At 41.4% G+C, this 110,667-nt stretch overlaps 15 protein-coding genes, 1 long non-coding RNA gene and 1 other non-coding gene across 40 annotated transcripts; 7 read left to right on the top strand and 10 right to left on the bottom strand.

Annotated features, from left to right (window-relative positions):
• Nucleotides 1-6,188: 6,188 nt before the first annotated feature.
• LOC120290790 (uncharacterized mitochondrial protein AtMg00810-like) lies at nt 6,189-6,824 on the bottom strand. The gene has a single exon (XM_039307210.1). The coding sequence runs from the start codon at nt 6,822-6,824 to the stop codon at nt 6,189-6,191; it is 636 nt and encodes a 211-aa protein (XP_039163144.1).
• Nucleotides 6,825-11,848: 5,024 nt separating this feature from the next.
• Nucleotides 11,849-16,259, top strand: LOC104433649. 3 transcript variants are annotated; one of them, XM_039307705.1, is made up of 5 exons: nt 11,850-12,182; nt 12,270-12,844; nt 13,653-14,084; nt 14,272-14,578; nt 15,570-16,259. In XM_039307705.1, exons 2-5 carry the CDS (start codon nt 12,347-12,349, stop codon nt 15,710-15,712), a joined length of 1,380 nt encoding a protein of 459 aa, XP_039163639.1. In that variant the 5' UTR covers nt 11,850-12,182; nt 12,270-12,346; the 3' UTR covers nt 15,713-16,259. The 3 variants fall into 3 exon arrangements, with proteins under 3 accessions (XP_010044772.2, XP_039163639.1, XP_039163638.1); XM_039307704.1 differs by having other exon boundaries at nt 12,267-12,844; XM_010046470.3 differs by lacking the exon at nt 13,653-14,084 and having other exon boundaries at nt 11,849-12,844.
• A 2,512-nt stretch (nt 16,260-18,771) lies between these two features.
• LOC104433648 (cyclin-dependent kinase G-2) lies at nt 18,772-25,845 on the bottom strand. Of its 18 annotated transcripts, none has more exons than XM_039307594.1 (10): nt 23,594-25,844; nt 23,261-23,396; nt 23,073-23,161; nt 22,769-22,880; nt 22,580-22,686; nt 22,063-22,421; nt 21,792-21,876; nt 20,713-20,797; nt 19,122-20,169; nt 18,772-19,031 (listed from the first exon to the last, which is right to left on the bottom strand). In XM_039307594.1, exons 1-6 carry the CDS (start codon nt 25,318-25,320, stop codon nt 22,322-22,324), a joined length of 2,271 nt encoding a protein of 756 aa, XP_039163528.1. In that variant the 5' UTR covers nt 25,321-25,844; the 3' UTR covers nt 18,772-19,031; nt 19,122-20,169; nt 20,713-20,797; nt 21,792-21,876; nt 22,063-22,321. The 18 variants fall into 18 exon arrangements, with proteins under 18 accessions (XP_039163528.1, XP_039163531.1, XP_039163533.1 ...); XM_039307597.1 differs by having other exon boundaries at nt 21,792-21,860; XM_039307599.1 differs by having other exon boundaries at nt 21,792-21,831.
• Nucleotides 25,846-29,302: 3,457 nt separating this feature from the next.
• Nucleotides 29,303-32,145, bottom strand: LOC104433647 (remorin 4.1). Its single transcript, XM_039305946.1, has 4 exons — nt 31,265-32,145; nt 30,774-31,230; nt 30,519-30,600; nt 29,303-29,680 (listed from the first exon to the last, which is right to left on the bottom strand). The coding sequence occupies exons 1-4, from the start codon at nt 31,560-31,562 to the stop codon at nt 29,471-29,473; spliced, it is 1,047 nt and encodes a 348-aa protein (XP_039161880.1). The 5' UTR covers nt 31,563-32,145; the 3' UTR covers nt 29,303-29,470.
• A 2,826-nt stretch (nt 32,146-34,971) lies between these two features.
• LOC120289444 lies at nt 34,972-36,982 on the bottom strand. Its single transcript, XR_005547446.1, has 2 exons — nt 36,574-36,982; nt 34,972-35,570 (listed from the first exon to the last, which is right to left on the bottom strand). It is a non-coding gene; the product is annotated as an uncharacterized LOC120289444 (long non-coding RNA).
• A 2,182-nt stretch (nt 36,983-39,164) lies between these two features.
• Nucleotides 39,165-47,217, bottom strand: LOC104433646 (ATP-dependent DNA helicase Q-like 5). The gene is given in 19 exon segments (XM_039305915.1): nt 39,165-39,920; nt 40,526-40,641; nt 40,722-40,746; nt 40,917-41,086; nt 41,169-41,297; nt 42,091-42,193; nt 42,317-42,372; nt 42,786-42,884; nt 43,383-43,512; nt 43,608-43,702; nt 43,783-43,827; nt 44,344-44,397; nt 44,532-44,606; nt 44,718-44,771; nt 45,041-45,428; nt 45,566-45,678; nt 45,959-46,012; nt 46,092-46,907; nt 46,910-47,217. Coding segments are annotated over 19 exon segments (2,877 nt in total). The 5' UTR covers nt 47,177-47,217; the 3' UTR covers nt 39,165-39,832.
• A 3,411-nt stretch (nt 47,218-50,628) lies between these two features.
• Nucleotides 50,629-53,225, top strand: LOC104433645 (protein Iojap-related, mitochondrial). The gene is made up of 4 exons (XM_010046461.3): nt 50,629-51,084; nt 51,439-51,565; nt 51,811-51,908; nt 52,690-53,225. Exons 1-4 carry the CDS (start codon nt 50,770-50,772, stop codon nt 52,759-52,761), a joined length of 612 nt encoding a protein of 203 aa, XP_010044763.1. The 5' UTR covers nt 50,629-50,769; the 3' UTR covers nt 52,762-53,225.
• Nucleotides 53,226-53,559: 334 nt separating this feature from the next.
• On the top strand, nt 53,560-58,203 carry LOC104433644 (3-oxoacyl-[acyl-carrier-protein] reductase 4). 2 transcript variants are annotated; one of them, XM_010046459.3, is made up of 11 exons: nt 53,560-54,192; nt 55,505-55,659; nt 55,782-55,835; nt 56,102-56,182; nt 56,317-56,362; nt 56,448-56,542; nt 56,632-56,664; nt 56,807-56,941; nt 57,021-57,114; nt 57,479-57,561; nt 57,806-58,203. In XM_010046459.3, the coding sequence occupies exons 1-11, from the start codon at nt 53,997-53,999 to the stop codon at nt 57,836-57,838; spliced, it is 1,005 nt and encodes a 334-aa protein (XP_010044761.1). In that variant the 5' UTR covers nt 53,560-53,996; the 3' UTR covers nt 57,839-58,203. The 2 variants fall into 2 exon arrangements, with proteins under 2 accessions (XP_010044761.1, XP_010044762.1); XM_010046460.3 differs by having other exon boundaries at nt 53,617-54,192; nt 55,517-55,659; nt 57,806-58,175.
• Nucleotides 58,204-59,909: 1,706 nt separating this feature from the next.
• On the top strand, nt 59,910-60,743 carry LOC104433643 (TLC domain-containing protein At5g14285). Its single transcript, XM_010046458.3, has one exon. It carries the CDS (start codon nt 59,910-59,912, stop codon nt 60,741-60,743), a length of 834 nt encoding a protein of 277 aa, XP_010044760.2.
• A 377-nt stretch (nt 60,744-61,120) lies between these two features.
• On the bottom strand, nt 61,121-66,825 carry LOC104433642 (DNA polymerase alpha subunit B). Of its 2 annotated transcripts, XR_723537.3 has the most exons (17): nt 66,636-66,825; nt 66,470-66,545; nt 65,970-66,101; nt 65,246-65,606; nt 65,065-65,160; nt 64,804-64,883; nt 64,460-64,535; nt 64,192-64,368; nt 62,873-62,977; nt 62,678-62,773; nt 62,505-62,597; nt 62,378-62,416; nt 62,241-62,282; nt 61,988-62,118; nt 61,763-61,889; nt 61,382-61,601; nt 61,121-61,294 (listed from the first exon to the last, which is right to left on the bottom strand). XR_723537.3 is itself a non-coding variant. In XM_010046457.3 (16 exons), the coding sequence occupies exons 1-16, from the start codon at nt 66,715-66,717 to the stop codon at nt 61,446-61,448; spliced, it is 1,869 nt and encodes a 622-aa protein (XP_010044759.1). In that variant the 5' UTR covers nt 66,718-66,825; the 3' UTR covers nt 61,121-61,445. The 2 variants fall into 2 exon arrangements, 1 of the variants encoding a protein (XP_010044759.1); XM_010046457.3 differs by having other exon boundaries at nt 61,121-61,601.
• Nucleotides 66,826-66,989: 164 nt separating this feature from the next.
• TRNAV-AAC lies at nt 66,990-67,063 on the bottom strand. The gene has a single exon. It is a non-coding gene; the product is annotated as a tRNA-Val (tRNA).
• A 1,166-nt stretch (nt 67,064-68,229) lies between these two features.
• Nucleotides 68,230-70,173, top strand: LOC104433641 (mitotic spindle checkpoint protein MAD2). Its single transcript, XM_010046456.3, has 7 exons — nt 68,230-68,613; nt 68,714-68,729; nt 68,853-68,983; nt 69,294-69,414; nt 69,506-69,609; nt 69,703-69,824; nt 69,952-70,173. The coding sequence occupies exons 1-7, from the start codon at nt 68,541-68,543 to the stop codon at nt 70,006-70,008; spliced, it is 624 nt and encodes a 207-aa protein (XP_010044758.1). The 5' UTR covers nt 68,230-68,540; the 3' UTR covers nt 70,009-70,173.
• Nucleotides 70,174-70,271: 98 nt separating this feature from the next.
• LOC104433640 (trihelix transcription factor GT-1) lies at nt 70,272-76,151 on the bottom strand. The gene is made up of 5 exons (XM_010046453.3): nt 75,162-76,151; nt 72,795-72,833; nt 71,317-71,448; nt 70,855-71,076; nt 70,272-70,704 (listed from the first exon to the last, which is right to left on the bottom strand). Exons 1-5 carry the CDS (start codon nt 75,793-75,795, stop codon nt 70,502-70,504), a joined length of 1,230 nt encoding a protein of 409 aa, XP_010044755.1. The 5' UTR covers nt 75,796-76,151; the 3' UTR covers nt 70,272-70,501.
• Nucleotides 76,152-79,042: 2,891 nt separating this feature from the next.
• LOC104433639 (signal recognition particle subunit SRP72) lies at nt 79,043-83,345 on the bottom strand. Its single transcript, XM_010046452.3, has 6 exons — nt 83,045-83,345; nt 82,788-82,924; nt 81,705-82,057; nt 80,767-80,863; nt 80,371-80,652; nt 79,043-80,237 (listed from the first exon to the last, which is right to left on the bottom strand). The coding sequence occupies exons 1-6, from the start codon at nt 83,184-83,186 to the stop codon at nt 79,233-79,235; spliced, it is 2,016 nt and encodes a 671-aa protein (XP_010044754.2). The 5' UTR covers nt 83,187-83,345; the 3' UTR covers nt 79,043-79,232.
• Nucleotides 83,346-86,250: 2,905 nt separating this feature from the next.
• LOC104433638 (probable thimet oligopeptidase) lies at nt 86,251-97,133 on the top strand. 2 transcript variants are annotated; one of them, XM_010046451.3, is made up of 21 exons: nt 86,251-86,565; nt 86,751-86,872; nt 86,960-87,123; nt 87,621-87,711; nt 87,856-88,035; nt 88,563-88,643; nt 89,762-89,842; nt 90,735-90,827; nt 91,521-91,601; nt 91,683-91,845; nt 91,924-92,044; nt 92,117-92,189; nt 93,268-93,375; nt 93,847-93,944; nt 94,013-94,058; nt 94,151-94,247; nt 94,860-94,933; nt 95,013-95,117; nt 95,346-95,426; nt 95,718-95,820; nt 96,757-97,133. In XM_010046451.3, the coding sequence occupies exons 1-21, from the start codon at nt 86,301-86,303 to the stop codon at nt 96,783-96,785; spliced, it is 2,256 nt and encodes a 751-aa protein (XP_010044753.3). In that variant the 5' UTR covers nt 86,251-86,300; the 3' UTR covers nt 96,786-97,133. The 2 variants fall into 2 exon arrangements, with proteins under 2 accessions (XP_010044753.3, XP_039163778.1); XM_039307844.1 differs by lacking the exon at nt 96,757-97,133 and having other exon boundaries at nt 86,252-86,565; nt 95,718-96,383.
• Nucleotides 97,134-97,536: 403 nt separating this feature from the next.
• Nucleotides 97,537-102,806, top strand: LOC104433636 (serine/threonine protein phosphatase 2A 57 kDa regulatory subunit B' theta isoform). Of its 2 annotated transcripts, XM_010046450.3 has the most exons (4): nt 97,537-97,955; nt 98,129-98,425; nt 98,567-99,893; nt 101,985-102,806. In XM_010046450.3, the coding sequence occupies exons 3-4, from the start codon at nt 98,682-98,684 to the stop codon at nt 102,345-102,347; spliced, it is 1,575 nt and encodes a 524-aa protein (XP_010044752.1). In that variant the 5' UTR covers nt 97,537-97,955; nt 98,129-98,425; nt 98,567-98,681; the 3' UTR covers nt 102,348-102,806. The 2 variants fall into 2 exon arrangements, with proteins under 2 accessions (XP_010044752.1, XP_039163779.1); XM_039307845.1 differs by having other exon boundaries at nt 98,129-99,893.
• Nucleotides 102,807-105,302: 2,496 nt separating this feature from the next.
• Nucleotides 105,303-106,613, bottom strand: LOC104435652 (stemmadenine O-acetyltransferase). Its single transcript, XM_010048360.2, has one exon. It carries the CDS (start codon nt 106,611-106,613, stop codon nt 105,303-105,305), a length of 1,311 nt encoding a protein of 436 aa, XP_010046662.2.
• Between the last annotated feature and the right edge of the window lie 4,054 nt (nt 106,614-110,667).

The raw sequence follows: 110,667 nt of genomic DNA, 5'->3' as shown, positions 1-110,667 counted from the left end.
ACAAGCTGAAGCTTCCAACAACAAAACATCCTCAACCATACAAGCTCCAATGGCTCAATCAAGGGAATGAACTCAAGGTAACCAAACGTGTTCTTATATCATTTTCGATTGGAAAGAACTATCGAGATCAGGTTGTATGTGATGTGATTCCTATGGAGGCATGCCACTTGTTATTGGGTAGACCATGGCAATTTGATATAAAGGCTATGCATGATGGTCGGAAAAACACATACTCTTTTCATAAGGAACAAAAATACATTACTCTTTTACCCTTGTATCATTCTTCGATACATAATAATCAACCTGGGGAGGGAAACACTTGTAAGGAAAATATGTTCTTGAGTGAGACACAGGTTGAGAGAGCCATTAGCAAAACAACAAAAGAATATATTTGTTTTGCTTGTGGTCGAGAAAAAGAGTGAGATAGAGTGACCCATACATCCAAAAATGCATTGCTTGTTGAAAGAATTTGCATATGTGTTCCCGGAGGATTTGCCACCTGGATTACCTCCCATAAGAGGTATTGAGCATCAAATTGATTTGATCCCTGGTGCTCCACTACCAAACAAGCCAGCTTATCAATGCAATCCAAAGGAAACAAATGAGTTGCAAAGACAAGTTGATGAACTTATCATCGAAAGATACGTTCGAGAAAGCATGAGTCCCTATTCTGTTCGGCTCTACTTGTACCTAAGAAGGATGGTACATACCAAATGTGTGTTGATAGCCGGGCCATCAACAACATCACCATTAAGTATAGGTACCCTATACCTAGACTTGATGATATGCTTGATGAATTATATGGTTCTTCTGTGTTTTCAAAGATAGATTTGCGGAGTGGTTATCATCAAATCAGAATGCGAGAAGGTGATGAATGGAAGATGGCTTTCAAGACCAAGGGAGGCATTTATGAGTGGTTGGTTATGCCATTTGAATTATCTAATGCTCCGAGTACCTTCATGAGACTTATGAATGAGGTTCTTTGTTCCTTTATTGGTCGATTTGTCATTATTTATTTCGACGATATTCTTGTTTATAGCAGGAACGAGGAGGAGCATATAGCTCATTTGAAATAGGTCTTCAATGTCTTGAGAGATCAAAAACTATATGCTAAAATGGAGAAATGTGAGTTCTTCTCTCCAAGCATTGTGTTTCTTGGTTATGTGGTTTCAAAAGATGGAATCTCTGTTGATCAAGCCAAGGTGAAAGCTATGAAGACTTGGTCGGTTCCGAAGTCCATTTCTGATGTAAGAAGTTTTCATGGACTTGTTTCTTTCTATCGACGTTTTGTCAAAAACTTTAGTACCGTCATGGCTCCTATAACTAAATACATGAAGAATGGTTCTTTTGAATGGACAAAAGCTACTCAAAACGCCTTTGAGGTAATCAAACAGAAATTTTGTGAGTCCCCTATTCTTGCACTTCCTAATTTTGATAAAGTATTTGAAGTTGAGTGTGATGCAAGCGGAGTTGGTATTGGTGTTGTTCTGATGCAAGCACAAAAACATTAGCATGTTTCAGAGAGAAGTTATCCAATTCCAAGAGGAATTATTCAACTTATGACAAAGAGTTCTATGCCATTGTCCGAGCTCTTGATCATTGGAGTCATTATTTGAGGCCAAAGCAATTTATCCTTCATTTTGATCATGAGGCGCTTAAGTTTATTAGCAACCAACTCAAAACCATCGATGCTTATCTAAGCCAACATAGAAATTTGGCATTATGTGCTTTAATGGATCATTTTGAATTAATAATGTTAATTACTTATCGGTACTTTGTGATATATCGATAACTATCAATGGGAGGCCATTTTAGATGTCTTGTATGACCAATTTATGAAATTTCAGGAGGATTATTTTCTGGACAAGGGAGGAGCACGAATTTTAGGAAGGCTAAAGATTCACGAATGCGTTTCAAGAATATGGAAAGCCGAAGGTTCAAGAATACGGTTCAAGAATACGGAAAGCTAAAAGTTCAAGAACGCAGAAGGCCGAAGATTAAAGGCATTTAGTTCTCGTGTTAATAAAGGTTTTTCTTAAGTTCTTAGGTGTTTTTATTTTTATGTAGCTCAAGAGTCGAAAGTTTAAGTTCATAGGTCATTAAAGTCTGTTTTTAATATTTCCGAAGGCTAAAATCCTCCTATAAATAGGGGAAAACTATTCAATGTATAGGGCATACGAATTTGATCAATGAAAATGGTGAGATTTCCTTTGCTTGAGTGAACTTCTTTGGAGAGGTGGATAACTTTTTTCGATCTCTTTATCCTTGGAGCATAGATGACTCCTTTGTGGTGAGTCAAGAAACCCTTTATCCTTGGCTGGTGGAATCTTTAGGCCTTGGTGGTGAGCTTCTCTTATCCTGAAGTCCTTTATCCTTGGCTGGTAGAAGCTTTAGGCCTTGGTGGTGAACTTCATAGATCTCGATCCTCATCCTCGGTTGGTAGCGTGGCCTTTATACCTTGGAAGAGATCATTCTATGTTTTCTTATTCCCCTTTGTTTCTTCACCGTATACACTACTCCATACACTTAACCACAAAATTTCCCATTGAAAATTTTTCCGTTCTGGAATCACTCACCCCATCACGCATCAAAAGATTGGCGACGAAAGAACAAGCTTATGCCTAGAGCTTATGGTCCATTTAAAGTTATTGAGTGAATTAGTGACAATGATTACAAGATTGACCTTCCTGGAGAGTTTGGAGTTTCGGCAAACATTCAACATTGGAGATCTTTCTCCTTACTTGGAGGATGAAAACCTTCTAGATTTGAGGACAAATCTCAAACAACCCAAGGGATCGTTCTATATTTTCTTATTCCCCTTTGTTTCTTCACCGTATACACTACTCCACACACTTAACAACAAAATTCCCCACTGAAAATTTTTTATTCTGGAATCACTCACCCCATCACGTATCACCTCTCAAGTCTCAACTAATCTTAACATTAGCCCTATCGCTATCACGAGGTGAAGTGATATCTTTAGGTATAAATCGGTGCTGACTTGTTTTGGAGTATTGGAGGTCCATGTTGTCAAGAAGGGGACCACCATTTGCATGCATTCTTCAAAAGTTTGGTTGGGATCATATGAAAAGGGGACTTTGATATGTTATGAAATATTTTATTATTCTAAATGTGATCCCAATTTTGTATTTCCCAATTAATTCCAATTTATTACCTGTGTTTATTACGTGATATTTATCCGTTAATATGTTATCATAATAGTCTTCATAGAAGATGTTAGTAACGTAAAAAACAGTTCAAGTGGTCTAGTTCAAACTCTATCGCTACAAAAAAATACACAATCACATTTTAGGAGTATTGGCTAGTGGAACATGACGTATATGTCTGGTGATTCCATATCCACAAATCGATAGCGTTTCGTGGATCTATCCAGGTTTTAGGATTTTCTGCATTTGCAAATTTTTATCAATGACTGGAGGTATGTCAATTTTTACATTTCCACAAATCGATCCCGAATTATGCATGTATTTGTTTGAGAATGATAGATTGGGATCATCAAGTTTTATTTAAAATTAGTCTCACATAATAACCTAATCATCTATATGCGAACCGAATGTGAGGCTCTATCTGAAGGAATTGATGGATGTTTTCGTTGATGCCATTCAGTCCGATGTTGACTTGCTATTGCCATTGGAATCTAGAGGCCCCTGAGAGCAATATGGTTCAACTCTCTGGTTTTATGCTGGCATTGGTAGAATAAAGAGTAAAAAGGTGAAGTCTCGCACAATGGAACAATGTATGTTGAGATATAACATAGTATGTCCCAATTCCTGTAGCCCCTTGTGGCCACATTCACTCCATTAAACCATCCCGACTTCGACAATGACATTGTTCTCTCTCTGAAGCATCTTTGACGTACTGAAAAGACCATGGCGAATCAGGGGAGTTTGGATACCAGAAGCTTCGCGGTGTCTTCCCTGGGAACCCCCACCTCATTGTTCCCTTGTGTACATTTGTTCGCTCATCCTATACTTTCTCTTCCTGTGTACTCGTTTCTATCATCATCTATGCCCAAAACACGACGCACTCACAGATCCGAAATCCCAATGCCTCGTGCTCTCGGCCTTCATCACCAAGGAAACATCCCGGTTGTCCCTGCCTTCACTCCTCACGAGGCCATGGATCTTACGTTCATTGTCCCCATCCTGGTCAATTTCACTGAAGCGAAATACCAGGGGAAGTTGATTCCACCATTTGAGACTCGCCCATGACCATTGCCGTCACCTTCTACTGTCTGCTCCTGCATTATTGCTCGTTGATGCATTTTGCTAATCGGGTACTCCCGTCTCACAGTCGTGCTCCTTTCTGTGCCGTGGCATTGCACCTCCCCATCGACTTTACCAGTTTGACACCAGGAGCTTTGCTCGTGTGGTCGTCGTTCCGTGACTCTTTCCAGTCCATCCACCGTTTCATGCTGCTCCTGTTGCTTTCCCCTAAATCAGTTGCACGGCCTCTTTCAAAACCTCTGTCTATGCTTTTACCGCAGACGAGGAAATAGTCTCATGTTTATCTGGGCAACACGCTCAAGTCTATTGCATGGTGGAAGGTCATGGATTTTCATTTTACGCTGGAAGTCCGAATGCCATACATGTTCAGCTGTTCCCTGCTTAGTAAAAGTAATCTTAATTGTAGGACCACCTTAAAACAAACTGATTAGTACTTAATACGCTAGCTAATTTAGGAAATGGGCTGTCTCGTTCATAAATCTTGCATTAAGAAATAAGAAAAAGATCGGTAGTGGCTAGAAGCCCGGAAGCGACGAATGCTTCACAGGTCAAATGAAACATCCGACTCTTGCCCTCCTTCTTCCCTGGTTGGAAACTGGAAGCGCTGTCCTTTTCGGCCATTTTCCGGGTCATTGTCGATAACTCGCTACACAAAGAAATTAGCGGTCTAACTAAAACCACGCGTCTTGTTTATAGTGGAATAGCGTTTCGCGTCTGCAAGAACGGAAGACCAGCAGCAAACCAAGCTTTGCAAGCGAGGTTGACCTGCGTGTTTCAGGGCATTCGTTTCTCTCTCTTGAAAAGTGTAAGAACAAAGTTTGTTGTAGCTTGTCTCATGAGCGATCTGCCGATTGACGTTAGATTTCATTTTAGCTAGTGAGATTGATAGGCAATCTGCTGAAAAATTTGTTGTGAGAATAGTTATCAAATCGAGCATTACATGTTAAACCAATTTCGAATTCATGAATTGTCAATCTCAAAGAAATATCGATTTGATCTGCTGACTTTGATGGTGGTAACTGGCAAGTGGAGTCTTATGTACACGCGTGTAGATCACATGGAAACCAAATTTAGAGTCTTTGACTTGAATTGTAGTTGGCTGTTCTTTTCTTGTTTCGTCCTTTGGTTTCCCACAGGAGGAGCTGAAGTTGATAATCAACTAAAATATTAATTATTTAATTAATCTAAGAAAAGTACATCCTCAGCATCTATCACGGAGGAAAGCATCCGGGGCTGGTTGCTCCCGTATCTTTGTACTGCCAAGTTCTTCCCTTGTTAACCACGACAATCGAATTCTATTAACCAAAAGATTATATAAATTAAGCTTATTTTCTGTAAGAAGTTCAAGAAGAAGTAAAGAGAAAACGATCGAAGACGTAGAGAGAGATTTTTGTATATTGTATCGTTTTCAATAATGAATCTGATGTACATCCTTAGTAGATATAATACAAAGTGTAAGGAAGAAAGGAAATTAATGATCCTGTGTATCAATCTAAATCAATCAATCTAATCTAGATCTAATCCTAAATTGATTTGTACAAATCATAATCAGATCGTAATCGGATCTCAATCCATCCTCTGTCAAGGCCGCATATCTTTCAACACTCCCCCTCAAGCTGGTGGCTTATATATGTCTAAGACACCTAGCTTGCTCAAAAGATATGTGTGTTGTCTTTGACACAGAGGTTTGGTGAAGATGTCTGCAGGTTGTTCTGTCGTCCCAATCCCTCTTGTTTCGATGACTCCATCTAAGATTTTGTCTCGTGTAAAGTGACAATCCACCTCTATATGCTTGGTTCTCTCGTGCACTATAGGATTTGCTGCAAGTTTTAGAGCTACATCATTATCACAGAATAGCTTCGTTGCTCCTTGTACCTGTATTCCAAGATCCTTAAGAAGACCTCGTAACCACACTATCTGACAGGTAGTTTTAGCCATAGCTCAATATTCTGCTTCAGCTGAAGATAGAGATACAGTGGGTTGCTTCTTAGTCTTCCACGAGAGTAAGGAATCACCCAATTTAATGCAATATCCACTGATAGATCTTCGACTCATGGGACAAGTTGCATAATCTGCATCACAATATGCTGTCATTTCCATGTTGCATCTTCTGGATAAGAGAATTCCAAGTCCTGGACACTTCTTTAGGTACTTGACTACTTTAAGGGCGGCATTCATATGTGACTGCTTCGGACTGTGCATGAACTGGCTAAGTGTCTGCACTGCATAAGAGATGTCAGGCCTAGTCATTGTCAGATATATGAGTTTTCCGACAAGCCTTTGATAGATTGAAGGATCTTCCAATGTGAGATCATCATCCTGAGACATTCCTTTGTCATAGTCTGCAGTAGTCAACTTAGTATTCTGTTCAATGGGAATAACAGCTGGCTTGCACCCTGAAAGACCTGCTTCTGAAATAATCTCCAATATGAATTTCCGCTGACTGAGAGAAATGCCTTGTTCAGATCGGGCAATTTCAATGCCAAGGAAATATTTAGGTGCTCCTAAGTCTTTTATGTGAAAAGTTGCATGCAGAAACTTCTTAAAACCTTCTATGGCAACCTTATCATTTCCCATAATGAGAATATCATCAACATATATCATCAAATAAATAGATGACATACCTTTAGTCCGTGTGAATAAGGCATAATCATGTCTGGACTGTTTAAAACCAGCTGTTGTAAGAGCGCTTGCAAATTTAGCATACCACTGCCTGGAAGCTTGCTTTAATCCATAAAGGGATTTACAGAGGCGACACACTTTATTCTCCCCTTGTCTCCGTAAGCCCTGAGGAACATCCATATATATCTCCTCATCTAAATCACCGTGAAGGAAGGCGTTATGAACGTCCATTTGGTGTAGAGACTAGTCATGAATAATAGCAACTGACAAGAATGAACGCACTGTAACATCTTTAGCTACAGGTGAGAATGTCTCATGATAGTCGAATCCTTCTCGCTAAGTGAATCCTTTGGCAACCAAACGTGCTTTGAATCTTTCAATGGAGCCATCAGCTCGATGTTTAATCTTGTACACCCATTTGCAGCCAATGGGTTTAAGATTTTGTGGTAATGAGACGAGATCTCAGGTCTTGTTATCAATTAAAGCATGTAATTCTGCTTCCATGGCTTTCTGCCATCGTGGATCAGCAGATGCCTCACTATAACTAGTAGGCTCCCTATCCTCCGATAATTGACTAACACAACACCTATGTTCCGGTGATAAATTATGAAAGGAAACATAGGATGAGATGGGATATTTGATACATGGTGAATTGAGAGAGGCGCATACATAATCCTTTGTCCAGGTAGGAGGTCGTGTAGCTCGACCAAAACGTCTTGGGGGATCAACCCTTGTGGGTGAAGAAGGTATTTCTCTGGAGGAGGCATGCATAGTATCTCGAAGTTCTTCATCAGGAGAAAGATCTTCCATTGAAGTCCCCGAAACATTCTCTGGAACCTGATTTTCATCAGAAGCAGGTGTTGCTACCAGATTACTTATTGTCACGGACGGATTATTAGCTGATATTGCTAATGGTATGTTATTAGGATCAGGATATGTTGTCTCATCAAGTAAAGGAGGACGGCAAGTATGGACTGTATCTGATTCTCCATGTGAGGATATCTCGTCATTAAATGGAAAAACATTTTCATGAAAGATAAGATCTCTACTTACAAAGAATTCCTTTGTAGACAGGTCAAGAACCCGATATCCCTTCTACAGATTAGGGTATCCCATGAATACGCAACGTCGAGCACGAGGATCCATTTTATCTCGAGGGCCCATTATTGCTGCATAACATAAGCATCCAAAGACTTTGAGATGCGACCGCTCCGATATTTTCCCAAATAGCAGCTCAAAAGGCGTTTGTCCATTGAGGATCGAGTAGGCATTCGGTTGATAAGATATGCAGCTATAGTAACGCACTCTCCCCAATATTCATTTGGAATTGCTGCTTGAAATTTCAAGGCTTGAGCAACTTCCAGAAGATGTCGATGTTTGCGCTCAACCACCCCATTTTGTTGTGGTGTGTATACACATGAGCTTTCATGTTGAATTCCATGAGATGAGAACAATGAAGTGCAATCATGGTTGAAAAATTCCCTTCCGTTATCAGTACAGATCTTCTTAATTGACTTTCCGAATTGATTTTTCAAAAGAGCAATAAATGTCCTTAAATGAGAATAAGCTTGGCTTTTAGACTGCATTAAAAAAAATCCATGTTGCACGAGAATAATCATCTACTATGGTGAGAAAATAACTAGACCCATCATGATTTGCTGTATGATAAGGCCCCCAAATATCCACATGAATCAATGAGAAAGTTTCACTAGCACGAGTACTTCCAGATGGAAATGGCGTACTTGACTGTTTTGCGAGAGGGCATATGGAGCATTGAGAATAAGGAAAGGAAGCATTGTGACCCATTCTTAAGTGCATAATGAAATTCTTTTCATTGGTAGTCAAATTACACAATGAAGACTTATTGAAAGGAGTGCTAGAAAAATTGAAATTACTTGGAAAGCTTGTCTAGAAAAAAAGGCCTTCAGAAAGGCTACCCAAGCCCATCAATCTGCCAATCGAAAGGGCCTGAAAGAAGCATGTGTCAGCATCGAAGAATACCCTGCATGAGTTTTCCTTGCATACTCTCGATACAGAAATGAGATTAAACTGGAATTCTAGGACATAAAGGACATTTTCAAGGATAATGTGAGGACTAAGGTTCACAGTTCCTGTCACATTCACATGTGTGGTATTCCCGTTGGGTAATTGAACTGAAACAGGAAAATTTGATCCTTCATTTATACTTGTAAAAAATCCTTTATCACAAACAATGTGATCGCTTGCCCCTGAATCAATAATCCATGCCTTCCTTGAAATAGAATTAATTAGGCAATGTAAAATACCTGAGAAACTGCCCCCTTTATTGGAGGTATCCAATTTTTGCAGAGCCTGTAACAGCTGTTGATACTGGCCATAAGAAATAGGGTGATCAGCATTTTGGCCTGTAGATCCAATCATTTGATAGGCAGCTGCTATTTTTTTCTCCTTTTCCCCAAGCTTTCCATGTAACTTCCAATAGCTGTCAATCATGTGGTTAGAACACTTGCAATAATCGCAAAACATTTTACCCTTTCCTTTAAAAATAGGCCTGAAATTTTTTGCTGACGTGGCATAAATCTGGCCATCCATTCCTTTACTCGCGGAATCATATCCGCCGTCCGATCCATCCGCGCTTTCGGATCCATGAAGACCGTCCGATCCACGCCACGATCCGATCCGTCCGATGCACGCCCATGATCTGGACCGTCAGATCCTTGCATTAGATCTCGGCCATTGATTCCATCCCTTTTAAAGGACCGAGCATCTCCCCCAAACCCTACGGCGCCTCTTTTCTCCTTTTCTCCATTTAAGGTTTTCATAGAACCGTCTCACCGTTCGCCGCGAGCCGCGAGTGCGATGCTGTCACTGTTTCTCGCGTGTTCTCGCGACGCGAGTCATTGGCTCTCCTCCTGCACAGCCAGCTGGTAAATTCGTCTGATCGGGGGGATCCATGGCCAGAATCTGTGAACGAAAGGTAATGTAAGTTTCGTTCAAAATCAGCAAAAAACGTGTAGCCTTCTCCCTTTCTTTGATAGATCGATACTGTTGGAGTGTTGATTCTGGTCCCTCGAGTTTTTCTTCGACCGCTTCAAGTTCGTTCCATAAAGACAATAGCTTGTTGAAGCAAGCCGTGACCGTCATATTCCCCTGTTTGAGATTGCTCAGTTCCTGCATGATTGAAAAAATTCTTGCACGGTCGAGCTTGCCGTACATTTCTTGGATATTTTCCCACATCTTGTGAGCGTCTTCTGTGGGTGGAAGTCCAGCCGCGACTTCTGGAGAAATGCAATTCCCGATCCAAGTTCGGACTAGCTGGTTGCATTTCCTCCAGTGTCGGGCTAGATGCTCATCCGAGGGAACGGCGATGGTTCCATCTAGGAACCCGTCTTTGTCCTTCGTTACCAGCGCGCGCCGGAATTCCCGCGACCACCTAGAATAATTTTCGTGCCCGGTAAGCTATTGGCTGATTAGCTTCAGTTCCGATCCGTCGACGGTGGAAACAAACAGGGGGTCGCCGGATTCTAGCCATCCGATAAAAATCGATCCTGGATACGGCAAAAATCCGGGCGCGAAACCCGGGTAGGGATTTGTTCCCGTACCCGGATTAGTCGACCTGGTTCCATAACCCGCATTGAAATCGATCGGGTATGGATTTGTTCTATTACCCGAACCATTGGATTCATCCGCTTGCCCCGTATTCGCTCCAACCGTCCCGTAGGATATGCTTGCCCCGCTTATGGCTGGTGGGTTGCCGCCGGGTTGAGTAGAGGCCCATGTCCCTTGAATTCCTGGCGATGATGCATTCGGTCTAGGCCCAAACAGCCACGGATTGGGCTGAATCTGAAAAAATGGCCACCGGTAAGGATGGCCCATCATTGGTTGGCCCAGAATGGGCTGTACCATGAAGGGTTGCCCCAGATTTGTCTGAGCCAGAGAAATCCCACCATCTTGGGCCTGAATAGGTTGTTCTTGAGATCTAATGACATCAATGGTGTCCCGATTTTCTGCAGGTTGCATGGGACTTTCATCTTGCGGATGCGGATCAGAGGCTGAAGGTAAGTGGTTTGTCATGGTAAAAGTATACTAAAATGTTGAATTTGTGCAGGATTGGAGGTCTCAATAGAAACAAGGTGAAGAAAGGGTTTGAAGATCTCGACGGGAAGAAAATAGCGGAAGCAAATCAGAGAACTTTTACTGCTCTGATACCATGTAAGAAGTTCAAGAAGAAGTAAAGAGAAAACGATCGAAGACGTAGAGAGAGATTTTTGTATATCGTATCGTCTTCAATAATGAATCCGATGTACATCCTTAGTAGATATAATACAAAGTGTAAGGAAGAAAGGAAATTAATGATCCTATGTATCAATTTAAATCAATCAATTTAATCTAGATCTAATCCTAAATTGATTTGTACAAATCATAATCAGATCGTAATCGGATCTCAATCCATCCTCTGTCAAGGCCGCATATCTTTCAACATTTTCATCGTTGATTTATTTGGGCCTCACAACAAGATCCACATGATTGATGGTTGAGATCACACTAACTTCTCTGATCTAGCATCGCAAAAAAAAGGGCATTTAAACGATAACATGTCGTTATTTCTACTTTGATTAAGATTTCACTATCTTTTTTTCGCAACATTCATGTTTTCTTTTAACTCAAATAACAAACTTTTTCATGAACTAAACGCCCGTGTTATCTTTTGACTCGTGACTTCTCCGCCGGACCAAAATAAAACCATTGATATCCCTCGAATTTTTTCTTCTTCCCCAGAAGCATTCATTTTCTACCGCGGTTGTTTTTATGACGCACGAAACCATTGCGACACGGTCATTCGGATTCAAACGGAAAAAAGCAGAGGAGTATATGCTCGCCACGTGTCCAGACAAAGCTACATAGATTTCGCTGCAAGCCGGTGGTGGGAGGCCCCGCCTGTTTAAGTACGTTTTTTTCTTTTTTGGAAAGATTTTTATTACAATTTAACCAGTCGATTCACGAGAGCACGAGCCGAATTTTTGTCTCTTTCTTCAATCGTTTGCAGCTCCGATTTCGGCATAAAAGCTGGGGGTACGGCAGGGATCCCGTTCCCTGTGATTAAATAAAGCAACCGAAGATCCTCAGCATCTCGGCGCACCGAGGAAGCCGGCCTCTTTCGAGCGATCGTACAGTCGACGTATCGTCACCTCCTCACCCGCCGTCAGGAACGGCCGTTGGCGCCCGGAGACGGCACGGCGGTCGATCGGCGAGCGAGAACCGGGCGAGAACGGGTCGAGACCCGCACCCGACGCGCCCCGACGATAATTTTCTTTATTGTTTCCCTCTTTTCTGGTGATCCCGTCGATTGCTTTGCTTGAACTTGAACTTGAACTTGAACTTGAACTTGATGTCTCCGCGTTGAATGCTTTGCGGAAGAAGGGAGGAGTAGAGTGGAGCCCACGGCATTCGCCGGCGCGAGTTGGAGGAGGAAATCGCCGTCTCCGAGCTCGGCTTTCATGGCGGATCCTCATGCGGCGGCGGAAGAGCCGCCAGTGCTGGCGCCTCTCCTGGTTCAGGACCAGAGCCGCGGCAATCACCGGCCGCCACCGCCGCCGCCGCCGCCGCCGCCGCATCATCATCGTCGTCGTCGCGAGGAGGAGGACGTGGACCCGCACCTCGACCAGGCGCTGCACAAGCTGGAAATGTTCCTCTCCTTCCTAGGCTTCAACCAGTCGACGGTGCTCAGCACCGTGCTGTCGTGGACTGCGTTCGTGGTGATCGGCGTGGTGCTGCCAGTGATCGTGCTCGAGCTCTCCGATTGCTCGGACTGCGATAAGTACCAGATCAAGAACTTCGAGCTAGATATAGTCGCGTCGCAGGCGTGCCTCGCGGCGGTCTCGCTGCTTTGCCTTTCGCACAACCTTCGCAAGTATGGGATGAGGAAGTTCCTGTTCGTGGATCGCTATAGTGGCCAGATGTCCAGGTTCCGAGACGAGTACATCAAGCAGATTAAGGTCGGTGGATTCTGGTCTTTTGCGATTGGTGTACTTAGGGAAATCCCTACACTGATAAATATCAATCGAATGAACTTTCTTTTATTAAAGGATTGACCTGCGTGGTTGTTCCCTTGAATCTTTGCTATCTTGTGCGGATGAAGTAATTTTGTAAGAGCGCGTCGACTCTTTAAATGTGCTTCAACTTTCCATGTTTGGGTCTCAACGTAGTCAATGTAGGGGAAAATAGCTGTGTTATATAGTCTTTCACTTTGAATTCTCTGGCAGCGGAGGACAATGAGTAAATGACATGTCTCCTTGGAAAAGTATGCCTGTAGTTCTAGAAATTTGATGGCTGCACGAAGACTGCTGGACTGATTGCTGGTAGGATTTTAATGTCTCTGCCTTTGAACAACTCACAGTCACATAGGAAAAGGTACTCTTGGCCAGCCAGCCAGCCAGCAACGAACAAATTATTTTCCTTTTCATTATATGTTGCTGTATTTTAGTTTCTGAAATGCCCTCTCAGAAGCCTCCAAACTAACCACTAATGTCATATCCACTCCTTAGTCAGTCCTTCATTACTAATGAGGCCCTGCAACAATCTCTTTTTTTTCTTAATAGCGATGATGGGCAATCCAAAAACATGTAGTCTTAGAGACAATGGCATGATGGTAATTACCGCTAGGGCGAGGGCAAAATGTTATCATGTCACATTGCGGAACACATTCGACATGCCACTTTCAGGAATACGATGAGTTTCTTATTTAAAAGTACCTAGGACATCTTTACGATCACTTAAGAATTTGTTTACTCCAAATTTGCGCAGGATTCTGTACGGTTGCTCGTATTATGGTCACTTCCTTGTTTCGTTTTGAAGACTGTGCGTGAAGTGGTCCGCCTGGTATATATACATCATGAATCATGGTGGCTGTCAGTTTATATTTTGTTCTCGTTGGTTATATCCTGGACTTATGTCAGTACAATCTCTCTATCAGCCAGCACTTTGTTTCATTTGGTCTGCAATCTGCAAGTTATTCACTTTGATGATTACGGGAAGATCTTGCAAAGTGACGATGATGTTTTGGTTATCATTGAAGAGCACATTCGTCTACGGTACTACCTCTCCAAGATAAGCCATAGGTTCAGAATTTTCCTCCTCCTAGAATTCCTGGTGGTCACAGCAAGCCAGTTTATAACTCTGTTCCAAATAACAGGATACAGCGGACTCGTTACTGTCATTAATGGTGGTGATTTTGCTGTACGTCATATGCTACTTCATTTTCCTTAGTTTTAACTTATTTTATTATTATTTCCTTTCAAATTAAGAGTTTCCTATTGGGCTTTGCAGAAATGTGTCTTTGCCAATACATTCCTCCTTACTGTATCTCTTGAGAGCTCAATTCTATTGTTTAATCTCTTTGCACGACTTGTCCTCAACTTTGCAGGTCTCCACCATTGTCCAAGTTGTTGGCATTAGTCTTTGCTTGCATGCTGCTACAAGGATCTCACATAGGGCCCAAGGTGTTGCCTCAATTGCAAGCAAATGGCATGCATTGATGACATGTAGCTCTACAGGCACAGCATCTTTAAGAGGTTCAGATAATGTAGGAAGCATGGAGCCCATGAATGCATTTGGTTCAATACATACAGATTTCTCTGAAAGTGACCTGGAATCTTTGGAATATATCGGAATGCCTACCAGCACACAACTTGCTACTTATATGTCAACTTATCACAAGAGACAGGCTTTGGGTATGGAGCTAATATTTTGAACATTAATTTGGCTCACTGGTCTGCTCTCAGCTTTTTGCACGTTCAATGAGTCCTGTATTGAAAAGAATCTTTTCATGAAAGAGATGCATCAAGATAATTTCCCTTAGACCCAGAGATTTGATCTACACTTGCCACGTGAACTATGCCTACTGCATAGTCCAGATATAGTCTGCAGTAAACACTGATGAGCTAGTGATGCACTTGTATGCCATTTTGTTTTGAATTTAGGAACAGCATCCTGTTTTGTGCAACAATCATTTAATGGTTCTAAGCATGGAAATATTGTTTATTATTTTTGCATGACATGATTTACCATTAGAGGGAGCTTATTATAATGAGCAAATTCGGACAGGTAACATGGAAAGTATGTCTTGGATAAGGTACTTCTTGAGGTTGCTTTGTGTGTTCTTCCTGCATCTTAAGTTCTACATCGTAGATCCCATGTAAGGTTGTCTTTTCTTTTTTAATGTGCAGTCTTGGTCACTTTGATTGCCATTTTTTAGTAAATGTTTGGTTCTTTCATTTCCTATGACTGAATAATGTGTTCATTTGCCCCGCCTGAAGAGTTTACCAGTTGCCATTGTGTTTCTGAAATCTTCAAAGTCTGTTGTTCAATTGTATTCTAGAGGGATCTCGGACTCTCATCCTTCTTTTCACTGTGGTGTTTGATTTTACAGATTTCCAAATGTTGTTTTATTCACCTTAATTACACAGTCTAAGCATTACTTCTTCTCTCTGCACAGATAAACCAATGCGCTGGCACAATTTCTCTTTTCTTGTCTGTTCTCTATCCAGCAGCACTTCGTCAATCTCAGTTGTGTGCATGTTCATCTCTCTATGTATCCCCACGTCCTCATACATTCGTGTTCCAGGAGCATCTTAAACAACATATCTGAATGTAATTTAAAATTATTTGACTATTAAAATTGTAGCCTGGTTACTCATACAAATGATCCATCTTATTCTACAGTAATGTACCTGCAGACCAACCCCGGGGGAATCACACTCTATGGATGGACAGTTGATAGGGCTCTCATCAATACCATCTTCTTTATTGAGCTCTCGTTGGTAACTTTTGTGCTGGGGAAAACTATAGTTTTCTCTTCCAGTTAGCTCTGGATTCTTAACTTGGATTCCTTTGACCGAAACGAGTTTAAAGCACTGGTCAAGCCATTGAGAGAGGCTGAATTTCAGTGATTCGGTGAAGCATCCTTATCCAGATCAGAAAAGTATTTCAGTGCCCAGTGCCATCACTTTTACTGCAGTGGAAACTGCTCTCATTCAGACCTAAGAATTCTCTGGCAACTTTTGTGATGAGCATGGCTTTGTTCAAACAAGCTTGTCAAACCTGGCAAACTGCTTGAGTTACTCAGAGGACCTATCCGTCTATCTTTCGACATCCACGATCCTGAAGTCTCCAAGCCAAGTTTTGACCACTGCCTCTCTATCTTCTTTCGCAAAACTGCATTTTTCCACTGTGTATCATCCTCTGCTAGACTAAAAACATTATTAAATCTTTGCGAACTGCCCCTTAACTGTGAGGCAAATTTTGTTGTAGTCTTCACTAAAAGCCAACAGATTTTGATTTTGAACATATCTAATTCAGCTGCTCAACCTTGTTCACATTAAGAGTTAGTTTCTGTAAAATGTCGTTTGAATTAAGTGGATGGCCATCACACGCATAGGCTACTTCCCCATCCAAAAGAGCTCCTGCTATATCTTATTTTCAGGCTTTTCTTGTGCCGTACTAGTTTGGACTTTTTACTTTTTGGGTCAAAATACTAGTTTTTGACTTGAAAGCTAGGGCGCGTTTGGTTGTGTTTCTGTTTAAAAATTGTTCCAGGGATATTTCTGTTCCGGAACAATTTTTGAACAAAATACGCGTTTGGTAAACTTGTTCCGGAAATAAAAATAAACAAACATGTTTGGTAAATTTGGATAATTTTTTTATTTCTTTTATTTTTTCTATTTTTCTTATTTTTCCTTTTTTTTTTTTTCTTTTCATTTTTTTTTCTTTTTGCTCGGTCAGCGCCAAGGCCTTGGTCGCGGCCGGGCGAGGGCCGAGCCGCCCCGGGCGGCGAGGCGCGGCGCGGCGCCGAGCCACCGCCAGCGAGGCCGAGGCTCGCCGCCGGGCGAGCTCGGCCTCGCCGGCCCGGGCGAGCTCGAGGCGGATCCGGGCGAGATCGAGCTCGCCAGGCGGCGCGAGGTCGGCCTCGCCGACTGGCGAGATCCGGCGAGGCCGAGCTCGCCTGCCGGCGCGAGGTCGGCCTCGCCATGGCCGGGCGAGCTCGAGCTCCCCCTGATCCGGCGAGGCCGACCTCGCCTGGGCCGGCGAGGCCGACCCTCGCCAGCCACGGCGAGCGCCGGCCGCCGGGGGCCTGCGAGCCTCGCCGTGGCCGGGCGAGGCCGCGCCCTCGTCGGCCGGGCCGCGCTGCCGTGGCCGAGGCAGCGACCGGCCTCGGCCATGAAAGAAGAACAAGAAAATAAAAAGAAAAAAGAAAAAAAAGTGTTTCGATTTGTGTTCCGTAAACAAGAAACACAAATTAACAAGAAACACAAAATTTGTGTTTCTTGTTTCTTTTTGTTCCTCTCGTGAACAAAAGAACAAAAAAGGAACAGAAACGCGTTCATGTTTATTCCTTTTTGTTCCTGAACAAAAACAAAAACTGTTTAAAAACAAAAAAAAAAAACGCAAACAAACGGGCCTAAATATCGAGGCTTCCTTTTCTTTTCTTTCGAAAGCCTAGGGGCTGCCTGGTGAATGACTTTTATATCGATCGGCGAGTGAATCTCTCACGATCTCTAAACGGAGGACACGAAGTAAAACACGGAATCCTGGTCTTTAGAAGTTGCTCCTCGTTGTGTGTAGACAAGTCTGTGAGAATAAATGGAGTACAATTCGTCTATCGTTGGTGATTAATCTACACAGAAATCTCCATTTAGCTATGTCGCCGTTATCGCACCTGCTTTGTTACCCTTTTTTGGGCCGGGAATGTAGCTTGTTATATGCAACCCGGTCGTCATCAATTGGGAGAAAGTGTCAAAAAGTTCACATTGTTACCGGGTCATAATTCTTTCAACTAGGCCAATTTAGTACTAAACATTTCATATTTTATTAATTAAGTTCATCCGACTAATTTTAATCGAAAATCACTAACGGATGATGCTAAAGTTACTTTTTTTAATATTCCTCATTACTTTTTTTTGCTCTTTTCCCCTGGACAAGGGTTAGCCAGCTCTCACTAGCCACTGGCAAGGGTTGCAACCCCTGCCTAGCCCTCACCAGCCAAAATGAAAGGACAAAAAGAAATGAATGTCAATATTAATTGTGTCATGTAGGACAACTAACGGTCACATCAGCAATTTTCTTTTAGAATTGATGGAATGAACAAAATTGGTAATATATAAAAAGATTCAAAACTAAATCAAATCAAATGAAAAGTTTAGAATTGAATATGCATCTATGCAATAGGTGTAAAAAAAAATTTAATTTTTTTCCACATCATGGTTTTAGGCTCCACAGGGAGAGAATAAGAGAATCCGTTGCTGTGGTCGTCGGAGAATCCATTTCTTTTTCGTTTATTAAGACATAAACGCTTAAGGGGTCTTGTCTGAAAAAGAATTTGTTTTATACAGAACTACTTAGTCATCAATACTGGAGAGTGCTAGATGTATGACAGAACAGACCTTACGGACATTTTAATCATATGATCTTCGTGCGAATCTAATGAACCTCATTTTACGGAAAGACGATCTCATTATACATGAATCTTACAAGACTCGGTGCTGAATCGAACAGAGTGACATTCAAATGACCATATTATTAACTCCCGTATAGTTTTATCCAACTTACTTGGTGGTGTAATCGTTCTAAAGAGTTTTAACACAACCAATCTTCTAGATTAAAATTGCCGCTGCTTATGACACTAACGCTACCACGGAGGGTTAGAGAAGTGGGTATTTGGATCATCGATTGATTAAATTGTGAAAGACCGTAACAAATTAGGCATGCTTCCCAGACTCGAACCTATTCGAGTAGATGGCGTTTTTCGATGGTGAAAGTATGAGAAACAAGAAGATTTTGAAGGGTGACTCCGGTACTGAATTTTTTTTCGATTTTATATCACCGGGCGTGCCCAATGGCAATTCCCGATTGATCATAATCTACACCGTGCGTGACAATTCCCGGTTACTTAAATGCCCATTCATTATACAATGATATGTGCAAGCACTAACGTTGGTATCGGGTGACATTCGAAAAATAATCCTCTCAAAAAACGCTCCAAGGCCCTCGCCCGTGACCAGAGCGAATGAAATCTAAGATATCAACTGATGGACTCTTCGGTCGCTTCCTTCCTATATCGCATCATCTTTTTCTCCGGCTATTGCATTGCCATCTTATTGTAACACTAGCTTCCCGTGCAATATTTTTCTGATGAATAAACACGGTCAGGCATAACTCTTGAGCCGGAGCACATCGTAGATGAACATTAACAGAAAATTGAAAAAACTAGCCATAAACCTGCTTGAAGAAGCCTCCATCATCTAAGTTTCTCTTCCGCAACCGTTGCCGTTAGATTACAACTCAATCCAGGCTTCAAGACGCCAATTTCTTGCTTCTGTATTACCCACAATGGATAGCTCCCTAGAGACACCATAGAAAAGAGAACAGGCGTGCAAAAGAAAACCGAAAAAACATCTATGGCAGCGATAAAATTTCTTGTTTGGCCCAAGGCAAGACAGCTAAACGTAAAAACTTGTCCTTTGCATCAACCACTCCTCATAGTGGCACACAATTCTCGACTCACAACAGATTCAACCATGACTCAAAAGAAACAAGAGACAATCACATCCTACTTAAAACTCAACGATGGAATGCAGTTAATAGCATCACTATTTTTGTCAATTTGCACTCAATGCAATTCAATAGATTGAAAAAGTTGCATCATTTTCATCACTTCAAGCGAAACTCCTATCTAGAAGTTGGTAAAGCAAATAACTTCATAGCAAGTCTCGCAAAAAAAAAGAAACTTAAATACCATTTTTCATAAACTTGTCCAATACTATAAAATGCCCCCGAGAGATTGAACCTTGTCTGGCAACGAATGCCAAGATGAATGCATCATATTTTCTGAAGGCCTCCAATTCTCTATTTTCACTTAAAGGTGGAAGAGCTTCAAATTAACAAAGTCAAATAAAAAGTAATAAGTCCCATGACAGTGGGAATTTCTCACCTGGACCCAAGCCAATATGGACGGGATCAATCACGACCATATAGATGGTGTGGGTTCAACATGGGCTCCACATATACGTCCCACATGAAAAACCACAAAGCACCCTGTCCATGGACTTGAGTCTAAGCAAGAAAATTTCCCCATCATAATAGCACTGCCAAGTTTCTCCCGACCAAAGTTCTTTCCACAGGAAATGTTGTGAAAAATCAGGCAAGCAGAAAGAATTTTGACCATGAAATGCTCCATCTACAGTAGAGCCAGGGTTAAAACAAAAGCAGAGTAAGGTCTAACCAGCGTTGGAATAGAGCCTGATCCTTAACTCCACCATTATTGAACCTGAAAAAAAAATCAGTTTTGTCCAAATTCCACATGGCAAGACATATAAAGAGGGTTACCGACATGAACCCAAAAACACTCGAGGCATCATGACTGTTTACAGGTTAGCATTAAGGCACTTGCCACAACGTTGCAAGTGATAGCTTGCAAATAACTACGTATGTCTCAAAAAGGCATTTGTCGTCAATAATTCACTCCACTAGACAATCAAAAAAGGAAGCTGCAATTAGTGAAAGACAAATTTCAAGACTTTATTCCTGTCCGATAAACTGATTAGTCTTCAAGAAGCATGCAGCATCTTTCAACTTCTGACACACAATTAGCCAAGAAAATTTCGTCCACCAAAATAATGATGCAGATGGATCCCGTTAGTGATGGCACATATTCCTGACAGAAACTAAAATGAACTCTCATACCCAGAAAGTTCTGACTATATTATGATGAAGTATAATATATTCACAAAATATAACCAAGATCTAGTTTAACCAAACTCGACAAGATACTGTCAATATGGCGAAGCGAAAACTAAGAGTTATATGGTACCTCTGATGAGCATGAACGAACAACTAATGGAAGTTCTATAATCCAATTTGAAGGTAAACTCCTCAACCTGCTTGCAACTTGGATACTGCAGGTGACAGCCGCAGACAAACGTCAAAAAAAATTCCGAAAAATTACAGAAATCTTGACACCATCACATGCCATCAGCACAATAAGGACATTTCCAGGGCTTCCAGTTCACAAAATAAGTCATGTAGTTACAATATTTGGGACCTAAGTTAATGGGGCAAAAGATACATGTCCTTCTCAAAAAGCCGCAAACGCAAGAAGCATTGACAAACAGGAGATATCTCGATAGTCAAGCTATTAATAACCTGCCAGCGGCCAGCTTTATAGAGATGATCAATGAACTCCTTATATCCGCATGTCTCAAGAGGCAATCGAGTAAATATCAATCGTTCCCGCTAACAAGAGTTAGAAGTCAAAAGGCCATCTTAAAAAAGCAGAAAAGCTTTTTGGACAATATTTCCCTAAGGTATCAAAATATTATATAGCTCTTGCTGACTCCATGTTCTCTACTTACCTCAGGTCCTCAACGAGATTGTGATAATACTAGAGAAAACAGTAGCGAATGGGCAAATTCGTTTCCTTTTAATTTGGTCTTCGTTTTCCAGCTTAAAGGGCCAAAATAGCTAGTTGCTTCAAAAGGCTTAAATCTTCAGTGTCTATTGCGCTGAACATGATGGAACATGAATGATTGCGAATTTGCCAGATTATGAGTGATTTTTTGGTTCAAGCTGCCAGCAGAAAGTTCTTATAAAATGTATAAGCAACTTCTCAACCAGCTACACAATAGAACATCTTCATCAAAAACGGCTTTCCCAAGTTTTAATCTCTTTTATCTCAGACTCACTTCCACGTACACAATGCTGAAGGCAGACATGTTTTCAAATGCCATGGCAGAAAAAATTGGACGACAACAAAGGTCTTGAACATTATTAAACAGAACATGATATCTCTCACGTCGATCCATTATCCACCATATCAAACAAGGAGATATTGTCCCAAAAGAGATGAAACTATTGAGACATGGACCCTCAAATCTAGAATTGGCAGTTTACCTTCCAAACATAAAGGTTACTCGTTACTGTGATATTCTTCCTGTATGTAAAGAAAAGAACGTCCTTCAACTTCAGACCACCATCTCTTGCAAACACAGCGTCAATATCAAAAAGATAGAAAAGATGAATAGTAATTTAGTTCTTGTAATAGCCAAAAAAATCCAAACCGAAAGAAAATTGTTACAGCGTACAGTCAATGCTATTTTACATACAAAAGTTCACGCTGAAATTTTTCCTTGAAAAGTAAAATAAAAAGGCCATCATGCCACACCTTGCGATGCAAGCAGGGTCGCAGATGCATATCTATTGGTGATCAAAGCCGGTGAACAAAGTAAACCTGCGAGAAATCTGGCTTACTAATGGAGAGCAAGAACAAACTTCTCCACCCAAGCATGGTGCCTGCTAAAAAATAAGATGAATGATCTCCAGATAAATATGTTCCCAACTCCCGTCAATGCAACTCTCACCTCGACCATGTCCATTTTGTGTATACAGACTGCAGCATGAGGATCACAGGCTATCCTATTCATTTAGCCAAACAAACCTCCGCCCCCAAGCTCGCCTTGCATTAATTCCTTCCTGCGCTGCTCTTCTAAAGGATCTGGACTCTTCAAAACTCTTCGCAGGCGCCTAATCACAAATGCAAAACGCAACAAAAAGTACATAAGTAGGACAACAGACTAGGACTGTTAAAAGTTACCAAAAAGACAACAGTAATAGGTACAAAAGTTCAGAAACGGCCCAAACGCTTCCCCCAAGTAACAAAGTATCAAGCTAGGACAAGTTACCTGTCTTGAGCATGTTGAGCAGGAAAAGTAGGCATAAAATCTTTGGACTTCGGAAGAGGGACTTCACGGAACCACTCATGATTAAGGGCGGCCTCTGCAGTTATACGCTGCTTAAAGATAAAAGAACAAGTAAGTCATCCTACAAATACAGCACATGGAGCACGACACTACATGTAGATCTAAAATTACCTTTTCGGGGTCATAAGTAAGAAGCTTATTCAACAAGTCAAAACCAGAGTCTGAAAGTACTGGAAGTCCTGTGAAAGATGTTGGTGGGAATTTCTTCCGCAACAAGTTGTACCTGAAAGTAACACAACACTTGTCAATCAATAAATGAGAAATGTACTCTGGAACTGAAGTTGTCACCATGAAGGCCAGAAACCCAGACCAGAATCACCCAAAGCTGGAAGCCTGGGACAAATGGTATCAAGGATGTGAACATCTGGATGCCACATAAACTCAAACAACTTATACATGGAAAAAGTATACTTACTGGTGCTTAACAAAGTTGACCTTGACACCAGGGAGCTTGGAGAAACCCGGCCAGATAGTCTCATTTGGGGTTCCAAGAGTTCTAAATATCTGCAGATAGGATTGCCAGTGACCCAATCAAAATCCATTGAAGCACCCGAGCAGCGGCAACAGTATGAAAGCAAATATAAGTAGAGTGAGGCATTTTACCTTGTCAAGTTGATCAAATTCAGTTTTCCCATTAAAAAGTGGCTCCTTGGACAACATTTCAGCCATGATACAGCCCAGAGACCACATGTCAATGGCAGTTGAGTACTGTTTTGCCCCCAAGAGGAGTTCAGGTGCCCTGCAGAACCAGTACTAATGCGTAACAAACAATCCATAGCCCAGATTACTGAAAAAGGAGGACTCGCACAAAGCGATATTTCATCACAACTATGGAAATGCACACAAAACAAGTAACAATAAAAAAGAACATGCAATAAGATGTCAGATGCCAGTATCATGAATTAAACAAAGAGTGACAAATACTGTTCAGCTTACCTGTACCAAAGAGTAACCACCAAGTGAGTGTAAGGCTTTAATGGGCTCCCGTACTGCCGAGCCAATCCAAAATCGCAAATTTTCAACTCACCGCGATTATTAAGAAGCAAATTTGATGTTTTAAGGTCCCGATGAAGCACCCAGTTGTCATGAAGATACTTCACACCTTCTAATAGCTGCAACATTAGACATTTCACTTCACTCTGACTAAAAGGCTGTTTCATTGTTTCCATCAGCCCTTTAAGATCGTGCTCCATGTATTCCATCACCATAAAAATGCTGTCAAGATTGCTCCCCACCACAACTTCTTTCACATCCACAATTGACGGATGATGAAAAGATAGCAGAATATTTATTTCCCTCAGAGAAGTCAAAGGAAAACCTTCCCTTTCCTTTTCCATCTTTACCTTCTTCAGTGCTACAATTTCTCCAGTTTTCTTATCCCTAGCTCTGTAGACTACACCATAAGTCCCTTCATCTATCTTGTTAAGCCTCTCAAACTCATCAACACTTCTACAACCCTGCAGCATATTTACACTTCTTTGAGGCGGACCAACAGGTTCTGGTGTTCCTCGAGAATCATCGTCGCTTTCTGAATTAGTGTCGGACGTATCGTTGATCACATCCTCGTTACGGTTCTTTTCATCAACATCCATGTAATCATGGTCAGAATAGCGGTTATCACTGGATGACCCAGCAGCACCACCTCGCCCATCAGGTTCAGAAGACCTGCGTCTAAGTCTGTCTGAACTATCTTTCTTAAGTTTCCCCAGCTCAGGACTGACCGATTTGCCACGTCCTCTGATTCCTGATGATTCCAACAAAGGTGTCTTCTTTCTTCTCGTAGGAAAATCTTCATCCTCTACTATCTCACCCTCATCAACTGGAGAATTATCTCCGGCTGCCCATCTGGAAGATGATATGTTATGCATTGGCACATAATCTTCATCTTCTAGCTGTGTTGCCTCATGATCTTTAGCCCATGGATCATCATTTGAAGGTAAAGCAAATGCCGAAGATTCTGCTATTGGAGACTCAGCCCCAGAATCACCACTTAAATCAACATTTTCAGTTATGGGTGAGGAAGACTGTGGTTCTTGACCTAAATCATTTTTAACTGAAGATATCTGCACAACCCCATTGTAAGTATTAGGGATCTCACGGTATGATTTAGGAAGTGGAGGTGGAGGAGGAAGGGCAGTAACTGCGGCGGAAGCCCTTCTTTTCGATGCCTTACTTGATTCATCATCGTCTCTATCCCAAATTATAGGTGAGAATTTCCTCTTCCTCTCCACTACTGGGGAGTGGGCCCCATTCTCTGCCGTCTTAGAAACCTCTATGCCCTTAACCCCTGTGTCAGACTCTATGGCGTCCTCGGACCCACTTTCACTGGACAATTCACCTGGCTCTCTATCCATGGTCCTAACCGAAATACCGGGATGCCTAGACCCACCAGCACCTGTGCCTCCACTACTCCCAGAGTCACTTTTACTCGAAGAGGAGTGGTGCGCGCCATTCGCCACTTCCCTCTCTTTAACATCCTTCTGCCTAACCCTAGCCCTATCCCTAGCATTACGGCTTCGGTCTCGCTCATCATCCTGATTACTGCTCCCACTCCGGTCATATTCCTCCTTAGAATAACCCAAATCCCGCTTCGACACATACAAGTTAGACTCACGGTCCCTCAGCTCATTGTCCCGATAACCCCCATGCCTCCCAGCCGCCATATATAAATTCACGAACACAAACTCAACAAATAAAAAAAAAAAAAACCCTAACAGAACTGCACCTCTACTCAAAGAAACAGAAAACTACACCACTCTTTTTCAATTTTTTTACTGGAAAACAACAAAAGATGAAAAAAAAAAAAAATCCCAATCCTAATCGCGAGCACCCCCAATCGAAATCACCAGAATTCCGATCCCAATTCAACAGTTGAATAACAAACGGACCGACAACGAACCGTGAATTTATGCACCCTCGCTAGGAAGCGCGAAATTCAGCTACCGAATCGATAACCGAGGTGCCGAGATTCGAGGCCGAACCCTAAGGGGGGAGATATCTCGAGGCGCCGCAAAACGCCAATCAGGATTCCTCGATCGCCGGAGCGGAGGAGGAGGGCGGGGGAGAACGGCGGACGGAGAGACGCCGTCGGAGGCTCGCCGGCGGCGAAGGGGAGGGAGAGAGAGAATCGCGAGGAGGAGAGGGGAGAGGAGATTGGGGGTGGGGGCGAGCCGCTGCTCCGCGAGAGCGAGAGGGGATGCCTCGAACAGAGTAGGGAGTAAAAGAAAGCGAGGATGATTGGCCGCGGCGCTTTTTATAGGGGGCCGGTGAATGGGGCCTCCCTTTGGGTGCGGTTTTGATGTCGAAACTCGAAAGAAGATTCCCAAGGCATATATCGCCGTTGACCGCGTTGACTCGAGATCAAGCATGTCGAAATTGGAGGAGAAAAGGGTGGATGCATGGTGGAGATGTTACCTCAAGAGTGCACTCATGGAGATTTATTTTTGTGTTTGCACCTAAAGTTGGAAACTGCTAAGACGACGACGTCCTGAAATAACGCTCGACATGTCCTTTCCCACTCGAGGTAAGACCTTGAATTAGAAAGACCGTAGCTAAAATTGAAGATATCGAATTCTGAGATCGATGAAATTTTTCGCGCCACATTAAGAAAAGCAATTGGAAGTATCGGAAAATAATTGATGACGGGTAAGGTAGGCAATAATGTACGATCGAAAAAAAAAAAAAAAAAGTAGCAAGTAATGTTTCATTTATGGGCTCGCAAATAAGGAGAGAAAACAAAAAGTCCAATAAACCAAGATTTTTTTTTTGTTAGAAATTGGTAGGGAGCTTGGAAGTAATTATCAAGGGAACCAATGTGGTTGACAACGATTTTTTGGCTTTAATTCTATTATTTAGAGAATTCGCAAATTTAAAATAAAATGAAATAATCGAACCAAAACTATTGTTCTCAAGGCTAAATGCATTATCTAGATTAAACCGTGACTTGGGACATTAATTCTAATGATAAAATAATTAGAAGCTCCTGCCAGTGGACATTGGGTGCGTTTAGAAGTGGTTTGAGAAGCCACTTTGGATGCGTTTAGGAAATTTTGGGGAAAGTCCTTAAAAAAATTGTAAAGGCACTTAAGTTAAAGGAGTTTTTGAAAATACAAATTATGTTTGGTAAATCGTACTTATAAAGTCCATTATAAAGTATCTTTGAGCAAATTAGTGTTTGGATAAATTAATTTTGCAAAGGGCTTTTGTTATTAAAAAAAGGAAAAAAAAGAGAGTTGGCCGACCAAGGGCTTCGCCGGTTCTCGCCAACGAAGAGCTAACAATTGCTAGCGAAGGGTGGGCGGTCCGGCAAGGGGGAGGCAGCATGGCAAGGGTCGTGGCAACCCAAACCACGAGATCCCGATTGCCGTGACCTCGCTAAGCCGTCACACAACCCACCGCGCCGCGAAGGTCACCGACGCCCGCGATCTAGTTGTTGCAACCTAGATTTGCACGACCAAATCTGCGCACAATTTGGGTTGCCGGCGTCCTCCGCGCAGCAACCTTCACCAAGCCATCGCAGGACCCACCACGCTCGGAGGTCGCCAATGCCCACGATCTAGTCGCCACAACCCAGATCTACGCGCGATCTAGGTTGCCGGCATCCTTCACACGACGACCCTCATCGAAGGGTCGTGGGACCCTTGTTGACCACCTGTCCTTCGCCACACCACCTACCTTTTGCCAGACCACCTACACTTCGCCAGCAACCCCACGTAGATTCTAATCATTCAAATTTGCAGAGAAGGGAAGATGAAGATGATGAACAGTTGTCGGGGTAAAGTTGAAAAAACGAAAAAATTAACAAGGACAATTTCAAAAGAAAAATTTCATTAGCCCTCCAAGTCAACATGCCGAAAAAGCTCAAGATAGCTTGGGCCCAATCAACCTCGGCCTTGGGTAGGTTGGGAGCTGCCTTGGGCTTTCAGCCTACTTGACATGCTGAGCTAAGGGGGTTAAATAAAAAAAATTTCTTCCCAAATCATACTCGTTGATTTTTGATTTTTTCGATTTTGCCCTCACTATTCATCTTCTTCTTCTTCTCCGTGAGCTACTGCCGACGAAGGGTAGGCATGGTCGTAGTGACCCAAACGACTATTGCCGAGGGTGGCTCAACCGCCATGCCATCTGGATCGCTAACCTCGCCACGACCCAAATCTGGGGCGACGGGGTCGCGGGAGGACCGCACCACCCCCATCTAGGTCACACGAGTCGCACGACCCCGCTACCCCTAGATTTGGGGCGGCGAGGTCGCGCCGACGACCCAGATCAAGGGTGACGCAACCCCGCCACCCCCGGATCTGGGTCACGTGAGTCGCACGACCTCACTGCCCTTGATCTTGCGCGACCCCGCTGCCCCTGGATCTAGGGCGGCGAGGTCGCAAGAGGTCTTGCGGCGGGGTGGCAAGAGATCGCCTGACCCCGAGCAACCCTTGCCGGTGGTCTTTGTGGGTCACTCAACCCCGAGCAGCCCTCCCCAATTGTCTCCGAGGTTGCTTGAGTTAGATGTCGGCCGCCAACAATAGATTTCGATCGTCGGTAGCTGCTGCCCTTGCTAGCTAATTTTTTTTATTTTTCTTTTGAGAATTTTTTTTATCACAAGGTCCTTTGTAAATATCATTTGTCTAAACACTATTTTGCTCAAAGATACTTCATAATGGACTTTCAAATTACAATTTAACAAACACAATTTACATTCTGAAAAGCCTTTTCAACCTAAAGTCATTTATATTTGCCCAATGAATTTCCTCAAAAGTCCAACCAAACGCATCCATCATCCCGACCGCTTGAAAACCATCCAACATCCAAAATGTTTTTTTTTTTTTTTTACGGCAAGGTGATATAAAATTATATACACCTCAGTCGGGACAATTTTACCTTCAATAACTCTGTGGGCACGGAGATTTATGTAAAAAAAAAAATATATATATATTTTATTGACTTTTGATTTACTCTAGTAAATATTCAATTACTAGTTAATGAAATTCATTTTGGGGAAAAGATGAAAGAGTGCAAAGAATACGTGCAAGCATGCTAATGACTCAATAAGGGTATGTGTTTATATGTCGATTAAAAATTTATTATCAATGCAGTAGCACCATATACGGACGGAGAAATTATTACCCAATCATGTCGATATAGTTGGTAATTTGCTTTATATATTCTCTACAGCTAAAGAGAATACTGCAATGCACTGTGACATTCAAGAAAGTACAAGAGGATGATGGTATCATTGTAATGTTCCCTACGAATCTAAGCCAGAAAAGAATGGCCTTGATGAAATGTTCTCTTACTCAAAAGTGTAATTTTCATTTAAAGATTACTCTTTCCTCTCAATTTCTTCCTCTTCCCAAACAAATCAATTAATTCTTCACCTTTGCAGAAATCATTCTCTTCATCAATTCTTTCCCCACCCCACCTCTCTTCACCTGAGTTTTCTCCAGCTCCCACCTTTTTATCATTCGAATATGCCGTAAATATCCTCTTAACGAGTGACTGGAGACACTATTATCGCATATCAATCAATCCCATGATCAAACCATTTATGAAGAGGAAAAGGAATGGTTATGAAGCATATGTCCAGAGAGAACTATGCCAAACCGTCCACATGAAACTTCTATCTTCTTCATTTGCTACCAACTCTACCTACACTGACGAAATTCAAGATATGCATACTTCTTCCACAAGACGGATGACATGAACAATCACCATAACTATAATCTTGAATCCATGAAAGTTTTGCATCAACGAATTAGACGTGCAAACAACGATTTCTCTTTTGGAAAAATTTTAGGATATAGTTACATTGCTAGAGCTCTACCAGCAGAGGGAAGGAAGCTTGAGCGAGAACGAAGAGGGCAAGTGACCAGTCCTCCTTATATAGTCTGCCCTCTCCGATGTCCTCACCGCTTTCTCATTCAGCTTAGCCTCTGCATTCGCACGCTTCTCTTCCGCTATTCTCCGCGTGGAAGCGAGTTTGTTTGCTAATTTCTCCTGTGCGCGAGCTTTCAATCTCTCAGCCTTGACCTGGAGATGGAGCCAAACGAATTAGGAATGCTGTTGCACAGACGCATGTCGTGTTTCGTGGGGTATCTGCAAAATGTATGATGTTTCGGAGAGAGACATCGACTGCCCAGTATGTACATCTTCAAACCATGAATAAAGGATCTAAGATTCAAAACAAGCCATCTAACCATGGTATACCAAGTCATGGATTCTCAAAGATACACATAGAGACTGATGTATGAAACCTATTTACTACTATTCCCTTTTCGATGGGCTTCCTTTTGATTTGTTCCTAAAATCATGGAAGAAAAGTCTACTGTTTGATCGCAAAATGATATTCGAGCAAGTTCCATGATTTCTCAAGCTACTCAAAGCCCACGCAGAATCACTATTTGTTGAAATAGGACAGAGTTCTACCATCAATGGTGACTCGAGTAACCAAGGGTGGGACCAGAAGTATGGTGAAGTTCGAAGGCTGTTATTGAGCACTTCCGATGTGCAGGGCAGAGGAGACAAGCCCTTTCTATGCATCAGAAGCTGCGAAAGAAACCATGGCAAAGGAGGCGCAGGCAAGTGCCATGTTTTCTCCAGCACTTTCCTCAGACTACAGCTAAGCGAAGTATTCCTTCAATTCTCCCATGGTTTGGAACTGACAACAGGAAAAAACGCTCGACATAGCAGTGTTCCCACTGTACTTGCAGAAAGAATTCAGGAGTCCAGCCAGAACAAGGCAACATTATTAGATTCATCAAGTGTACAAACCCAGGGAATCAGCATATTTCTAGCATACAGCTATTCAGTATCGTTGCCAAAGAACAATCTGTCAATTTAGATAACTATAACAGCGAAAGAACAGTACCTCCATCTTTTTCATTTGCATTTCAGCTTTCCTTTTCTCGTGATTTTCCCAGGCTTGAATCTTTACCTCCTCGCGCTTATACCTGAAACAATAGGAATAATACGAAAAATTAATCATCTTTTGGTTTCCGAGTCCAGCAATGCCTGAGACAATAGTGAGACACTGCTCAATCCTCAACTAAAAAGCATTAGGACATTTTCATGTCTAAACTGCAGTTAGCTAGTGCCAAACCAGGGTCTCTCTGACTAGAATCACCTGGCCATGTACTTGGCGCGCTCCGCCTCATCCCACGCCACTGCTCGCGATTCCAGAGGACTCAACTTCTTTGCGTGATCCAAACTCATGTTCCCACTATGCTCACAAGCATGCGCACCTTCCATACAGGCACCGATCACTCGTGGACCATTGGTAGAAGGAGCAACCCCACCTCTGCCTTCTATTGACACAACCCCATGTTGACACCTGACAGGAGTAGAAGATCCCGAATTGATGGGGCTTCGAGCAGCAGGAGTTGTGGCTCTGATTGGGGTTCCAGTCCTGGATGGCTCCTGGCTCGCAATGGGAGTCATATCAGTCCCCATGTCCCTCACGCACACTGATCGTACAGCGGGCATGCAATTCTGCGCTGGCTTATTGATCCGCCAGACGGACTCATCGCACTCCACCTTCTTCGTCTCCACTTCATACTGACCTGCCATTTCATGGTCCATGCCTCCATTTTTCTAACTCGCACCCATCCTCATCGCTGGAATATTCCTGCTCTGGCGGGGCTGGGGCAATCAATCTCCGGTCGTCGGCATTGGAGTTTCTCGGTTTGGTTTTCGACTGGCTCTTGTCTCCTCCCACTCGTGAAATCCCGACCAGCCATTTCTGTGCGTCATCCCATTTGGAAGGGGTCGGTTTGCCTAGAGCAGTCCGATGATGATGGGAAGCTCGATTGGTTCCATTCGCCCGGTGAAACTCGAAGCCGATGGAACTACCACTTGAGATCTCCTGCGTTGGTCCCTGACTGTAGCAGCTCTTATCTTCTACAGGAGATTTCATTGTCCCCGAATCTCTCTCTCTCTCTCTCTCTCTCTCTCTCTCTCTCTCACTAGATCAGATATCTACTATCTACTTATAGCTATGAGATGTATCCACCATGGATCCTTCAATTTGTAGTGCTGGTCAAGATCAGATCTGCATTGAAGGAGCTTGTCCAAGATTCATCAATTCTTCTGCACCCTGAAAGCCAGAAAAATTCACGTTTCTTGGTAACCGCAATAGCTGGGCCTCACTTTTGAACATGGCATGACCAACTCAATGGATCATAAGACTGAAAGGCAAAGAAAGGACTTGAAAGAAAAGCCAGAATCTGAAGCATCTTGTCAAAGAGGATAAATTGAGAAAGCAGGCGATTTGCCTCTTGCAAGCTGCTCAAGAACAAACCGCTAGAAACTGAATAATCAGATAAGTATCAATGATGATAGTATGCAGCAGCGAGAAAACCCCCCAACCCACACAACTAGATATGAAGTTTCCATTGCTTTTGAAGGGACCCACTTCAGATTTATCCTCCAGAAAAAGATAAAGCAAATATCTTCAAGCTTCGAAATCCCCCACCCCCCACCAATCATTCAATTTCGAGAGAGAGAGAGAGAGGGAGAGAGGGAGGTGTAGTACCTGCTTAAACCACAATGAGAATACGGATCTTCAAACAAAGAGCAAAACGTAGTCTCAGAGAAGCAGAAACGGCAAGTGGGTTTTTTTCCCTTTTGGCAGAGAACAAGAAATGCCTAGAAAAGCATGGATTTTTGGGGACTCGCCGAGCTACGAGGGACGGTGCAAGTTGAGATCCAGTGCACATTATTAAAGTAATTGCACCACACATGCTCGCACTTGCATGGTTCTTGACGCGTGACAGAACCGAACAGACAAGCACTTGGCAGTAGCGGAGTAAAATTAGCAAGAGAGAGAGGTGAGAATCCCATTAAAATAAGTATTTTACCTGGGAAGTAGCGAAATTTAATACTGGGATTTATGCCGTGTACAGGTAACATGCAACTCACTGCCGAGTTCTGCAACTTTTTCTCTCGCTCGTTTGGCGGAATCTGAGGTTAGCGCATCGATGCTCTTTCCCTCTCCTCTGCTCTGCTCCCCAGAGACCGGAGAGCGTGTTTCATCTCCCACTGAAAACGGTTCGGCTGTCCCTTTTAACGGTAACTGGTTAAAGGGTATCTTATCCGATGATTAATTCTATCAATCATACCTTGCGTCTATCATAACCCGTCTATCGTCGGATCAGTCACTTTGCCTCGCGTCATCGGTAGGGAGCAAGTAGTTCTCTTAGACGAGCACTCGGTTCCTAATTATATGAGTAATGTGATGATCGCATGAAGATCGTACGTACCTGGTCCGCCCAATAATGGCTGGCGGGGGCGGGACGGACAAGTGGACGGTGGGAGATCAGGGGAGGGCGGGTGCAGGGCCCGGACCGATGTCTGGATAGACGGCCGAGGAAGGTCGATGAGGGGACTCTGAGACGATCACGTGGACGAGAGGCGAGGGTCCCGTCCTAGTCGGGGTACAAAATGGGGGTTGAATTGACGACCGAGTTTTGACGCTCTCACTTCACTGCTTGGAACTGCATGACGTGGAGGAAGGTGGTCCAAATGGACAGCGACGTGATCGCGCTGGATCGAATGGAAATGAAGGAGGAAACCTGTTGCGGCAATAAAAACCACATGCAGCCGTGTTGGCTTTTTCCGGAGCATCTTGGACCCACGCGCGTACGAACCTTGTCTCGGAAATAAATTTGTTCTTGGTCTCGTCCCGTCATTGTCAACAGGGTGCTTAAACCGGGTGCTTAAACCGAAAAAAGGGGTGCCGGCACGCCTCTATCACTGAATAATGATTGAACCAACCAGAAAGATCCCAATAAATTCTGGGCCAGATGATCGATTGAAAGTTATATTCACGCGCATCGAATCATTAAAAGTTTCATTTTCGAGGTCCCATTTATTAGATATACGGGTTCCCTTTCTATAATTCTCCCAATGTTATCTGTGAAGCATGAAGTTCTTATAGACATTTTGTCACTCCCAGTAATGCTCCTGGATGAACTGAACTACACAAGAAAGGTAAGCCCAGTTTAGATAGCATCTTTAAGTGCAAATTGTAAATTTCATGGCCTACCTATTCCGGTGGTTTAGAGAATTTTTTGAGCTACAGATACATTTTAAGCATTTTTTACTCAGCCTAAAGGAGGCCGCTGTAACGAAAACAAAAATAAAGAAGAAGGGTAAATTTCACATGGTTCAACTGTTAGCGAGTTAAAAAAGAGGCGGTGCATCAAAGTCAAGATTCGAAAGTGACGACACCGGTTAGCAGGAAAGAAAAATATTCACTCTTCCCCATCTGCAAGTCTTCATCGCTGAGTTTGAACCGATCGACGGGCTTTTACGGGATAACCACATACAGATTGAACTCCCGCACGATTCTACTTCTGTATTGATTCCAGTTACAAATTACAGTGATCAAATGACCAACAGCTGCTGTGACAATCCCAAGCAATCCGCCAGCAATAACCTATACGGTTCGCATCACAGTGGTAAATCAATTTTCCTCAGAGGATAACTGATAAGATGTAATCTGGCAAAGATTATAATTCTTCATAATGTATATATAGATCTGAAGCAAATTACCCCCAAAATCAAAGGGAAAAAGACGGTCATTGGATACTTAAGTAAAATGAAATGTATGTAAGTGTAAGTACATGTAAACGTGCACATATATTAGACACGCATTGATATGGCTGTAAGTGAATGAATGAGTATTGTCTATGTAAGCGGAGTGGTAATTAATAAGGTTGTTTAGTTGTGACCTAAAGCTCAGATCACAGGCACAAGATAGCCAGGCTGCATGCAAGGGACTCGCACTCTCAAATGCAATTTTTCTGTTCCCATAAAAAATGAATGTCCCAAGTTCTGCAGAACTCGTGCCTAAAAGAGCCAAGACCAATCATCCTATGTGAATGAGTTCCGCTTAGACCATTCAAATATAGGCACTATGTCTCATATTGATTTTCACAAGCCTTGTTGGTAACTTACCAGGACTTTCAAATACGTTCGCCATCACCTGGACATTCAAAATATCCGACTACCTTTACATCTAGTAGAACTTCCTGCATGGTATGGTCTAAAATCTCACCAACTTCTTAGCATAATATAAGCGGCCTCTACAACCTCATAAGTGCTTACAAGCAGGAGCCATATGAGGAGACAGCCTCATTTATGGTTCTCAACTACATGCATTTAATTAATTATAGAAGTTTGTCAACTGAATCATGAAGACAAAGGTACTTGCTTTTACTGTGATTTACCAATCTAGGATGCAAATCTATCAGAATGGCAATCAAGTGGTATATTACTCAGCTAGATTTGAATTGAAAAACAACCAGATCAAACGATTCATGTCTCACAAAGAAAGAACGCTATAATTTAGATAATAAGATGCCATACAGAAGATTAACAAAAGGCTGTAAATGGAACCTGAGGAGTAGTATAGCCTAAGAGTTCGTGTAATGGCCTGCTCTTGCCCAGAGGATGTTCAGCAGGAAGTCCGTACATGATTTGATTTAAAACCTACGCCAAGCCACTAATGGTTGAAAACAGAAGATTCTACAGAAATTACAAGCCCAAAGCAACAGACAGAACTCAAAGGGAGCGGCTGGCCAGTTTGCAAAAGAGAACCAAGAAGTAGCAGTGCACCTCTGCTTGACGACGAGCATGCAATCTGACGCCAGTTGCATCATACATCACCCACAACCAGATTTCCACATCAGAGAGAGAAGCATGGTGCAACATGCTCAATCACACTTCATGCATAACATGCAAAGTATCCTCATTTTCCAATTATTGCGTGATATAGAAATTCTGAGATGCATGATAAGATTAGCACAATTGCGAACTGTGATCCTCCCAGGCCATTTAGAAATTCAGTGGCCACAGCCAGGAAAGTGACAGTCACTACTAGTTGCTTGAGATCCAGTCATCTTTCTTTATAACTGTGCATCTGCGAAAGCTTGAGTCTCAGAAATCAGGTTATGCTACTCATCCACACAAGTTAATAGCATGTTTTATAATTACCGGACTAATCCAAAACTTCATATTTCAAACTAGAAATTTTCAAGGACTCAGGTAAACCACAATAAACCAAAGGTCAAAAGTCAAAAGTCACACTTCAGGAAATGTTCTGCATGCTACCCTGAAGCATATAGCTACATTCCCAAAGGCAAGTCGTCTGCATGGCTTAATCCGATGTCGTTCTCATCCGATCATTTAAAATAGATATTCGCCCTTTGTTTCACAGGGTAATGGTCCAACTCTCTGCCGAGAGGAAAGAAACATCCAAACAATAACCTAACCGATCTATAAGTAGACATGACTCACCAACATCAAATCAATTTTTCAGACTCGAAAACCATTTCATCCAAACAGCAAATGACATCTCTACAAGTCCGGTAGGCCTCAACCGTTGAACAAGCCAGTGCACAGTTTCGGGGAAAAAACAGAGAAAGCAACTTAAAGGGTCCAAATGAATGAGAAACCTCGTAAAGTAAGTGCTTCTAAGGCAACGCGGCTGCACACGTCGTGAGAAAATTCCTACAGCAAAACTACTCTGTGCTGCTAAGATTGTCCTCCTCTCTTTCTCGAGCTCGCAGGTGATGCAAAAGCGTGATAACAAATGAAAACCTGAGGTAATAACAGAAGGAAAGCGTGCCGGGGAGAGCAATCAGTGGAGAGAGCGGGATTATTATCCAGCAAATCAGACACTGAAGACAGTCATTTCAAAGAGGATCAACATCTAGACACTAATCCCTGACGCAACCTCAGGCCTTGGCATTCAAAGCTGTACGTCACTGTTAGCCTTGCGGCAGCCGTTCATGCAGTTAAATTAAAAAGTTCTCTCCACGTTGCTCGGATGAAAAAGAAAGTAGCGGCACCCAATCCAAATAAAAAAAAAAAAAAAAAAAAAACGCAATGACTAGAGATGAAGAGAAAGCGAGCGAAGATACCAGGAGAAGAAGAGCTTAGTGAACTGAGAGATCGTGGACGCGACAGGGCGGAAGGCAGGGGATAATTCATGAGGATTGATGATGAAAAACACATCGGCGAGGTGGTGGAGGAGGCGGCGGCGACGGAGGAGGACAATGAGGCAGCGGCTTGGACCAACGACCTCGTCCACATCGCAGCTAAGGTTTCCGTATGGAAGAAGAAAAATGGATCTTGGCGCCCGAGCGGAGGGCGGCGAGGCGGTAGATAGGTACGTTGCGGTTCTGTGGCGGTTGCGTTCTTCTCTGGTCTTATGAAGTGTAGAGAATAATTCCTTCTCGTGTGAATATTTCCAACGAACGATTTATCGCGGGTTCCCCTCTTACTCCTCGGCGTGAATGAGTGCGGGAAAATTCTTGCACGCACGGTCCACTTGCCGCTGCACTAGAGGTGTTGAACCCATTTACAGATGGAAAATCAAATCAGATTTTCTATATCAAGTTAAAAATATTTTTTAATTCATTTTCAAATTTCAACCAAATAACTAAAAATATTATAATTTTCAGAAATACTACATTTTTCCTGAAATAAATGAAGCCTCATCTTTTAAAAATAATAATAAAACGTATCCATTAAATTTGTAATTGTCTGAAAGTGTTTTAACAATATACTTTTTTTTTAAATATCATAAGAAACAATTTTTCTAGATTTAATTGGGCATGGAAGTATTTATAATAAAAGTCAGATCGAGTGTAGATCCTTAAATTTATATTGTTAGTAAATTGTTCATGAATAAGTTAATGAGTTAATTTAGGTTGTGGACCATTCTGACTCATTTGTTGGATAGGTCTACGCAACACGTGAGCCACATCTACCTAATCATGAACTCACATGCATCAAACTATAAGACAATAAATTAAACATATTTGTACGGACAAGAAATCAAGTTCTCAACTTTTTTCTATGTTACCAAAAATTTTCTAACATGTTTCAGCTCAAAAAGTCAAATTTTGAGAGAGATCAGAAGGGTGAGGGCATGGCTACCCCCTCTCGCCAACAACCAACGAGTTGCCCCCTTGAATAACTAGCATGTTAATCGGTAGTTTCTGTACTTTCTGTAATCTTTCTTCCCAGTTCTCATTCTGGGGGCACTGAACTGGCAACGAGATGAGACTACGGGGTCCATGGCATCATCGATTTTAAAAATGGAAAAGATCCCCATGGTACTAATTGAGAATTCATCTCCATCACATCATTTCGGAAATTCAATTACCAGAGCAAAATGAGATCTCAGTGATTGGGAGGTCTATCCTTGTCGCAGTCTTAGCAGTTAAAAATTATGAAGTTCACCCATCAAGAAGAAGAGAAATAACAAACTGTGCCTTTTCTTCTCTTTTAACTTTTCAGTTTCCAAGTCTAAATTGTTAACTAATGGCGGTCGGTACCGCTTCCCACATGTACCACCCTTTTTATTTTTCTTTTGGAATAGAAATTCTCGAGTTTCCACCGTGGGTGACTATCTAGAGCCTTAAAATCGCACGCAGCCACGTTCTCTATTAATGAACAAAGAAATTACCGCACAATCTTTACCCCAAAAAGATAACTTCATTCCATAGATCTCGCGAGGTCCACATCAGAGCGATTGGACCATCCTCCAGTAGGACAGGCATAAGGCGCTAACGATAACCAGGATGAGGACCAGGAGTGCGTCCTCGTGGAAACTGGGATTAAATGACCATTCATCGATCACGGCATAGGTAACCGATTAGGTACAGGCCCTTTAGTGTGCTAAACATTTCCATGGAGACCATAGTTACGGATGTTGCACAATTTCTGACTCTTAAAGCCGAGGATGAGGATCGGTTGAGATTCATCCCCAGTGCAATCAGAAGAGTACTAAGCCATTACAGTAGAAATTTAACTCTTAAACATATCAAATGACTCCCCAGAATCATCCATTCTATCAGCAGATCATACCTCTAGCATCTTGTTGGCTCCTCCCGGAAGGCAGATGGAGGCAAGTTTGTATGTATGATCCTTCAGTGCTGCCAACCAGAAGAAACCACAAAGGAGTGTATTTCCTCGTCTTACCAAACGCTGAGCCGAAGTGTCATCGAAATATGGAATGTGACGAAAAGGCAAATTCAAAAGGCTCATTTGGCAAACTTCCTTTCCTCCTTTTCTCCTCACCTTCCTTGACGAGTTCACATCACTTTGCCTGCAAGACGCAAGCCGACAAAATTCATGATGCCCAGTGATTGGTGACTTTTTTAAGCACTCCAAAAACCCTAATTTTGTGTTATTCTAAGCGATATTATGCATTTGCAACACCAAACTAAGCCTTCTCCCACTAGAGAAGGCGACTGCCACTAAGTGGGGTCGGCTAAATTGATCACACCATCAAGAGGTTAAGTGACCCCTACATCTGTTCCACTTTCTTGGTCCTTGGAATAGTTAAAAAAATGTTACTTAAACCAGAAGCATTATTCTCCTTAAGTGTGAAATTCTACTTTTCCATCAGAAAGAATCACATAGCAACCTTGTCATGATGGAGGCACAGATTCTCATAGCTTGACTTCGAAAGAGCAGTGAATGAATTAATATGCACTTGCCTGAAATGATCACTTGCTAGCCAACCCGTTGATTGTAACATGGAACACAAATCAACAGGTTTTGGAACATATCCGCCACCATGTCAAAGACCACAAAGCTTAGAAGCAATTTGCTCCACCTCCCTCTCTTGGAAGACAAAGTTTCACCAACTTTCTTCCAAGTCAGGCACAGTGATTGCTGGGTGATCTGTTCAAATCAGATAAACAGAGCACAACATCCATTATCCATTCAAGGCCTTCTTCTTGGCATCTTAACTCCCACAAGCTTTTACCAAGCATGTTTCCTCACACAAATCTCCAGAACAAAGCTCGCTAATGCCAGAAGCGAAGGTCAGTAATAGGAGGAGATAATCAACACACCATGAGTGCACTTAAATGGCTGCAACTTTATAACCAGAAGTATTGTTCATTTTAGTCTATACAAATCCAAGAGTGCTATTGTCAAGTTTCAGATTGTCAAACACCAAAGCCTGCAAAGAAGAGCATTAGTCTGGGACTCAGCCATTTTTTCCAAATGAGAATTAACTGAACAGCATACTTCTCTCATTTTTTTCCTTTTCTCTTTTGCCTGGACAGGGGTACTCAATCTGATACCACTTGGGAAGTTTACTTACTTGAAAAACACTCTCCGGTACGATTGTCGCAGACAAGATATACTCTCCATAAATGACTAGGCAGTGTCTTTTCCAACAAAGTTCATAAGTTCTGCCTTCGCTGCTTCCATCACCACTTGGAAATCCATCTTCATATATCTTCCCCTGATTTTAAGAATTAAAACTTCGGCCCATCAGCATGTTCCTTTAAGAAGCATGTGACATCAATAGGAGTTGTGAATAAACAGGATAATGATGTAACTTTATCAAAATGGGTAAAAACCAAAAGCAATTAATGATTACCTACATGGATGGGCATATTAATTTGAAAACTGCAAACTAACAAACAAAGAGTAAAGACTTCGTCAGACACTAAGTAGTGTCATCACTCGATTCATTTTATGATATAAAAAATCACCCAGTTAAGCTAATTGAAAATTATAAACAAGTTAGCAAAGTGAACAAGATTTTGTCAGACACTAGGTTCTGTTACGTCACTTGATTCATTCTTCCTGACAAACACATCACCCAGTTAAGTCTATAAACCTTCACAGGGAAATCATCTTTGAAGTTATCAAACAAGGAGATCAAGAATGAAAATTGCTCCCAAATAATTCTGATTATTTGAAAGACATTTCCACAGGAAACTGACATCAAGGGGGGTATCAAATTGGATTTCCTTATCCAAATTATTATCCAAACAGTATATTAAGATTGTCTTAATCAGATGATCCAGTGAAAACAATCAACAAAGAAAGTGGACTAAATACCAGAAATGAGTTCTGCCCCAACTCATAGCCGGGTAGGCTGGGCTTGAAATGCCATGCAATATCCTTGCAACCGCTCTTGGTGTGAACTTTGCCTGTGAATTACTTTGTAGAAATACCTAGAACCAATAATAAATGCCTAAGCACTTGGAAAGCACAAAAATCCTCTAACCTAATCAAAATCCAAAGTTCCGCATACCTTAATATCTGCTCTCAAAAAAGTGCTGCCAAGATCAATGATAGTTATATCAGTGGAAGGAGATATCTTGATTTTATTTCTCAAGCTCGTGATGGAATCAAATATTTCAAAAGTCTCAATATAAATGTTTTTTTCCTTAATTTGAGTACTTAGGTCATTATGTATGTCGGATTTAGACAGTGAACGTTGCATTACCTGCTTTGAGTCATCTTAGTAGGGATATCACAATGGTTATCTCTGTCAAAGTAATCCATAATCTTCCTCTGCAAGCACCACGTGTGTTGGGTACTGGAACAACCATTGGTCCTCTCGCATGTATTCAAAGCAAAGACGGCAGCATCATTCATGGCATCCAGTTTATGAACCTAATTAGGTCCAACATCAAAGGACGTTCATCATTCAGTGGCTCTGGTGCATTTGATTTAGCTAAGAACCTAGCAACAATACCTTACAACTTTCAACGTCGGATAACCATTTTGTCACATTTGCTGAGAGGGAGCAAATATCTTCAGGAACATTCGCTACCATGTAAGAATAAGCTGAATCCTTCGTTTCATATGTAATTTCACCTTTTAGCTGACAAACATTCCAAAGAGTATTAGATGAACTGAGAGGGAAAGAGTCAAGAATTCCCATTAACTTTAAAGATAAAACCAACAGCTAGACATCTGGCAAATAATGTGCCGGTTACAGTCTCTACTAGGATACAACCAACACCGAGGTATAATGCTGTAGGAAGATAAACAAATACATGCTCCAAATTCCAAACCGCTGATCAATTTGATTTGTCAAAAAATATACAAAGTAACCATCGGACGGCACACACTTGTAGTTAGCTGGAACAATTTCTTTTCAAACTACTGAATGCAAAGACAAAAAAGATCACAATCTAACATACATCTCTAAGTAGATAGATTGAGCAGTAGAAGCTAACTGGGTCATCCAAGGGAAGACCACACTCACTCCTCTATCAGTGGAATGTAATATTAGCATTTTACCAACAAATGTTCAGTCAGTTTCGAGTCAGGCAAACTGCACTTATATCCCATCCATGCATATCTTAAAGGGTATAAATAACGAGGTGAGAATTCCCAGTGTTTACCAGCAAAAGAAATTATTTCAGGACAAGTATAAGCAGAATCATGAACAATATTTACCAAGGATTAACAGACAATTACTATTGATGGATCTAATGTTGATCCAACGAATCAATTTAGCAGCATAGCATATTTCAAGATGGTCATATACCAAAAATAACGATTCTACTCAATTCGCAAGGAAAAAGGCCCCTGTGGTAAAAGGCTGCCAAATGATATTAGTGTGAAATCAGGTATGTAACCATTATGTCTTGTAATTTTTGGCAACAAACCTTTAAATTCTGTAGCCAACTAGTTAACTCTGCTGCTGTGGCACCAACACTATTTGCCACAGTAGGTATGTCAAACACATATTGCCCTTGTCTTAATTCCGACCTGCAATGCCAAAAAGAAGCTGATCGTAGACAGTTGGGCTTAAAGCATTTCAACTGTACTGTGAATCTAGTAGGAAAAATACATGAATAAGGACCACCCTGTGCATCAGATTTAGAATCTTACTTTTTCAAAATTGCAGCAATTACAATATCCTTGTCAGCTAGCAACACAGGTTGAGTCTGCACGAGGACAAATTATAACTATCTCAACAGCCAGTACAATAAGGTTAGTTTCATATCAAGACAAATGCAAAATCTCAATTGTTAAACAAAGCCTTAATGGCTTATGTTATTAACTACATTTGCATATCAGTAATTAAATGGGCCATGAAACAAACACACTCGTTCAGTTGATTTATGCCATTAGATTATCTTATCTTCACGTACTTCTATACAGTCATATGAGGTAGCCAGGATTGGACAATCAGATGAACAGACAACCTATTATTTCTTCTTATATACGTTGACTAACTTCAACAAAAAGCCAATACAATTTAACCAGTAAGAGAAGTAGTAGGATATGTCCTCAAGCTCATAAGAGGAATACCTGCTTCTAAAGTCATGAACAATTCCAAAGACATATCTATATGTACCTGATGGAAGTTCAGAGTGCAAGATACATTTAATTGCAGAAGCAACTGCAAGTATTGGACTTCGCCCAATTCCAAATGCGTTAAAATTGTGAGCATTACCTGCCAACATTGTAAATTTAGAATAAACACCGCAGATCTCCAAATATAGAGAGCAAGGCTGGACAATCTCAGAGGCACTTGAATTTTCAGAGATCACTAGACTCGAACAACATTTCTACATAGGGTCTACTACATAAACGATAAATAACCAGGTCTGCATAGTGAAGTTAGTTGCCACTATTTGTTTCTCTTTTGCTTCTTGAGCATGTGAATTGCTTACAAATGAAAACAAGAATAAATTCAACTGATCCCCCATCCAACTGCATGTAACAATCAGTTGCTGATACAGAAACAAATTTAAGCTATGGCAACACTACCAACAGCATTAGCGACACAAAACAACATCAAACTAGCATAGTAATCTGCCCCAAAGTTACAATATAACATTTAGTATGGAAAATATGAGAATTGTTCTTCAGTACATCCTGGCTTCTGCTATTCTTAGAGAGTTCTCTAGCAATAATATCATCTGTAGCACTGAAATTGCAAGGCAGGTACCTCTTCTTTCATATCAAACCGTCGAGATGCCGATTCTTTCATGATTGAAAAAATTCGGCCATGCAAAGTTGTCCCATTGTTGAAAACTTGGCAAAGGAACTTATTCACTGCATACTCATCCACTCCATCACTGAGATAGCACAAATTCAATATGCAACTCAGCCCTATACGTTTGATGTCCCTCTATAAAAGTGAAGCAAACGATAGGATTGTAAATTTGTTAACCTGTGAGCAAGACTACGGAGCTTGAAGTATGTCGTATCATCATAGAAGAGATGGCAATATGACACCCTCCCATCTCGTCCAGCACGGCCAATCTCCTACAACACTCTAAGCTCGTCATTTATAGGAACCTATTGTAATGAAAATCTTGAAAAAAAGAATAAAGGGAGAGGTTAACCTGTACATATTCTTCCAAGCTGTTGGGAAGGCTGTAATGGATGATCTGAAGGAGATGCATATGAGTGACATCAGGAACAAAGAAATCTTGATGAGGCATGAAGAAAGAGAGTTGATGGATATCAAAGGTGAATATGATTTTAATAGCTCGCCTATAGAATACGGTTAAGTTAAACTGTGGGAGCTCTTGAAGATATTGCACCATGTCATCTTGGCTCGGTGGTGCAATCGATGCACTCGTTAATGTATAACAAAATAAGTCTAAGCATGGATCAAGGTTTATTGATATTCATTCCAGTTCCTTAAGAATTTCTCCGATGAAGTTCAAACAAGTGTTAAGTACAAAAGTCCCAAAACTCCGTGTCAGTCGATGTTGGCTACAAGCATACAGCAGCTGCTTGGGCTCACTATGTTCAATGAATCACTTATGTGCCACAGGTTGGACTATCCCATCCATGCATCAATAGTCTACCGTGTCACTAAAAATATCTAGAACTATTCATGTAATGACACGGACCACTTCGTGTTGCAGATCAAAGTGAGCAATAGTTTTTCTTCTTACCGCTCCAATGTCCCTTTTATCGAGTCCCATGCCAAATGCCACTGTTGCAACAATCTTCATACAAGAAACCAAATTATTACTTAAACTTCCACAGCCCATAACAATTATATAACTAGTATACGTAGTAACGAAAAACAATGAAAGGCCAGATGGTATTCGATGCATTGAGGACTGTGTTATAAAAGTACCACTCTAATCTTGTTGGAACAGAACAACTCCTGGATACGGGTTCGATCCTTTGCCGGGATCCCACTGTGATAACTCTATTTAGCAATTCCAGGAACTATGTTAGATTAGAACTTGAATTCAGCAATTGAAAGTGAAATCAGGAGATGTGAAAAGAAACTTTAAGTATGAAAATAAAGAACACCAACCTTTGCAGAGATATTGTTGTCACGTAAATATCTGCTAATTTGATCCGTCTCAGACTGCAATGTCAATTAAGTATAGCTCACTGTTCTATTGAAGATCTTAATAGTATATGAGTCCAATCATAGGTAACATATATTCCAATGTACAAAATCATGGAAACAAGATGTCCAAACTACTTGGACTCAGAGGACAGTTTGTGCTCTACTAAAAATCCGGAACCAGGGGCTAAAATAGAGGAGTGCACAATTGTGTAACTGAATAAGTATGGGATTTTTCACCCTCTTATGAAAAGTTTAGTAGATAATCATAAGACTTGAGAATGAACCTGAAATTTGCAGTACACAATGATGCTCTGAACTTCTGAATAGGGAGACGACCTTAATAGCATCAGCAGGTCTTTCATCCTGTCATATACAAATTTCGACCATCAGGTTCAATAGATTAAGCAATCGAGAGTGACAAAGCCGGTCAAAAAAACACATATGGATGAGGAAACTCACCTGTTATGACTCAAGGAGATGAATAACTGTAGGTTATCCCTTAATGGGACCTTCCGGATGAGATTGGAAGAGGGAATTTCTAATGCACCCATTACTGCATCCAAAGTTGTTGAAGTGGCTGTTGCTGTCATTGCAAGAATACAATTAACATGGAGCCTAATGCGAAACAGAGAAGCCCTAAGTCTGGTATATGAAGGCCGAAAATTGTGTGACCTGTGTGAAAAATTAACAGCAGATTAGTAGTTTTTCAGTTTCACTTGTATGCAAGAGAGAGAGCCATTAGAGACTAAAGAAAGGTAACAACTAGCTTCATAGTCTCAGAATGAGAAACTAGTTTCTCTAGGACTTACCATTCAGATAGGCAGTGAGCTTCATCAATTACCACAAGCGACACAAGTTGAACAGTAGAGAATATTGCCATGAAGTCCTCATTCAGGAACCTTTCTGGAGATACATAAAGCACCTGAAGAGCATCTTTTTCAGTTTCACCTCATAAAAATAGGGAAAATCAAGAATCTTAATATCACTAAAAGGGAGTATGGACAAAGTTCAGAGCATATACGTGATATGAACAATATAAAGATAAAAATCTCTAACGATACAGTGGCAGATGCAGGTAAATGACCTGCATAATGATGTGATGGCACTATTGAGAGAAAATAGATTGACAAGACTTTGTCCAGAATACCAAATATTGATAACTATTTGACGAGCAACTTGAATAAGATTCTTGACGTGTTCACCTTAATGCTGCCTTCTTGGAGCAGCCTCAGTGTCTCTGATGTCTCTTGCAACGTCTGAGACAAAGAAAAACAATCACTCAATTCCAAGAAGCATAGGATGGAACACTGAGACAAATCACAACCCACTACTTGCCTGACTGCTACACAAAAGACCACCGTTAATCATTGGAGGCAACTGTTTTAGCTGATCAATCATCAAAGCCACTAAAGGGCTCACTACCAGGGTCATCCCGGGTAAGATCATGGAAGGTATCTGATAACACAAGGATTTGCCAGCACCAGTTGGCAAAACCAGCATAGTCGATTTCCCTGCAAGAACCAATCTGAGGGCCTCCAATTGTCCATCACGGAACGAATCATAACCATACACCAATTTCAACAGATTCACCAAATTCACATCTGAAGCGTCATTTCTAACAGCTGAAAGAGCCGCCTCGATGGATTCACTATCGAACTTCCTTCTCTCGCTCTCTTGCCTATTCTTTTGTTTCGTGGAATCTGTGACCAGCCCTTCTTCCTCAAAAACGCCTTCCGTTTGAGCCTCAGTTTCAGCCCTAGATTTTCCCTTTCTTCTTTTTGGGAATCGTTTAAAACCTGAGGAGCGGCCATTCTTCCTTGCACTTTTGCTAAGGAACTTGCGCCGGTAGTTGTTGTGGTTCATATTAAGCCTAACAAAATTACCTTCTCCGCCACTCTTTCGCACCTTCGCCGGGGGAAGAGGCACATTAGCTCTAATCAAATTCAGGTTCTTCCGCACAGCTTTCACTGAACTCGAGGAGTTGACAGCTGATCCGTCTCTCTCCACGGTTTCACTCTTGAGCTCCGGTTTCGATCCGGATAAATCAGATTCCTGAGTCTCGAAGTTGAGAGAAGGTCTTTGAAGTTTGGAAAACGAAGCGGATTTGGAGAAGTGGCCAGCTCGGAGAATCTGGAAGGAATCGACGGCGGCGACGGTTTCGGTTGATCCGACGGACGTCGGACGTGGAAAGGCGCGGTGGAGAGAGGAGATGGTGTCGAAATCGGAGCCGGATCTTGCGAGGGAAGGTCTGAGGGTTTCGGCAGACGGTTGTTCTGGGGCTTTGGGGCGGCGGTTCTGGCGGAGGAGCGTGAAGAGGAGGTTGGTCTAGCCCTCGGTTTCGGCGGCGGCGGCGGCGGAGTGCGGTCTCGTGGAGGAGTGGCGGAGACGTGAGAGCCGCCGGAATCGGAATCGGAGTCCATGGGAGGTTGGAAGAGGGAGGAGGGAAGGGAAAAAGAGAACGAGGGAGGTGAGCGGAGAGGGAGAAAATGGAGCCTGCAACAAATTGGTGCATCCGTGTGTTCTTCGATTTCCCGCCAAAGTCTCGCACGTGTGAAAATCATAAACTCTACTTTTAAATTTTGATTTGTGTTGTAACTTTTGTTTCGAAATTTATTAAACCTGAAACGCTTGAAAATTTTAAATTATAATCCAAATATTGGCATATAAACTATATAGTCTTTTTAATCATTTTTTTATTTCAAATTGTGAAGGAAAAATCGCAAATGAAAAATTCCAACGCTCAAAACAATTTTTTCAAAATAAATAATTCATTTATCTCATTTAAGATAGAACCTTAATTATGATGTTTGCATGTCTTTTTAAGCTACCTTCGTCTCCATAAATTAGGAGGATAATCAAGAGGAGTCGAGCTCATATAATACCAAACCCAACTCAACTCACTTTGCGAATTTGGCTCTTGGAATCTAACTTCGCTTTAGTTCAATCGAGTATTAATCTCGCTATCCGAGCTTGACTTGACTTGGTAATATGCAAATACTGGACATATAATCAAATTATGCAAAGAGGGGATCAAGGTACCAATCTTTGTGATTGTTAGGTAATTCGATTGATCAATTTGGGAATGGGGTGTCTTGACTAAATATGGTACTTTCATCCCTTCAATCAACATTGGGGGGCGAAAATTAAGGTACAAAGCATATCTTATATGATTAACATCAATGATCACTAATTTAACTGATTTTATCAAATTTTAAAACTATAATCACTCATATGATATGATACTCAACTAGGCATGCTAAACTTTACTTCCAATCTCAAATTTACTCTAATTTTTTTCTATCTTGCAAAAACCCCTAAGTTTAGGTCAAGTCCAAATTCTACCATAATTTTGCTGTCATATAAAGAAATTACAAACTTTTACTTAAGTACCATATTTGTCCTATTAATTATCTATCCAAAATAGCCCTTAGCAACCCTAAGTGGCATTTTCGCATTATCACTCTAGTTTTTCCCCAAATTTTAGACTCAACAAAACGCCTAGGCAAATGATGTGTTCTTGGATCTGAAATTTGGATAAAAATTGGAGCGATTAAGGTAACATTTATTCAATTGCTTTTACTCTCGAGAGAATTTGCTTTCAATCTTGTTTTGGGATCTTCAATTATGTGATTAGCTTTCAATTTCTCATGTTCAAGAGTCTTCCATATCATGCAATCAGAGAGCTCACGTTTGGGATGCTCGGCTCAGACGCTCAAATAGCTTGCACTCAGGAGTTTTTCATACATCGGTCATCAACGATAAATTTTGGACAAGGGGTTAAAATAGGCAAATATTGGATTTGAGTAAAAGTTAGGGTGCGTTTGGTTGCACCACTGTTTCTATTCCCAGAACAAATTTCTGTTTTTTTTCTGGGAACAAAAAAGGAACAAACGCGTTTGTGTGCGTTTGTGTTCCTTTTTTTTGTTCTTTGTTCCTGTGAACAAAAAAGAAAAAAACAAAGAAACACAAAAAGTTGTTTCTTGTTTAAGAACAAAATCTAGAAATACTTCTCTTTTTTTTTTTTTCTTTTCTTCTTCTTTTTCTTTATTTTTCTTTGGCCAGGTCACCGGCCTTGGCCATGGCCGGCGGCCTCGCCCGGCCACGACGAGGCTCGCCGGCCCCGGCGAGGCCGAGCTCGGCCGTGGGCCGGGCGAGGCCGAGCTCGCCCGGCCCGGCGAGGCTCGGCCTTGCCCGCCACCGCCATGTCGGCGTCGCGGCGGTGGCCGGCGAGGCCGAGCCTCGCCGCCGGGCAAGCTCGGCCTTGCCGGATCTGGGCGAGCTCGAGCTCGCCCGGGCGAGGCCGAGCCTCGCCCGGCCAGGCGGCGAGCCGAGCCCGCCACGGCCAAGCTCGACCTCGACCTCACCGGCGGCGAGGCCGAGCTCGCCCGGCGGCGGCGAGGCTCGGCCTTGGGATCCGGGCGAGCTTGAGCTCGCCCGGCCAAGGCGAGGCCGCCCTCGCCCTCGCCGACGCCGGCCATGGCCGAGGCCGGCGACCGGCCAAAGAAGAAAAAAAAAAAAAAAAGGAAAAATAAATAAGAAAAATAAGAAAGAAAATAGAAAAATAAAATAAAAATATTAAAAAAATTATATAAATTTACCAAACGTGTTTTTATTTATTTTTTGTTCCCTAACAAATTTACCAAACGCGTTTTTTTTTGTTCGAAATTGTTCCTGGAATAGAAACACTTTTTTTTTATTTCGTTTCCTGGAACAATTTTTAAACAAAACACAACCAAACGCACCCTTAGTAACTTTTTACAAGACAACAAATAAAAAATAAAAGGACAGAATTTGGACTAGACTTGAAGTTGAGGTTTTTTTTTAAGGATATTAGGCCTACACAACTATAATTACTATATTCTTTTTTTTCCATCGAACCAAGTCCCTTCGTGAGAAAGGCTTCAAAGGATTGCCATTTAAAACAAAGAAATAAATATTTTCTCCTTTCGCTCTCTTTTTTGATTTTGAGCTATACACGTTAAAGGACATTCTGAACACCAAAAATATTAGCATTAGTCTCAATTTTATCATTCAATAGTATCCAAATAACATTGTAATTTAAAAGCCTCTTCTCTTCATTTTTATCATGGTTATTTCTACTCACACTTTACATTTTAATCACCTCTATCCAACACAATATCGTAAAATTTGGAAATATGCCCCCCAAGTGCGACTTCTTTTGCACATTGCTCCTCATGCACATGTGGAAGCAAGTTTGGTAACGAAAATGCAAGAAAAAACACCCAAAATGCTAAATTTTCTCCACCGCTTTATCTCACAAAAATTATAATCTTTCAATTTCCCTTATTTTCCAAACAAAGCCTTAAAGTGAATTTTATCTCAATTAACCCTTACATTAGACACACATGTCACATATAACCCTAACTCACGTGGATCCAAAATATTAGGCAAATACCCGACACACAACTTTGACTTGTACATGACCATTCATGTCGGGGACAATGGTATTTTCTTTTTAATTTGCATAATCTAATCTAGATTCATCCGAATCGCATGCATTTGGGTCAAAAGCCTTTGATTTAAATACTCAAAAGTCCTAATCCAATACTTACAACGGGCAAAACTTTAAGAAAGTGCTGAATGAATATTGAGTTCAATTAGAGATTTCAACACAAATTTCGACCAAAAGACCCCTTCCTCTCGCGCGAAATGGTCACGTGAAAGTCAAGCGCTCATCGCCCGGCCAATGTCTTGACTACCAATGGGCGAAGGATTGTTTGAGATAGATGTGCCCTATGCAGGGGCAAATTGAGATAAAAGTCCGCTTTGGGAGGCCAATTTGCTAAGTTGGTCTCACCTGGGGGCTTTTTCCGAAATTTTCCCTAAATTAATCGCGATAGCATCCGCGGCTTCGCTGATCGTCTTTCCGTCCCTGGTCTGCACGGTGAATACCGGCTTCGCTCGACAGTAAAAGGCGAGAGGCAAAGCAGAGTCCGCCATTTCCGGCTGAATCGGCGAAGGCTCGCAGTCTCGAAGCGGCGCAGCGAACTTCATGTGGTCGGCTCTCCTGCGCTCGCGGCTGGCGCCGTCGTCCTCTGCCGCGCTCCATCAGCAGTGGAGGCTAGGGTTTCCGTGCGCGAGCCGCGCTTCCTCCACCTCCTCCGCCGCCGCCGCGGCGCCGCAAGGCGTCGATCAGTGGTCTATACTCGAACTTCCGGAGGTGGAGAAGGTGCTCAGCGACGTGAGGGCGGACGACGTGAAGGTGATCCAGGGTCGCAAGGATCGTGACTGGGCCGATTACATCGTGCTGGCCACCGGCAGGTCCTCCTGGCACGTGAAGAACATCGCTCAAGCCCTTCTTTACAAGGCATGTTCATCGCTCTTAATCGACTTTTGCGTTCGCAGTTTTGATTTGCCTTTCGACCTCCAAGAGGAGTCTCCTATAGGATTTGTCGGCTGTTTGGCAGGAGTCCGTTTATTGTTCCATTAAGCGATCTTCGCGCTTAGCTAATTTTGAGAAAATATATCGAGCGTAAGAGTTCTATACACGATATGTCCGATTATCAAGGAAGAGGAACATTTCCGTGGTGTGAAATTGAGTCGGAAATATCTGCAATTCTGCTTGTAAATAATTATTGACGAGAAGTAATTGTCCATTGCTAACCATTTGGAAGTCTATGCAAAGAAGCATTATGCGCTGAGATGCTTTTGGCCAATGCAGGCTAAACAAAAGCAAAAAGGAGCTCAAAGACTGATGCTGCCGACCGTATCATGGTCAACGTCAAGTGGGGGAAAATCTTCGGCCAAAAAAGATGAGAAGGAAGGAAAGTGGGTTGTCATCGACTCTGGTGTGTACTCTAATTGATGGCAATTTGTGCTGTGACTCTGATCGGTGGACATTTCCTTTTGTTGTTTCTCTCGTTGCAACAGACTCCTCTTGGATACCTTTATTAATCCGCTCGATTTCTATCTGTCAAAGTGGAAATCTCATTGTGTGTTTTGCATTAAGGCTGAGAGGTTATCGTGAATGGAGTTTGTTGTATTGGTCGTATTCATGAGTGCTTACATTTATAACTATCTTGTTTTCCTATAGGCAAAGTAGTAGTTCATGCTCTTGATGAAGAAGCCAGAGCTTATTATGACTTGGATGGTCTCTTGACAACTGATACGCGCCAAGAGGATTCGATTCAGGTATGTTTTGATGTCTGAGATCAAGTCTTACTATTCAAATCTCGTGTTCTGTTATTGATGCAGACAGATCATTCATTAAGTAGAAACAATGTTTGCCAAGATAGGTCCCTTGTGTTTGCATACTGCTTGTACTTCTTTATTCTTTCTACTCCCCCGATGTGTGCAAATCTTCAAACATGCACAATCGGTTATGTCTTTAGAGTATCTCAGCTGAAACAGTAGAATGGCGAATGAGTGAGATACTAAGCATACTCTGTAATCTCGTCTACATGGTCATGGGGTTGATAAATGAGGTACCTATCTCCTTAGATTACCTTAGGACGTGTGGGTGTCTCCTTATATGACTTCAGGATGTCTAGATTTCTCCTTCTCAGTTGCTTTGGCTCTTTTCTCTTTAGAAGTTCTGTCAATCAAAAAACACGTGGACCTAAGGCGACTCATTGACTTTAACCTCTTGACTGGTTGGATCGGAAGATGATATTATCTCTCTTCAACGTGTTAGAGGATATTCATAGCATCACTTGACAATGGGAAGTGGGTATGATAATACGATATGATGATAATGCTGCAGTTGTGATTGATCTCCAAATCCATGTCTATGCTGTTCGAAGTGAGTGTACATTAAATATTAAATGGCACTTTGCTAGATTAAACAGCTCGTACTCAGAACTTGAGTATGATTGTAAACTCGTCATCTGTAGATGATATGGTCGATGTCAACATTTATCTGTTAGACACGTCTAACTTTATTCATTAATTCATCTCGTTCGTATTAATTCAGGATTTGGGAAAAGCCATGGTGAAAATCCGTCGCAAGAATAACTCCAAACGGCGAACTCAAGATGGTGCATGAGAAAATGCCTCGTCTGCCCTGTTAGTTCCCTGGTTTGGTTTGCCTCTGTACAGTCGAATGTCATGTTCTCGCTGTTTATCAAGCTAGAACCTTGTCGAAGACGCAGAGAACTCGACTTCTCGAGGTCTTCTTATTCGAGAATATCAAGGAGCAGAGTGCTGGTGAGTGATGAGTACGTCATCTCTCTTCTCTCGTGATCGTCGTGAGGTGGGGAGCAAAGGAGTCCGAACTGTTCAATTACGCTTTCTCCGAGAGAGTAGTTTAGACGTCGTTAAACAAACCTACCTACCTTTCTTAGGCGGATGGATGGTCTCTTTTTTGTTGAATTTGATCAACAACCTGTCTAAGCGGCAGTCCTGATTCTCCAAATTTTTTTAACTGTAACCCTTGAAATTCTGAGCTCAATATTCTTGACATTCGGGTCTCTTTTATTTCACGAAAATTCAAGACTCCAAATCCTCGAAGATTCCAGCTCCAGGTTTTGTCTGAGTGTGTTGGGCGGATGGTATAACGGCGGTGGTTAAAATTAATTTAAATCTCGAAAATAGCTAATTTAGAGTCTTAAGGAGTATAAATGAAAATTATAATATCATTTGTTGTCTATGATGAAAATATTATCACTTTTTTCGCCCCTTTTTTTGATGTCAAATCAGGTAGAACGCTAGTTGACCCCATTGTTCTTTATGCAAGTGTGATCATTTTAATAATTTACTTCATTTTGATAATTGTAATCGCAGTGTATGCTGTAAATTCAGCTCACGTAGAGAACAGCATCGAAGAAGGAAATAGTGAAAATTACGAAAATTCCTTTGAAACGAGACCCGTTTCTCAAACTTCGGACTTAATTTCGTTCCTAGATATTTCTTAAAATCGATCCCTCAAAAGAACCTCCGGGAAAGTGCCGCGTCTTCAGATTTGATTTTGTTTCGAAACATCCCCCGAGTCCAGTCACATTACACAATAGCCCTCTGAGCTCTACAACGGGCGGTGACCTTGGCGATCGCGTGCGGGGGGGTACTCTAAAATGAAGATAAAAAATTCGGGAGTGGGGGTTGGACTCGCTACAGGCCGTGCTCTTTGTTTCCTTCGCCCTCACTATTAACGAACGCTACCCGGAGCTCCCAACGCCACCGCCATTTCTCTCCCTCTCTCTCTCTCTCTCTCTCTCTACCTCTTCTAAGCTTTTCGCATTTCTGGCTTCCCTCCTCCCCCTCCGGAGACTCGCCGGATCCCTCATGGCCGCCGCTCCCGCCGCCGCCGCCTCCGCCTCCGCGTCGAACGTCGTCGCCTTCGGATCATCCCGAGTTCCCGCCGAGCCGAGGCTCTCCTTTCCGCGGCGGCTGTCCCCGCTCGTCGGCGGAGCCGGATCTCGTCAGCTCCGGACCTTCCCGGGCCTTCAGTGCGAGGCGCGGAGCTCGTCCGCTGCTCCTGGTAATGATCGATCGTGTCTCTCTTTCTTTCGCTGCGGCGACGTTCGTGCTTATTCTGTTTTTATGCGGTTTCTTTTTATGGCGTTGCTTAAGCCTGAGTTTTCGTTATCCGCTCTGATTTATTGCTTTACACCGGTACCTAAAGGAAATAGCTGAAGTAAGATAGGCTGTCGCAGGTCAGGTGATTAGCTTCGTGCTTATGTAAAGGCAATTTCAGGGGGTGATTAGAAGTTTGGATCGATGTTATCTGATTTTTATGCTAATGCATTTCCAAAAGAATATGCTGCTGCTGCTGCTGCTGCTGCTAGTAAAAGATATTTCAAGAAGTCAAGGTTCATATGACGGTTGTTGTTGTGGTTTAGCTGGAAATTTGGCTATACTGCCCTCCGGCGACGTCTTTCGGTTTTGGGATTATCGCATTGAAGCAAAGGATCAGAATATTCTTGCAACTCACAAGTGGATTGAGATATATTGAGGGAAAATCGTGTCACTTGTTGTGTAAATAAGTGAGCTGATGACTTGTTTTCATAGTTTAGACTAGGAGAACTTCAGTAAGGGATATCTGTGGAACTAGAGGAGTTTGCTGGATGCAAATAAGATCCAGAGCATTGAGAAGATGTTACAGGAAGGCTGCTTGATCTAAGTAAATTAACTTAAATCATTGGCACTCTCTATTTGGTGATTCTCTGAAAAAACTGAAGATACGTGTTTTTTCCTAACTGTTAGGTTCTTTGCTTAGGTCTCTCTTTTAGTCTGGGGTTAAGTCCACTTTTGATGGTGTTACTAATGGCCGATGATGAAAGGAGTCGACTGCACCAAGTAAGCATGCTGAGGACTTGATTGCACAAATCAAGTAAATCTGAGAACTTGCTAACAACAACTAAACAAATTAGGACACCAAAAGTGAACTTAAGCTTTGAGTTTTCAATATTTGGTTTTGACTTTTTGCTTATTTGCTTAGTATCTGGTAGGGAGTGTCTACCCCACTTCATAATTTCCAACAGAACTAATCCACTGTGGATGCAAAAACAGTCGTTTTGAGATACTTTTTGAAATTTATTAGAGTAGCATGTTTGCTTGGCCTTGATAGATTGGTATAAGATAATTAGGATGGAAGATTATAGTGTCTTGAGAAAAGACAAAGAAACATGCAGTACATCCTAAGGTCCCCATCTAACATTTGTTTGGAAGAAGACAAGAAAATTTACACTCTTTCTGCATCAGGTAAATGGTGTTGGCATGTACCCCTACCGTTGCATAGAATAGGAGAAATGGCTGGTTATTGATGGAGAGAAGATTTGATGCTTGTAAAGGTTTTTATGCAGTTGTCAGAGCTCAAGTTGCCGCTGTTGAAAAACCAAGCACTGAAGTAGCACATAATGTAGAATCCCCTGTAGTTATTGTCACAGGAGCATCTCGAGGTATTGGCAGAGCAATTGCTCTGTCATTGGGAAAAGCAGGCTGCAAGGTTGGGAAATACTTTCACTTCTTATTGTCTTTATCTAAAATTTCTGTGAGAATTTCTTTTGCCTACCATTGCCATTGCCTAGTGTCATTCTGAATGGTCTTCTTGTTCTTGACCTATTGCAGGTACTGGTCAATTATGCTAGGTCATCACAGGAGGCTGAGGAAGTTTCAAAGGAGGTATATCATGCATACTGTAATAACTTTGTCCTGCATTGTGATATATATTTATACATACATATATATATAATTCCTACTGATTCTTGTACTGGTGGTTTTGATTTTGTGGACTGTTCTTGGTAGTTCATGGAATATCAAAAGGGAAACTTGACAATCTGCTCATGCGATATTGCAACTGATTAGTGATTCGATTGAGTAGACTATTATAATCTTTTTGGTTCTGAACACAATATTAGTCTGCCTCTAACTTGCATTTGCATTTGTAGATAGAGGCATGTGGTGGTCAAGCTCTTACATTTGGAGGAGATGTTTCAAAAGAATCTGATGTGGAAGCTATGATCAAAACTGTAAGCCAAGTTTCTCATTTTGTTTTTTATCTTTAATTTTATTTTATTATTATTAATTTTCTTTTATTTTTTGTTGGGGAGGGGGGTGCCATTTTGATGCTATGACTTATACTGCATGGTTGTTTCATGTGCAGGCTGTTGATGCATGGGGAACAATTGATATTTTGATAAACAATGCAGGTGACTGGTAGCTGTCAATATGGAATTATTGATCTTTGTGTTACTTGCTATATGTGGTCTCATTATGCATGCATCATGCTTTCAGGAATTACTCGGGATGGCTTGTTAATGAGAATGAAGAAATCTCAGTGGCAAGATGTCATTGATCTGAATCTTACCGGTGTATTCCTGTGTACTCAGGTGTGTGTTCCGATATTTTCCTTTTAAATCGTAGAAAAAAAGGTTGACGGTTTCTCTAATACAGAACTGAGAACCTGTATTGTATGCAGGCGGCATCTAAAATCATGATGAAGAAGAAAAAGGTGACATGGCATCCCCATCATGCTGAGATTTAGCCTATTAATTATGCTTAATTTCTATGACCCAGTGTTTAAATTACGGTAAAGTTGACATGCTTCAATGTGGTTATATTTTTACAATCCCATTTAAAAATCTGCTTTGCAGGGAAGGATAGTCAATATAGCATCAGTTGTCGGTCTGGTTGGTAATGCTGGGCAGGCCAACTATAGTGCCGCCAAAGCAGGGGTTATTGGTCTAACAAAAACCGTTGCTAAAGAATATGCTAGCAGAAACATAACTGTCAGTTTTCCATCTTGTTTACCATGTTAAACTACTTCCATTGGGCAGTTCTGTTTGCCTCTAACATGAAATGTTTTAGGTTAATGCTGTTGCTCCAGGATTCATTGCATCTGATATGACTGCCAAACTTGGGGAAGATACGGAGAAGAAAATCTTGGGGGCAATTCCTTTGGGTAAGATATGCAAGGAGACCATCTGTTGCGTAAGGTTAACATGTGTTATTTGTTTAGGCATTTCCTTTAGGTGAGACAATTAGATAGGCTTCACATATAAGTGGCTCTGATTTGTTTTTGAGTCAATCCAGTTGCCTACTGGTTAGTGTTGTTAAAAGGACCTGCTTACTTTCTTCAGTTTGATATAGCAGCTCATTGTACTGTTTAAGTACTTCAGGAGTTCAACACTGATGACGAACTCTTTATTCATTGTCTTCTGATCATTAATAAAAACAACATGCTAATGAATACCAGGATCTGAGGGATCGAGATAATGTGTCAAGATATTTCAGGCAGATAGTGATCATGTCTATTGCATGTGCAGGGAGGTACGGTCAGCCAGAAGAAGTAGCTGGACTTGTGGAATTTCTGGCCATCAATCCTGCAGCCAGTTACATCACTGGACAGGTAAAGCCTAATATTTGCATGTTTTTCTTTGGTGCATGTTTTAAGCATAGTTATGGCTTGTAGTTAGCTAAATCCGTGTATAATCTGTGTTGGCTCTTCCTTTTTAGGTTTGGTATGATAGTGTTTGATATTTAATGTCTCTTATGAGTGCCGGATCTACTGCTATATTGTTGTGGTCATCTCTCCTTTTCTTTTATGCACGCAAGCTCTTAGCTAGACATTTACTCCCCCCCCCCATTTGCAGGTGTTCACAATCGATGGGGGAATGGTAATGTAGACCCGTGATTGGCATTGCCTTTCGACGTATTCCAAGCAAAGCTTTGAGTTCAAGAATTCCTCAAGGATGCAATCAGAATTTGCCATGCTACATCGTAACAGCAGCCTCCAGTAGTTTTGGGGATTAAAGATGGAGGCAATGAAAGGATTAAGACAGTGCCCTTTTATAATAGCGGAGAAGAGTGTTACCGAGACGAGAGTTGTCTAGACAGCAATACATTTCTGGGAGGAATCAGTCGGAACGAGTGGCTAAGCTGGAGTTTTGCTAATTGCTATGCCTTTCCCGTTGTTCTCAGTTTTTTTTTAATATTTAAATGCCATCTGTTTTCACGTCCAAATATAATATCATTTCACACGGATCTGGAACATCGTTTTGCTAGATTCCAATTTCGACATCCGTTGAATCCGTTGCCTCTTCGGCTGCTTCATGATGAGGCCCAGTTCATCACGGGCTTGCAAAGTAGCCTAATCCATTGATGAAAATGCGACCACTCCCGTTTAACCTTTTTGCACTGTAGTCTGGTGGAATGATTGTTCCATGAGGAGCGTCTCAAACAAGACTGATGGAGAAAGCTTTACCGAAGACCAACCATACTGGCTAGTGAAGCGTTCGTTTCAAGACGGTTCGGTTACTCGTATGCAACGATGCGAGATACCTTTGATCATCTGGACTGACGAATCTTATCGTTCTATGGGTACCCAAATAAGAAAAAGGGCTTGCCTGGGAAAGCAGATCCTCTGTGCCCTTGTCTTCCGTGGAGGTTCTTTTTCCAAAATATCAGTAACACGCGTCATCGTTTGAAAGAACGCAGATTAAGACATGAGGGGACGGGATCTTTTTCATCTTTCTGTATTGATCGCTCGCTTGTCAGGCCAACTGAATCCCATCTCTTAGTCCGATCGACATTCACCATCAGATATCACGGGGAATAACTTCCTCCCCTGGATCACAGTGGTCTGCGTGCCGCTCGGGCTTCCGGATGCGTAAAGACTGATAAAGTCCCATCTCACAGAACGAACTAAGCCAAACATTTGGGTTGGCTGCCTAGGAAACAAGGTCGCCGTCTCTCCGGCTTTAGAAATCGAAATTGTTTATTCGCATGCGGACAGGCGAACGTGGTTCACTTTGTATAAAAGTCGGAGGGTCGTGCTCCTCTTAAAGTCCTCATTCCAGTCGTCGATCACTACTGGCCAAGAAAATAAAATAAATAAAATAAGGAGGTAGCACGGATCATTTAAACTTGCGTGGGGAAAATATTGGGTGTTAAAAATGATGTTTTGGGTGGACCAAGCAAGATTATTGGAGGTTGATGTGACCGTGGCTTAGGATGCGTGCAACCATCGGAATATCCAATGGAGGCCTAAGGAATATCGTATTAGAGAGTCTAGCCAAGTGACGTGCGTCGTCGTTACTCTGTGGCCAATACGCCAAGGGGGGGCGCTCCCATATCCTCTCCATCCCTCCCTCCCTCCCTCTCTCGAAACCCTCTCAATTTTTCATCCCACATCGACTGGGGAATAAAAAATTCGCGACCTCCCAATTCGAAAAGCCGCACGAGATTTATAATCCTTCAAAATATTTTTCATTCGTGCCCGCAAAATGATCACTGGCTGTAACACCTCTCTCTCTCTCTCTTTTCTTTTTCAGACGTGTAACCTTCTCTCTTTTCTTCTATTGGCTATAAATTTTCATAGACTCGGTTTTATATTAATGACGCGGGCTGACCTCATCGGAGTCAGTGTAATTCTGCGAGTTTCTCCAGTTAGGGCCCCCAAGATGGACCAAAGAGCGAAAGCGAACAAGACCGAAAGTATCACGCCGTCCAAATATCCGATTCCCAACCTGGTCCTTCGGCAACGACGAACGAACCTGCTCTCCTCCGACCTTTCCTTCATTCAGACAAGAGCGGAAACTTCCACGCCAGAACCAAAATCACAACATCTTCTGCAAGAAAACGCTCCCATTCCAATTTCTCTTCTTCTTCTTCCTCCCGCTCATCCTCCTCCAACTTCGTATCTCAGGTCAACCCCTGCAAAGCACGCGCTACAACTCCTCTCTCTCTCTCTCAGCAATGGAATTATTAGCAACAATCTCTCCCTGGGCGACGCTCCAGACCTTCTTCCTCGCATTCCTCCTAGTCTACCTCTTCAGCTACTTCCTCCTCTTCGGCCGCTGGGGCCCGCGGAGCCGCCCCTTTGCCTCCAGCTGCTTCACCTCCCTCGCCCACGGCACTCCGGCAGCTGTTACCGCCGCGATCGCCACCCGTGGCTCCCCCCCGCCGTGGCACCGCGCCGCCTACGCCTCCCCTAACACGGCCCTCCACGACACGGTCCTCGAGTTCAGCATCGCCTACTTCCTCATCGACCTCATCCACTACCTCGTCTTCTTCCCCAGCGATGTCCTCTTCATCATCCACCACCTCGTGACCCTCTTCGTCCTCCTCACCTGCCGCTACGTGGTTGCCCACGGCGCCCACGCGATCCTCCTCCTCCTCATCCTCGCCGAGGTCACCAGCCCCTGCCAGAACACCTGGAGCCTCGCCAAGGCCCGGAAAGCCGAGGCACCCTTCGCCGCCCGGTTCTTCCGCGTCATGTCCCCGATCTTCTTCACCTTCTACACGGTGGTGCGGGGGGTGGTCGCGCCGGCTTACGTCTGCGACCTGGTGATGTACTATTCAATGGAGGATGTGGAGGATTCGATACCCAAGTGGGCTTGGGTGTCTTGGGCGGTGATCATGGGGAGTGGGATTTTGGTGAGCTTGCTCTGGGTCTTGAATAACTGGAAAGTCTGGTACCGGGATCAGCGGAGCTTCGATGTGCAAAAAAAGATGGGTAAGAGGGTGGGAGTCCCTAATGTTCTTCTCAGCACATATAGGATTGAATGGGTTTCGGATGGGATTAATTAGGAATCAAGAAGTGTACATGTACACAGGGTTGTCGGGATTGTCTTAATGCTGTAATTACTTAGTTTCTCCCATTGAATTTTATAAGAATTAGACACATGGGTTAGTCATAAGTCAGTCTGTGAATTGCCAATTTCTTTCAAGGCTGCTCTTTGGTGTTCGTGGAAGTAGTGGTCACGGTGCTGAAGGGCGGCTGTACATGTTTAAACAGCATTGATTGTAATCAATTAATTTGATGATTTCTAAGTTTTCCGCACTAGGGGTGAATTGTGACATCTGCTATGATCCAGTTACTGATATTTATATCTAGATGGCTTGAAATATATACCCAAGTAAGAATGACAAGCACAGGCAGTGGCATGGAAGAGGAGAAAACGAACTGGCTGTAATCATCATGATTTAGAAGACGCTGATTGTTACAAGCTACATAAGATTAGCATCATCTCTGACGAGTGAACCAACCTGGTACGTCTCTATGCCCACGTCCATCCAATTGCTCTGTCCCTCTTCTCGTGCTCTAGCGCTGGGTTCCGTCCAAATTTCCTGATACAGCTCTACCGTGCAAGTTCAAGGAGTTCAGAAAAAGCCCATGCTCTGAGCAACGGCGTACTTCAAGCCGTAAATTTACCACGCTTATATACCTGCAGCTTCCTCTTATACGATATTTGAGTTGTGTTAAAAGCAACAGTTCTTCTGATCAGAAGATTAAATCCCGATGATAGAAGCACTTGCTCTGTCGGGAGTTCCTTCGTAATTGAGCTCCACAAATGTCCCTCCACCTTCACCCTTTGCTAATCTTCCTGGATTTATGCAAATGCACTTCGCCTGTGGTTCTCCAATTTTTCCACCCAGAGGCACCACCTAAGCGCACGAACCTTATCATTTCTACTTCTAAACAACACATGCATGTAAACTAGTATTCATCTCTTATAGAATATCAACAGTGAAATTTGAAAGAAACAGCTTGTCGAGATCTTCCGGTGAGAAATGGAATGTGCAAGGCAAATGCGAGCATAGATCACCTTTATAAAGTACTTCATGTCCGAAGGAAGGATGAGGACATCTGGAACCAAAGAGAAATGAAGAGCTTCCGGAGCAAGTGAAAGATCCAGAGGAATGCCTTCTGCTGGTGGATATAGAGGATAGAAGCTGCCCAGAAGATATCACAAGTTATTGATTTCCGCAGACTACCTAAGATGACATTTTTGCCTAGAAAATGTTTTGAGAAAATATTTCTCATTTGGTACCTGCGCTGACTAAGAATATGGTATGCTAGTCTACTCATTCGATCACTCGGTATGCCATCTTTTGGATTTCGTGACATCTCCTCTCCACTAAGCTGTTTCAGTATGTCCACAGTGCAACACCCTACCTTGACCTAAAATTTCAAATTGTTGAGATACAGCCTATGGTACATATCTTATAATGTCTAAAACTCACACATACGGGCATCAGCCACGACTGTGTACAATCTAGCATCATTAATGGTTCGGTATTTACCTCATTTGCTTCGAAAATCCCTGGATTTGTAAGACTGGTGATCTGGGATGAAGAACCAATTTGAATGAGAGAATGAACAGAAATTTTCAAGAATCGCTCTTCATATGGTCATACCATAAATGAACTTCTGAATGTACCTGATGCTTGAGACCCAAAGGCGAAATATCAAAGCCAGGCTGCACAAATGGAGACAGGCAAATTAAAAGAAACAAATGAATAGAAAAGCTTTAGCCAATCAAACACTTCCAGTATACAGATAATCACCTGAGGGAAAACAAAGTCATGGTTAGCATCCCGTATGGATGGCACGAGAACTACACGAGCAGAATCACCCAGATACTCCACGTAATCCTGCAACTGAAAGATGAAATGCCAAGGTGAGATTTAAAGAAACAATTAATATTCAAGTTCCATTGTTCCTCTTGCTGAGTAAGTACCTTTCCTAGGATTTCCTGGTGAAATATATCATCATAGGTCATGTTGATACTTCCTCTACTAACTTCAGGGTGTTCTGAATCAACAAATGGCCCGAGCTGAAACAAATCTAGTTCAATCAAAACATAATTTTTCCTATCCTTTTCCCTAGTGAAGTGGAATATTCTACACAATTACAGATTTAACAGCTAACTCACCAGTACAAGCAACTGAGGCATCTTTCTTCTTGCATACGCAAGCAACTCAGTCAGAGGCTCAAAGAACAAATTGTCTGTTGTAGTAAAAGGACCTGCTGCAATAATCTGTTCAAGTAACACGAGCACGATTGCTTAGCCACAAAATTAAACAGCACTTTTAGCCTGTCAAGCATAAATCCATTGTCAAGCAGTTTATGTGACTCTAATAACTCGAAAGTTCAACTTCTGTGAGTGATCTGTCAGCTTGTCCATGTGGGATGGAGGAAGCTGCAAGCTAATAGCAGAAACAAGTGCACTTCCTTTGATGAACAAAAAGGAATGGCTTGAAGGGCAAGGAATGTGGTAACCCCTGCAACTCAAATGATTGCTCATTCCAGTTGGAACACTCTGTCCTCTAGCAATTTATTGGAATTGCCTAAAACAGTGCGTTCTTACTTTGCTTTGCACAGTGGAGAACTTTGACCATGATTGTATCATGCACTGATAGCCCAGAAATTCCACGACATCATTATGGATGGCAATACCAAAAGGTATCATCGCCATTTGGAATGTAAAAGGAGATGGTGTGGTGTTTCTGCCTCCGTTCTACAGGGAGCCCTTTCACTATCAATCTTATCCCTCTTTGAAGGAGTTTATAAGAGTACTACCCAAACACTACCCATGACAAGGAAACTAAACACGGAAGAAGTTCCTCCTAAAATGAAAATAACTTTCCAAGGTAAGATTTTAAGCACCTAAGCTAGCAAAATGAGCCAATTCCCTTGTTCTTTTAGTGACAATTTGAGAAACGTAGTGAGTTCGACACTGCTTTAAAAGAAGATGGCATGTACATGAATTAAAAAGCAGAATCACTTGTTTTTTCTTCCCAATGTGATCTTGAGGACATAATGCTATCTTCAGTACACCAAAACCATATCCTCCTTAAGATTCATATACTAAAGTTCTGCTTTTCTACTTTCTAGCTCATATCTAATTTGGTCTCCAGTCCCCATCTTATTATAACCTTACTTCTACCAGAAAACCCGTATCTTCTTGCTAGAGAAGATTGCATGACATGTGCTATTAAATCCAATCTACGCAACTTTTATCTTTCCAATTTAATATTTAAGCTGAAGATTTCCGAATCTCTAGTTCCATAATTACAAGTCATGTTCAAGTAATTATTTTCTTTGTTTCACCATGTAGTTCAAAGCGCTAGGACTGTGGACATGGTAGTGCTTCAGGCGGAGAAATAAAATGCACAAAATGTAGAAGAAAAAATGTCAAATGACACCAGATGATCTAGATATTGAAGTATATGAAAGACACAATTTACGCACCACAGAGAGTTCTTGGGTTGACGAAGCTGGATCAGTGGAAATGGTTTCCTGTTCCAGAGCTTGCTTCTTTGCCGGAGGAGAAACCACATCAGCCAAAGCATTCAGAGGGACAGATTCTATAATTTTGGATGCAATTAGACAGTGTCCGCTAGGATTGTTGCCTTCAACTCCTACTATCTGTTAAAATTAAGGAGGTCCTTGAGCTATTGAATGCACATAGACTGAAATAGCATTGTTTACATCTATACACTGTTTCTTTCCTTCCTACCTGGCCTGGGAAAATGGAAAACTGGCTCAATTTCTGTAGGTCCAGGCGAACACATTGCCCGCTGGAGTGCTCAACGCTGTCACGGATATTCAGTGAGAAACAACAATTCATTGTGATAACAAAGAGATCACTCAAAGCAGACTAAACCAATGGCAGAGCATCATAACTGGAATAGTAAGGCCCTACGTCTTACAGCCCCTTGTGACCATGAGCTCAACATACTTGAGCTGGACTACTTAATCTAATGATTTTTTTTATAGTAGAAAGGCAACATATATGAACTTCCTGTGACATTACTGATAAGATACTGCTTCAGACAAGTAGGATAAATCAAACTGCAATACCTGCTTTGCAACAGGACAGACTTATCATTCAAGTGGCCTTCTCCATCACAACAGATCATGCCAACAGAAAATATGCTTTTCTGAGACCAGAGAAAAACATCAATGCATTGTGAAAAGGTGAGAAAAGAAATCGAGAGAGGGACAGGACAGTTTTATCAACATTTATAACCAATAAGAAAAAGAGGAGAAAGCGTTTATGGACCAATTTCGTCCTATGAATATAAATGGAATGAGGGGCAGTATTCTGGGGAGCTAAATCACCTGTGAAGCAAGAGTAGGGTCTACCGGTTCCTCATAGAGGCCAGAAGCAACAAGAGCACTTTCATGTCTTTTAATACGGTTTTCAAGTGCATTAAACTGCATCACAAGAATGAGTAGGGTCAGTTGTGTAGATATGAAGGAGACTCGGGAGTGGTTTCATGTCATGAAAAATAGTACTAACTCTGTCTTCGGTTCTGTCATACATAAATCTGCAACCAGGTTCTGGCTTTGTTCCATTAATTGCTAAGGAACATCTCTTATGAGGTTGTACTTTCTTGATAAAATCATCCTCCGAACTCTCAATATCATGCTCCATTTTCCCATTCTCTCCGCCCAACTGCTGATTAATGCTGAATCTCACAACAAACTTTTCTGTCCGTTGCCCAAAAGGTGTGATAAGTGTTGATGCTTTCCCAGACGAATAATAAGCCTTCCCACTTGTTTGATGCATTGGATCAGACTGCTCTGGAGAGAGATTGGATCTTTGCGTCGGAGTGCCGATGTCATCTTCTTTTGAATATTCATCTTCATTATTCAAAATCCTGCACAAAAGGAATGTCACAATTAAGTTCGAAAAACAGAGGAAAAGCATTCTGACAACAAGAGTACTAGATAAGAGTGCAGGGAGCACCATCCAACCAAACCATATAATCAACTGAAATTTGCTAAGTACAATTTCTCTGATCTCTCCTCTGACAAGAAATTGAGATGCTGACCTTATATCACCAAAGCCCTTTTGCGACAGAACCCAAAATGAAATCAGTATAAAGATTCCCCAGGAACTCACAATCTCAAAGATTTCCCGTATGCCATTACTTCAATGTAAGACATCGATATTGCTCGCAAAAGGTCGTCATTGACAAGCCATCTAAAAAAAGATAACAAAAAGACTAAGCAAAGCTCACATTTCCACGTCTTTACTTGAGTAAACATGCAAATTCGGCTCCTCCTTGATGACCGCTTCTTTGACCTCATTTTGCAGGTGAAGCAAAAACCCGTCCATTTCAGCATTTTGCACCGTGGACTCGTTCAGTTGCCTGCCATGCGATTCAAAGAGCCACACACCGCTTAAAAAACAGAATTCAGAATTCACAAACTTCAACAAAAATCCGTATTCGGTCAGATACAGCATGCTCCCCAGGATATCGAAACAAGTCGAGCTGATAGCTGTCGCTAAGATGACAGTTCGATTAAGGTGACGAAGAAGACGGATTCCTCTACTCAACCAAAACGAGCGCGCTTACGAGGAAAACAACGGACGACGACAATTAGCTTTCGTGCAACCGATATTCGCCCTTTGCTAGCTTCCTAGAAAAAGGAAAAGCCTCGAGCTAAACCACTCCAGCCGCGAGATCCGTTTCAATTTCAGTTGGTGAGGAAGGCGATGGAATCTGATGAGCGTTACCTGTTGAGGTAGTAGACCTCCCAGCTCGAGACGAGATCCGACGGACCGAGCTTGTAATTGATGCAGAACGTGAGGCCTGATCGAGCGAAAACCGCAGCATCCGTCAGCGCCAGATTTCGAAACGCGCGTCGAAAAATGGACAGCAGCAGAGTCGAGAGAGGCTTACATTTGTGGAGTATCTCCTCTTCTCCGGCTTCGTCGATCGTGAAGCCGCTCTCGTTGAACTTCGCTTTGATTTCCTCCTCCATCGCGCGGTCGCTCTCCCTCTCTCTCTCTCTCTCTCTGGCTCGCAGTTTCTCTCTCTAGGGTTTACGCTGAGATTTGGCGGGAAAGGTATGGGTGCGAGTTCGGATGTAGCGGGAGAAGGGGGCGAGATGGAGGGAGAGCGTCTGGTTACGTAATCCCCATTATGTCCTTGGGAGAGATTGCAATTCCCATTATGTCCTTGAATGGAGAAGAGAGAGAGAGAGAGACGATGTCGTTTTGGCATGGCTGAAAAAGGAAAATGAAGGGAGGAAAATGGCGTCGCCCGGGTTCGAACCGGAGACCTTCAGTGTGTTAGACTGACGTGATAACCAACTACACCACGACACCTTTATGTGCAAGGCATCGTCTCATTATAAATTAGTACTCGAATCTGATTTCGCGGCTCCATCAGTTTTCTTCTTGCTTGTCCCCCAAAAATACGTCTTTAAGCCTGGAAAAAGAAGATCCGTCTCAACTGTGAGGATGTCCAGGACGTTTTTGGTCGTGATCTAGGACAAGCTTCTTGATTCTAATCATGCTCTAGTCCCCGCCTATCCCCTACTATAGGTTTGTGTACGTGTGAATTTACAAGACGAACAATTTCTCCCTTATTGTCTACTCCGAATACATTTATGGGTCTGATAGTTTTTTAGCTTTTTATTTTTTGATCGAAGAGTTAGACAATTTGGAAAAGTAAGTTGTCTAATTTAATTGGTCAGAGCATTGCCCTATCAAGGTAGTCTCCTAAGAAAATGCAATTAGTTTAGGAAGTTTGATTTTGTAAGGCAAGCTTTGAATATCATAGAGTATTCAAAGTAGTAAACAACACGATAAGAATTGTGTATTCCCATGATTTGAGGCAAGTCACAACAACTCTTCAAATCAAACTCCATACGGCACACAACCAAATCATATTCATTTACTAAAGTCTCAATTGAATCTCTTCAACACCAAGTCTAACAAGACCTAGGCAGCATTGCCTTTGGCTTGTGGTTGGCGTCCATATTGAATAAATACATCACTTTTAATAGTTCCACAAATAAATAATATAAAATGGAAGTTCTTAGAAGCACTCGGAGCACTCGATTCTGCAAAGGCATCCAAAAAGATGCTTTAGCAATTTTTGTCATATTCCGACGCTATTGGCATTGGCTAAATGTTCTCATATTGGCATTTAAATAGGCTCCACATTGCCTGAAATTTCATCCATGTCATAATCTCATGTCATTCTCGACGGCTGTAGTTGGATTTGGGAGGATTGGAGTCGATTAGGAAATTTACAGAAAGATAATGACTTGAATTAGAAAAATCGGAAGTGGAGAGATTTGATTAAATAAAAAATAACTTTTATTAAAGAATACTTTTCGCTGCACCCTGATTCGATGAACCAAGCGCATCACGACCGTCCATTTCGCAAGCGTCGCAGGCAGTGATTTTTCTCGAATTGAGGGGGGGGAATAAAAAGAAAACGAACCGTTGAAGGAGCACTTTGAAAAGAGGGGAGTCGCCGCCGAAGGACCAGACAAACAGAGAAGTAGCCGTTACACTCTCTCCCACTCGCGACATATCCTCCTTTCCCTTTGATTTATTACGCTGAAACCCCAACGATAAAAGAAGAAAAAAACACCAAATCTTCCCAAACGTCTCCGCGCAGATCAGCCATTTCGCACTCCGTTCTACTCGCTCTCCGTCCGCCCTTCGCTCCGCGCTTCTCCGCTCGCGCTCTTTCCACGGTCGGTTCGCCGATTTCTCCCTTCGGAATCTCGCTCTCGCGCTGCCCGGTTCCGCGTTCGTTCGATTCCGTCCAGGGGCGAACTCGTTTAGCATGGCCTCGAAGACCGTCGCCAAGGACATCATCACCCTGCGCGGCTCCGCGGCGATCGTCAGCGAGTTCTTCGGTTCGTCGTCGGTTTCGATTTTCGAGATTTCATTCGTTTGTTTTTTGCTGAAACCCTTTTATTGATCTCGTGGGTTCGCATCTGGTTCTTCGTTTTTCAGGTTATGCTGCAAACAGGTAAGAAAATGGACTCTGGCGGTGTACTGTATATGAGATATGTAGAGTGTACATGACCTAATTCGGTTTATCGACTGAGAATTGAGTGAGAAAAAAAACATTTTGGGGTTTTGATTTTGTCAGTATTCTGTACAATCGCGGGGTGTATCCGGAGGAGAGTTTCGCGAAGGTGAAGAAATATGGGCTTCCGATGCTGCTTACTCAGGATGAAGGTGTCAAATCCTTCATTGCCAACTTAAATGCTCAGCTTTCGGGTGAGAAAAGATCTTAACTTTTGCAACTTGAATAGTTCCCCATTGCTGTTCTGCGTGCATTCTGTAGACAATGCAGAGTTAGGGAATGTGTAAAGATTGATTTGCACTCCTGGGGCGGCGAAAAGGAGTGTTGGACTGTGAGTTGAATGGTTTGACCTCGGGGCTTGATTTGTTTATGTGAATAAGGTGTATTCTATGTGTCAAACTCACCAGCCAAACACAACAAAAGAAGAACTTTTGTTTATTTTCCTTGTAACGATGTCTGCTACAATTATCTGATGAGTCTGAATGTTGAATTTTTGCTCGAAAGAATGGTTGGAGGCTGGCAAACTGCAGAGGGTTGTTCTTGTTATAATGAGCAAGGCCACTGGTGAGGTGTTGGAGAGGTGGAACTTCAGCATCGAGACCGATGGCGAGGTCGTCGAGAAGGGGTAATTTAAAAACCAAGTTAGCTTTTGTTTTTCTATTATGTTGACCTTTTGGGTTGTTGTCCCTGAACACTCGGCATGGTTCTGCTTACAGAGTCTCGAGAGAAAAGAGTGACAAAGAGATCATGAGAGAGATTCAAGCAATTATGCGACAGATTGCTTCGAGCATCACTTACTTGCCATGCCTTGATGAACCCTGTAAGAAGGATAACTCTGGCGACCATTTCGGTGACACAGTTCACATGCTCATGGGCTTGTTTGATTTTGAAATTCTCTTGCTCGTCTTTGTAGGTGTATTTGATGTGTTAGCATACACTGATAAGGACGTGGCGGTTCCATTCACGTGGATTGAGAGCGACCCTAAGTTGATTGCCAATCCACAGATGGTTAAGTTGCATTCTTTTGACACAAAGGTTAGTTGGAGATGAAGACTACACTTTTCGTTCTTCTCTTTTCAAGCTGGTGTCGACCCTTCGGCAGCTAGCTATCGTTGGTTCTTCAGCCCTCCTGATGCATTTACGTCTTTCTGATGTCTTGCAGATACACAAGGTGGACACACTTGTATCGTACAAGAACGATGAATGGGATGAGCAGTAATTTCCCTAGTGTCTTAAACTGGATATTGTGAATCTTTTATTCACATTTTGTACGACTTGAATGGACTGACCCCGAGAAACAATGTCCTCAAGTTCCTGTTATGAATCGGCTAATTCTGTAATTTTTGTTAAATGCATCCCGAGAAATATGGCAATTGTGAACTCCCTTGTCTCTGTCCCCTTTCGTCCAAATCACGGCATTCGTGCTCATTGTCAAAATGACCTGAGGTGGCCTCCGGTAAAATGGAAGAATTCTCAAAGAGATTTTCAGAGGAAAGCCAAATGTAATTACAACATTGTTACAGGCCAAAAAGGCAGTTATGTCAACAGCATTTCGGTAATCCAGGGAGTGATATATACATTTTTGAAATGCCTCAGCACACTGCTAATCGAATAACATCTCGTGCCAAGATGCTATACACAATTTAACGTCACGGTTCAGCTCCATCATGGTCATAATTACAAAGTTCCCCTCACATTAGAGCCCGCAGGCCTCATGTCACACCGCGGTAGATTCCACCAGGCCGTAGGTCATCCATATTATCAATGTTTCTGTACCCATCAAGTTCCCTCAAACACGTCCACCCTCTTCGGGCAAGAAAATCACGATAATCATCTTCCGTGTAGAAAATCTTATCTTCTGGATGAACTGAAATATGCCCTGACTCATCATATAGGCAAACTTTTATGGCCAGTCCTGAAATATATAGATCTATGCATAAGCAGTCCATATAGTCAGTATAGTGTAATTTAGTGACTAAAACAAATGGCGGTGCGCCTCGTGCCAAAACAATTTCATGATTTGTACGGCTATGCCCATTCCAAAACCAGCATGCGCTGCTATTACCTTCATCAAGCTGGAGATTGTAATTTCCCAAAGGCATATCTCTGTCAAGACTTCGTATTACCTGGTCTTCATCCTCCAACCAAAATGCTCGTTTGGTTCTCAATCTAAAAGCAGATTTGATCGCCTCTTTAATGGAATCGGCAGTGCCATCAATACCAACCCTTCTGGTATAGTCACCCCACTTCACTGAGATGACCCTCCCACCATATGACTGACTCTCACCTGTTGAACCACAGAGAAAGGGAAAGAAGCACAGTATCATCAATAAAATGTTGCTAACTCTGAAACATTATCAACTCAAGAGTGTTGGGGGTGGCTTTTGGGTGTTAGGCACAGATGTGATGTGCAAAGCAAAGATCTTCAGCAGGTAGCATTTGAAATTGGCGAGTCATTCATATGCTTGGGCAGAAGTCCTCAAAGTAGATAACAAACATTTTATCACATTACAGTAGATAAACAAACCATTTCCAGGGGTTTCCCTCCAATTCCAAGGTGGAACTCCATTAGCTGCGACTGCTTCAGCTGTAGTTATGGCCAAAGGATGCCCATCATGATCCAAACGTCTTTCAAGGTTGAGAGTCGGCCTACCACTTGCTGCACAGTGCATACCAACAAACTTAAATGACATAGGACACATCTGTCTAAATTAATATGAGTATTCATAATTCGAACTGGAAGGTCGAACAGTAAAAAGTAGAGTGGTAAATCCACACAAGCAGAAGTTCTAGCTAACTTTGGGTAAAATGCTTTACAAAAAATTGATTGAAAAGCCAAAGAAAGCGGACATGATGAGGTCACCTAGAGAAGGGGGCATGCATTTGGGCTTTATTAGGGATAACTGAAGATGCACAAGGTCCATTTTGTAATTTGTGCATTGTACACCTAATAATAGTCGAGACTAGTTGATAGATAGAAGTGTTCTAGATATTGAAAATTCTATGTATTCCTGTGCTCACATGAGGCTATTGTTTCCATCCCTTTAGCATGGAAAGACATGACATTTTCTAAGGTCAGATGGGTGTCTCATCAACTCATGGTCTATGAATAGAATCCAAGCCTCATGTCAAAAATTCATAAAGTGAAGCCTATTCAGATAAAATTTAGAAGCACGATTTTTTATCAGTAGATGTTCCAATACATTTTCGATCATATCCTATGGTTTCCCATTAATGGGTTCAGACACTTGGCACTACACAGCATTGATCTAAGAAAATCTTCCCTGCGCTACAGGTCCTAATTTTTGCAGGAGAGGACATAATAACATTAGGACATCACTCTACTCTAGAAATTACCAATGTCTTGTCTGAGATACCCAGAGCAAAGTTTTCTTCTTCAGTTTTCTGCTAGCATTTTGATAAATAGGAATGCACTATTTTGCTCTTTGATTTGATATATCAGGTTTAATGGTGATAAATCTCATTCTTTTTTTAAGGTATCATCACTCTGCTCTAGAAATCACAAATGTATTGTCTGAGATACCCAGAGCAAAGTTTTCTTCTTCAGTTTTCTGCTAGCATTTTGATAAATAGGAATGCACTATTATGCTCTTTGATTTGATATATCAGGTTTAACGGTGATAAATCTCATTCTTTTTTTAAGGTACCATCTGCCTACACAAATTTGAACAAAACAGTGACAACACTTTATATTGTCTGCCATCACCAGTTGAAAGAGTTGCCTGATTCTTCAGTTCATCTTGTAATCAGAATTGGCCAATTTCACATTATATTAAAATGAAGGGAACTCCTTGTGACAGGACATGAGAATGACTAATGAAGAGTGCATGCTCAGCTGCACAATCAGAGAATCTACAAATCAAGAGCCCTCTTGGCCACGAAGCAAAAAATAATTTTGCACTGGATGATGCAGAATAGGAAAGCAGATAAACCAGAAGCATAAGTGTTTATCTGTGTACTAAGTTGAAAACCAAGTTTTCTTACCTTCTACAGGTCCGAAAGTCATCCCAGCATCCTCAATGCCTGCATACATAAGTATAATTCAAATTAAATGCACAGAAAGTACAAATGAAGTCCCTCTGTACTCTGTAATCCCAAGGCAATAGAACAAATGAATGGTAAAGTCCGTAGCAGCATGTCCAATTAAATGTGAAAAAGATAGCAAGGTTAAGAAAGGTGCCTCAAATGGAGTTGAGTTCCAGTTCTAAGGGCAATAGTGAAATTCATTTCTTTAAAAAAAATTGTAATCATTAAGATACGGGCAGGGTAAACAAGAGACTGAACCATGAGTCCACAAATCCCACAAGAATCATAGAAATTGAAATGCAGCCTATCTTCTATATGAAAGCTCCAAAAGGTTGTACACTGAACTGAGATTCTACTGGTTTTCTAAAGCAAGGGAACATTAATCACGAACAGAACACAAAGAGATAAAAAAGAAATGGTGCATACATACCTCGAGCTCTTTATGAACAAGTGAACTTAAGAAACTCAATGGTATTTGTGTTATGTGTAAATTTGTTTCAGATTGTAAAGGGCCAAAATAGATAGCAAGCCAATTTCACGGGTACATCAACCAGTTGCATGCCCACAATCAGATATCAAATGAATAGAAATTTTCAGCCACCAAGGATAAATTCTTCTAAGATTTTTTCCATCTGTAAACTATTGATTGAAGTTTCTCCCAACACTGCATCTACTCGAGGCAATATCCAAATAGAACTGGAATGTGGGCCTTGATCAGTAAGCAGACACAAAATTCAGCGGAATGGCAAGGAGGTCCCCATCTCTTTCATCATGCATTTGGTCATGTAGATAAAGAGATACGAATCATACCCGCAACAAAAAGTTATAAATTCTAATGTTTATTAACAAGCACAATCCGACACAAGAGGTAAATTAATAGATGGACCGCTAAATATGACTTTAGAATAGCCATGCTTTGGAGAAAAACATATTAAAAGCCCTTTATTCACACTGACGACACCAATTGCTGTCCCTCTTTCCTACATGCTAGAAGTACACTGCACTATTCACAATTTCATTTCATCTTTTTTGACGACTGTAAGTCACTTTGTATTTTCATATATTGACATGTCTCCCAAAGTACTAGTTCTTAAGAAAAATAAAAATTCAAAGTATTTTCTTTCATTTCCGATCAAAAAAAAAAAAAAAAAAAGGTACTGTGTTTCATCGAATTTGTTTTTTAATAAATAAATAACCCTTGCGTGATGAGGGTATGGATTGCTTATACGTACAACAAATCTACACTCACAAATTGACTAGACCAGTTTCAAAGTATAGACATGCAGTGATCTAGGTTCAGACTACTTATTTCTTGAATATATTTCGATTGTCTCATTCTCACCAATCAAACAGAACAGAAAGACTCATCTCACAAAATACAGTATTTTCCTCATTGTGTTATCAAGTTCCTAGAACAAAAGATTAAATATCAAACCACAATGTCATCAGGTTTTGTTTACCCTTGTAAATACAAAGAATAGCCCATTAGATCAAATTGTGAAGCAAACATGGTGGAGTTAGTGATTGGACGTGCAATTGCAATGATAAGAATTACTGCCCGATGACTGGACATCGTGAACCGAACATTGTTCACTTGGTAAAGGTAGAATGTAGTGAGTAAAACAAGCAAAGTGTCACGCACATGCGTACAATTATACCAAACCACAATGTCATCAGGGCCCACGAAAGAAATAGTGAAGCAAACATAGTGGAGTGAGTGATTAGACGTGCACTTGGAATTTTAAGAATGCATCCCCTCAATAGAAACTCACCAACTCTTCAATTTAGGTCCCACAAACAAGCACTCATCCCCAGCTGGACAACAAATGTTACAAGAAAGTTCGCATTTCAAATCAATTCCACAAATATTCAACGACTTCTTGAGTAATGCTGTGCATGAAGGACAATTCCTTATCTCAGCAGTCCCAAAAATCACATTGAGGACTGCGAGAACTCGTCTTCTGTACTGAACCATCAACAAACACCCTCAATAACTACCTACTAATGAGCTTGTTATAAAAGAAGATATATGTTCTTCAGAAGTTCTATCGTGATTACAAACTTTCTGCTGACGCCCTGTAATTCCAACTCGAAGGTTAACACTTCCCGAAAATCTTTTCACACTCAAGAAACGCCTTGACAGAGCACAGCTATTGCCGATTTGCAATTCCTCTCTCGCAGAAGAGGAAAGAGAGAAAAACAAGCTTAGGGAGCTTTATCGGGAGCTTCTAGATCACAAACGCCATCAACACAGCACGTACGCCCAAATAAATCCTCCCAACTCGACTTAGTTAACGAAATGTAGAACAGTATATTAATACTTGCCTTTGTCAGAAAACTGCATGTAGGGATCGACCTTCAAAGCCGAGGCCGTCGGACTCTTATACTGATTATTCTTGCTCCTCTCCCTCAGAATCTCCTCAATCTCCTTGTAATACGACATCTTCGCGGACCCTCTATCCTGGTACTTGGCCTTCTTATACTCCTTCAGCAGGTTCCTCCACTTGTCCGTGCACATGGTCGGGGAACGATCGAACCCTTTCTCTCTCATCTTGGACGAGATCTGCTCCCAGAGGTGCTTGTTCGACTTGGAGGTATTGAACAGCGAGTCCATCTCGCGGCGGAGCGCGATGAGGCACCGGGTCTCGTCCTGCACCCAGGTCTCGGCGCGCTTCTTCGGGGCCTTGACCTCGAGGTCCTCCCCGCTGCTCTCGCCAAGGATCATCTGGTGGTGCGGCTGGGGCGGCGGCGGCGGCGGCGGCGCGGGCGGCGCCTGGTGCTGGTGCGGGTGCTGGTGCGGGTGCGGGTGCTGGTGCTGGTGCGGGTGCGGGTGCGGGTGCGGGTGCGGGTGGTGGGGCGGGATGTCGCCGTTGGAGGAGACGACCTCGATGATCATGTCGCGAGGGGCGGACTCCTCCTTGTAGAAATCGATCGGGCGAGGCTTCTCGGACAGGTACATGGCGGCCGGCGGGAGAGGGAGGATTTAGGGCTTCTCCCGGGGGGAAAGAATGGCGGCGGCGGCGGCGGCGGCGGCGGCTCAGACGGCGGGGGGGAGGAGCCGCGGCGGAGGGACCATCGCCGGCCGGGGATCGAACGGGGCGGCGCCGGAGAACCGGCGAGGAGTGAAGTGGAAGAGAGCTCAGCTCGGCTGCAGCTCAGCTCATTCGCATCTCCTTCTTCTCCTTCTCCTTCTTTTTGGCCTTTGTACAGAGGCCTGAAAGGGGGAGAGAGAGAGAGAGAGGTGCGTGAAGTGTAAGCTTTCGAGGGAGACTGTGAATAGTGAAAAACCGAATCGCGGATTAGCGAGGCGGTTAATCAGCGATTAGGGAAGTACAGGAGGGAGGGAAAAACGTTCAGAGCTCGGCGAGTGCTTTGATTAGCAGCAGCGGAAGATCATCTCAATCTCAACAAGCCCGGGAAAAATCCTCCTAGTCCTAGGGGACAAAACAAGGTAAAGAAAAATGACACATATGGCATTGGAACTTCAATTCATTTAATGCAGTCCCGGATTTTTTTTACGTGTTTAAATTAATCATTTGATTATATGAAAATATTCAATATTTTTATTATAATTTATGAGCTAATTTGAACACATATCAAAAGTTTATGGACTGCATTAAGTAAATTTAAAGTTTAAAGACGACATTATGTATTAAGTTGAGATCTACGAATAACATTAAATAGATTAAAATTTTGGGGAACACATTACACGTGGGCTAAAATTTATGGACCATTTATTCATTTATAAAAAAAATCAATGTTGACTTCCCTTTCTATAGTCAGAAAAAAAAAATTTGTATGTGAAGTCAATGAGAATACCGAATTGCTATGAAAAAATTAAATTATTAAAACATTAAATCAATCTTACGTCTGGGTATTTTCATTTATTTTACTTTCAAGAGGTCTAAGTTGAGCGATGAATTTGGTTGAATCCTTTTGTAGTCCTATGATTAATTTTCGTTATTGTTGACATCATTCTTGCATTCAAATGCAAAAACTTAGATCGAAATTCCTTGTCTTTTATAACATGTTTATGGGACAATCGATCGGTCATTTTCCGTGCCAGTGGAAACAAGTTGAATGCACAATTGAACGCTTACAAATTCACATGGCCCTTTTTGTTGCCTTCGAGGGTTTATCGTAAGAAGTGGAATTCCTTCATGTCCTACCTTCAACCGGCGAAGCTTGTCCTTCAAAAAGGCAAAAGAAGGAAACTGGTGATGTGGATTTAGCTCGGACGTAGATTTCCTTTCCAAATGCTATAGTAATATTACGCATTTTAGCATATTTTGCCGGCGTGAATTGGCTTAGGTTATCCTCAACAGCAGAACATTTTTTTTTGCATAAATCTGTCTATTAAAGATCGGATGAATCTCTTCTCCATAGATTTGTCTACTCCCATTCAAAAGAGCTTGAAAATGGCTCCTTTACTTTCCATCAATTCTTCCAGCAAGAAATAGTAAGTTTCATTGTCTATGTATCAAGCATAAAATGGACACTTTTCTTGGAAGGATTCATTGTCGGATGAGGACGAAACCCAATTCACATTACAACCGTGAATATAATGCGATGTCATGTGAGAGCAATCAAATCGATGGAGAAGATATTCATCCGATCTTTAATAGACAGATTTATGCAAAAAAAAAATGGTCTGCTGAGGATAACCTAAGCCAATCATGCTGGCAAAATATGCTAAAATGCGTAATATTACTATAGCATTTGGAAAGGAAATCTACGTCCGACCTAAATCCACATCACCAGTTTCCTTCTTTGGCTAATGCAAGTATAAAGCAAAACAAGGAGATAAATTCCCCCTAAATGGATGATACATTGTTTTTCATGCTCAATTTACTCTTTTTTTTTGGGGTCGGACATGCTCAATTCACTTAAAGAGCGCCATTTTTAAGGTCGGGTACTAAATGTGACTAGACAATTTTTTCTCGTCATAAAAATTCACCAATTTTAATTTGAATCTTGATTTCAGCGAATTTTTTTTTATCCTCATAATAAAGATCCATTTTAGATCCAGCCCAGATTTTAACTCGAATTTTTTTATCCTGTGAAAAAAATATGAACTTCCATTCAATACCAAAATTTGGTCTCTTCTATTTTCTTATAATGATGCCATTAGAAGAGATGTACACAAGAAATTGAATATTTGATGCCGTTGTCGGTCGGAAACTCGATGGGAACTAGGTATGGGCACCTACTAAAAGTTAACACTTTTTCACTAGATTACCAAAAAAAAAAGGTTTGAAATTAGGAAAAATTGTCAAAAAAGTCATAAATTTATTATACTTTTACTAATTTAGTTCTAAACCTTTTAATTTTGTCAATTCAATCTTAAACATTTTCACTTATTGTCAATCAAATTTTGACTGAAAATTGCTGTCTTGGCATGATTAACATTGATGTGAATAAAATTATTAATAGTTTTGAATATTTTTTAAAATTTTTAATTATTTTGGCTAGTTGCCCAGCCTCCGACGACTAGTGGTTCGACCTCACCAACCTCACCCGGTCAACCCTCGTTGGTCATAGTCTCTAGGGGGAAGAAGAGGGTAAAAAAGTTAAAAATTTAGAAAGATATTTAAAAATTTAATAATTTTTGTCAACATCAATACCAATCATATCTCGTAGAATAATCGATATCCACATTAATAAATTATGATCAAAATTGAATGGATTGACTCAATTACCAAAAAGTGAAAATATTTTAAACTGAATTGAAAAAATTAAAGATTTATGATTAAATAGATTTATGACATTTTGAAAAAATTTCCCATCGAAATTGAAATCTCACCTGAAGTCGATGCCTTTTTTATTAAATTAAAGTAAGTCTCGACCAAAATTAGGACCCAACCTAAAATTTGTGCTTCATTTGAATCAAAATTGAGATCACACCTAATGTCGATGTCTTATATTTCGCCGTAATAGATGCCCGATTTAAAGTCGATTTTTTTTTATGAGAAAAAATCAACGAGACAAAAACATTCGGGCCGGAATTGGTACCAGACCTAAGTTGATTCTTTTTTAAGGCAATTAGGCCCTATTTTTAATAACTCGATCCTCGGTGCAAGTTGGAGCGTGCACGCAGTCAATGGACGCCCACAAAGAATCCGACATAAAAACAGCGCTTCGCACGCGAAAAACATTCCGACAACTGGAATATCCAAGAACTCACTGAGTAACAACAGGAAAGAACGTATCGAGCAAAGTCGCCGTTTGTATAAATTCTCCTCAAGAAAGGCTCTCTGCAAGTCCTGGTGATTTTTGAAGTCAATCGAACACAATGCATAAAATACGAGAAATTTGAAATCCGCAAATTGACGAAGAGAGAAATTCTGAACCGATAACTAGATGGGTAGCTGTCCACAAAATTTGCGAACCTGCCGATCAATTCCTTGACTTCTTCCTGGATGATTTAGAAGGCTTGGGTTTCTCCGCAGCTGAGTTTTGCGAGGCCCCTTTGGAGCTGCTTGCTTGGTTTAATGTCGAACTAGGAGCACTGGAATTGGCACCACTGGCACCCGCGTCATGTTTTTCTCTAGCTACTGCCCCCTGTGAGCCTCTTACTTGAGCAGCTCTCTTATCCTTCCTCTTCGGCCTATAACTCGATCTCTCCCTCTTAGGAAGCCACCTTTCCGGATCTGGTGGGGGACCTGGATGTGCTGGGTCGAAACCTTTGGGGTATCTTGGCTTTCTCTTCCTCTTTTTCTTGGTTTTCTCTTTGCTCTTACTCTCCTCATGCGCTTCAGCAAGTCCACGACGGAGAGAACTTTCATCTTGTTTCGCACCAGAAGTCTTCTCTAAACTCTCCACATTAATGCCCTTCAACCCTGGCAATGGTTTTAACTTCTTTTCATAAGCTTCAGCTTTGCCAATATCTACCCGGGCGACTGTGGTTATGAGGCCAGCCATTGCCTCTACACTTCCATGGCTTTTCACAAGTTCCTCATAAAGACGTGCAGCTTCCTGTTGCCTGCCGTGCCTGAGCATGAAAGAAGCAGCCTCTGGCATTATAGAAGAGAGCTTGTTGTCCTCAGTCATGGCATTTGACCACCATTGGATTGCCGAGTTAAGAATGGCAGCTGCGCCATCAATGTCACCTGCACGCTCTTTCAATGCAACAAGGGTCGCAACAGTGGCAGGCATGTGCTGGATGTCAGGTATCTTGCTCAGCGATTCTGCTGCCACAAGAGGGTGGCCAGCTGCCGCAGCAACCTGTGCTCTCGCCAGAAGAACAGTCTTGGACTTATCAGGGAACTTCTCTGCAAATTGCCCTAGTATTTCCTCAGCTTTGCCAGCCTTGTTCTCTCTCACCAGCACAGCAGCTTGAAGCAATATCGGTGTCACGCTGTTGGGAAACATGTCAGGTAGACAAGCAACAATCTCTCGAGCCTGAGTATTTGAGAAAGAACAAAGTTAGTATGTAAGCAAAAGAATACTTGATGGCATGCTTAGACCATTAACTATACAATTATAAACAATGCACAGTTGGTATAGAAGCACAAAAGGAAATGTGGGGTTCGACCTGATCCATCTTATTTGCATGGAGGAGCAAGAGCACCCGGTTAGTGTATATTGCCTCCCTTTGCTTTCGTAGAAGTTTCAATTCCACTGTATGAGAAAGCTGGAAGTTCTGGGCATCTTTATCCTTTAGGCGGTCAATTTTCCTCAGGCCATCAGAGACCTCTTTTGGCCCTTTCAGAGCAACAAGGTTGTTCACTGCCACAGCAAGCGATGATTCATCTGACAAATTCCGAGTAATGATGCCAGTGTAAGCTTCAATGGCCTCTTGTCTGCGTCCAAAGATCTAAAAAAAATAAAAAGTTGTATCATCTCATAAACTACAAGCCAAGAGATATTTATAAGAAATGATTGGAACCCTCATCCACAAAGGCAGAAGCATCGAATAATTTTCAAATACCTGCTGAACATAAGCCAACTGGACAGCGATAGGAGATAATTCAATTTCCACCTCATCAGCATCCAAATTTTCTTCCAGGAGAGTTTCCTGACCAATTCTGACAAGATCTCAAATACATCAGCATTCAGCACTCTAATTTTCCTAATCACTTCAGAAGAAAGAGGGCATAGAGCCGAAAGAAGTACAAAACGTGGATGAGATGTGAAATTCAATCAAAAGAAAAGTTGAAAGAGTGAAAGAAGCATGCTCCTGTATGCCAACAACACAAATGCATTACAAAGCAAACCCTCCATTTTTTGGGCAAAGTCAAACAAGAAGTTGTCTCAGTTCATTACTTTACAACACCAGTCTATTGCAAAAATGGGGAGAACCACATAAAGAGTTTCCAGAGGTAAACAACAGAGTTGATATGGCAAAATGGTGCAAAAGCAGATCATGGTCATGTGAATCATACTTAAAAGCACGTATAGATAAATGAAAAGTAAGTAAATTGAAAATTAGAGTCTTGTTCATTGCTTCTGAATAATTTGAACTTAACAAAAACATACAAAACAATCGCAATACTGCAATTAAATCACTACATGTTGGTTTAAGGGAAAGTGCAAGGCCACGTGGTAAATGTTTTCCCCATTAGCAAGATGACACTCAGTGAAAACAAAGTCCTCAGTGCTCAAGGCATGTATTCCAGAGAAAAACCTTGCTTCATCAATTTGGCAAACAGAAAATAAAAGGTAAAGCACCTTTTAAGAGATCAAACAGAAAATTCCTGTCAAAAGAGTTTTTATGTCTGGACAAAAGGTACAACCAAATGATGATGCACCATTAGCGAATGCATCCAAAAAATAAAAAGGAATTCATAACCATAGAATTGCACTATCAGCAGCAATAAAGTGACAAACCCATAAACATAAGTGTAATGAATCAGTAATGTATATTACCTACGAGCCGATAACAAGAGTTGTTCAGCATCCAAATGCTTTTCTCTATCAATTAAAGAACAAGCAGTGTTGTATGCCAACTCAAAGCTGCTAGTCGCTTTGACCCTGAATGCATCCAATATTCCTTGCACTTCTGAGGCTCTTCCGGCCACAACCAAACTGGCAATAGCATTTACCTCAAGTGATTCCATGTTAGACTTCTGTAGCTTTTGATAAATATCTGCACAAGCATCCACTTTGCCCTGGCGGTACAGAATCTGAGACTCCAAGAGCATGGTTGGAGTACTTCTTTCTTTGCTCTTGATAGAGTCCAAAGCCTCATCTAGCTTGTTTTGTCTGTATAAGCAGTATGCCTATTTAGAGCCAACAGAGGAAGAAGGACATTAATAAAGAGACAGCTGAACTTTCTTCTTTCTCAACATGCAAAAATTTGATTATGCATTTCGTAAGCTGAAGATTAAACTAAAACACATATGGGTCAAAAGGTAACAAAACATGTGATGGAGCAAGAATTCTTTCATATTCTTCAAATCACCAATTATGGTGAGTAAGAAAGATATGTACAAGAAGAGCAACTACCGCCTCATCCAAACAAGTGCAAGGTTTTTTCTCTTTCCTTTTGCCACTGATAAGTGCAAAGGTCGGGAGCGCCTTGATGACCTTCTTACATTGAGGAGGTGTTATTGGTTGCTCACAAGTAAATATTTTTCAGGGACCAAAACTCCACTATCCTATAACTTCTTCGATATAATGCTTCGATATAAACATGTAATGGGTTTCCATGGCAATCACCTAGCTTATCTGCAAGCTGAGTTATTTCATCCCCTCTTGGAGTCAAATGTTTCGACTAGAGCCTCAGAGATGCGACTGAGAAATTCGTTTCCAGCAACACTCGATTCGCAATTATGCTATTTCAGAGAGCATCAGGCAGTCCACATCGACGAGAAATCAAAAAAATCAATCAACGTGACGGCATGGCAACAGATGAAATTCCAATATCCTTGTGAATGAACACTAAACATGCGCGAAAGCGAAACGAACCGCAACACTAGCACAACAGCTTTCGATAATTTAAGCACTCGCCTTGAAAAAGCTGAAGTCGATCGGAAGGTTCTTAGCCGATTGAATGGTGGTTAGAGCGTTCTCGATGCTGTCGCTCTTTATCAGGGCCACCACCTTGCATCTAATCGCGTCTTCATCCCCAGGAGCGATCCCCAGCACTGCCCCAAAAAAAAAAAAAAAAAAAAAAATTGTGAAGGAGACGAACATCGAATGGAAGTCGATAAGGACCACGGAAGCCATCGAAACGCGACGGTACGAGGCCAGGGAGGAATCGGGACCTTGATCTGCGACCTTGACGGCTTGCTTGTACTCGGATCGCTGGATGTGCTTGTTGAGGGACGCGAACAGATCTTCGATGGGCGGCGGCGGCTGCGACGGGGACGGGGAGGGCTTCGGGTTGTTCTTGGGTTTCGGGGCCATCGAATCGCCGGAATGCGACGGACGCCGGTCCCTTTCGCCGGGTCGAGAGACGATCGAGGAGCCTGAATTCGAGCTCCGCAGTGATTGTCGAGAGGCTTTGTTCTGAGAGGTTTTGGTATCTACTCCGCCGCCGTCGTTCGTCGTCGTCTTCGGTCTGACCGCTTTTCTTCTGGTTCGGGTACGAAACGAAACGCGCGGTGGCGGAGGCCCAGACGGTTCCGGTTGAGCCCATGGGCCCATTTCTTCTTTTAAAGGTTTGAGGCCCGTCGAGTTCCCACGATGAATGGAAGCAGTAAATTTCGTCGGCTTTTTTTTTTTTTTTTTTTTTTTTATGGGGAAAGCATTTTAATCTCATCAGTTGCATTTGAATAATGACTAACAATTACTTTACGACCCTTGCCTGGCCCAAACCCAATCCATACCTGAACCGGCATGGGTTCCATTCTTAATAATTTTTTTGCTTAAATTATTATTTTTTAAGAATTAACAACTTTATGAATTGGCTCGCCAAATCAATAAATAAGCTATGAGATCGAGGTATGAACGAGATGTGAAATCAGCAGTAAGACGAAAGGTGGTGAGTCTTGCCTAAGTGATGAGCAATACCCTTACCAAAACCATGAATAGAGCTCAATGTTGATTCCCCACAATGGGAGACATAAATAATTATAACAAAATGTTCACATTATTATAAAACTGAAGAAATTGTGGATGATTTTGACACTCGCATTCTGCTCACTACGCTGCTCTTTTTCCATTTGGGCAGGTAAGGGGATACATGATTTAGGCAATATGATATCTCTTGTGGAACTTGAGGAGGATAAATGCTGGATTAGAGAACAACAGGACACATTGTCACATCGCATTCATTATTCCATTCAGTCCATCGGACTTGTTCCTCTTTTTTAGCATTTCAGGAGGTTAAAGGAAAACAAGACTGCTCAACGAGTTTCAAGTTTTAGGGACATTGACACTTCTTGAAATAGAAAAATATGGTACAAGTGAGTTCAGCTCTTTGGAGCGCCACCGGAGATGGGATCAAACGGGAGAGAGAAAGCTCGCGAGTCACGGTCGGTGAAATTCAAACGGGAGCGAGAGAGAGAGGAGCGAAGATCGAAGAGGATCGAGACCTATTTTCTTAAATTCATTGTATTGATTCGTTGGTTGAAAGTGGATTTGTAATATATTCATTAAAATATATATACTTTGGGGACTTATCTTTGCAACCCATCGTCACTTACATTTTAAATTTAAGGTGACCCAAATATAATCTACGTCAATAAATTTGGATTGAAATATGAGTTTATAACCCATTTTTCCAACCCTACTTTCATGAAAGTATTTCCAACTTTTTTTTCTCTCGATATTTTTGGTGTTTAGTAGCATGATCTCAAGGGCTTTTGGTGAAAATTTTGCTTCGCAAATACTGAAGTCCAAAGCTCATAGCAACCCAAAAATTGAATTAAACACAGCCTTAAAGTGTGAATCCCTTATAGAAGATAAATTTTATTCATTAAGAGAGATAATGTTTGGAATAAAATTGTCTAAAAAATTATTAACTTATTCTATTTTTGTTAATTTAGTCATGAACCCACTTAAATTTTAATTTTTTTTTACATTTTGCTAATAAGTCAATGTAATCAATTTTTTTGCATAATCATTGATGCAAATATGGTTGTCTTTATATGACATGGCTGATGCTAGTAAGGACATCAATCACTCATACGAACTACAAGCATCACTAGTCTCGGCTTGCTATTTGTAGTCTCTTTGTAGCTAACTAAGGCGTAAATCTCAAATTTGAAGTCAGGTGACCATTGATCAAAGGTCACCGGCTCAATTGGATGTCCTGTGGCCTTATGAGGTCGCAAGACCTTAGACTCGAGGTGGCAACCTCTATCGGAGATTAGGGGTAGAAAGAGAGATAATCGCGAACTCAAGACACGTGATGACGATGGACGGTGAATGATAACGGCAGCACCAAGTGCCGCGTGTGGTGGCATGGCTTCATAATATTGTTGAATGAGTAGAAGCCAATCAACCGAAAAATTCATGACTCGACACTTCGTTTCTTAACTATACGTGTGAGTTTAGTTAAAAAAGTCTTACACCGGATAATTAATGTACCATGGAGCAGTTAACATATCTTCGCACATAACTTATTGGCTTAAACTTTTAAGTAATTGTGAGTCTAATTGGATATATTGATAGACTCGAACTTGAGTTCCTTCTTAACGATCTTCTTAGGTAAAGGTTTTGGGCATGCACACTCTTGACACATAATTAAAGTGCAATTTGGGTACATTAAAAATTCAAGTACCCAACTAAATAAAAGAAAGTTCACATGTTCAATCGGAACATAGACAAAAAGTCTAGATACTTCCAATTTTGTTACCCCTAGCTAAAAGCAAAAAGCTATTTATATTTATGTCCAACATTAAGATAATATAATATTTCTAGATTAGTTTTCAATTTGCTCAGTTCAAGTCTTGTGTTTTATGCACTTTGATTTTTTTGAAATCTAAAACACTCAAAGTCTGCCATACATACTTATATCCACATATAAGTTAACATTTACTTCATTTATAATTTTCTTAAATTTATACAGTACTTTGAAACAAAAGGGACACCTCATATTTTATTGAATTTGTGACAAACATGCCTTATTCTAATTAAAAAGAAGAAGAATAAGAAACGAATCTATACGTGAGTATTTGCATTTTGTGGAAGTCTCAAATACACCCGGTAATTAAACACTACATTAGTAGTTTAAGAGAAGATACGTATCGAATTATTCAAAAAAAGAATTCAGAAAGGCAAGTCCTTAACAATGGGCAAGTCGAAAAAGAAGGCAATAATTAAGTTCGACGCGCGAAATTTCCCCATAAAAAAAAAAGAAAAAAAAAGCGAAAAGGCCAAATGAGACAAACATCGTATCGGGCCTCGCAATCAGTGGCCGGCCGCGGGTCGCAATTGCAGCGTCCATCGCGATAGATATTCCTCCGCAAACCCGGACACTCGCTTTTATTTTCTTTTTGTTCTGGGAAAAAAAAGCGAAACAAATCAGAATCTTCCGCGACGTCTTGTCCTATTTTTCTTTATTAAATATTTTAAATGGTCAAATCCCCCTTTCTTCCCTCTGAAAGACCGAAAGTTTCCCTCGCAGGTGTCCTTCGGCGAGCGCAGAGAGAGAGAGAGAGAGAGAGAGAGTGGACCAGCTCGGAAATCATGGAAAGCCAGGGGAGCCGGGAGAAAGCGACCAAGCCGAGGCGGGAGAATCAGCTCCTGGCCTTCACCGGAGCCGCCGCCGTCCTCGCCGTCGCCGTCAACCTCGCCGTCTCCGCCGTCAGGGCGCACCGGAGGAGCCGGAGGAGGAAAGGTATTCTTCCCGCCTCTAGGCGAAGGGCCTCGATTCGCGCGCGCGCGTCCGCCTTCGTTCCCTGCGCTCGCGGAACCTTTTCGCGTGGCGGATTTCCGTTTCCGGTGCTCGTTCGATTCTGCTGCTGTTGCATTGTGCTTGTTTGGTAGCTGATTTTGTCTTCCGTTCCGTTGCGGCTTCGCTAGATCTTCGTGGTTCGGATGTACGAGTTGGCCTCTCGGCTCGGGAAATATCGAAATTGGCGGACCGGATAGTCGCCAGGTCGAAGGAGGTCCACGATGCGGTCGCTTCGGTGCCTCTCGACAAGGCATGGTCATGCAGTGAACCGCCGTCGTTTCGCTTTGCTCCGCACGGCTTTGTTCCTGATCCTGCTTCAGTGGTTGCAAATGTGCAGGTTAGTTACACGAATGTTGTGTTGCCGCTGGCGGAATTAGAGGCGGAAGAGTTTCCGCTCGTGCAGTCTTGTATATTCCCAAAGATGGTCTCGGTGTCGGATGACGTGCGCAAAGCTAGCGCTCAAGCAGAGCGGAGGATCGATGCACACAAATTGAGTTGCAGGTCAGTTGCTCCTGTTTAATCGTGGCATTTGTTTTTATCTGCTTTAATTACCGTCCAGTTTAGTTCCTCTTTCTTAATTAAGAATGGCAGAACACCTGGTCACATGCAATGCATACGGTGAGTCATATGGCATGCGGTCTCAAAGTTCTACAAATGGTTGGACAAGAGCCTTGGGCTTGCCATTTGGTTTAACACCTTTCTTGAAGTGACAGTGATTGAATCCCTGTTTTGTCAATTTGATTAGTGGGAAAACCTGACCCTGTAGTTCTTTGCGGCATGTAATTTGGTAGTAGAACAATTGGGAAATAAAACATTTAGCATGATAAAAAGGTAGTCCCTCTAGATGCTTTGTGTCTTCGGAAGATTTAGTTAAAAAAATTGTTGGGTTTGTGCTGGCCTCCAAGGGATCCTGGAAACAGCTATGGTTAAAACATTATTCTCCATCACTTGAATATTTGTAAGTTGATCCTTGGTCACCTGCTGTGCAAGCCTCTCAGTCTCCGTGAAGACGTGTATCGTGTCGTGAAAGCTCTTTTGACGAGGGGAGATTGGATGAGTCCCGAAGCGACCTGCTATCTACAGTTCCTGGTATGGAAAGATCCACAATCTGCAGTTCATTTGGAGTAACCTCCACATTTAGACACTTCATAAGTTGCACGATCCTCTTAGAATGTATTTGAGCCGTGTTAACTGTTAAGTCCAAATATTAATTTATTTTCCGATCAGTGACAGGTAAGAGACTTCGAGCGGAATGGATTGAATCTTGCTACAGCTAAAAGAGAGGAAGTGCAGCGCTTGAAATCTCAAATTGATGAACTGAGCTGCCAATATGTTCAAAACCTTAATGATGATTGTAGTTATCTTCTCTTCAGTGAGAGCGAGCTACATGGTTTGCCACCTGAGTTCCTTAAGGTTAGTATTGTTGTTCTTTACCCAGTTAATGGGCCTACAACAATTAAGCATCACGTCTGGTGCTTGGTCGTTTGCAGATAATTTCTTTTGAACAATGTGTGATGGCATCTTTTTGATTTTCTGACTTGTTATACATGCCTTGTAACTGGAATGCTTTCCATTGCTTTATATTACTGAATTCTAAGGAGAGATTTGAAGAACTGTTATCATGACAATGATGGCCACCACTGAATCTTAAAGACTGAAGCTTCAGTTGCTTCAACACATTCCGTTTATGTGGTGTTGTGTGGCTTCTTCATAGCGCATGGGTTAAGCTTTCTCCCTTTTTAATGGAAGACATACTAAAAATTTTACGCCTGCCTTGACCTTGCTTCTCATGTATATGATATAGCATTATCCAGACCTAAAAATTTCAAGCTGGGATATATTGGTTATTGATTTCTGCTGCTGTTGGTTGGAGTTTCGGTCACATTCGGTTATGTATTATCTTATTTCTTATTATTTGTGCTGGATATGTTCCCCTGTAGAATTTAGACAAAGCTCAGAATGATAAATACAAGGTTTCTCTTAGAAGTCAAAATGTTGCAGCAGTGCTGGAGCTCTGCAAGGTATTATTTCTGGATTTGCAGAGTAAATTATTTGGCATCCCTTCTGAATGCTGTTATTCATTGAGCATTTCATTGCTAGATTTTAGACTTTCCTTGCTTGAAATCTGGCAGTCTGGTTACCTGAGTCAATTTCAGCTAAGAACATTTTCTTTGCCTGAATTATAATGCTCTTTGAAGAAGCTTTGAGCCAATTATAGCTGAGATGGAGGTCTGACTGGCATTTTCTAAACTAAAAGACATAGAATATTGTGCAGATTATGCAGCATTTTTTATTCTGTTATTAGGTGAGACCTTTGATGTCTACTAACCTCAGATGTGGAATTAACTCGAAGTAATCAAAAGTGTAACAATTCAATTAATTCAGCAGAGATGATGTGTGCAGCACAATGGGCTCCTTAAACTTGATTTAAAATATTTGGACAGCTGGTCCTGGGTCAGTTCTGACAATTTTCATGTCATCATGTGAACGTTGTGGTAATTAATTGACAAATGCATGCGTTTTCTTCTTAGAAAGATGTCTGCATGATGGGGACACGATCTACCTTTCAATGGTAAATGATAGCTGTTTGAACTGTCCTTGCTGATTGATGCTGCCACAACAAGCTTGTTAGATGCACCTTTTCTTACACTTCCTCAGGCATATCTTTTCTTTGTAGCAGCTGAGCATTGTTTGTTCCACTGCGGCTGGACATATTATCTAGTACACAATTTTTAAGGAGAACAGAGATCCTGTTATCATTTATCCAGTGAAAACATGGCGATGCATAAGACAGCTAACTTGAGATCTTTGCAATTGTCTAAAAAACACTCATGCCCAATGAGCACTGGCATCTGGAAAATATCTACTAGTAAATGGTAATTGTACCGTACAGTGAAAATATCTAAACAAAAAGATTCTTCACTCATAATTTCCAGATATTAACTGGTTTTCTGAGTTGCAACTAAAAGCATTAGCATCCAAACATCTGCAGTTGGCCCCATCATTGAGCTGTCTTGTTTATCTTCTGGTGGGTCCCTTGTTGTTCCCCGAAATGAACCTATTGTAGATCTCTGATGGTGTTTCTAATCTACGTTTATGTTGCATGTATTCACAGAGTTAACAATATTTTATCGTGAAGGTGGGAGCAACCAGAAGGACAGTAGCAACAGCATATGGAAAGAGATGTGGGGAAATCAATCTGTCTATTTTGGAAAATCTGGTACATGCTGCATCCTTTTTTTATCCCATCAGCATTAAATATTAGTATCGGATGTGGAAAATCATGACGATTTATCGACAAGTATATTTTCAAAGTCTCAACATTTCTTTATTAAGTGTTACAATGTTTACAGGATTCATCAAACAATCATTACTCAATGTGACATTGGGATTGAGAGGATTCCTCTTCAATTCCCACCACTTCATTGACAATTTGTATAAGCATTCATTGTATCCTCATAAATTCAGTATATCGAGAAGGTGTCGACTGCATAATTTTCTCATTAGATTCTGAAGGCTTCATCATGGACATGACATTAAAAAGCATGAGAACAAATGCTTAGTGCTAAGTTGGCTTGACAAAGCTATCATTATCTTATGACTTTGAGAACCATAGTACAATCTGTATATTCTCATCAGCTAATTTGATCTATTCAATGTTTCTCCATCTTTTAGTGGGGAACCATAAATTCTGGTTATGTACTCTCTCTCTCTCTCTCTCTCTCCCTCTCCCTCTCCCCCCATTTTCTTATAATGGATTTATTTCCAATGAAATTATACAACTTCAAGACCAAGAGCTGGGAGTAGGACAGTTCAGTACTGTTGCAGCACTATTGCTGGTATAGTGAGCACTGGGTGAATGTGTGTAGTTGCACAAGTCATGGAAACTTTGTTTAGTGTGCTAGCTTTTACTTAATGAAGTTTCTCATGAGTAAATTAATGATTTTAATATTCTGGATTCTATTTACATCACATATTCAAGCCTGCACATTGTGGAAGGAGCACAAGTTTTTAACAAAGGTCTTAATTTTCCACGAATCTGCATTATTTAGGTCCTGCAGTTGCGACTTTTGGCATATAAAATTAACTGCACATGTCCTCTTGTGATGCAGGTCCAGCTTCGGCATAAATTAGCTAAAATACTTGGCTACTCAAATTATGCAGAATATGCTCTTGACTGCAGAATGGCGAGAAAACCAATAAAGGTGTGTGTATGACTCGTCAAAAGCTGTCATGCTTGTCTTTGTTTTTTTGGCTGAATTGCTTTTTGCTGATTAGCTTTGTTTAGTATTGGGGAGAAGGTCAAGATGTTGGTAACTTTTTGGTGCAAAATACTTATGATTTCAGTGTGTAAATGATGAAATTATGTCCATCTGTCCTTCACTTATTGTTTGGCGAGTATTTCCCCCCACAATCACCGTCATTATCTTTGATGCCATTGAATGACTATATAGCTGAAGATCACACGTTAAAATGCATGGTCTGTGTTGCTGCCATCATGGAATCCTCGGCAGTAGATTTTCTGGTAGATCAGACTATGTGAATCTGACATGGATGACAAATGGTGTAGCTTCCTCCGCTCCATGGAAGAGCTAAAAGACATTTACCTACTTGTGGATAGGATGTTCCTGATGCCCATATTTTTGCTTTGTTTGGCTGAGAATTGCCACAAGACCTTCTTTCATATGCTTTGGAGATATATCTAGAGGACAGGGAGTAGTAACTGCCATTTTTTGCATTCCAATCATATGGAACATGTGTGTGTGTGTGTGTGTGACCTTATTCTTACTGGTATGTGAAGTTTTTGCATTTATCAAAGGTGGAGATTTCTAAAGTCGGATGACTATACATTTCAAATCTTTCTTAAAAATGTTTTTGTTATATGAATTATGCAACAGGTTTTTGAGTTCTTAGAGGACATCTCTGCCAGTTTGACAAACATGGCTGATAGGGAACTGTCTGTGTTGAAGGACTTGAAGGTACAAATATGCTTTGTTGATTTGGTGTGGAAGTTAATATTTTTAATTGTAGTGTCTTATGGCGCTTTGTTTTGGTTTCAGAGGAAAGAGGAAGGAGATGTTCCTTTTGGCATTGAGGATCTATTGTATTATATTAAGACATTTCAAGAGCAGCACTTTGATCTAGATTTTGGAGCCATTAAGCAATATTTTCCGGTCAAATTAGTTCTATCAGGCATCTTTAAAATTTTCCAAGACCTATTTGGTAACTTCGATTGACTCTGCGTTCTTTATTTGTCCTGATATACAGTGGGATTTATACACCCAAGCATTTCCTTGACAGGTTTGAGATTTGAGGAAATTGCCGACCCTGAGGTCTGGCATTGTGATGTTCGATTATTTTCAGTTATTGACTTAAGTTCCGGTGATCTCCTGGGGCATTTCTACCTTGATATGTATAGAAGGTCTGTGTTTGATCTATTAGCTTTAGGTTACTGTTAATTCTTTGTTTACCTGAGTTTTGACTTTCTTTGCAGAGAAGGAAAGTACGGTCACACATGCGTGGTTGCTCTTCAGAACAGATCATTATCTTTTAACAATGTTGCCCAGGTGCTTAACCCATGACAAGAATCCTCTTGCCATTTGATATGTCTTTTCTTTCCTGGAGCATGTTTTTATCTGAGGTAGTATGTACCATGTTATACTTGAAGGAAAATCGTTCCTTATGATGATTTCTCAAAAACTCATATGGAAGCATCCTTTTGCCTTAGTTCCATGAAAATTTTACCTTTTAGCGATGCATCAAATGGTATGTCCTGTTTGACCATAAAAAAATTCGTATGTCCTGTGATTAATCATGTAATATTGCAATGATTTCCTTTAAGCAACTTAGTTAAGTAGTTTGTTATTGATCTCCAAGCATGGCCATCAAATGAAGTTCTCTCAGTTTCGCTTGATTGGAAGTTCTGGTTTAGGTTAGATTTATGGGTTTTAAGGCTCCGTTTTTTCTGCAAAAAATTGATGATTTGGAAAGCATTTCCCTAAAAACGATGGCTTGCAACGCTTATAAAAATGAATGAACAGAAGACATTTTCATCATCATTGAAAATGTTTAGACATAAATTATAATCAACAATATAAACATGCGAGTGATCATATTTAGGAAAATTCTTTCCAAATCATCCATTTTCCGCGAAACAGATGGAGCTTAAGTCATACGGCATCTTATCTGGTTTGAACAAATAACATATTGTGTGAGTTCTGGCTGACCCTTTTTCATTGAGATATTGTCTTTCTGTCTTTAGCTTTCATAGGACCGTATCCCTAGGATAAGCACTTGAGTAATGCTCAAAAGCAGGTCATGTGTTCATTTCATCATTCATTCTGGTCTTAGTGCTGTGTGGTGCCTGCCTTCTCCGAGGACTTTGTGTAGCATTGTGGAGCTTCCTCTCAAGTATTGAAATATATAACAAAATCCTAATATCTTGCTTATTAGGATTTTAAAGAAACATCTACAGAGTATGTAATATTTAACAAACTACGATGACATCTGCTTTCACTCATTAATATGTTGACAATTGAAATAATTCCCATATTTATTGCATTTCTGCTATGCTTTTACTGTCAACAGCCTAAAACTTGCCTTCCCACAAAAATAATTTACAAGATCTGGCTTTTGTTGTGCTAGATACCAGTGGTATTGCTAATAACTCAATTCCCAAAGGATATCAGTGGTCATCCTGGTCTTCTACGATTCTCCGAAGTAGTCAACTTTTTCCATGAGTTTGGACATGTGGTATGTTGAAGCATCTGGAGATACCTTTGTTTGGTAATTTGCTAATGTATCTACTTGTAATTGTGCATTGCATGTGCTCTAGCTTTAGTAAACACAATAGCATTTCACTCCAGTGGTCCTTGTCTTCATCTTCTTCTGTATTTTGCAATGTAGTGCATAACTTCTAAGAGCGTGCCAAGGACATTGTGGGGTGCAGTTGGAAATCGTTGTCGAGTGTCCATTTTTAACTCAACTATTTTTTTTTGCTTTTTGGCCAATATAAAAAGATTCCAACACCTTAAACCAGAAGTCCTTCCATTTGTAAGAACGGAGTGATTTGTAAAGCCACTGATCTTTCTTTCTTTCCTTTTCTTTTAAAATTTACATCTTCCTAGAGAGATAACAATTATAGAAATTGATTTTTCTGTTGGAATAGTTGTAAGGCTGGCTTTAATTTTCTTTTGATGCATTTGGGTGGCATTTGGTTTTCAGATGCAGCATATCTGCAACAGGGCATCATTTGCCAGATTCTCAGGGCTGCGTGTTAGTCCGGATTTTGAGGAGATCCCTGCTCAAGTGTTTGAAAATTGGTAAGTTAAGAATGATGCTGTTCCATGTTTGGATGGTGCCCGGCTTCTAACATTTCAAGAACTTTCAGGTGTTATGAAAGCCTCTGCTTAAAGTTGATATCTGGCTTCCATCAGGTGAGTTGGTCACAACGGATGCACAGATATTGTCTTCAGATCCATTTAATGCAATGTGTAAACGTTATGTGTTTTGCTCTTCTTATTTGAAGGATTTGACAAAGCCAGTCAACGACGAAATGTGCCTATCGCTAAAAAGATGGCGATACAGTTTTTCAGCACTTAAATTAAAGCAAGAAATTCTTTATAGTGAGTATTCTGTTCCTCAAACTTTTAATCTATAGAATTCAAACCTGTCAGATGGAACTGTTTAGAAGGGGCTGGCTTGCCCTATTACTCATACATATTCAATATAAAGAAGAAAGAATGCTTAAGGTAGTATTGGTATCAGGAGTTGAATTTACTATTATGTGCCCAAGAAGTGTATGTATTTTCTTGCACCAGTGGATTCTCGGCAGGAGGATGCTTGATAGCTGTATAGAAGATTTTGTTTGAATGTTTGGACTATTGAAATTTTTCGAATCAGTACAGTATAAAAAGAAAATTCGTCGGCTTAATTTTGGCTAAAGGAAATTGTGTCCACAAATGTTTCCTTCCCTCTTCCAATTGCCTCTACTTGCCTCTTTGGGTCTTTGTTCTCCCGAAAACATTGGCAAATATAATTTTAGAGCTTGCCTTATTTGCCTGCTGCTCCATGTTTGAATCTGGGTCACCTTCATTAGATTGAAATTTATGACGCCTCTATAAGAGGGGGAGAAGATAGTCAATTGGAATCATGTTAATGCTTTCGCAGGGACAATTATGATGTCCAATATCATTTGTGTGAATAACATTTTTTTCTCACGTTTGTTTGCATGTCAGGTCTTTTTGATCAGATTATACATTCTGCTGATGACATTGATATTGCCGAGCTATATAAGCATCTCCATCCAAAGGTAGCTTAGCTGAATCATGGATGTAGTCGTGGAGATGTGTCTAATGAAATTGGTGTAATAATTTTCTTTACTATTTTAGGTGATGCTGGGATTGCCGATTTTGGAAGGGACCAATCCAGCAACCTGTTTTCCACGCTGTGCAATTGGTTATGAAGCAGCTTGTTACAGTAGAATCTGGAGTGAGGTAGGCATTACTTTTGTTGTCTGAAGAGGATTGATGGAATTTCTTCTTCTGATAAGACATCCATTATCTTTTCTACCAGCTCTTCATATTCCCAGCTGCGTTGTTGTTCATGCAAGACACATGTACATTCAACCAGAGCATAATAATGACCTAAAAAATGCTCCAAAAATGGTTGATCTGTAATGGCTTTTTTCTCTTTAGTATTGATTCTAACACTATACTTGACAGGTATTTGCCACTGATATTTTTCTCTCGAAGTTCAGAGATGATCTTTTCAACCAAAATATGGGAAAGATGTTTAGGAATAAGGTAAAACAATCTACCTATAACATAAGTAGGTCATGTTGGAAAGCAGCAGATGAAACATTATTTTGTGATTTTCAATTAGATTATCTGTGTGTATATATATATATTTATATTGTATGTGCTCTCAATCAAGTGGAGTCTATTTTTGGTGTCTCGCTCCACCTGGTAGAGACACTTGGTTCCTTGAAATTTGAGTGAGCATGTCGATACAATTAACTTAGTGCTTATGGAGTACTCTTGAGTAGTCCGTCATTTCTGGTCCATGGTCAAATCATCTGATAATTTTTTTTTCAGGTATTAGCTCCAGGAGGAGCAAAGGATCCTATTGAAGTTCTCTCTGATTTTCTTGGAAGAGAACCCTCCATTCAGGCTTTTGTCGATGTCAGAGCAGAACATGGTTTGTGACGAAGCAGATGCATCTCTCCTTTCACTCTTCTACTTGAAGAATGCACATAATTTGCTTTTTCCGTTCCCTCATAGTCTCGAGCTGTTTAAAAACCTCAAATAGATGCAACTTTTTTGCTTGCGAAGAGGGTGATGAATTGTCCATGCTTGAAAACACCCTAAAAGGAAGAGGTTACGTGCCCCTGCAATGCATCAGACAAGTCTTGAATCACTTCAAATTCTCACCAGTCATTCGTTCCATTCCGTTCATTTTCAGAGATGTCTTTCTCATATCATCCCACTTTGTCCTAAGTGAAAGGTCTTCTTTCCACAGCGCTTATCAGAGAACATCGTAATCGTACATGACTGCCAATTCTTTATAGGAGTTACCGCTTTGTTGGATGTTACGGTCATCTAAGACGTTCTTGTTGCCGTTAGTTTTTCCATGAATCGGTACCAAATACATGAATGATTGTCATGGTCAGAGAGAGTTGGCATGTCTTTTTCTAGATTCTAGATCCATGTATATTCTGTGATTTAGTAATCAGGATTCGGAAGCAATGCCTTTTATGCTCATGAGCCCAGGCAAAAACAGTCCCTATTTTCCTGCGATGGGTCTGGTTCTTTAGTTTTCCCCAGCATATCTCATGATGGTGGCATGTATTACAAAAGGGAAAGTGGGGTTCTGCCAAAAACTTGCCCTTGCATTCATCTCAATGTCAAACAGCTTTTATTACAGAAGAGACCACCTGATTACTGACATATGTGGTTCCTTGCACGTGGCGGAGCCATTTCGGGTTTTAATTCTGAAAGCCTGTCTCGCTAGTCTAGCTTGATGGGAACTTGAAATTTCCGGTTGTTTTTCTTGTCAGGAAATTGAACGGAAAAGCATGATTTCTCACGAATGAAAAGATCAGTACTGACCTTCAACGTTCCTTGTGCTTGTCAGGACGCACGGAGTCAATTTGCCGCGTCTGATATATAGGAGGTTACCTCGTATTGAGTTGATTGCATAGACGCTGCGCCCTCTTGATGTGTGTGGTCGGGCTGAGGCGGGATCGATAGCTGGGGAGCTTTTTGAATCACTCATTTCTGCTATGAGCATCATTTAGATAAACGTGGTTAGCAGCAAATTGGTGCAAATAAAAATAGCACAATCGATTGCATATGTCACAACATGGCAGGATACTCAAGCTTAGGCCTTCTAAGGAATGAAGAAAATCGAGTATGGTGCTAGGAATGAGCCCATGATTATTCAGTTTCTCATTACATTAAATTAACATTCGCTCTTAACAAAAAGAAATTCGCATGTCCTCGAGAGAGTCATTCAGGAGCCAATCAATTTCAAACTAGTCATGATGAAGCAAAGTTTGTTTACCTACAGGTTTCGTAAACATGGGAACACCTTTTCACTTATTATACACATAAACATATATAGATGAGTAGACTGAATTTGGGTATGAGCCTGTGATCTTAATACTATAATGGGGGCGGTGGCCGTAGCTGGAATTCATTTGAAATCCGTCTAATCCGTGCAAGTGTCGTGCCCTTATTCAGCCCCGATAAAAGCACACCCATCAAATGGGGGCCACAATGCTTCATTTCGATTCAAACGCGAACCGGCGATTGGGAAAAGGTCCTCACAGTCGCTCCACGGTTTCTATATTTTCTCTGCAGTTCCCTTCCGTCCATTTTCACACCTGGGAATTTCGGACCCGGGTACTTCGAAAGCATCAGTAATCTTACTGATACCTTGCCACACGGTCGCGATCACGTCTCGTAATTACATGCTCGAAAGGTGCAAAATCACGGGGCGAGGCATATCATAACATCGAATTTCAATTAAGAGCAAATTGTATGTCGACGCACACGCACGCGCACGCGCTCTCGCTCTCGCTCTCTCGTCGGGCTCCCAGAAGTTGCCACTCCCTCTTTTTTGACCCCCTCTCTGCGGGATTTCATCGTGTTGTCGTTTATTAAAGAGGGCTGTCACTGTATCGGTCGCTCGGTTCGCTCTATTGCTCTCGCTCGGGGGTGTTCGACTTTCAAAAGCGAGACGCGAAACATCTCCGTCCCTTCCTCCTCGTCCTGCTCCTGCTGCTGCTGCCGCCTCTTCTCTCCGAAGGCAGTGACGGTGATACAGCCCCCGTAAGTGACGAGAAGTTTCTCCGATTTCTTCCCCCATTGATGATGCTCTGCTCCCTCCACTTTCGGCCGATTCCCACATCAGTCCGCGTGGGGGTTTCTTTTTCTTTTTCCTTATTTTCTTTTTCTTTTGCGTCCTGATTCGTGCCTGGCTTCCGTGCGTTGTGTTGTTCTAGATCGCGCCAGATCTCGCCGCCGCTCGGTTCCGTGGCTGATCGGGGGGCGATTCGGAGGCCAATTGCTCCGCCCGAGGTCTTCCGCTCGAAGATATCGGGTGCTGTTTCGGGGTTAATCGTCCGGTCCGTCGCTCGCGTGGATTTTGGGGGCTGCTGCTACTGCTGCTGCGGGCGTTTGACGTGATTTAGGTTTGGCGCTCCTTGCGGTTCGGGTCGCGGAGAGGCTGTCGAGGGGGTCGTCTCCTCAGTGATTTCGAAGGGTTCTCCGCCGCTCCCGACGTTATGATGCAGCAGAATGTAAGGTCTCTTTGACGCGGACTCCGATTGATGCCTTGCTTCTGTGGTTTGATTGTCAATCTTTACCCTGCATAAGTGAGTCTCTGCTTGTGGGAGATCAAAATCCGTACGATAAGGTTTGCTCGTCGTTTGGTTTGACAGGATTCTTGCGTCTGGAGTTGTTCTTGATAGATAAGTCGAGGTTCGAGCTTCTTACTAGAGCGGCTTAGGTTCTGGACAGAGATATCTTGGTTTCCCTGTGTTTTGCATTCGAGAGATGATCAAGCAGATACTGGGTAGACTTCCACGGAAGCCGTCCAAGTCCGAAAACCGTGACCATGGAGGCTCGGTTGTGTCGTCTATGAAGTCTGGCGGGGGTTCGAGGACTGCCGATCTTGCGAGTCATAGACTGGATAACTCGGGCAATGCGTCTCTTCCAGGTCCTGCTTCGGCTTCGAATTTGGGAAATGGTCATGGACGTAAGCCTGCCCAAGCTGTGAATTCAAAGTACGATAATGTGACGCCTGCTTCTTATGAAGCGTTGCCTGGTTTTAGAGACGTGGGGAACTCTGAGAAGCAGAATTTGTTTATTAGAAAGCTGAACATGTGTTGTGTTTTGTTTGACTTCACTGATCCCACGAAGAATTTAAAAGAGAAGGAGATTAAACGGCAAACGCTTCTTGAGCTTGTGGATTATGTCACTTCTGCAAATGGAAAGTTCAGTGAAACTGTAATGCAAGAGATTACGAAAATGGTATCAGTGAATTTGTTTAGGCCGTTCACCCCTCAGCCTCGGGAGAACAAGGTATTTGAATCTTTTGACTTGGAAGAGGAAGAGCCTTTGATGGACCCTACATGGCCTCATTTGCAAATTGTCTATGAATTTTTTCTGAGGTTTGTCGCATCACCTGAAACAGATGCAAAGTTGGCTAAGAGATATATTGATCACTCGTTTGTGCTGAAGCTGCTAGATCTATTTGATTCTGAGGATCCTAGAGAAAGAGAATATTTGAAAACGATTCTGCATCGAATATATGGGAAGTTTATGGTACATCGGCCATTCATCAGAAAAGGTATCAACAACATCTTCTTTCGTTTCATCTTTGAAACGGAGAAGCACAATGGGATTGCTGAACTTTTAGAAGTTTTGGGCAGCATAATCAATGGGTTTGCTCTCCCATTGAAAGAAGAACACAAACTATTCCTTGTCAGGGCTCTTATTCCTTTGCACAAACCTAAATGCTTGCCAATGTACCATCAGCAATTGTCTTATTGCGTCACACAGTTTGTGGAGAAAGACTGCAAACTTGCGGACACTGTAATAAGGGGTCTTCTTAAGTATTGGCCTGTGACAAATAGCTCTAAGGAGGTCATGTTTTTAAGTGAGCTGGAAGAAATATTGGAAGCAACTCAGGCACCTGAATTCCAGAGATGTATGGTGCCCCTTTTCAGGCAAATTGCTCGATGCTTGAGCAGTTCACACTTTCAGGTAGCACAAAACCATCCTCTCTCTCTCTCTCTCTCTCTCTCTCTCTCTCGTGATGATAATCATATTCCGCAAGCAGTTAGACTGCTGCATGTCGAGATCGTACAAGTGAAAATGAAGCTGAATCATGAAATTGAGTTTGGGACTTTCGGGGAAAGAATAGTAGCAAGGATATGTTTGATTTATAACAAAATTAGGTCTGGACATGCCCATGGTACTGCCTTCTAAGTTCTGCTCACAACTCCTTTAGGCAATTACACTATACTTACACATGTCAGAATTAGTGGTAGTAGTGACATGACTTTTCGATTCTGTTAGCTTTCACTGTCTGGTCAGTTGTCTTTGCACTCATTATCTGGTGAATTTTATATATTGAGGATAATGAGTTATGAAGTAATATTTCTTACTTCCCTTTTTTTGGAAGAATAACCAAAATGTGAAGATAATGTGATAACTTTGATGAAGTTATGATTACCTGAATTGGGCTATGAATATGTCTTTGCCAAAGATCGGTGAAATGTTTTCACGTTATTGGATTGGTGAAGATCGGATCTAAGCTTTTCTACTAGCTCTCTGTTCGGGTTTCTCTCTTGAAGCCTTTTTCACTGTTGATGGGCTTGTGTCTTTTTCGTATGATTTGTTGTAGACATCTAGCAGATGACGTGAAAGAGTTGATACCATGCAGTTGGTTTGAGAGAGATCCTACTTCCTGTACTAAGGATAATTCCAAGATTGGGGTCATTACAGTATTCCTTAGGATTGTACTTCCAATTTGAGCTCTCTGGTATCGTTTCTGATATCTGACACAATGGGAAAAACATGCACCTTAAAGACGCTGAATGTAATGAAATTGGTGGAAGCATTAGGTGTAAATGTACTGGATGGTGATCACTTTTGTGATGGATGACTAGTTGAGGTGGTGGATAATAGCACTTGTGATCAGTTGTTCCCTAAGTAGTTACTGAGATGGATTTGGTGGCATTTAGATGCTGATACCATGATAGTATTGTGGTATTATTATGGAACCCTCTGAAGTAGTTGTAATGCTGGAATAGCGATATTAGGATGTGATGATACTATCTGTGTCGCTGTAATTTGTTCAGAGAAGATATGTCTGTAAGCATGCTACAGAGCAGTTTTTAAACTGAGGGGTTTTGGTTTTACAATAACCCTTAATGTTCGAGAATCTCTGGAACTGGCCCTCTTTGACTGGAATATTTGTTACTAAATGTTGCTTTTTTCATTACAACATTAAAGTAACTGAGCTGTTATTATACCCCCTGATTTCAAGATAATCACAGGATTCACTGTTGAAAGAACCTTTTGAGCATTCACTTTACATCAGGTACAACTGAAGCCATACTCATGAAAAACAAACCTTGTGTGTTAAAGTACCCGAATCTTACTGAATTCGTTCGTTGCTCAAAATATATATTTCGTAAGAAAATTGAGCCTACTTAAGAACAAAAATACTCCTTTTCTTGTGGATGTTTTCCTGTGTATGTAAGGCTGAAAAAATCTTGCATTCCTGGATGTTTACCTGAGGGCAATATTCTCAAAGGACTTGAGTCTAAGCTTTGGATAGCCCTTTCTTTAGTTCCCGATAATTGGGCTCCTGTTAATTGATTTATGACAGCAACAGGTTTGCTTTCTGATGGCTGATGGTGACTGTTAAGGTGGTGTTTGCAATTAAATCCATTTTCTTAACTTTATTCTGATGAATAAACATTGCGGATGCTAACTTGGATATGTAGGCATTGATCATGTGTGGGTGTAGTATGCAATTAGAATCCAATTTATTGGCTAGAAAGACAACTGTGCTCATCAGCCTAGATATAGGGATTCGTTAAGTCCATGCAAGAAAGCATCTCTGATTTATCTACCTTGGTCACGCATGAAGCACTATTCTTTTCTCAGAACATACACAAGCAAATTAAATCATTTTGTTTGGTGGTGTAATTCATCGTTCATCTTGGGTTTAGGCTGTGACGTGCCTTCTGCATGACAATGGTGTGTTTGAATTCACGGTTTTCGTTCATTATACATGTATTTTCTCTACTATGGCCAGTTTAGACAAACGGTTGCTCCTTTCAGGTGGCAGAACGGGCTTTGTACTTGTGGAACAATGATCATATTGAGAACTTAATAAGACAAAATCAAAGGGTCATACTGCCAATAGTGTTCCCTGCTCTGGAGAGAAATTGTCGCAATCACTGGAACCAGGTTGTCCAGAGCTTGACACTTAATGTTCGGAAAATATTCTCCGATGTTGATCCAGAGTTATTTGAGGAGTGCTTGCAGAAGTTCCAGGATGATGAAGAAAAAGCTGAGGATATGAAGAAGAAACATGAAGCGACATGGAAACAGTTGGAAGACATTGCTGCAACAAAAGCTGCGACTAACGAAGCAGTACTTGTGCCTTATGTTCTACCCAGCCAATTTTCATCGAGCCAGTAAAATGAAATGGGTACATGGTCAAAAGTTCCAATTTCTTTTGGATCTGCGGCCACCATAACATGGTCAATGTGCTTGGAGACTGCTGTCGGGGTTTATGCAATTGTCTTTTGGGCCTTCAGTAGAAGGCATGCCCTGATGGTCAAGAACGTCGGAGAGATGAAATCTGTGAGCCACGCTTCAGAACTAATTCAGAAGAGTCAGTCACCATTCAGGATGGATAATTGAGAGGTAGTTGCCAAGAGATTGTGAAGTGGGTGAAGTCGGGAATGTCTGATGAAATTTGTCATATATGAGAAACTGCTATTTAACTTCTCCATTATGGAAGTCGATGTATGATAGTATTCTTTTTTTTTATCCTCCTAGAATTAAATTCTCTGTTGGCATGACTGCTGGTTGTATAGATTCTGATAATCCGAAGAGTTTTTGATACGAGATGTGATGGGTAGTTTCTCAAAATGATTTTTTCACATTTTGAAATCCTCTCCCTCCCTCCCTCCCTCTCTCATCTTTCTGTGCCAGTTTCACCAGAGGTCTATTATGGGGATCATTTTCTCTTTGAAGAGAATTTTTGAAATTTTCTCCTTTTCTCAGTTAGGACATATCTTAATAGTCACTTGTCTCTGGACTTCTGGAGCTTGAGAGATCCAATCTTTCTGATTGTTTTGAGTGCAGAGAGGTTTGTCTTACGAGAGTAAACGCAACACAGGTTGATCCTTCTCCTTCGAATCTTTCTTGGACGATGCTTACCTATATCAGAGATGTGAAATCCAAGTTTTATGGAATAGTTAAAAGTTGCTCAGGTCCATGGTTTCATGTATGACTTCTGTTTGTATTAGAAAGTCCAATTCGGAGGCAGGGGACAGAATGAAATCCTTGCTAAGAAGACTGCCGTGCTCCTAGACCAATGTCATGAAAAAAATTCTTGAACATGATACGTTTTATGGTATACTGGAAAATGTCCTGAAATTGCAACTCCTAGATAGCTTTCATGAAGTACACCCTCTGGTTGTGCTTGGTGGTTTCAAAATCTTTTGGAAAATTGCCTTGGCTATGGAATCTTAACGGGTTTCTTGGATTACTGCAATAATTTATAGATAGGTCAGCTGAGCTCCCGGCCGAAGGTGCATGTTCATTTAGAGGCCAGTCACATTATGTGAGAGAATCTCATCATCTTGGGGAAAGGAGTCAATGTTTATCGGGCACGGGACTGAAATGCTCCTTTTGAACTGATGGTAATCATTTAGACCAAAAAACTTAAGGTAATCATTGAAGTGGCGTTTGATGGCCTATCATTAGTTGAGTCCATATAAGGCCTGAGGGAGGGCCCATGGGCCATCTGTTCAATTGTGGAGGATTGCAAACTTCTGCTTACCCAGATAAAGAATGCTATGGTAACCTCTGGCCAAGAGAGGCCAATCGGGCTGTGGATTGAGTTGCAAAAGCCCATAAGGCCGGTTCCCTCCCTTTGGTTGATTTTACGTTCGGATTTTGAGTTGAAACTCATGTATCCCAGCTTCTTATGAGTAATGCAAGTTGTTATTTTCTTAATTAAAAAAAAAAAACCTTATGGTAATGGACATGTATTGCCGAATTGGGGCATTTAAGATCGACCAAGGTCATCGCTAATCAGGAGAAGATCCGAGGAAAACTCGAGATCTCATGAAATTGGCGTCTTTCATGTCTTCCTTCATAGCCATCTTAATTTGCGTTCAGAAATTAAATGGGCTTGGTATGCAGAAGATTGAATTGTTGCCATGTTGGCCTAGCGTAGAGCTGAGGATGTGGATAAATGCGCATCAATGGAGAAAATAGATTATAAGCTAATAAATCATCTGAAGTATACAGCTACATCAACATCTTCTTACAGATTGCATATTATGGTTCCAGATCTACATGCAGACAAATTTTCTACTCTGTGCTATAAAACACACTAAGCCAGTTGTTGCGATAAAGCGAGCGATGGAACAATAATATAGACAGAAGAAGAAAATAAATTGGACACCAGATTTACGTGATTTAGTCGTAAAGACTTATGTTTACGGGGAAAGCAGCAACAAATTTCACTATAGATTAAGCGATACAAGGAGATTATACACTCGAGTTACTCAAATACTCTCTTGGTGTTTCCCAAACCCCAATTACACCCAATAACGCATGCAGTGTTTAGCTCTGAAATTTCTCTAAAAATAATCTCTCAATCTCATAAAGGAATTAGATGCAAATCTTACCTTAATATTTAATCAGCTACAAACACTAAATCTTCTTGAATGTAATTCACGGACAAGAATGATAAAGAAAATCTCTCACAAGCACTCAACGACAACACTAAATCTTCTTGAATGTAATTCACGGACAAGAATGACAAAGAAAATCTCTCACAAGCACTCAACGACAAGACGGCACTTCAAGACCAATTTTTCATGATTAACCTCTACCATCCACGGTCACGAGTCTATATATAAGTGAGACCCTTATTATTTTGCCAACTTCTCATAAGATTTTGTTTCTTATCTTAAACAATTTTATCCAAAACATATCTCTGTATGTTTTAAACAAAATCCAAATCCAAGTGAAAGTCGGACTTTTCTATTTTAGCAACCAAATTCTCCAACGCAGATTCGAATTTTGGGAAGTTGATCTTCGGATCTTCTTTGATCAATGAGGTCTGAGAATCAGCGGATGAGTTGTGGTTAGGGGTGAAATGCCACTCGAACCCAGAGCTAGCTGGTTCTCCCCGAAATGCGTTGAGGCGCAGCAGTTGACTGGACATCTACGGGTAATCTTTCTATCCAGGTGCAGGTAGTCCGCATCTTCACAGACATGTCTATTTCACCGAGTTTCTCTCTGAGACAGTGCCCAGATCATCGAACGTCTACAACATATCCAATTCGGAATATTCGGAATTTCACATTGGATTCAAACTCGAGACATATTTTAATAGGAGTGATAATACTACTAGATTTTAGGAGACTTATAGGGCAGAGAAACAAATTGCAGGAGCAGAGGATCGCTTTGAAATTTGGCCATCTCTTGTTCATCCAATGTCACCCATGCCTCTAATCCGTTTCCGGACCAACTGCTCATCAATATCACCGCGTTCTTTATCGGGACGCTGCTAATGCACGCCCAGACTGGTTTTCCCCATCCGAAATCGGTCTCGTAAAAGGGAAACCTCACCCAGCTGCTGAACCTGTAGGACTCCACGTCTCCTTTATACATCAGTTCGTGCACTTCTCTCATAGATTCGCAGGCCCAGAGGAATCCGTCCTCACCTTGAAGTTTCCTCACGTAATCATTGTCGATCTTCCTTATCGCTGTCCTCAAGTGATCCGCCAAAACGTGCAGTTCTGCATCATCTTCTTCCTCCTTAATGGTTGCAGTGGCGAATCTCCAGATATTGCCAAAAGAGTGATCGGGCAGAGGAGGGTTCATTCTTCCTCTTAAATTTACCACATGCGATATCACGGTTGAGGACCTTCCGTTCCCCGATATTTCAGTTCTAGCATTCATGGCAGCTTTGCATATAAGAGCGGTCACGGCTTCAATAAGAGTTGGACTTTTAGATGTCGACCCATCACCAGCTTTGGTTCTCAAAGCGGCTAAGCTGGCCGAATCAAACTCGAACCTCTTTGTGACTATCTTCTCTTTTTTGATCAAATTGTTTGGCAGAGGGACTCGGAACTCTCTAGGTGGGAATATTGTGGTCGTGTCTTGGTATGGAGCGACCAACTTACTTGCGCCTCGAGAAATGGCCCCCCAAGAACTTAGGAAAGTCGAAAGTGTCGCGCCGTCTGCAATTTTGTGAGAGATACAGACACCAATGCCTATCCCACCACGGTTGAACAGGTTCAGCTGAATGGCAGTGACGAGGGCATTTTGACATTGTATGTTATATGGATCCAATGGGAGAAGCTGCTGTACCAATTTCAGTTCCGGGTTTGCAAGGAGTTTGGCGAGTCGAGCATTAACACGAGTTCTCACGAAGACTGCTCTTTGGCCGAGGTCAACCGCATGCTCATCTCCCTTGATCCGACCAGCCAATGGGTAAAAGCAGCTCAGACATTCTGATAGGGAAGTCTTCAGCTTCTCATAGATGTTCACGTGATCGAAATCTTGGTCAGGGTCAGGAGCGGAATAGAACAACACCACAGGGACAAAGAATGGAGGAGCAAGCTGGTCTAAAAGAGAGAATCTGTAGGTCTGGACTGGACTAGGAGTCGCCGAGGATGGCATAATTGTCTCCTTCGAAATCACCTGAATCTTCATTTTCGATTGCTAGAACTTTTGCAATGGGCAGTGGGTTAAGGAGCTGATGTGCTGATATGGGCAGGGAGAATGTTTTGGTTTGTGAAAACTCTGTGGGTCTTCATTCATATAGAGTTCAGGGGAAGTCATTTTTCTAAAGTCGGAGATGTAAATTGAACCTCCTCAGCTTGCTCTGTTCCACATTTTCATCAAGGTTCTAGAAACGCCAAGTAAGAATTTGACCGTTTCAACTCATCAAGTGGGTCGAGAAAGTATTTGCTGACCAAACCTATGGGGAGGAAGTGGGAGCAGTTTGAGGTTTGAAAAACTGAGGAAGAAGAAAAGATAGGAATGGTTAAATTCAAGAAATGGTTCATCTGTTATATATTTATTAATGTGATCCAAATTCAGTATTTTCCAATTAATTTTGATTTATTATTCACATTAATTACATGATAATTGCCCGTTAATTGTTACTATGGAAGACGTCGGTAATACTACAAACGGAATAAAAGACGTTAGGTTGTCTAGACCAAATCCTATCAGTACATAAAACACACAATTGAGTTTTTAAGGGGTATTAACTAGTGGAATGGGACGTTTAGATATTGTGATTTTCATATTTGCAGAATCGATCAAGATACACTTTGCGGCCCGTTCAAGGTTTTGGGATTTCCGTGTTTGCAAAATTTCATTAATAGCTGAAGGTATGTACCAATCCTTTACATTTCTGCAAATTGTTCCCGATTTTACATGAATGTGTCTATGAATGATAAATTAGGATCATTAGTTCTTTGTTAGATTTAGTTTAACAGTTGGTATCTAAACGGTTTATAATCCCTACCTTGGTGAAATTCTTTGGAATTTTCTATGTTTTTATTGTATTATGTGTTGAATATAATATGCGGGAACGATAGAATCTTGCAAATTAAGTCAATGCGAAAATACTAGAGAAATAAACGAAGAATAATAGGACATCGGAGATTTACGTTGTTTGGTTTGAGTATTAGTACCTATGTCCATGGGGAAAGCCGGCAACAAATAATTTACTATAATCGAAGAATCGGAATTATAATCGCTCATATGCTCGAGCATTTCCTATATCTATATTTAAGCCCAAACCCAAGGTATTTACTAATAAACAACTCCATTCAAATGTAAACTCATTGCACAAATCACCATGTGTTCAAACCCAGGCAGTATTCTTCTCGTAAGATTGAAAATCAAATATGCACGGCGTTCTTGAATTTTTCCCTTCTTCGTACAACAATTTGCTTCTAGCTGGCTTCTGGCTTTGTGCGACTCTTCTAGGCTTTAGAAGCTCCTCATTAGTTTCTTGTCTATATATGTAAAGAGAGAGACCCACAAGGAATCCTTTATTTTCTTTTATATGGCTTCTGCACAAGACAGAGAGAAGATAACTTCTTTCTTGGCAAATGTCCTCTCTGCCCCTTATTTTGTCATTTAGAGCAAAGCTCACGCAAGTCAAACTTGGATTCGTATGTACAATATTTCACTCTAGATAGCTACGGAGATCTAATGCCAAAGAATAAGAAAACCAAATCTAATTTGGATAAAAAATAATAAATTTTGAACAAATCAAAATCCTTTTACGGATTGAATTTCGTAAAAATTTCAAACTTGAGATATAATTTGACATTATGAAACAGTAAAATTTGGATCTTTGTGACTTGGAATGGAATTACAAATTCTGGCCAAATTCGGGCAACCCACCATGTGATAATGAACTTACATGGTCAAACTGCCATTAAGAAGAAAAGTCATAAGATAATTCGACATATTATTGATTGCTAGAGGTTAATTGAGCGGTGAAAGTGTTCGTGGTTAGGGTTTTAGGGCAGATCGTTTTAGGCTCAATTCGAGTCATTTTGTTGGTTTTTTTTTTCATTGGATCTTGAAACTATGTGTTCATCCCGACGTTGTCTTTGAAACACATCGATCAATTTGATCGGATATGGGCTGTGGAAGGAGACTCAGGTAGTGGAATAGAGGTAGGTCGTGGTGGAGCAACGGGCAGAAGAAAACATCGAGAGAAGGCCTCACGTGCTTGAGTGCTTGTAGTGCACACGTACCATAGGGATCCATGGTGCAAATTTCCGATTTTGCCCTTACCCGTATAAATCATGATTTTGCCCCTCCATATAAAGGAAAATTATGGTTCTACCTTGGCAACGGAATATTTCAATTTTGCCCTTTTGGGTGTATAATTCCTATTATACCCTTTACAAGTGAGATTCTAATTCTGTCTTTGTGTGTAACATCCAATTTTACCCCATTTACATGTGATTTTACTATTTTGCCCATACATGCAATTTTTATGAATATTTTCTCATGAACTTAAATATCAAGTGATCTGTACATATTAATTAATTGAAGATTAGCCGTAGTATCTGTGATTATATTAAATTATATACATTTAGAGTCTTTGGATCACTTATAGTACCTTAATTGTGATTAGTCCCCTTAATATTATGAATTTTATCCACATGCATTTTCAATATATTAATGTGATTAATTAGAATAATATATCATTTATCTTTCTTAATTTACCTACAAGGATTAAGGAAGGGAATATAATTTGATAGTTTCATCACATGTTTGGCATTGGTAAAATATGATTTAAGTTTATTTGCCTCAAATATATTGATACGTAAGTTTTTCTTTTAATTATGATGCAGTTTTACCACTTACGATTAGTTCTGATATAATTGTTCCCGAGCTGAACGCTGATAAATATAAAGAATATAGGGAATTAATCCTTCTCCAATTGGGGTGTGTGGATATTGATTATGCTATACGGTTAGATGAACCACCCATTCCTATCGAGGCTAGAAGTTTGGCTGAAGTTAATCTTTATGCACAATGGGAGCGGTCCAACCGCTTCAGTGTAATGTACATAAGGACAAAGTTTTCTGCTAGCATTCGTGGTTCAATCATTTAGTATGACAATGTCAAGGAATTGCTAGACGCTATTGATACGTAATTTAAATCTTTAGATTAGTGCATGCTATGACCTTGATTATGAAGTTCTCATCATTGAAGCTTATTAATATAAGAGGTGTGCGTGAGCACATCATGAAGATGGAGTACATTGCAACTCAGCTGAAGAATCATGAGGTTGGAATATGAGAATCCTTTCCAGTATACTTTTCCACAAGAGTATGCTCCTTTCAAGATCTCCTACAACACATATAATACTAAATGGTTAATTAATGAATTCATGACCATGTTTGTTTAAGAAGAAGAGAGTCTGTTCATGGAAAAGAAAGAAAGTATTCATATAGTAACATAGGAAAAGTATAAAAGGGCAAGGCAAGTAGAAGGGAAAAGGTAAAATACCTTCCTAAGCTGGCATCAATAAAGAATCCAAATGTTTTTTTTTTTTTTTTTTTGGTAAAAGGAAGGGGCACATGAAGAAGGATTGCACCAAATTTAAGACCTAATTCAAGAAGAAAGGTAATCCACTCTCATGTGTTTGTTATGAATATAATATGGTTGATGTTGGTCATAACACTTGGTGGATTGATTCTGATTCTATAATCCACATTTTCAATTCTATACAAGGTTTTTAGAACTAGCGGAAACCAACGGCAAGTGAATAAAGTATCTATTCAAAAAATAAGATGTGTTTATGTGTGGAAGCTATTGGGGTTTGTAGATTAGTTTTCAATAGTGATTTTGTTTTGAATTTAAAAAGGATCTTTTATATTTCTAATTTCTCTAGGAATTTAATTTTAGTTTCAGGAGTTGTACCTTTGAGATACTCTTTTGAATTTTCAGGTTCAACGTTTAGTTTATCGTATAAATATGAAATTGCCGAGAGTGGTATTTTGTTTAACGATTTCTCTTGAATTAATTTACAAAACAATGTCATTTATAATGTGATGCGCGTTCACGATAATTGTCACGCCCCGAACCTCGAGACACGTGAACAACCCGTCATAGTCATGTAAATGCGACATTCCAAAGTCTGAAGCTCCTATTTGTTTAGATAAATCTCTTGAGCGAATACTTGTATACAAAAGAGAGTCTATATTTGTGAGAGACCTTGAGG

The sequence above is a fragment of the Eucalyptus grandis genome, chromosome 2, assembly GCF_016545825.1.
Source record: "Eucalyptus grandis isolate ANBG69807.140 chromosome 2, ASM1654582v1, whole genome shotgun sequence".
In the NCBI taxonomy this organism is placed as follows: domain Eukaryota; kingdom Viridiplantae; phylum Streptophyta; class Magnoliopsida; order Myrtales; family Myrtaceae; genus Eucalyptus; species Eucalyptus grandis.
The sequence above is the reverse complement of the archived record's forward strand: the minus strand, read 5'-3'. Positions and strand labels throughout refer to the sequence as shown.

Coding starts and splice junctions, on each gene's coding strand:
- LOC120290790 (XM_039307210.1), bottom strand. CDS start 6,824: ATGGGAAATGATAAGGTTGCCATAGAAGGTTTTAAGAAGTTTCTGCAT.
- LOC104433649 (XM_039307705.1), top strand. CDS start 12,347: ATGGCGGATCCTCATGCGGCGGCGGAAGAGCCGCCAGTGCTGGCGCCT. Junction 12,845..13,652: donor AGTACATCAAGCAGATTAAG/GTCGGTGGATTC, acceptor AAATTTGCGCAG/GATTCTGTACGGTTGCTCGT. Junction 14,579..15,569: donor TCACAAGAGACAGGCTTTGG/GTATGGAGCTAA, acceptor CTTATTCTACAG/TAATGTACCTGCAGACCAAC.
- LOC104433648 (XM_039307592.1), bottom strand. CDS start 25,320: ATGGCGGCTGGGAGGCATGGGGGTTATCGGGACAATGAGCTGAGGGAC. Junction 22,881..23,072: donor GTCAACTTTGTTAAGCACCA/GTAAGTATACTT, acceptor TGTTACTTTCAG/GTACAACTTGTTGCGGAAGA. Junction 22,687..22,768: donor TTACTTATGACCCCGAAAAG/GTAATTTTAGAT, acceptor ATCTTTAAGCAG/CGTATAACTGCAGAGGCCGC.
- LOC104433647 (XM_039305946.1), bottom strand. CDS start 31,562: ATGAAATCTCCTGTAGAAGATAAGAGCTGCTACAGTCAGGGACCAACG. Junction 31,231..31,264: donor GCCAGAGCAGGAATATTCCA/GCGATGAGGATG, acceptor AGAAAAATGGAG/GCATGGACCATGAAATGGCA. Junction 29,681..30,518: donor TGCAAATGAAAAAGATGGAG/GTACTGTTCTTT, acceptor CTCCATCTCCAG/GTCAAGGCTGAGAGATTGAA.
- LOC104433645 (XM_010046461.3), top strand. CDS start 50,770: ATGTGGTCGGCTCTCCTGCGCTCGCGGCTGGCGCCGTCGTCCTCTGCC. Junction 51,085..51,438: donor CTCAAGCCCTTCTTTACAAG/GCATGTTCATCG, acceptor TGGCCAATGCAG/GCTAAACAAAAGCAAAAAGG. Junction 51,909..52,689: donor GCCAAGAGGATTCGATTCAG/GTATGTTTTGAT, acceptor GTATTAATTCAG/GATTTGGGAAAAGCCATGGT.
- LOC104433644 (XM_010046459.3), top strand. CDS start 53,997: ATGGCCGCCGCTCCCGCCGCCGCCGCCTCCGCCTCCGCGTCGAACGTC. Junction 56,543..56,631: donor GTGTATTCCTGTGTACTCAG/GTGTGTGTTCCG, acceptor TATTGTATGCAG/GCGGCATCTAAAATCATGAT. Junction 56,942..57,020: donor ATGCTAGCAGAAACATAACT/GTCAGTTTTCCA, acceptor GAAATGTTTTAG/GTTAATGCTGTTGCTCCAGG.
- LOC104433643 (XM_010046458.3), top strand. CDS start 59,910: ATGGAATTATTAGCAACAATCTCTCCCTGGGCGACGCTCCAGACCTTC.
- LOC104433642 (XM_010046457.3), bottom strand. CDS start 66,717: ATGGAGGAGGAAATCAAAGCGAAGTTCAACGAGAGCGGCTTCACGATC. Junction 66,102..66,469: donor GAGGTCTACTACCTCAACAG/GTAACGCTCATC, acceptor ATCGCATGGCAG/GCAACTGAACGAGTCCACGG. Junction 61,890..61,987: donor CATATTCTTAGTCAGCGCAG/GTACCAAATGAG, acceptor TCTTCTGGGCAG/CTTCTATCCTCTATATCCAC.
- LOC104433641 (XM_010046456.3), top strand. CDS start 68,541: ATGGCCTCGAAGACCGTCGCCAAGGACATCATCACCCTGCGCGGCTCC. Junction 68,984..69,293: donor CTTAAATGCTCAGCTTTCGG/GTGAGAAAAGAT, acceptor TTTGCTCGAAAG/AATGGTTGGAGGCTGGCAAA. Junction 69,415..69,505: donor GGCGAGGTCGTCGAGAAGGG/GTAATTTAAAAA, acceptor TTCTGCTTACAG/AGTCTCGAGAGAAAAGAGTG.
- LOC104433640 (XM_010046453.3), bottom strand. CDS start 75,795: ATGTACCTGTCCGAGAAGCCTCGCCCGATCGATTTCTACAAGGAGGAG. Junction 71,077..71,316: donor GAGGGAAACCCCTGGAAATG/GTTTGTTTATCT, acceptor GTGGTTCAACAG/GTGAGAGTCAGTCATATGGT. Junction 70,705..70,854: donor CAATCTCCAGCTTGATGAAG/GTAATAGCAGCG, acceptor TATATATTTCAG/GACTGGCCATAAAAGTTTGC.
- LOC104433639 (XM_010046452.3), bottom strand. CDS start 83,186: ATGGCCCCGAAACCCAAGAACAACCCGAAGCCCTCCCCGTCCCCGTCG. Junction 82,925..83,044: donor CGTCAAGGTCGCAGATCAAG/GTCCCGATTCCT, acceptor TTTTTGGGGCAG/TGCTGGGGATCGCTCCTGGG. Junction 80,238..80,370: donor ATGCAAATAAGATGGATCAG/GTCGAACCCCAC, acceptor TCAAATACTCAG/GCTCGAGAGATTGTTGCTTG.
- LOC104433638 (XM_010046451.3), top strand. CDS start 86,301: ATGGTCAAATCCCCCTTTCTTCCCTCTGAAAGACCGAAAGTTTCCCTC. Junction 86,873..86,959: donor CTTCGGTGCCTCTCGACAAG/GCATGGTCATGC, acceptor GCAAATGTGCAG/GTTAGTTACACGAATGTTGT. Junction 91,602..91,682: donor CTGTGTTGAAGGACTTGAAG/GTACAAATATGC, acceptor TTTTGGTTTCAG/AGGAAAGAGGAAGGAGATGT.
- LOC104433636 (XM_010046450.3), top strand. CDS start 98,682: ATGATCAAGCAGATACTGGGTAGACTTCCACGGAAGCCGTCCAAGTCC. Junction 99,894..101,984: donor TGAGCAGTTCACACTTTCAG/GTAGCACAAAAC, acceptor TGCTCCTTTCAG/GTGGCAGAACGGGCTTTGTA.
- LOC104435652 (XM_010048360.2), bottom strand. CDS start 106,613: ATGAAGATTCAGGTGATTTCGAAGGAGACAATTATGCCATCCTCGGCG.